The sequence below is a fragment of the Oryctolagus cuniculus genome, chromosome 9, assembly GCF_964237555.1.
Source record: "Oryctolagus cuniculus chromosome 9, mOryCun1.1, whole genome shotgun sequence".
Taxonomy (NCBI): Eukaryota; Metazoa; Chordata; class Mammalia; order Lagomorpha; family Leporidae; genus Oryctolagus; species Oryctolagus cuniculus.
Genome location: NC_091440.1, coordinates 119,647,212 through 119,771,297, shown reverse-complemented (window position 1 = coordinate 119,771,297; position 124,086 = coordinate 119,647,212). Strand labels below are relative to the sequence as shown.

The window sequence follows — 124,086 nt, the reverse complement described above, 5'->3', positions numbered from 1 at the left end:
TCACTACTTCGTTCGCCAGCTTTGGGAGCGACCAACATCACTGCATTCCTTAGTATTCCAAAAATGTCCAAAGGTATATAGAGAGCTACTTAGCTCTTTGCCCCTGTTAAATAAAAAGTACAGGAGGCCATTGTTTTGGACTAAGCTCCTGTACTGCTGGTCCCCAACGCACCAGGATAAGGATCAAAAGGGAATCACAGTAAACTTACACATTACCAAGCTGAAACTAAGCTGTGTACCTGACCTTCAGAGAAGCGAGGATTAGAAATACAACAGCCAAGTTTCCCAAATAGGCCGAAATCACTCAGCATGATAATGTGCTTTAATCCCTACACAAGAGAAGTCACCTGAAATAACCTGAGGTTAACACTCCAGTTCTTTCCCTATTATTCTGTCTCATCATCCTGATTTTACAAAAAAAGTAACCTTTAAATGATCAACTCATTTTGGTCTTTGTTTCTGCTTTCTTCAGCCCTTTTCTGCCTATTAAACCAACTCCTGTTCATCAGAATACTTATTCTATTTTACGGAGTGAAGTGTTGCCTGAAAAATCTAAAGTAAAGCCAATTAAGATTGCTAAATTGTTATAATTTTATCCTCTGACATTTCTTGTAAGTGGTTTACTAGGACTACCCAAAGTAGATATTTTGCTTATCTCTATAAACAGTTCACTCCATGGACTGTCAGTGTTTCCTTTACTAACAGAAATGAGATCCCTAGCAAGTGCCTTTGTTTTTTTTTTTTTTTTTAACATGTGTTTTGTTTATTTGAAAGACAGAGTAATAGAAAGAGAAGGGAGAGAAAAAGGAGGGGGGAGAGCTAGAAAGCGAGAGACAGAGAAAGAGATCTTCCACATCTGCTGGTTCGCTCCGCAGATGGTCACAGCCGCTAGGGCTGGGCCAGGCTGAAGCCAGGAGCCTGCAACTCCATTCCATCTCCCAGCTTATGCTGCTTTTTCAGACACGTGAGCTAGGAGGTGGATAGGAAGCAGAGCAGCCAAGACTTGAACCAATACGGGATGTGAGTGTCACAAGCAGTGGTCTAAATCTCTGTGCCACAATGCTGGACCCCCTCAGCAATTTTAAATTTCATCAAATTAGACAGTCAACTATAGGAACCCCAAACCAATTCAGAAAACTTATCATTAAAATTTTGTTCCTGAGGCTGGCATCCTGGCACAGGGGGTAAAGCTACCGCCTGCAGAGCAGGCATCCCATATGGACTCCACTTCAAGTCCCGGCTGCTCCACTTCCCATCCAGTTCTCTGCTTTGGTCTGGGAAAGCAGTAGAAGATGACGCAAGTCCCTGGGCTCCTGCATCTGCATGGGAAGACCCAGAGGAAGCTCATGGATCCTGGCTTTGGATCAGCCCAGCTCCAGCCATTGCTGCCATCTGGGGAGTGAACCAGCAGTTGGATGACCTCTCTCTCTCCTTCCACCCCCCACCTCTGCCTCTGCCTCTCTGTAACTCTGCCTTTCAACTAAATAAATAAATCTTTGAAAAACTTTTTTTGTTCCTTTAAAAACACTCTCAGGCTGGCATTATGGCACAGTTGGTTAAACCTCCACCTGCAATGTTAGCATCCTATAAGAGTGCCAGTTCAAGTCCCAGGTGCTCCACTTTAAACCCAGTTTCTTCCAAGTGTGCCTGGGAAAGTAGCAGAGGAAAGCCTAAATGCCCAGGCTCCTGCACCTGCTGCACTATAACGTTGGCTCCAGGATTTTATTTTATTTTTTTTTTAATTTATTTAAGAGGCCTAGAGACAGAAAGATCTCCCATTTGCTGGTTCACACCCCAGATGCCTTCAACAGCTGTGGCTAGGCCAAGCCAAAGCTGGGAACCAGGAATGCAAGCCAGGTTTCCACCTGGGTGTTGAGGACCCAAATACCTGACCTATCACCTGCTTTCTTGCAATGTGCACATTAGCAGGAAGCTGGCAATGGGAGAAGAAGTGGGACTCAAACTCAAGCACTCTAAAATGGGATACGGATATCCCAAGTGGTGTCTTAATGGCAAGGCCAAACGCCCACTCCACTCTATAAGGGATTTTATTATGGAGATTGCTTTATGCAATTATGGAGGTTGAGAATTACTATAATATGCTCTTTGCAAGGTAGAGAGCCAAGAAAGTGGGTGGTATAATCCAGTCTGAGTCAGACCTGAGAACTAGAGGAGCCAACAGCTCTTGGTCCAAAGTCCTGACAACTGAGAGGGACATGGTATTCCATATAAGTCTGAAGACCTGAGAAGCTGGAACCTTGGTATTGGGAGGTCAGGATAAGATGGATGTCCCAGCCTCAGCAGAGAGCAAAATTGCCTTTCCTCTGCCAATTCTCTCCCGGCCTGCAACAGACTGCATGATGGTCACCCACATTGGTGAGGGTGGATCTTCTTTATTCAGTCTCCTGATTCTGATGTTAATCACTTCCAGAAATGCCCTCACAGGCATGCCCAGAATTAATGTTTTACAGACAAGTTGAGTTTCCCTTAACTCAGTCAAACTGACATGTGAAGTTAACCATCACAGCACTGGCTGAAGAATTTGCTTTCAGTGAGTGAGAAATTCCTACTTCCACTGACACAAGAGGTAGTAAACAAAGGGCGAGAGCCAGGGAAGGCAAATGTGTAGGTCCAGTAGCGGGAAACAGAGGGTGTGCCAATCAGATGCCTTCTATTTTCACTTGGAAGTAGGAGTGAGGCATCTGTTCAGCTGAGGGGGTGAAGTGTTTGGAGGCTTGGAAGAGTGGGAAAAGTCAAAGACCCAAGAAAAGAAAGAGAGCTAAGATGATTAGAAGTTTCTGGGTAATGTTGACTTTCTAGGTGAGGTTAGAGATCGTGAATGCCCTCTGGCACCAATCTGTATAATTAATGGATTTTCTCTAGCAAATATTTACCAGCCCAGGTGTTGGCACACAGAAGGAAGATTATAGACCTGTTAGACCAGGAGTAGGCAAACCACTTCTGTAACAAGTACATATTTAGGATTACAGAGCATATAGTCCCTACTTTAGCTATTCTATTTTGACATTTTTTGCCTTTGAAAAAGATTTGTTTATTTAAAAGGCAGTGATAGAGAGAGAAGGACATAGAAAGATCTTCCATCTACTGGTTCACTTCCCAGATGCCTGCAACAGGTAGGACTGCGCCAGGCAAAAGCCAGCAACCAGGAACTCCATCCAGTTCTCCCAGGTGGGTGGCAGGGACTCAAAGTACTTGAGTTATCATCTGCTGCCTTCCTAGGCACATTCACAGGAAGCTGGATCAGAAGCAGAGTAGCCACAACTCAAAACAGGCACTCTGTTATGGCATGTTGCATCACAATGCCCACCCCTCAACTCTGACTTTGTAATGTAAAATCAGCCATAACTAAAATGTAAATGCATAATAAACATGGCTATATTCCAATAAAACAGTATTTCTGCACCCTGAATTTGAATTTTATATAATTTTCACATACTGCAAAAATATTACACTCCTTTGATGTCATCCAACCGTTTAAAAATGTAAAGACAGGAGCTGGCGCCGCGGCTCACTAGGCTAATCCTCCGCCTAGCGGCGCCGGCACACCGGGTTCTAGTCCCGGTCGGGGAGCCGGATTCTGTCCCGGTTGCCCCTCTTCCAGGCCAGCTCTCTGCTGTGGCCAGGGAGTGCAGTGGAGGATGGCCCAGGTGCTTGGGCCCTGCACCCCATGGGAGACCAGGAGAAGCACCTGGCTCCTGGCTTCAGTTCAGCGCGGTGCGCCGGCCGCGGCGGCCACTGGAGGGTGAACCAACAGCAAAGGAAGACCTTTCTCTCTGTCTCTCTTTCACTGTCCATTCTGCCTGTCAAAAAAAAAAAAAAAATGTAAAGACAATTCTTAGCTTGTGGGCCATACAAAAACGGGTCACAGGAGTATACGCTTTGCGGAACCATAGTGTGTGAACCTTTGCCCTAGATTATGTGGCAGGTTAGATAAAGGTGTGCCTTTGGGGCAAAACAATCCCAAGACTCTGAAGCTTGGGTTTATCTCCATTTGTCCCCCTTGCAGTGGCTCTTGTGCGTGCAAAACCTGTCCCTATGTTCAAGATGATCTTGTTTAGTTGGGGGTCTATCAGATGAGATGACAACAGGAAACAAAGCATGGAAAGTGGGGTTGTTGGAGCAGACATTGTTGAAGTGTAATCTGGATAGGGTGAAAGGAAGGAGGAGGGGGATGATAGAAACCCAGAGGAGGGGGTCGGGGCAAGGAAGTATGGATAAATTCAAGGAACTGATGATTGTAGGTATGATGACAGGGGTGATAGTGGGAAAAGCTGCAAGATCAAAGTCCTAGAGTGGTATGTTTGAAGAGCTCAGAGTGAAAGGGTTCCAGGTAACAACAACATATGGCAGCAAAGTCTTTGATGAGAAAGAGGCAATGACCAGGTTGACAAGAAGTGACAGCACTGATGAAGATTAGAGGTTGATACAGCTAATGACAGGAACCTTAAAGGAACAATGAGGATGAACGTGTACTGAGCTGGAAATGGTTCAGGGACAAAGGGAAAGTCCATTAGTTGCTCTTCTAACACATGGCTGATAACAAATTAGCTACCAGCTGTCAGCTCCTATACCCCAAGGACTTTGACCCTTTAAAATTCTTTTCCTTCCTCACAAAGAACTGGTTTGGCAAGGAAGTAACAGTGAAAATATTTAGAAGCTAACAGATAAGGAGCAGCAACAGTGGGGCTGTTCATAAGGTAACAAGTTTTACTTCATTATATTCGTATATTTCAACTGCCACTAGAAGCTCCAGTTGAATGTATCCGAAGGTTCTTAATAAGCTCAGTATGTCCAAAGCAGTATTTAATTTTTTGCTTTCACACACTCTGCCATTTCTCCCTCTATAAATTTCTGCCCACTTTTGGGTAATGTCTCAGTAAAAGACTTCACCACCCCTCAGAAACTCCTTTCATAGTCTTCTTCAATATGTGCAACCACCTTCACATTTGATGCTATTCCTCGGCTTCAGGCTCTCATCATCTCTCCCCTAGATTAGCATAACATCCTTTCAATAACCCTGTCTTCATGTAAAATTTCCATAAGTTGTTCATCATGGATTTATTTTTGCTTTAGTTTAATTTTCTAAAATATTTCATTAAAATGTAATTAATCAGATTACTGAGTCTTCTGGTGTCTCCTCAAGTTAGACGATTCAAGTTTCTTTTGCTGCCTCTTTAACACAAAGCTAGTGCTACGTTCACTTGCCTTGTCCCAGCACAACTCCCCACCTCCAGTCTTGGTTTCCTCCATCTGTTTCCACTCATCATGGGCAGTTAGCAACGACTTATGTAATCATACCACAATGCTGCTCAAAATTCATCAACATATCTCCTCTCAAGCTAATTCAACAAGACTTCAACAAGACTTCAACAAGATCAGTCTTTTTGTGGTCCCTGATTAGTATTTCAGCCTCTTTTTTAGCTTTCCTCTTAAGAAAAAAAAAGTCTATTTGATTTATTTGAAAGCCAGAGTTACAGAGAAAGAGATATCTTCCATCTGCTGGTTCACTCTTCAAGTGGCCAGGAGGAACTAGAAGAACTACCCAAGCAACCCACAGAACTATGAATATAATAAATACTGTTTTTAAGTCACTAAGTTTTGCGGTAGTTGAAACTGGATGGAATAGTTGGAGAAGACTTCATAGAACACAAAATATGCAAAACTGGCTTCTTTTTTCTTGGCTTTCATACTTCATTTCTGCCTTACTCTCTTTTGAAATAGAAGCATGTTTTTTTCCTTCATCCTCTATTTCTCCCCCCTCTATATAGTATCTTAGTCTCATCAAGTTTTCCTTAATGATTTCTTTCTCAACTCTCCCTTTTTTTACAATGTATTCTGATTTTTTAATGTTGCTGATGACATGCTACATTGATTTCACAGCACACCAATGAATCACAACTCACACTTTAAAATTTCTGTTCCAGAAGAATCACAACATGTCAAAATACAGAAAGACAAAGTTGCTAAACTTGACAATTTTGATAAACTATTCACATACTAAGAGTATTTCAGGGTGATCAGAAACAAAAGTCAAATTTCCCAAAAAAGTTCCAAATGATATCTGAATTAAAAATAACTTTCAAATTAAGTGCAGAGGTAAGCAAAGAAGGAAAAATAGATTACATGAGACATTAGAATAAACCCATTCAATTCTCATCTCCATTTCACAGACTATGACGTATAGCCTATTCCAAACACTAGAACAAATTATCTAATCTCCAATTCTTTATATGCTACTGTGCACATAACCTGAGCTTCTGTTAAAATTTTTAGATTACTTACAGAGAGTAGAGGAGAAAGAAGTAGTCTTTGGACCACTGGGGACTAGTATGGTCACCATGTCCCATGTCTTGACCATGTTTGATTTTCACCCAGAACAGTATATACCCAGGACAGAGTCAACTCTCCCTTCTGAAGTACAGCAATCATTCTTGGCTTTGGTCTTCAGCAGTTCAGTTTATCCTGAATCCCTCTGTAACTGTCATTGTGGTAAAATATTGCTCTACTTGTGCTTCTTTCCGCTGTTAAATTCTTGTGGCTTCCTTTGCCTACACAAAAATAGTCTTATTCTTTATCCTTATCTTCTGGATCACCACTCTCCCAATTCTGGCCGACAACTATATTTCTAGGTATGACCTATATTTTTTCCAAGTTACCACTTTTCTCCACAAACCCCAACTCCAGTCCAATTAGTTACTGCTTGTTTCTAGACTATGCCATAAACATTTCTTTTTAATACTTTTGCCCTTGGTTTTTCTGAAAATGAATTTCTACTGTCTAGATATTGCTTATCCAAAAATGTTCAACTCAATACCTTCCATGTGAAACTGCTTCTCTCATTATTTATGCCCAGATGATGTTTTGAACTCCTTTAGTATTGAGAACATTCACTGTACATTTATAGTTGCACTCATATTTTTCACATGTAAACGTTTTCTCCATTCATCTTAGTGTGTGAAATGTCAGTAAACAGTAATGGATGTTGAAGGGAGCAGAAAGATTTGGGTAGAATTTGAGTAGGTGGTGAGAGAAGGTGCACTCTAAACAAGTGGAACAAGAGAAACAATGAGAAAACACACATTTACTCCAAGGAATGGGAAAGTTTTTTTCCAAGAAGTGGAAACTATGATATTAAATTATGGGTCAACTGAATTCCTTAACAACAACAAGAACAACAAAAGCAGTACTTAGCTATCACACTCTCGCTCTTGTTTACTTTTCTCCAAAATACAGTAGAACCCATTTTTGACTCAGGACTCTTAGACTTGTGGAAAATCTAATCACTGAAATATAATTTTAAAATTAGTCTATGTTTGTTGACAAGAACCATGTTATAAGAAGGAAGTAGCGGTTGTGGCGGGGGTGGGGGGGAGATGTTCACAAACTGCAAACTACCACCATACTCCAGTCCCTTAACCTATAAAATTACAGGATCTATTTTATTCCAAAGATACCCCTCTTCTACCCAGAGTTGCCTTGTGGTTAGCAGGGGAGGAAATACCTTCTGACATCCAGCAAGTGGAATGAAGGCAGAACGCTGTGGTCAAAAGTTTCAAAAGCTCTTTTAAAAAGGGTGCATTTACTTGAAAGGCTCAAAAGTTGATTAAGTAAAGAGGAACTACCATTTAGAGGAGATCTTTGCTTTCTTTTCCATCTGCCTTACAGTGCTGTCTTCAATCAACAAAGTGATTTATTCAACAACATTGCTTATAATACATAATAAATAAAAATTATCAACAATGAACAAACATTTTAAAGTTTTAAAAAAATACATACCTTAGGAATACTGACCAAAAGAAAACTGGCCTAGCTATATTAATATAAATCAAATATTCTTTATGGTAAAAAATATTACTAGTAGATCAGTAAGACATCACAATTTTATTTTTCTATGCTCTGTGTAACAGCCTCGTGTATGTAAACCAAAAAAAAAAACTATAATGAAGGAATAAATAAATATTATGCAGAAATTAATCACTTTGCCATCTCTCTTCCCACTACAACTTTTCATTACTCATTCAGAAATGGACAGTGCCTAACTTTGGAAGGCTTACACATACAAATTAGAGCAGACCAATACCAAACAAATATATAGTTATTTAATCACAATTATTTTAGTATTAGAAGAGATCATTTTGGGTATTTATAGCATTACACAACAAAAGTGGATCTAGTCAGGGCAGGTTGAGTTGAAATTTGACAGATGAGTAGAAATCAGTTTGGTGAAAATGGGAAGAAAGGGAAGGGGACATGAGCATTCCAGACACTCAGTGAATAAGCTCTTAAAGAAAAGAAGAGGGGGGCGGCGCCACGGCTCACTAGGTTTAATCCTCCAACTGCGGTGCCGGCACCCTGGGTTCTAGTCCCAGTTAGGGCACCAGTTCTGTCCCGGTTGCTCCTCTTCCAGTCCAGCTCTCTGCTGTGGCCTGGGAAGGCAGTGGAGGATGGCCCAAGTGCTTGGGCCCCTGCACCCACATGGGAGACCAGGAGGAAGCACCTGGCTCCTGGCTTCAGATCAGCACAGCGCACGGGCCGTAGCAGCCATTTAGGGGTGAACCAATGGAAAAGGAAGACCTTTCTGTCTATCTGTCTCTCTCTCTCTAACTCTGCCTTAAAAAGGAAGGAAGGAAGGAAGGAAGGAAGGAAGGAAGGAAGGAAGGAAATAAATTTTAAAAAGGAAGAAAAGAAAGTTTTAAAAAAAGCTTTTATTATTACATGTATCTCTAATATTACTTACTAAAATTTATGGGAATTGGAATTTAAAAGTAAGTTTATTTTGGTGCAAAAAATTTTTGAGGGGCTGACATTGTGCTATAGTAGGTAAAGCCATGGCTGCGATGCCAGCATCCCATAAACGGGGATGGCTTGAGTTCCAATTGCTCCATTTCCAGTCCAGCTCCCTGCTACTGGCCTGGGAAAAGCATTGGAAGATGGCCCACGTGCTTGAGCCACTTCTACCAATGTGGGAGACCTGGATGAATTTCCTGGCTCTTGACTTCTGTCAGGCCCAGACCTGGTCATTGTAGCCATCTGGAGATTGAACCTGCAGATGGAAGATCTCTGTCTCTCTGTCTCTCCCTCTCTGTAACGCTTTCAAATAAATAAAATGTTTTTCAAAAAAATTTCTGAAACCCATGCATAGTTTTTATATAATATGCATTTTCCATAGACTTTGAAGACCCCCTCATAGATTAGCAGTTAAAGTATCTATAATACAGTTTTTATGCCTAAGAAACATGATAATAAATGTCAAATATCCAGGCAAGGTTAAAATTTCCATAGTTGTCTCAGAAATGTTTTTATAATTTGTTGTTATGGGCTAAGTATCTCAATTTTTGATTCTAAGTTCTTGCCCCCACAGAGACAGAATTCAAAGCATAAAAACAATGCACAAGTGAGTGAAAGATTTATTCAAAGAGAGTGAATAGGGGCCGGTGCTATGGTGCAGTGGGCTAAGCCTCTGCCTGTGACGCTGGCATCCCATATGGGCACCGGTTTGAGTCCCGGCTGCTCCATTTCTGATCCAGCTCTCTGTTATGACCTGGGAAAACAGTGGAAGATGGTCCAAGTGGTTGGGCCCCCGCAACCTTATGGGAGACACGGAAGAAGCTCCTGGCTCCTGACCTTAGATGGGTGCAGCTCCAGCCGTTGCAGTCACTTGGGGATTGAACCAGTGGATGGAAGACCTCTCTCTCTCTCTCTCTCTCTCTCTCTCTCCCTCTGCCTCTCTGTAACTCTGCCTTTCAAGTAAGTAAATAAATAAATAATCTTTTTTTTTTTTAAAGAGAGTGTGAATATATAATCATGTGTGAGTGTAGGCCACCCCAGAGAAATACCCATCATGAGTGGGCCAGAGAGTTGCCTATGAGGAGACAGAGTGGGAGGTAGCTGAAGAAGGGATGCATATGGATGGTCCAGAAGCCAAGAGCAAAAGAAACACATTTCTACATGCATCAGTCTGCTTTTATGAGATAGAAAGTGGTGCCCCAAATGAATACACAACCAGGTGGAGTTTGGTGTGCCTGAGGTTTTCTGAGAGTTTCATAGCACCTTCACTTGGAGCTAAACTTCCTGGATCTAGATGAGACATAAGTGCACCATGGGAAAGTGGGTATGGTGGATTGACAACAAGGTGGAATTTCAATACAGGACTACATATTTCTAGCTTTATTTATTTCTACCTTACTCCCTGTCTAGTTCTCCCACATCACAATCAGGATTCATCTGTTGCATTTAGTTGAATACTGTCTTACTTCTCTTAGAATAAATAACCATTTCTGCACTTCTTTATTTTTCTTATATTTGTTGATTAAACAGTCACTTGTTCTATAGAACTGCCCTTATTTTAGATTTTCCTGACTGTATTTACAAGGTATTATTTAACATGCTCTTCTGTCTACTGTATTTCCTATAACACTGGTAATTAGGTATAAAGGTTTGATCAGATTCAAGCTGAATTTTCTGTCAGAGATACTTCACAGCAGGTATTATGTATATCCTATTGCATCAAATCAGGAGACACATAAGCTTGACTGTCTTTTTTTCTTTGTGTGTTGTCAGCAACTAGATAACCACTGACTGAATACAGTGGGGATTACTCATTAGGGATTGCAGATTAGCGATAATCTAATTTTATGATGTCTTATTCATTTATTAACTCAAATACTTATACACAGAGAAACTTTCTCTCATAAGCTATAGGTAGGACCAGATAATGCAGTCGTATGATATACATTAGAAATTTTGTCTGCTATTTTAATATAAGCAGTTGACAGATCCTAAAGTGTTTTAAACTGGGTAGTGTGAATCAAGGGATATTTGAGCAAAATTCCCATAGCTGGGGATTTTTTGCTTAATGGGAAGCAAGATACATCAGCTATTTTGTAGCCAAGCCTCAACAGGAATACTGAGTTAAATACCAGACTATGTAGCTGAATTTATATTTGGGATATTTAATAAAACCCCAACATGCTTAATATTAGGTGACATATCACTGACTTTTCTTGTTCTAACAAGAACAATGTAAAGCTACATTTTCAACTTCACCTTGTCTGAATTACAGTAACTGCCTTGCATGTAGGATATCTGTAATACGTGAAGTTACTCCTTCTTGTGGCAAACAACACAACCTATGGCAAGTTTAGGAACCTCTTTTGCAGCTGTCTATGGATTGTGCAGCAATAATAGCCATGGACATGGCACACTTCTGTTCTTCGCATCATTTTCAGTATTTGTAACTGCCTACTATGCCAGCTCTCCGGCTTTAAGTAATGCTAGCTAGCTACAGTGATTACATCTTGGGAATAGTGGTCTCCTGCTCATTACAAATTTAGCAAATTTATCCAGATTTGCTTTCCAAGGTACATTGGATAAGTAATTAGACTATCCCTCAAACGATAGGAAAAGATTAGAAGTTAACAAATGGTTTGGGAAAATATGCATCAATTTGATTTTTTAATTAATTAATATAATTAACATTTTGGTAGTGACTACTAATTTCTAAACTAGCATTATTTCTAATTACTTCCTCATTGCCATGTTCCAACTACACTGCTCTTTTGTAAACTGCAAAAAACATGATGCTCCATTTCTTAATAATTGATACTGGGATAACTGGATAGCCAAATAGGAAAAGAAAAATTTGAATGCATTCTTTGCATCAAAATACTTGGAACGTCTATTACAAAGGATTATTAAGATAATGGCTTACAGGACTATAAAAACTTTATTAGTGCCACCTAATTGGCAAAGGAAAAATTGTATGCATAAGAGTACAGTGTTGGGTTAAAATTTTTAAGGGTCAGGAGTGTAACCTGGATCCCATCAAGAGAGGTCAAATGAGACTTACTTCAGTTTGTAGATAATGTTGAAATAAAATGGAACAATCCAACATTAGGTAACAAGTTGATAGAAAGCAGAAAAGCCAGTGTTTGACTTTATAAAATGTTTATTTTCATCTACTTGAAGGGCACAGTGACACACACACACACACACACACACACACACAGAAAAAACTGAGAAAGACATACAATGCTTCCATCCACTGGTTTACTCGCTAGATCCCTGCACCAGCAAGGGCTAAGGCAGGATGAGGCCAGGAGACAGAAACTTCATCCAGGTCTCCCATGTGGGTGGTAGGAGCCCACGCACTTGAGCCATCATCTGCTGCCTCCCGGGATGTACTGGCAGGAAGCTGGGTAAGAAGCAGAGGAGTCAGGATTCAAACTGGCACTCTGGTATGGGATGTTGGCATCCCAAACTGTGGCTTCACGTGGTGCGTCACAACTGTCTCCCAGAGTTTCATTTTAAGCACATCTGACAGGACAAAAATAAAAGAAAACATAAAGTCTATTTTTGATTGATATCTGTCCCTTGAAGTTTTGAACATTTTTCATACTGTATTATAAAGCAGAGGTCTGACATGAAATAAGGAAGTGTATAGGAAAAACTAACCATTTCTTCTCTGTTCTCACACCACAATCAACACAGCAGACTTCTGTGACTCTAAAAGTAATGGGGATTTCTTCCTACCAGCAAGCAAATTATCAACTGCAGCAGTGGACACCAGCTTAAATAGTACCTACCCACAGGTTGAGGTCTCAGTGACCGGCACTGCCTCCACTTCCCTGTCACAAGTCTAGGTCTCAGCAACTTCTGACCAAATGGCTACAAACTGGGGTTCCCATGATCTTCAAGTTCTACCAATTTGGCAGAGCTCAGAACTCAGGGAAATACTAGATTTACCAGTGTACTATAGAGCATATTTTGAAGGATATAAATAAGGAATCAGGTAGACATAAGGCAAGGTCTGGAAGGGTCCAGAGAGACCGAAAGAGAGAAAGAGAGAGGAAGAGAGAGAAAGAAAGAGAAAAAGAGAGAGAGAGAAATAGAGGAATATGCTGTAAGCCAGGAGCCACAGATGAAAACCAAAAGATACACATACCATAGCTATCATGAGGAGAATCCTCTGATCTTTGGCAAAAAAATTCTCCTGGAAGAAGTCATGCGAATAACCTTTTAAAAAGATCAGCTGAGGCTGGCGCCGCAGCTCACTAGGCTACTCCTCCACCTACGGAGCCGGCACTCTGGGTTCTAGTCCCGGTTGGGGCGCTGGTTCTGTCCCAGTTGCTCTTCTTCCAGTCTAGCTCTCTGTGGTGGCCTGGGAAGGCAGTGGAAGATGGCCCAAGTGCTTTGGCCCTGCACCCACATGGGAGACCAGGAGGAAGCACCTGGCTCCTGGCTTTGGATTGGCGCAGCGCGCCGGCCGAGGTGGCCATCTGGGGGGTGAACCAACAGAAGGAAGACCTTTCTCTCTGTCTCCCTCACTGTCTAACTCTCCCTGACCAAAAAAAAAAAAAAAAATCAGTTGAGAGGCTGGCGCCATGGCATAGTGGGTTGAACCACTGTCTGCAGTGCTGGCATCCCATATGGACACTGGTTTAAGTCCTAGCTTCCAAGTCCACTTCCAATCCAGCTCCTGTTAAAGCCTGGAAAAGCAGTGGAAGATGACCCATGTGCTAGGGCCCCTGCTCCTGGCTTCAGCCTTGCCCAGCCCTGGTGGTTGTAGCCATTTGGGGAGTGAATCAATGGATGGATGATCGCTGTCTCTGTCTCCCCACCACACTCCCCTAACTTTGCCTTTCAAATAAATAAATAAATCTTCCTTTTTTTTTTTTTTAAATAAAAAGATTAATTGAGCTGCTTTGTAGTGAACAGATGGGGATACCAATCTTCCAGGTTATAGAAATGGTTGGGAAACAGATGAATTTGAGAAGATCTTTAAGAATTATAAATAATAGGGCTTGGTGATTAATTAGCTGTTAAGGGTAAAGAAGAGGAAGAATAAAAGATAATTGTCTGGGCCGGCGCCGTGGCTCAATAGGCTAATCCTCTGCCTAGCGGCACCGGCACACCGGGTTCTAGTCCCGGTCGGGGCGCCAGATTCTGTCCCGGTTGCCCCTCTTCCAGGCCAGCTCTCTGCTGTGGCCTGGGAGTACAGTGGAGGATGGCCCAAGTGCTTGGGCCCTGCACCCGCATGGGAGACCAGGAGAAGCACCTGGCTCCTGCCTTCGGATCAGCGTGATGTGCTGGCCGTGGCGGCCATTGGAGGGTGAACCAATGGCAAAAGGAAGACCTTTCTCTCTGTCTCTCACTGTCCACTCTGTCAAAAAGATAAAATAAAAAAATAAAAAAAAGATAATTGTCAATCACGGCTACAGTTTTCCACAAAGCCCTTAAATAGACATAAACAGAAAACCTCTAGGCTTTGCAGTACAGGCACTAATTAGGGGAACTTGTCCTGGTGCTGACACAGTAAGGAAGTGCCTGCCCTTACATCTGGGAACCAGGGCTCACAGAGTGCACTGAGGATGAGTTTTGATACAAAGCAATGGGTTCCACTTAAAGTCTTCCAGTGCAGTGCTGCCCTTATGATGATCATCCATTAGGCTTGAGCAAATGACTAGGTAGTTTGTGCTGCTATTGTTGAGATGAGAATGTAGTATAGGAAGAGCAGGATTTGTTGTTACAGTTTATTTATTTGAAAGGAAGAGAGAGAGAGAGACAGAGAGAGAAAGTTTTCCATTTGCTGGTTTACTACCCAAATGCTTGCAACAGCCAGGAAAGGGCAGAGACCCGAGTACTTGAGCCATCACCTACTGCCTTCCAGGATGAGTTTCAGCAAGAAGCCAAATGGGAAGGAGGTAGGACTTGACCCCAGGAACTCCAGTATGGGATGCTAGCATCCACCTGCTGTACTACAATGTCTGCCCTGCTGTTGTTAATGCTGTTGTAAGTGTTACTGCTGTAGTTGTGGGAAAGATAAAGGAAGTAAGTTCAGTTTTGGACATTTTTGTACTCCAAATGGAAATGAGAACTATGCAGTTGCAAATATGGGTCAAGAGTCCAGAAGAGAGTTATGGGCTACAAATAAAAATTTGAGAAGAGGCAGAGCAAGATGGAGGCTAAGAAAGAAGCATTAGTGATAATATCTTGACAGAGATGCCAATTTGGACAGCTATTTATATACCAAACTAGCTTCACAAGAGCTAAGAAAGCCAGAGGAGAGATCACAGTGCTTGTTAGCATAACACGAAAAGATGCATCAGAAAAGGCAAGAAGGAAAAGAGTTAACTATATCATCCCTCTAATCCAATCAGTACAGTGCGAATAGACCTCTCCCTGCTTGAGCAAAGTGATAATCAAGTCCAGACCTTAGACTTGCAACTCATTACCAGTTCTGCCACGGTGAAATTCAGTGCCAGAGAAGGCTCCATGATCCAGGCCAGTACATGCAGGCTGAGCCTCTGAACCCTCCTCCCCAGGTTGCCAAAGGACTTCCTTCAACACTCCTCCTCCAATTTTGAGCACACAGAACAGCAAGGTTCTAGCTCCTGGGGAGTAGGACAGGGAAGTGAGCAAAGGTCCTTGCTTGGGGACTTGGTGCAAGGTCTCTGGGCAGAGAGTCAGCACCAGATAAAGCCCAAAGTCCCTATTTTCAGGCAACCTCTAGATCTTCCTTGATATGAGGCAGAAAATTATGTACCAGTGGGATGGACCTAATGCTCTGGCCTGCATTACTGTCAGCCACACAAAGACCTGGTAGGCACCCTCAAGACTGCACAAGTCCCTGAGGTGGTGAGAATCAGTTTGGTGTTAGCTTGGGCAGCCAAGGGACTACCTCCATCATGCCTCTCCCCATCTTGTACAGACAGCAAGGAGCAAGACTCCAGTCACTTGAAAATAGGGCAGGCAAGTGAACATAGGATTATGTCTTGGAACTCAGAGCTGGGCTGATCAAAAACCCTGAAACTGGGCAGATGCCAATGGTCCCTGTCTCCAGGCCAATGGCTGATGATGAAGTCTCTGGACTTACTCTGGTTCCAGGTGAAGACTCATGGCACCAGTTAGTCAGATTTAACACACTGGCCAGCATCATCTGTGGCTAATTGCAGCTGCAAGTCCACCTCAGCAGCAGGCAGCTTGGAGCAGGATGGGCCTTAGCCACACTGCATGCTGCACAGGCCTCAGTGGGCTATGGGTATTTTTTTAGTATTAGAGCAAGAGTAGCAATATGATTGCCAACCCCACTCTTCCCCAAGCTCCAAGGAGCCTAATACAGAGTAACTGTCTGCTTGGAAGAAAGGGAGGTAGACACCAAGTCACTGCAAAGACCTTGAGATTGATCCCTCCGTGGTGAAGGCCAGAGCCTGGCAGAATTCCACAGTGCCTGACCATAGGGCAGTGACTGTGGACAAGGCATCTGGGCTTACTGTTATATCTTAATGTTAGCCGTCGCAAAGCACACCGGACACCGGAGTAAGGGAAAGGATTTATTGGGGAACAACCTACAGACCAGAGTGAAGGGGCGGCGAAGGAAAGAGAGGGAGACTGTAAGAGAGAGAGACAGAGAGGAGAAGAAGTAGCAAGGAGAGAAGATAGAGCAAAGAAGAGGAGAGAGGAGAGCAGAGCCAAGAGACCAGAGGAGGAGGATGGAGAGAGGAACCGAGAGAGCAAGAGAGAAGGGGCCAAGAGAGAGAAGGGAGCAGAGCTGAGAGAGAGCAGGAGAGAAGGGCCAAGAGGGCACCTGTTTAGGAACAGGCCCTTTTAAAACTTTGCCTGAGGGCGGGCAGGGAAGCAGGAGCAGCCAATCCCATTAGGATGGGGGTGGAGCCTGGCTCAGGTAGCTGGGCCATGCGGCCAACTGCGCCAGTTTCCTAACATTTACCCAGCCCTAGTTAGAGGTTTGAAGGGACAGTTTACCTTTTTTAAACACTCAGTTAATTGTGAACAGCAGATCAGGGAAACTCTGACTTTGGGGTGCCTTCTAGTGTTAAAACAGTGACAATACATCAACAGCAGACGTGTGGCAAACCTGGACTGAGGATGCCATCTAGTGATAAAGTAGCAGAAGTTTCCACAGGCTCGGAGAAAATAAGTAAATTGCTTGGGGACCAGCGCGTGGCTCACTTGGTTAATGCTCCGCCTGTGGCGCCCGCATCCCATATGGGCGCCAAGTTCTAGTCCCGGTTGCTCCTCTTCCAGTCCAGCTCTCTGCTGTGGCCCAGCAGGGCAGTGGAGGGTGGCCCAAGTGCTTGGGCCCCTGTGCCCGCATGGGAGACCAGGGAGAGGCACGTGGCTCCTGGCTTTGGATTGGCACAGTGCTGGCCATGGCGGCCATTTTGGGGGTGAACCAACGGAAGGAAGACCTTTCTCTCTGTCTCTTTCTCTCACTGTCTATAACTCTACCTGTCCAAAAAAAAAAAGGGAGCTGGAACTTAAATCTTTGAGTAATTAAAAAAAAAAAAAAAAGAAAAGAAAAGAAGAAAAGAAATAAATTGCTTAGAATTCCTGGAAGGAGAGACAAAAACAAATCCAGATTACAAAGCTGGTGTAAATATCTAACGGTTTAATGCACATATAATGTTATGTTCCAAAAAGCATCAGGAATTTTCAGAGAACTATGACCTTGCCAAATGAACAAAATAAGGCACTGCTCTCTCTCTGCTTCTTAAATAAATATATAAAATTTAATAACAGAGAGTTCCTCATACACAAAGATAGATAAAACTATTCAAGGAAAAGGAAGATCAAAGGTCACCAGTCAGATTCAATTCAACCAAGTGTTCCCCAAGATATATTGTGATCAACTTGCCAGGGTTAAAGATGAAGAGACAATCTCAAAGTTGGGAGAGAAAAGAAACAAGCGCCATAAAAGGTTATCCCAATTTGCCTAACTGCAAACTTCTTGGCAAAAACCTTTTAGGCCAGTAAAAAGTGAAATGAGATTTTCACAATATTAAAAGAAAAGACCTGCCAACCAAGAATACCATAGCCAGCAAAGCTATCCTTTAGAAATAAAGGAGAGAAAACAGTATTAACAAACAAAAGGTGAAAGAATTTATTACTGCCAGACTTGTCCTACAAGAAATGCTTAAAGGGAGTTCTTCAATCTGAAATAAAAAGATGCTAATAGGAAAATTCCAGAAGGTACTAAAAATCACTCATAAGGGTGGTCATCTGTCTCTGCGATTAAGATGCCACACCTGCAACCCACATCAGTGTCAACTCTGACCTACCTTCCCGCTAATACCTTCCCCTTGGAGATAGCAGGTGATGGCTAAAATACTTGGATCCCTGCCACCCAACAAGGGAGACTTGGGCTGCACTCCTGGCTTCAGCCTGGTCAATCTCCAGCTATTGTGGGCACTTGGGAATTAACCAGAGGCTAGGAGATCTCTCTTGCTTCTCTCTCTCTCTCTCTCTCCCCTCATCTTTCAAGTAAGTAAAAGAAATAAAACACATTGGTAAGAATAACTATACAGACTAGTTCAGAATGTTCTAATATTGTAAATGTACTGCTTAAGCCACCTCATCTTTAATTTGAAGAATAAAAATTAAAAATATTTACATTAATATGTTGAGATAAGCCATATGTAAAGATGTAAAACTAGACATCAGAAATTCAAAATATGGGCAGAAATGTAGTGTTAATGTAAAGCTTTTCATTAGTATTTTTATCTGTTTGTTTTCCTAAGTTTATAATCAATGTTAAGTTGTTAACATTTCAAGACATGCTATTATAAAGAAAAAATTTTATGCCTTATGATAATCACAAAGCAAAAATCTGTAACAGATATACCAAAACTAATGAGCAAGAAATCCTTGCTCCTTGAAACACAAAGGAGGATTTTAACAGAGGGAAAAAGAAAGGAATTACAATAGAACTAGAAAATAAGTATCACTGCTATATTCCTAAAGCTGTACCCATGAAATTTGTATTCATTAAATAAAAGCTAACTAAAAAAAGAAAATAAGTATCCAAATGGTTGTAGTAAGACTTAGCAATACTTGCCTTAAATATAAATGGATTAAATTCTCCAACTAAAAGAGACAGAGTGGGGGTTCAGAAGTTTAAGACATCACTTGGGGTGGGCAACATTGTGGTGTAACAGGTTAAGCCATCACTGCAATGCTAGTATCCCATATGGATGCTGGTTCAAGTCTTGGCTGCTCCATTTCTGAACCAGGTAGCTGCTAATGTGCCTGGGAAAAGCAGTGGAGGATGGTCCAAGTGCTTTGGCCCCAACACCCACATAGGAAACTCAGATGAAACTCCTGGCTTTGGCCTGGTCTAGTCCTGGCCATTGTAGCCATTTAGGGAATGAATCAGAGAATGGGAGATCTCTTGGTCTCTCCCTCTCTAACTCTGCCTTTCAAATAAAATAAAATAAATATTTTATGTTTTTTAAAGACATGACTTGGGATGCCTGCATCCTGTAATACAATGCCTGGGTCTGAGTCTTGGCTTTGCATATTATCCAGCTTCCTGCTAATGTGCACGCTGTGAGTCAGCAGGTGATGGCACCAGCACTTGGGTACCTGATAATCATACGGGAGACCTAGATGGAGTCCCAGTCCCAGCTGTTGCAGGCATTTGGGAAGTGAACCAGAACCAGATAAAAGAAGATTCTGTGCATGTGTATGTCTGCCTTTCAGACAAAATGAAAAACAAATTGAAAGGAGAGAGTGACTGACTAGATAAAAAAATAGATTTTAAAAAAAGAAGAAAAAAAAACTGTGCTTCACCTCTAACACTGAAAATGAAGGTAATGGAATTAAACATTCTATACACTGGAATCCAAAAGAAAGCAGGAGTAGTCATACTTCTATCAGATAAAATAGACTATTCAAAAACAGTAAAAAGAGAAAAAGAAAATTATATAATGACAAAGTGATCAATTCATCAAGAAGTAAAAATTACAAATACACACACACACAAACATACACACACCCTATATTGTGGTACATAAATATTAACAGACTTTACTAAAGGGAGAGACTCAAAAACAATAACATTATAGGATACTTTTTTTTAAAAAAAGATTTTATTTATTTATTTGAGAGGAAGAATTACAGACAGTGAGAGGGAGAGACAGAGAGAAAGGTCTTCCTTCTGCTGGTTCACTCCCCAAATGGACCCAATGGACAGAGCTGTGCTGATCTGAAGCCAGGAGCCAGGAGATTCTTCCAGGTCTCTCATGTGGGTGCAGGGGTCCAAGCACTTGGGTCATCATCCACTGCTTTCCTAGGCTATAGCAGAGAGCTGGATTGGAAGAGGAGCAGCGGGGACTGGAACCAGCATCCATATGGGATGCCGGCACCCTAAGCAGAGGATTAACCTACTAAGCTACAGCGCTAGCCTCCATTATAGATACTAAACCCCATTTTCAGCAATGGACAAATCATCCAGACAGAAAATCAACAGAGAAACAGCAGAATTGCATCCTAGATCAATTGTACCTCATAGACACCTACAGAACCTCCCTTTCAACAGCTGCGGAATACACATTCTTCTTCACAGTACATGGAACATTCTCTAGGACAAATCATATGGTGGGGCATAAAAGTCTCAGTTATTTTATTCACTTTTTTTTTTAAAGGTTTGTTTATGTATTTGAAAAGCAGAAAGCAGAGTTACACAGAGACAGGGAGAGACAGAGAGAGAGAGATGTTCCATCTGCTGGTTCACTACCCAAATGGCCACAATGGCCAGCGACAGGCCAGGACAAAGGCAGGATCCAAAAGCTTCATATGGGTCTCCCACATGAGAGCAAGGGCCCAAGAACTTGGGTCATCTTCCCTGCGCTCCACAGGTCATTAGCAGGAAGCTCGACTTAAAGTAGCACAGCTGACACTTGAACCAGTATTCATATGGGATGCAGCATCACAGGTGGTGGCTTTCCCTGTTATATCACATGCCAGCCCCTCAATACATTTTTTAAAAATGCAATTATATCAAGTAAATTTTCTGATCCCAATGCAATAAAACTGGAAATCAATAAGAAAAGCTTTCATAGAAATTAAGCAACTTTCTCCTGAATAACCAACGGATCAAGGAAGAATTAAGAAGCAAATTTTAGGGGCTGGTGCTTGATGTAGTGGGTAAAGCTGCTGCCTGCAGTGCCAGCATCGCATATGGGCGCCAGTTCAAGTCCCAGCTGCTCCACTTCCGATCTACTTCTCTACTATGGCCTGGGAAAGCAGAAGATGGCTCAAGTCCTTGGGCCCCTGCACCAGTGTGGCAGACCCAGAAGAAGCTCCTGGCTCCTAGCTCCTGGCTTTGGATCAGCACAGCTCCGGCCATTGTGGCCAACTGGGGAATGAACCAGTGGATGGAATACCTTTCTCACTCTGTCTCTTTCTCTCCCTCTCCCTCTCTTTCTCTCTCTCTGTAACTCTGACTTTCAAATGAATAAATAAATATTTAAGAAAAAGGAAGCAAATTTTAAAAATTCTTGAAACAAAGAAAAATGGAAACAATAAAACCTGTGGGACATAGAAAAAACGGTAGTAAGGTAGACGTCCATAGCAATCAATACTTAAATCAAAAAACCGAAAACCAGATCTTAAATGAATAACCTATTACTGTATCTGAATGAATTAAAAAAACAAGAAATAGCAAACCCAAATTAATACAAAGGATAAAATAATAAAGATCAAAGAAGAAATAAGTGAAACAGAAAGAAAATAAAAACCAGGACATCAAGAAACAAAGTTCAAAATACCAATGATATTCATCTTAGAACCAGACAAAACAAGCATAAGGTTCGTAGGGAACCACACACACAGAAAAAAACCAACTGGCCAAAGCAAACTTGAGCAAAAGAACATAGCAGGAAGCAATATAACACCTGACTTCAAAATATGCTACAAACCTATAGTGACTTCTTAATCTTTATTTTAAAAATATTTGTTGTTTACTTTAAAGGCAGAGCCACAGGAAAAGAGAGAGAGAGAGAGAGCAAGAGATAATCTTCCATCTGCTGGTTCACTCCCCAAATGTGTGGGACAGCTAGGGCTAGGTCAGGATGAAGCTTGGAGCCACAGACTCTGCAGGCATGGCAGAGACTGAAGTACTTGTGCCATCTATCACATTCTGCCTCCCAGGACACATAAACACGAAGTTGGATTAGAAGAGGAATAGCTGGGACTCAAACAAGCACTCTGATATGGGAAATAGGTATCCCAAGAGGTGGCTTAACCTGCTGTAAAGCTATAGTAATTACATGGCATAGTATTGCTTAAAAACAGACACACAGACCAATGGAACAGAAGTGATGCTAGAAGTAAACCCACGCATTTACAGATAATTGACCTTAAACAAAAGTGCTAACAGTATGCATTAGAGAAATGACATACTTTTCAATAAAGAGGGCTGGAAAAATTGGATATATACATAAGCAGAAGAATGAAACTAGACCTCTATCTCCCCTTATAGAAAAATTAATTCAAAATGGGTTAAAGAACTAAATGTTAAGAGCTGAAACAATATATAAGAAAACATAGGGAACAAAAAGATGTTGGAGTGGGCAAGGGTAAAAGCACAGGAGACACGAGCAAAAATAGACAAGTAGGATTTCCTCCAACTTAAAAGCTTCTGCATTGCAAAGGAAACACCAGAGTCAGGTGACAACTTGCAGAATGGGGGAAAATATTTGCCAAATATATGAAGGGGGTCAAAAAGTTTTTGGAAAATGAGTATTATGAAAAACCTATGCGTGGATCTGAATCTTTTCTGTACTCAAATTTATCTTTTTTTCATGCTTATTTATTTTTATTTATTTGAAAGGCAAAGTGACTGGTTCATTCCCCAAGTGCCTCCAACAGCCAGGGTTGGGCCAGGCAGAAGCCTGGAGACAGGGACTCCATCTGGTATTAGATGTGGGTTTCAGAGACTCAGTACTTGAGCCATCATCTACTGCTTCCCAAGAGCATTAACAGGAAGCAGGATAGTAAGCGGAGGTAGAGGAGGCATTTGATCCCAGGCACTATGATATGGGTTGCACTCTCAATACAGGGTATGTATCCAAATGAGAAGAAATCAGTCTGTTGAAAAGACATCTACACTCCCATATTTATCATGGTGCTATTCTCAATAGCCTGGAAATGGAAACAACCTCAGTGTCTATCAGTGGATGGATGGATAAAGAAATATGGCATATATACCTACCACTCAGCCACAACAAAGAATGAAATCCCATCATTTGCAATAACATGGATGAAACTGGAGGTCACTATGTCATTGAAATAAGCCAAGCACAGAAATACAAATATTACATGAGCTCACTCATATGTGGAATCTAAAAATGTTGATCTCAGGTTAGACATTTGGTGCAGTGGTTAAAATGCCACTTAAGATACCCGTATCTCATAACCACACTGAGTTCCAGTCCTGGCTCCACTCCCAGTTCCAGCTTCCTGTTAATATATACCCTCAGAGGCAGTAGGGGATGGCCTCAAGCATTTGGGCCCCTCTCACTCACATGGGAGAACTGGAATGAGTTTCCAGCTCCTCGCTTCATCCTCACCCAACTCTGTATGTCATGGGCACTGGAGGGTTACCCAATGGATGGAAGAACTCTGTTTTGTATCTGTTTCTCTACCTTTCAAATAAAAAAAAAAAAAAACAAATTTTAAAAATTTAAAAAATGGGCTGTGGGTTAAATTGTCATCTGCAACATGGACATTCCATATGAGTGCTAGTTTGAGTCCTGGCCATTCCACTTCTGAACCAACTTCCTGCTAATGGATCTGGGAAAACAGCAGAAGATGGTTTGGGCCTGGTCCAGTCCTGGTCTTTGAAGCCATTTGGGGGGCAAAGCAGCAGATGGAAGATCTATCTGTCCTTCCCTGTATCACTAACTTTGCCATTCAAATAAGTAAATAAATCTTTAAAAAAATTAAAACAAAGTTGATCTCACAGAAGTTGAGAGTTAACAGAGGTCGGGAAAGCTTGGGGGAATAGGAAAAGGTTGATAATATATAACAAGCATAGCTTAGTACTTAGATTGGAGTAAAATGTTTTGTTCTACAGCACAGTGGGGTCAGTATCAATGATGATAATGTATTGTACATGTACACACATATATAAAGCTGGAAGAATTTGAATGCTTTCATCATAAAGAGTTGGTAAATGTGTGAAGAGATAGAAACATTTGCTCAGATTTGAAATTATACAATGTACACATGCATCAGGACATCACATGGTATGTGATGGAATGATTTTTATGTATTATTTAAAATTAAAGACAATAGGAAAAATTGCATTTGTACTAAAAAATTTTTGGACAGTCATTGGCTAAACAGATGGGAACTGAAATTATGGGTATGGATGAGATCACCAAAAGAGAGAGTAGAGAATTGAGGCTGTAAAAACACATATTTAATAGTTAAGCACAGTGAGTAGGCTGAAAGACATATGTATATACCAGAATAGGTAACAGAAACATGGTATCTGAATATCAAGAAGGAAAGTATTTAAGGAGAGTGTGGTTTACACTGAGAGTCATGCAAAATGAAAACATCTGATTTAGCAACTGGTGGCATTAAGGAAAGCTGTCTTGGTAGCATACTGGTGGCTAAACAGAGATACAATGAATTTTAAAAACGTGTGGTAGGCAAGGAGAGGGCACCAAGGACAGGTAACTTTAATCTTAAAGGGATGGAGAGTGATCAAAAGGAACATTGTAGGAAGCCAGGAAAGAAAAGAGAGCAAAGCAATAATAGCATGTATATTAACTGTTACTCAATTTAATTACACAAGCATTTGCTGATTGCAAGAGTGCCACAGAACAAAGAACTGAGAATTCAGAGATAAGCAAGAACCAACTCCTTTCTTCAAGGTGCTCAAAGTTTAGTAGGGGTGAGGCAGAGACGGGAAAGTAATTATAAGAGAGAATATGCAGTAATAGGTGTATGAGATTAAGCAGTAGCAAAGGTGGGAGGGAAGAGTATGTTTTTTAGGAAGGAAATCAGAGAAGATGCAGAAGTGACTTTTGAACTGAGTTATGAATTCATAAGTAATTGCTAGGATGACTAAGACAAAGATATTCCAGGCAGAGGGAAAAGAATAATTTGCTGGAAAAAAAAAGCATGGGTTCTTGGAATCACATTTCCTAGATTTAAGTTGCTTCCATCATTACCAGTTGTGTGATCTTGGTAATCACAGTAGCTTTGCAAAGTCCCATTTGGCTTACCTATAAAACGAAGGGAAGGGCAAGTAGTGTAGCATAGTGGGTTAAGATGACACCTGTGACACCAGTATCCCATTTTGGAGCACTGCTCTGATTTGGATCCAGCTGCCTGCTCAAGTGCCTGGGCAAGCAGTAGAAGATGGCCCCTGCCACTCACAGGAAAGTTCAGGATGATTTCCAGGCCCCTGGCTTCAGCTTGGCCAAACCCTGGCCATTGCAACAATTTGGGGAGTGAATCAGTGAATGCAAGATCTCTCTCTCCCTCTCTCTGTCACTCTGCCTTTGAAATAAATAATAAATCTAAAAAAAAAAAAAACAAAAAAAAACCCAAAAAACCATGAAGGCTGATCATTCACATTTCAGTATTTTAAGGAGTCTTAGAAGTTGTGAGGCACTGAGTTCAGTAGTTGGCACACAGAAAACATTCAATACATGTTAACTCTTATTCTAGGGCCTACAATGCTAAAAGTCGAGGGTATGAAGCTACAGAAGTTGATCAGGAGTCACATAATGCTATGTGATGGAGCAAGGACAAAAACCCTTAGATCCACGCTGACGTCTCACCTACGTAACAAGCAGACCCCCTTTGCTCCGCTCTGCCTATACAGCCCCAGCCTGCCTTGACCAGCCCTGCCCTGCCTGGACTGTTGGACATTCCACTACCTGCAGAGTCCATCCATCAGCCTGAGCTCTCCCCACTCCTCCCAAGCTCTCTTCCCCCCAACTCAGCAGCTCAGCCTCAGGGACCAGCCTCAGCCCAAACCCCTCCCAGCTCACACTGCTATGTGGAAGCACATTTAGGTCTAGCCCAGGCTCTTCCTGCATCTCAGCAGCCCAGATTTATCGCAGGCCCCATGTCCCGTCCCGTCCCGCCACTTTGTATTATATAAATCATTAGTCTGTAAGGCAGGGGGCTCTCTCTGCCCTGTTCTCTGGCAACTCGCTTTCACTTGGGAGTGAGCGCCTCCCAGGCTTTGTTCTGAATAAACACCATCCGGCTGTGGCTTCTTCATACTCCTGTCTTTCCTGACAATATATTTGTCAGGCAAGTCAGCACTGTTCCTAGCATTAATTAAAACAAACTAGTGCAATTATTAGGGAACAGTTAAGCTGAAGATAGGCTTAATTTTACTTAAAAAAAGGTCTTCAGGAAGCATCTTAATTATAATCTCCTGTTAACGAAGCCTAGGGCAACAGGAACGTACAAGTACCTTATAGTCTGCTAATTAGGAGGCTGAGATTGCTAACCTCTAATTATGCAATTTGCAAATACTTTTTACACTGCAACATCTTGTAATATGTCTTATTTTCCATTAAGATTATTGCTAAAGTTTTCTAATATATTTTTAATGCTTCTGTATTTAAAAAAAAAAAAAAACTCATGTAGTAATACTTCGGTTTCATTATAAACAGCTACTTCAACCTTACCACCAAAAGCCACTGATTGCGTAGCACAGTCTGCCTTCAGAATCCGGCAAGGATAGTCAGACTAGAGAAGCTGCCTGGGTAGGCGTTTAGTCCAGAGGGGCCACCTGGGACCCTGGTATCCCAACTGGAAGTACCTAGGTTTGAGTCTCAGGTCCACTTCTAACGGGCTTCCTGCTAATGTGCACCCTGGAAAGCAATAGTGATGGCTCAAGTTGGGTTCCTGCCACTCACGTGGGAAACCCAGATCGCACCCTAGGGGCTGCCCTTTTAGCCTGGCCTGGCATTGTGGGAGTGAACCAGTGGACGGAGAACCTGAAAGAGCTGCAGGTGGCTATAAGCGATTTATCCTTGATTTTTACTTTGTTTCCTTTTCTCCTGGGGGGAGGAGAGGGCGCGGAAGTTCTCATTTATGGGAACAATATTCCTTTCCGCAAAAAGGAAATTTTGTCTTGAAAAGCTAATTCTGCAACACCGCTGCTCGGAGTCCTTAATCCACTCTGCTGAGGATTTCTGAAGTTAAGCCGCACAGGCTGAGAGCTCCATTCTGGAAGTTTCCATTCCAGGTGAATCCAGGGATCCGATGACCTTTCCCCTCGCCTTGTTAACGCTTCTTTTGGTAGTCGGGGCACAGCATATTGCTAATGCCGGTTTTGATACTGGGCATGAAGTTCTGCACGCTTCTGTTCATCGTCGGGTCAATTCTAGGAGGCGTTCACCGCTCCTCGGGCTCGCTGCTTTGCGGATGACGGCTCTCTCCCGTGCAGGAGGCCTGAACTTCCCCAGCACCGTCAGTCTTACCATCTAGGCTTGTGGATGCTTAACAAACACCCAGAAACGACCCAAGAGCAACTTTGTAAGCAGCGACTTTGGCTTTCAAGGTGTCCCCTGGCCCCCAGGGACAAGCGCACGTGACTGAAAACACCTCACGAAGCCGCGCTCCGTTCATTACGAGACGTTCCAGAAGTTTCCTTCACAGAAAACAATTCCACGCACCTATACCTCTTCCAGGCAGAACCCTGGCAAATTGGTTACACCAACTACTGAAGGGTCGTCAGCGACAGGCTGGAAACGCCTCTCCAGCAGTCTCCGCAGCTGCTACTTCGGGCACAGCCCGTCCGACCAGCGATGGTTGCGGCTCGGAAGACCGCGGCCCGGGGGGCTAGGCCGCTGAGCTGCGTCAGCGCTGCGGGTCCGGGGAATCCCGCGTTTTCCTCGGCGGGGCCAACCCACGGCCGCGACCCGGTGGATGATGCGACACTCGACCCATTCCACTGCCCTCCAGCTTCCTCCACGTCGGCCCCGCCCCCGTCATCCTTTCTCGGCGAATTCACTTTCTCCCCCGACAGGCGCGCCGAGCGCCGAGTGATCGATGCCTCTTCCACGCCCCGACTGCCGCCATTTTGAGGGGGAGGAGAAATACCAGTAGAGGCGGCAGAGGCTCAACGGCATGGTGACTGGGCTTTGCCTCTCTTTCCAGCGTTGTGGGGCCAGGGCAGAAGACTCCGCTGGGACCCTTCTCCCTCTTGCCTCTTCGGAATGAGGCCTCAGCGCCAGCGCGGGACGGTCCCCGTTCTCCCCCGAGAGTGAGTGACGGCCCGCGGCGACCGTGCGCGCCCCCGCGCGTCCTCTGCTGTCAGTTGCCCCGCGCGCCCCCGCCGGCGCGCGCCCCCCGCCCGGCCCGGCGCTCGGCGCAGACTCGCTTGTTTGTTTCTGCAGGAGCCCAAGGAGAGGCCGAAGCCGAGACGATGCCCGGGAAGCTGAAGGTGAAAATCGTGGCCGGGCGCCATTTGCCAGTGATGGACCGTGCTAGTGACCTGACTGATGCCTTCGTGGAGGTTGGTGCAAGGTCCTGCCCCTTAGAGCCCAGGGTGCGCTAAACCTTGTGAAGGATCTGCCCCGGCTGGCTCCCAGCCCCTTAAACCCATGCCCCTTGCCCACCCGTCTGCCGCGCGTGTCCAGCTGCCCCTCGAGGGGTGACCGCCGAGACCTCAGCCCTCGTGATGGGTCCTGGCGCACAGGCGGCGCTGGAGGCCCCCACTGCCCGGGGTGCGCGGTGACCCTGGTGTCAGGACCCGCTGCAGGCCACCTGCCCGTCTGGAGGGGCCCGGGCGTGGCGGCGCGGCTCCCTGGGCGCACACTTGCCAGGCGGTCCTTGGGGAGGGCTGGCCCTCGGCGCCTGAGCGCTGGGCACCGTGTTGATGCAGGAGCCCCGCGGTGCGAGGGGATCCAGTCTGGAGCCAACCAACCTTTTTGAATCATCCGTGTGAGTTCCAAACACAGCTGTTAACACTTCCTGCTCTTGTAGGGACTAGCAGGTCTGATGAGCTCTTTCAGGATAATTTAGTGCCTTGAGGTAGGAAGTCAATTAAGTGCCGCGGATTTAAATTGCAAAATTGCTTTTTAAATCTAATGATTAGTTTAAAAGTCATGCAAATTAGCGCGGGCCTAGGGCCCAGAAAGTAATAACCCAGCGTGTGAAAGAAGCCTAGTAAAAATTGCAATAAAAAATCACCGTGATGAGCCTGAGCATTAGAGCCGTAATCGTTGGGGTGTTATTGCTTAGAGTTGGTAGAGGCATGACAGTCTGCAGCCTGATTGCATCTCAGAATTGTCTTCCTGTTCCCTAAAGGTTTTCTAACCTAATGACTGCAGTTCCCTGCCCCTCCGTTGTCATGGTAATTCCTAATGCCAGCTTCCTTTTCTTTTGAGGGTGTTGTTGGGCCAGATGGTAAGGAATGGGGCTAAGAGATGACCAGACCATGATATTTGTTTTCAGGTAGCCCAGAGACTGATCCATACAACTTATAGCTAGCATGTATTGAGTCTCATTATTGCCAGATTAGTGCTAAGTAGTTTTTAATTCTTAGTCCCCACAGCAGACTTAATTTGGGAAGGAGTTTTTTTTTTTTTTTCTAATGTCTGTTCATTTTTATTTATTTGAAAGGCAGAGTGACACAAAGAGAGAAAGATCTTCCATCCGTCACTGTCCAAGTGTCCCACGTAGGTGGCAGAAACTCAAGTAGAAGTACTTGAGCCGTCATTTGCTGACTCCCCGGTACATTAGCAGGAAGCTGGATTGGAAACAGAGTCCACACTCAATCCTAGGCTTCCTGATCTGGGATGTGGGAGTCCCAAGCAGTGTATTAATCACTGAGTCAAATACCTATCCAAATGGGTGTGCTTTTGACAGTTATGTATAAGGAAACTCCGTCACAGTGCTTTTATTTTTTATTTTTTTAAAAAAGGTGTGTTTGTTTGAAAGGCATAGTTAGATCTTCCCTTTGCTGGTTCACTCCCCAAGTGGCCACAGTGGCTGGGACTGGGCCAGAAGGAAGCCAGGAGCGTGGAGCTTCATCCTGGTCTCATGTGGGTGACAAGGGCCCAAGTACTTGGGACATCTGCTGCTTTCTCACATGTATTAGAAGGGAGTTGGATACTAAGTGGAAAAGCTGGAACTTAACGGGCATTCATATGGGATGCTAGAGTTGTAGGAGGTGGCTTAACTTACTGTGTCACAACACTGGACCCCATCACAGTCGTTTTATCTGTAGAACAGTTAGATTCTAGATGAGGTTCTTACCCGTGTGACTATCTGGTGGGACACTGGGGAGTCATGACATGGGATCAGTCTTCATAATTGGGGAGACCCCTTTGCATTGCAGGACGCCCAGCGTATCTGACCCTTCCTCATTAGCAGCTTCTGTGTCCCAATAACATAGACATTTCTAAAGCTCCTTTAGGATTTGGTTCTGTCACTTTTGCAAACCTCTCACTTTGGGAGAGAGAGAGGTAGGATGGATCCTTGGAAAAACTTGAAGAGGCCTTTTAAAAGAGGAAGACTAGCTGATGGAAGCACATTGTTAGCCAGTGGGAGCGCAAAATTGGGATGGTAATGTCTTAGAAGGCTAGAGAGGAAGTTTCTAGATGGCTGTGAAATGACTCTGAAAGGTCAAGTAAGACTGAGAAATCACTGTTAGACAGTATGGAGGCAGTTACTGCTTCTGGAAGAGACATAGTCATGGGGAAGCCAGTACTGTAGTGAAGTTGAGTGTAGGCAGTCGCTTCAGGAAAAACAGCTGAGGGGTGTGGGTGTCGTGGCACAGCTGGTTAAAATTATTTATTTGTAAAGCAGAGTGACAGAGGGAGAGTTGGAAGTATTCCATGTGCTGGTTCACTTGCTACATGGCTACCACAGCCAGATCTGAGCCATCCGGAAGCCAGGAGCCTGGCACTCCATCCAGGTCTCCCATGTGGGTGGCAGTGGCCTAGGTGCTTGGGCCATCACCTGCCTTCCCAGGCATATCAGCAGGAGGTTCGAGCAGAAGGGGAGCATCTGGGACTCAAAGCAGCAATCTGATTTGGGATGCTGGTGTGTCAGTTGCCTGCTTAAACCTGTTGGACCACAATGCCAGCCCCCACACCCCTCGCTCCAGCCACTCAGCTCCACCTGGGATCCAGCTTTCTGTTAATGAACATCCTGGGAGATAGCAGGTACTGGTTCAAGTCCTTGGGTCCTTGCTGTCCACTTGAGAGACTGGGAGGGAATTCCTGTCCCCTCACTTTGGCTTGGCCTAACCCTGGCTGTTGCAAACTTTGTTAAGTGACCCAATGGATGGAAGATAGTATCTCCTCTCTCTCTGCCTTTCAAATAAATATGTAAATCTTAAAAAAGACAAATAAGTACGGCTCTGTAAGGGAGAAGGAAAATGCTGTGGTGTTTGAGGAGCATACAGCTCTCAGTACTTTTCGCAAAATAAGCTACAAAACCCAATTGTGTGCTAATAGGAATAATCCAGCAGGAAGGGAAAAATGCACATAAAGGGATAATGAAGGATTTACAGTTTGATAAAGGGATAAATTGTGCAGTGTGAACTGTAAGTAATACAAGCTCACAGGAGCTGGAGGCTATGAAGCCTAGGCAAGTTACAAAAAATCTTTATGTTGTGTCCAGGAAAGTGGTGACATTTCCAAGGCATAGAGAAAAAGGAGCGTTTTCAGTTGAGTAGGACAAATTTCGTAAAAGCAGAAGGAACGATAGAGTTAGAAGGATTCGTGTTGACCAGAAGTTGGAAATCTGGCTAGGAAAAAGGAACAGAGACCCCTGAGTAGTTTGAGAATTAGGGGAAGAAGTCTGTACAATAGAAGCTTTCTTTGCCAACTTCCATTGACTGATTTATTTTAGTCTTTGGTGCTCTGCATTCCATCTCTAAAGCATATTCTTAAAAGCCCTTGTCAACAGAAAGACTTGTCAATAAAAAAGACTCTTAAAAGGTTAATGCAAGGCATTTGAGTGACCTAGGCCTGAGAGACACAAGCCCAGAGAACGTCCTGGAAAGTGTTCCAAAGTTATCAAATTCTATCTAGAATTTACGTATTCCATGACAGGAAATTTTGTTTTACCCTTACACATTGAACATATGGCTTGGCCCGAAAAGACCGGCTGGGGGTAGAGGGTAAATTGTATATTAGAACATGATTGCTTAGAACCATCATCTCTGAGGAAGCCACTACTGAAAAAGTGGCTACTGATTAATTTTAAAAACATTTCTGGGAATAGATAAGGAATGTATAGATGAGGATTGCGCAAGGTTACTCCAGATGAGCAAGATGAAAGAAATCCTGTGTGCACATCACCCAAGTCAGCTGACTTAGTGGAAAAGATTAATAGCTCAGGGGCTGGTGTTGTGCTGTAGCGGGTGGGCTGCCATCTGTGATGCTAGCATCCCATTAGGGTACCCATTTGAGTCCTGGCTGCTGCACTTCCAATCCATCTCTCTCTCTCTCCTCCTCTGGAACTCTGCCCTTCGCATAAATAAATAAATATCAGAAGGAAGATGAATAGCTCAGTGAGGACATTCCTCAGAGGGGAGTAGGTGTTCCTCTTGAATGCTCTACAGACTTTTTAGGGGCAGTGTCTTTGCACACCCATGTTACACCCATGCACCTGGAGTCTTTCTTCAGTTGGCTGACACACTTTACCAAGATGCAGTTGTATTTATAACCAGATCTGTTGATGGTTTTCATAATTGTTTGTAATTTATTTAAACCATATACTGTATAAATAGGTGAGATGAGTGTGAAAATTAATGCTAAGTAAAGACTTTTGGAAACAGTCACTAAAAATTACACTTGTGTTAGATGGAGGAAAGATAGTAAAAAAAATAGAATTTGTTTTAAAGATTTATTTATTTTATTTATGTGAAAGGCACCAGTACAGATAGAGGAGCAGAGAGAGCTTCCGAGAGCTTCCATCCACTGGCTCACTCCCTAAATGGCCACAGTGGCAAAGGCTGGGCCAGGCTGAAGCCAGGAGCACAGAGGTTCTTCTGTGTCTCCCATTTCGTTGCAGGAGCCCAAGCACTAGGGCCATCTTCAGCTGCTTTCCCAGGCACATTAGCAGGAAGCTGGATGGGAAATGGTATAGCCAGATCTTGAATTGGTACCTATATAAGATGTTGACATCGCAGGCGCTGAGCCGTAATGCCAGCCCCTAGGATTTCTTTCTTTCTTTCTTTCTCTCTTTCTTTCTTTCTTCCTTTCTTCCTTTCTTCCTTTCTTCCTTTCTTCCTTTCTTCCTTTCTTCCTTCCTTCCTTCCTTCCTTCCTTCCTTCCTTCCTTCCTTCCTTTCTTCCTTTCTTCCTTTCTTCCTTTCTTCCTTTCTTTCTTCCTTTCTTTCCAAGCAGTTTTAAATTCTGCCACCATATAAATCCAAGCTGGAAGTCATAGGTAATACATTATGTGTGTGGTTTAATGAACAAAGGATGATGTGGAACTCTGAACAACGTACCTGTACTCCAAGAAGAGCCCTTAAATTTACATTGAAAGATAGAAGAGTGAATATTTGTTGATACATTAGATGTTGAGATGTTTGCAGATTATATTATTTTAGTGATTCTCTAAGTTATTTGATTAACTGATTGAATACTGGCCCTGGTGGCATTGGTTGAGAGGGTTTCTACTGTGTAAGATAAGTTTATGGAACCAGGGAAATCAAGTGGTCCTTAAAGATGGCTGTTCTTGCAGGAGTCCTGGGATGAATAAGATGGGGTTCTGAAGCTCTCAATGTGCATGTTAAAATACTTTCTGCCAAACTACATTGTCATTTTGTGTTTATCTAGGAGCCTTTGAGGGAACAGGGAGAGGAAGCAAAATTAGCACTTAATGAGTATTTTTATGAACCAGACATTTTGTGGGGCCTCTACATGTATTAATTTATGTAATGCTCACAGCAATCCTGCTTCTCAGAGAAGGAAGCAAATTTAAATAACAGGTTAAATAACTTTCTCAGGGTAATTTAGTTAATGAGTGGGGAAAGAGAATGCTTACATTACTGGGGAATCTTCCATTAAAGTGCCTGATGTTTCTTAACAAAGTTGTAAGGTGTTCATTTAACCGATGAGTAATAAAGTTTCCTTTAAGTTAAAGAAGACCAAATAAACTGTGACTCTACTTGAAGGGAAAGCATCACACACAAGCCTTCTTTTTTCTGAAATCTTATTTATTGTTTGTTTAAATCATTTTGGGAACTGTCTGATCTTTTATATATCTAGAATGGCGGCAGTTGCCAAAAAAATAAAACCAAAACACAGCATGGTACAACTGCTGCATTGGGACAAAACTGAAGAAGTCTCTGAGCTCTTAACTTAGAACCTGATATGCTTTTGGGCCATTGAGTCAAAACCCTTAAGTATATTTGATTTTTGAAGAGTTTTGAAAATCCTAACATTTTATTTCAAATAAAGAAGTTTTAGTATTATTTACAAATTTATGATTTTTTTAAAAAAAGATTTATTTGAAAGGCAGAGTTAGAGGGAGGAGAAGACACAGAGAATCTTCTATCTTGCTGGTTCACTCTCCAAATAGCCACAATGGCCAGTGCTGGGCCAGGCCAAAGCCAGGAACCAGGAACTTCTTCCAAGTCTCCCACGTGGGTAGCAGGGGCCCAAACACTTAATAGAGAGGGAGAGAGAAAGAGAGAGAGAGATGTCTTCTATCTGCTGGTTCACTCCTTAAATGGCTGCAACAGCTAAGGCTGTGCCAGGCAAGCCAGGAGCTTCTTCTGGGTCTCCCACCTGAGTGGCAAGGGAGTCGGAGGTGTCTCAGGTGGTGGCTTAATCCTGTATGCCATAATACTGACCCCTATGTACTTTTTTTTTTTTTAATGTTTTCTACCCTTAAACTGCTTATGTTCCAGATGGTTGGTGCTGTGCCTGATAATACAAACTGAATTAGCTAAATGGTAAAATACTTAGAAAAATATACAGAAGAGAAAAATAATTTTACTTTTAAAAAGTGTCTTAGACTGACTGAACTGACCTCAGTGAGTGTTGTAATACCTGCCTGGGTGGACCAGCATTTACTAAGTATGTATAGCGTGCAGAACTATGCTGGCTGCGGTGAAAAAGAAGATAAGCTTGGCGGCACTTTGAAGCTAGGAAGGATGCTTGATGATGGTAATAGAACAAGGTTAAGACTTAGAAGAGGTCAAATTAAGAGACTGAGGCAAGTTATGAAACAGTCGCCTCCCTATTTTTTTCGTAAGTTTGCTTCCTGACCACTTCTTAGATCTGGTCTTAGGTTTCACAGTCTCCATTCTTTGTTGGAAGCGAATCCCAGGGATTTAGTTTGCTTTCTTTCCTTCATTTCTTTTTGATTACATGTTTTTGGATCTTCCCGATTTTGTGCTTGCCAAGATAGGCTGTGAATTAAGATAGTCTTTTCACCTAACCCCTTTTATTGTCCCTGAAGCTGGGAACATAAAACGTAATCGTTTATTGCTTGTTGCTGTACACAGACAAGAGAATGAAAAAACAACAGGTAATGGGGAAATTACCAGGAAATATTGTTAAGTTCTTGTAATAATGGGTGTAGTTCTAGATTTTCTTGTTTAGATAGCTAAGGGGAAAGTGAGCTGATCTTTACCTTGTGATTTTCAGTTTTGCTGCTCCTCCCTTCTTTAGATTTCCCTCAGTGGCACAGCAAAAGGTTCTTGGGGCCAGCATTGTGGCTTGGCAGATAAAGCTGCCACCTGCCATGCCGGCATTCCATATGGGTGCTGGTTTGTTTCCTGGCTGCTTCACTTCTGGTTCACCTCCCTGCTAATGGCCTGGGAAAAGCAGCAGCAGATGAGCCAAGTGCTTGGGCCCCTTCCACCCACGTGGGAAACCTGGATGAAGCTTCTAGCTTCAGACTGACCCAGCTTTGGTTTTACCAGTGGATGGAAGATCGCTTTCTCTCTCTCTCTGCCTTTGAATAAATAAATCTTTTTTTTTTAATTTTAATTTTTTTATTTATTTGACAGCTATAGTTAGTGAGAGAGAGAGAGAGAAAGGTCTTCCTTCCGTTGGCTCACCCCCAAATGGCCGCTACGGCCAGAGCTACGCCGATCCAAAACTAGGAACCAGGTGCTTCTTCCTGGTCTCCCACGCAGGTGCAGGGGCCCAAGCACTTGGACCATCCTCTACTGCCTTCTCGGGCCACAGCAGGGAGCTGGACTGGAAGAGGAGCAACTAGGACAGGAACCCGGCGCCCATATGGGATGCCGGTGCCACAGGCAGAGGATTAACCAAGTGAGCCACAGTGCCGGCCCCAGTAAATCTTTTTTTTTTTTTTTGACAGGCAGAGTGGACAGTGAGAGAGACAGAGAGAAAGGTCTTCCTTTGCCGTTGGTTCACCCTCCAATGGCCGCTGCGGTCGGCGCACCGCACTGATCCGAAGCCAGGAGCCAGGTGCTTCTCCTGGTCTCCCATGGGGTGCAGGGCCCAAGGACTTGGGCCATCCTCCACTGCACTACCTGGCCACAGCAGAGAGCTGTCCTGGAAGAGGGGCAACCGGGACAGAATGCGGCGCCCCGACTGGGACTAGAACCCGGTGTGCCGGCGCTGCAAGGCGGACGATTAGCCTAGTGAGCCTCCGTGCCGGCTCTCCCAATAAATCTTAAAAAAAAAAAAAACACAAGATTTCCCTCTTTTGTCTGAGCTCATGTTTAGTGGCTGTACTTGTACTGACTTTTCCCATCTAAGTTGGCATCATGATCTATGGTTTTCTTTTTCCCAGGGAACTAGTCAAGCAGAAAAGGGGTAATTTTTGTACCAGGTGTGTTCCCCAGGCGTACGTGGACTGGTCTGTACCTTTTTCTTTTTGTCACAGAGGACAGCTGTCTTTCTTTTTTGTTATGGTTAACTTGGCTGACATTAAAATTTACTTTTATTTACATTTTAAATATTTGTTTTTAGGTAAAGTTTGGTAATACCACCTTTAAGACAGATGTGTACCTCAAGTCACTCAACCCCCAGTGGAATTCAGAATGGTTTAAATTTGAGGTAAGTTTATAAAAATCAGTACTTTTGAGTATATTTTTTAGAAGTAATTCTTTTTCCAGAATGGTAGCAATACTTTTTAATTCAGGTATGCTAATTTTTCTGTACCATAAAAATATTTGTTTAATTAAAAATCCTGTTTTCATTTTAAATAATTTATTTGAAAGGTAGATAAAGACATAGACATCTGCTTGTTCATTCCCCAGAACAGCCCAGGTTGGCCAGGCCAAAGCCAGGAGCTTAAAACTCAGTCTGGTCTCCCATGCGGGTGGCAGGTACCCAACCACTTGAGGCATTCTCTGCTGCCTCCCAGTATGAACTAGCAGGAAGCTGGAATTGGAAGTAGAGCAGGGCTTGAACCCAGGTGCTCTCATATGGGAGGTGGGCATCTCAAGTGGCTTTTTTTTTTTTTTTTTTTTTTTTTTTTGAGAGGTAAAGTTACAGACAGGGAGAGAGACAGAGAGAAAGGTCTTTCATCCACTAGTTCATTCCCCAGATGGCCGCAGTGGCCTGAGCTGTGCCAATCTGAAGCCAGGAGACAGGAGCTTCTTCTGGTTCTCCCATGTGGGTGCCGAGACCCAAGCAAGTGGGCCATGTCCCACTGTCTTCCTAGGCCATAAACAGAGAGCTGAATCAGAAGAACAGCTGGGGGCTGGCACTGTGGTGCAGCGAGTTAACACACTGGCCTGAAGCACCAGCATCCCATATGGGCGCTGGTTCGAGTCCTGGCTGCTCCTCTTCTGATCCAGCTCTCTGTGGTGGCCTGGGATAGCAGTGGAGGATGACCCAAGTCCTTGGGCCCCTGCACCCGCATGTGAGACCCGGAAGAGGCTCCTGGCTCCTGGCTTCGGATCATCGCAGCTCCGGCCATTGTGGCCAATGGGGGAATGAGCCATTGGGTGGAAGACCTCTCTCTCTGCCTCTCCTCTCTCTGACTTTCAAATAAATAAATAAATCTTTAAAAAAAAGAAGTAGAGCAGCTGAGACAAACCAGTGCCCATGTGGGAAGCTGGTGCCATAGTTGGAAGCTTAGCCTACTATACCAGAGCACCTGCCCCCCAAGTGACATCTTAACAGCTGTGCCAAACACCAACCCTGGAATATTGAGCTTATAAAAATTATATTACAGTTAAGAAAATACAGCATATGATAACAGGTTTCAAAAAGAGGTCCTTAACATATATTATGTTACTGTTATTGTAGTTTTGTCTAGAATTTAGCGTATACCAGAATCACTAAAGAACAATGCACAGATTTAGAAAAAACTTTAGATCGTGGCAAAACTATGTATCTCTAAAATATTGCTAAATTTTTAAATAAGCATTTTCTTTTTTTTTTTTAAGGATTTAAATAAGCATTTTCAAGTACACAGTTGTGTATCATTAATTACAGTGACAGTGTGGTGTGACCATTAACCACTGTTTCCAGAACATTTTCATTAACCTGCGTGGGAGCTCTGTATCCACTGATCAGTAACTCCACTTTCCTTCCGTCTTTCCTCTGGGCTGTGGTAACCTTCAGTCTGCTGTCTCTTTGAATTTGTTCATGCTAGATATTTCATATGAACAGAATCAGAATTGCAGCAGGGGCTAGGCTGAGGTCAGGAGCCAGGAACACTCTCCCTGTTTCCACATGGGTGGCAGGTTCCAAGTTCTTGGGCAGCTTCTGCTGCCTTCCCAGGTGCACTAGCCATAAGCTGGATTAGAATTGGCGCTCCATTATAGGATGTCAGCATTGTGAGACTGCTCACAGGCTCAACCTGTGCCAAAAAACCAGTCTTCACATTTTTATTTTTTAATTGCTTTATTTATCTTTTGTTGTTGAGGTTTTAAAAAAAAATATTTATTTATTTGAAAGGCAGAGTGACAGAGAGAGACAGGCTGACAGACATATCTTCATTTGCTAGTTCATTCTGCAAATACCCACAACAGCTGGTGTAGCCAAAGTGAAAGCCAAGAGCCAGCAACTCCAGGTGTCCTTTGTGTGTGGCAGAGACTCAAGTACTTGAACCATCATCTGCTGCTTCCCAGGTCCATTAGCTGGGAGTTCAGTTGGAAGCATGGAGTAACTGGGACTCAGATTGGCACTCTGATATGGGATGCAGCCATCTCTAGCATTGGCTTAACCCACTGTGCCACAGTGCCAACCCCAAGTTGTAGTTCTTCTGTATTCTGAATATTTTTTAAAGCTTTATTTATTTACTTGAAAGCAGAGTTAGAGGCAGAGGCAGGGAGAGAAAGAGAGAGAGAGAGTTCCATCATCTGGTTCACTCCCAAGATGGCCACCATGTCCGGAGCTAAAACCAGTCCAAACCTAGGTGCCTGGAGCTTCTTCTGGGTCTCCCACACAGGTGCAGGGGCCCAAGGACTTGGGCCATTTTCTACTGCTTTCCCAGGCCATAGCAGAGAGCTGGATGGGAAGAGGAGCAGCCGGGACTAGAACCGGCGCCCATATGGAATACTGGGGCTTCAGGTCAGGGCTTTAACCCACTGCGCCACAGTGCCGGCCCCAAACGGCCTTGTCTTGTTCTCTGTTCTGTTTGGCACAGTGCTTGGCACATGATGAGGACTTGATAATGAGTGAATCAAGGAAGAGAAGATAGACTTTTACCTCATAAACTTAATTCATGTATTTACGCTGCTTTTTTCATTTTACACATAGTTAATTTTGCTTACGATTTTATTCTGAAATTGTCCTTAGAAATTATGGTTTCATTATATTCGTTAGCATATTTTTTTCTCTGTAAAGAAGATATGGACTCTGTTGTGGTGTTCCTTAAGCATTGTTGCTATATATCACAGTCGTAAGACACAGATAATACGTCAGAAATGGAGTTGAGAACTTTTTTTGTGTTAATCATTCTAATTTTATGCTTGGAGGAAAACTATATTTTTTTCCCTCAGAAAAATGTCATCTTCTTAAATAGAAAAGGGAGTTACAACTTTTTTTTAATGTGTATTAATTCCTCTACCTTTGTGCTTAGAGATAGATCTAAGATTTGTTTTCAGAAACATCTTCATTTTCATTGGGTTTAAGTATACATGTGTGATAATTAAGAATTAAAAACTATCAGATTTAATTTTTAGGTGTACTTTTAGGTGGATGATGAAGACCTACAAGACGAGCCTCTGCAGATCACAGTGCTCGACCACGACACGTACAGTGCCAATGACGCCATTGGCAAAGTGTACATCGACATCGACCCTTTACTGTACAGTGAAGCTGCCACAGTCATCTCGGGATGGTTTCCCATTTACGACACTATACATGGTAAGAAGTGTTTTAGGAGAGGAAGTCATAGTGTCAATCTTTATTATTTCTCTTTGAAGACATTTGTGCTATAGTTGGTAGTTTTGAAATATGTATCTTTAAAAGTTGGCTTAAAATTTTTTCTTTTAAAGATTTATTTTGTTTGAAAGGCAGAGTGATGGAGAGAGGGAGACACAGAGAGAAATCTCCCATCTGTAGGCTAACTCAAATTATGATAGTCAGGGCTGGGACAGGCCAAAACCAGGAGTCAGGAACTTCATCTGGGTCTCCCTCGTGGGTTGCAGGGCCCAAGTACTTGGACCATGTTCCACTTCTTGCATGGGCGCATTAGCAAGCAAGGAACTGAGTTGGAAGCAGAGGAGCTGGGACTCGAACTGGTGCTCCAGTATGGGATGCTGGTTTCATGGGTGGTGTCTTAAGCTGCTATGTTGTACTCCTGGCCCCAGGATGCCTCTTTAAAAATACACAAGTAGTAGTAAAGTATTGTTGGCGTGATTGTTACTTGTCTGCACGTCATTTGAAATAATACCTGCTAAATGTGTACAATGCAGTAATTTAAAATCATCTAGTATTAGTTCTCTGTAATTTCTAAAACACATTCAGTCTGATGTTACTGGTTTTTTTCTGTTTAAAAATTCTTCAGAGACTGTCTGTTGCCGGAAGCATGAGTTCTGCATATGTGGTAACAGTCAAGCTCCCTGGGCAGCTTTCCCAGGGTTTGTGAGTTGAGAACTGTTTTTAGCACAATATTCATGTGTCATTCCCTATTTTTATTCTCCTAAGTATATGGTGGAGTTCTCTGGAAATTTTCTGATACACGCATGTGATATTACTGCACATTGAATATGGAGCAGAAGTAGGAATCTATTTCATTAACAATACTCAGATTTGAAAACATGTAACAGTGCACTCTTGTCACTAATTTTTTGTTTTGAAAATGAAATTATTTTAAGAAATTGCATATGTTAACTTAGTTGTTATGACTTTAGAAGACATGGGAAGTAATTTTTTACAATTCCCAGTTTTAATTTTTAATATGGCAAGTATTGATATGACCTACATAAACAAAACCTCTTTGAGGTCCTCAGTCATTTTCTTTTTAATATTTATTTGTTTATTTAAAAGAAAGAGCTAAAGAGAGAGAAGGAGAGACAGATCTTCCTCTACTGGCTGACTCAAATGTCTGCAGCAGCTGGTCTGGGCCAGGCCAAAGCCAGAAGCCAGGAGCTCAACTCTGGTCTCCCACGTGGGTAGCAGCAGTCCAAGCAGGTACTTGGACGATCATCCCCTGCCTTCCCAGAGGTGTTAGCAGGGAGCCGCGTTGGAAGCAGAGCAGCTAAGACTCAAACTGGCTCTCTGATATGGGATGCAGGCATCTCAAGCAGCAGCTTAGCCTGTTGCGTTATAACACTGGCCCCTCCTCAGCCATTTTTAGGATTGTAAAGGGATCCTGCAAACAAAAATCTGAGAATTGCTAGACTAAACATATAATATGTCTTTAAAATGGTGAAGGGACCTATTCAGAACTGGTGCTTCTCTTTCTAGCCTTGTATCTTTATGTCATTTTTTACGTTTTTTGGGCTGGCAACTCCATTGATAGTAGTTTATTGTAAGAAAATAATTTGTTGGCCGGTGCCATGGCTCACTAATCCTCCACCTGTGACGCCAGCACCCCGGGTTCTAGTCCTGGTTGGGGCGCTGGGTACTAGTCCCAGTTGCTCCTCTTCCAGTCCAGCTCTCTGCTGTGGCTGGGGAGGGCAGTGGAGGATGGCCCAAGTGCTTGGGCCCTGCACCCGCATGGGAGACCAGGAGGAAATACCCGGCTCCTGGCTTCGGATTGGCACAGCACCGGCCGTAGCAGCCATTAGGGGAGTGAACCAATGGAAGGAAGACCTTTCTCTCTATCTCTCTCTCACTGTCTATAACTCTCTCTCTGTCTCTAGTTCTGCCTGGCAAAAAAAAAAAAAAAAAAAAAAATTTGCTGACAGTCACATATGTTTAATGTCATTTATGTTCCATTACTTACTAATGATTAAAATGGCAAAATAGGGTGAAAATCAGGATTTACTTAAATTAGACATATGTAGACCTTAGTTATGCAGAAGAGAAAAATGTTTTCAGAAAACAGTATCATTGGGAAATGTGTATGATTTGTTATGAAGTACAAAGATCAGATTATAGAACATTATACTTTACCCCAAATTTGTTTAGAAACTAAAACATTGCATATATGCAGTATCACTAGAGAAATTGACAAAGCATATGATAAATTTTTTTGTCCTTTTTTGTTTTTTCACTTTTTTCTACAGTGTATGTGTTTTACCTTTGTAATCAGGAAATAACAATCAGCTAAATGTTATGTTACCAGTTAAAAAATAGATGCTGAGGGAGCAGACAGTACTGTAGCACAGCAGATTAAGTTGTCCCTTGGGAAATCTGCAATCCATATTGGAATGCCTGGATCAAGTCCTGCTATTCTGCGTGTGTTCCAGCTTCCTGCTAATGTACCCTGAGAGCAGCAGGTGGTAGTTTGAGTATTTGGTTCCTGCTACCCACATGGGAGACCTGGATTGAATTCTGGCTCCTGTTTCAGCCTTGGCTGGCCCTGACTGTTGTAGTCATTTGGACAGTGAACCAATAGATGAGAGGTGTCTCTACCTTTCAAATAAAAATGAAAATAAATAAAATAGATTAAGAAAAAAACATTCTGAAGAAGTAGTCTGGGCTTGAATTAAGGCAATACCTATAATAAATGAGTGAATTTTCTGAACATTTTGTATTAAATATTGTTTTTAGTTGATTCAGTGTTTATGGACCTTTTGTTAGTAACATAATCTTACTATTTCAGTAGTGAAATTAGTAGGTGCTTTTCTTGGACAGTTTCACTGTAAGTATCAAATTGATGTGAAATCAGGATAGTCTAGTAAAAATACCTAGTGATTGTTTAGAGGTAAGTTCTAATCATTTTTATATATTTGGGCATGTTCTGAAAACCCTTATTTTTAGTTAGCTTATTTTAATTTATATTCATTGAAAAGAATAAAACTTATTTTGTGTTAAATCAGATTCTTGCACAGTTAAGATTATATGTGCTGGGTTAGGGGTCAGCAGTGTGGTGCAGCAGATTAAGCTGTTGCCAGGGATGCCAGCATCCCACATGGCACTGATTGGATTCCCCGCTGCTCCACTACCAGTCCAGCTGATGTGCCTAGGAAAGCAGGGGAAGACAGCCCAAGTCCCTGGGCCCCTGCCACCCACATGGGAGACCTGGAGGAAGCTCTTGCTTTAGCCTGGCCCAGCCCTGGCCATTGCAGCTATTTGGAGAGTGAACCAATGGATGGAAAATTTATCTCTCTCTCTTTTTCCCTTTGTAACTTTGACTTTCAAATAAATAAATAAGTCTTTTTTTTTTTTTTTTTTTTTTTTTTTTTTTTTTTTGACAGAGTGGATAGTGAGAGAGAGAGACAGAGAGAAAGGTCTTCCTTTTGCTGTTGGTTCACCCTCCCATGGCCGCCACGGCCAGCGTGCTGCAGCCGGTGCACCACACTGATCTGAAGGCAGGAGCCAGGTGCTTCTGGTCTCCCATGGGGTGCAGGGCCCAAGCACTTGGGCCATCCTCCACTGCCTTCCTGGGCCACAGCAGAGAGCTGGCGTGGAAGAGGGGCAACCAGGACAGAATCCGGCGCCCCGACTGGAACTAGAACCCAGTGTGCCGGCGCTGCTAGGTGGAGGATTAGCCTATTGAGCTGCGGCGCCAGCCAATAAATAAGTCTTAACAACAAAAGTGTATGTGTTGGGGTCATGAAAATCTAACCTTCAATCCTGCCTTTGCTACTTAAAGCTATTATTAATTAAATGTTTCCACTGTAAATTGAGGTTGACAGTAGTACGTTTTTGTGTTAATGTGAGGACTGTGGAATACTGTATGTAAAGCATTTAGGGCATCTTCTGTCACTGCTGTTGCCGCCACTATGAGATTTATCATCATCCTCATCTTTGAAATGGAACTCCATTCTGGTTAGTCTTGGTTCAGATAAGTGATGACTTGTGGCAGAAATGCAGATTATTCATTCTCTAATGCATACATGTTCTACTTCAGAAAATAGAAGAATGTAGTGAGTATGAAAATAATTAAGAAACAAAGCTAGCTTTACTGATTGATAAATTATATAAATTATTTAAAAATCATTGATTGACACTTATTTGTTTGCTTACTTACATGTTATTTTCTGAGGCAGAAACTTGATTTTCTTTTTGCAATTATAGGTATCCGTGGGGAAATCAATGTAGTTGTCAAAGTAGATCTCTTCAATGATTTAAATCGCTTTAGACAGTCATCATGTGGAGTCAAATTCTTTTGCAGTAAGTAAATAAGTTGTATTCACTTAACATTAATATTCTTAAATATGGGAAACAAATGAATATTTCAGAGGGTTAATAAAAAGGGTGGTTTTTGTTGGTTTTAATGCCAAATAAAATTGTTGATTTTCCAGAAACAGTTATTGTGTTTGAGAATAAATGGTATCTAATGTTTTTGAGTTTATAGAGCTCAATAGCCAAGCACTGGTGCTGCCCCACATTACACATGCTTCTATAGGCATGGAATCATTAGAACTCTGAAGTACAGGGTCTGAATTGGGCAGATCTGGGCGACACATAACCAGCCAGTACAGGTAGGGTTCATATAAAGTAGCTGAGTTAGTGTTAGTATACAAGCATCTGTTTTAATTAAATGACTCTGCTGCATAGTGTGTTCACTACTGAATCAGTTGGCCATTTGGGCATGGATTATTAGGGACTGTAGCTCTGTGTGACTCCTCAAATTATGTTAGGAAGATAAAGCTGTGATGTTTGAGGCTGCAGTATGCAGCATACAGAAGAAATTTTCTTGAGAGCTTTGTATAATTAAAGAACTTTAAGATTTATTATCTGCTTTGTACCTGTTTATAAAATAATCAGCTGATGTTCTGATTTTTTAAACTGTATTGAATATCATTTAAGATAGTCTGTAGTTATTTTTCAAATTATTTAAGTCCAATTTATATTTACTGTGCTAATGTGAAAAAGATGATGAAAGAAAATGACTTTTTTGTAAGAATAAAAGACCTCACATGACTATGTAATTGAAAGTACTAGTATTATAATTATATTGAGATTGTCATAGTAGAAGTAGTCTTGTGTTATCTATCCAAAAGTTGAGAATGTACATACGCATTTTTTTAAAAATTGGATTTTACGTTGCAGTAAATAAGGCATAACAGATAATTTGTTTTAACAGCAACATCTATTCCAAAGTGCTATAGAGCTGTGATAATTCATGGATTTGTAGAAGAACTTGTTGTCAATGAAGACCCAGAGTATCAGTGGATTGATCGAATTCGCACACCAAGGGCATCAAATGAGGCCAGACAGAGACTCATTTCTTTAATGTCAGGTATTTAAAAACAACAAAAACAAAATAAACTTTAGTACTGACTGATGTAATGCTCCTAAAATTTTCACTTTCCTCTGACATGCTACAAAATTTTACAGCAAGGGCTTTGATTGTGAATGTTTCCTTGCCCCTGACCCCATCTTCCAGAACACAGGTGCATTGCCCTCTTGTAAGAAGTGGAAATCCGAATCACCAGGCTATAGTTCCTTCCTAACCAGGTAGCAGAGAGAAATTGTGTTATGTCCATTAAGTGGGACAGTGGGAAGAGCCTTGAGTGAGAAGGTTCAGGAAGGAGCCCTGAGCAGGAAACTGGAGTCTAGTTTTCCTCCCCATAATATGTTTTGTTTTTTTTTTTTTTTTGACAGAGTGGACAGTGAGAGAGAAAGAGACAGAGAGAAAGGTCTTCTTTTTGCCATTGGTTCACCCTCCAATGGCTGCCGTGGCCGGTGCACTGCGGCCAGCGCATCGCGCTGATCCGAAGCCAAGAGCTAGGTGCTTCTCCTGGTCTCCCATGCAGGTGCAGGGCCCAAGGACTTGGCCCATCCTCCACTGCCTTCCCGGGCCACAGCAGAGAGCTGGCCTGGAAGAGGGGCAACCGGGACAGAATCCGGCACCCCTACCGGGACTAGAACCCGGTGTGCCTATTGAGAAACGGCGCCGGCCCCATAATATGTATTTATAGTCTGAGCTTAGACGGATCATCTGCCTCTCTTCCTGATTGTGTTCAAATGCTTTCTTCTCCCAGTCCTTTCCTGAGAACTCACTGTAGCTCCCTCTACTCCTCCTGTCAGTTTCCTTGCCAATCTTACCCTATTACCTTTCTTTGTTTTTCTTTTAAGAACTCCTATACCACCTAAACTTTATAATTATTTGTATATGAGTAATTGTATATAATTATTTGTATATGAGTAATTGTATGATATATATGTATATACTCAAGGATACATATACACAAGTATAAATGTTACATTTATATTTAATATAGTATTTGTATTCTGCGTATTTCTGCTTATATACTTATAAATATAATTGTGTCTATTAGAATTGTTTTTATATTCATATTTTTATTATTTAATATACTGTATAATATTTGTTTACATATGTAACTTTTGGTTTATCCCACAAATATGTAAACCCCACTAGATTGGGAGCTTTATCTTTCCTGTTCACCCCTGTGTCTCTACTACGTAATAGAAAGGAGGAATGTCAGCACATAGTACAGAATCCAGAACAGTTTTGTAAATGAATGCATGAATGAATGACCCTTACTCGCACATCAGTAAAATGCAGCTAATGATATCTTACCTCTCTGAAAGTCAGTGGCTGGACCAAATAATCATTTGTTTCCTACAAATGCTAAAAATTTGATTGTTTAAAAAATATTTCTGACAGGCAGAGTTAGTGAGAGAGAGAGAAAGGTCTTTCTTTTTCCGTTGGTTCACCCCCCAAGTGGCTACCACGGCTGGCACGCTGCACCGATCCGAAGCCAGGAGCCAGGTGCTTCCTCCTGGTCTCCCATGCGGGTGCAGGGCCCAAGCACTTGGGCCATCCTCCACTGCCCTCCCCAGCCACAGCAGAGAGCTGGACTGGAAGAGGAGCAACCGGGACAGAATCCGGCGCCCCGACCGGGACTAGAACCTGGGGTGCTGGCGCTGCAGGTGGAGGATAAGCCTAGTGAGCCGCGGCGCTGGCCCAAAAGATTTATTTGTTTATTCACAAGGCAGAGTTACAGAGAGGCAAAGGCAGAGGCAGAGAGAGAGAGAGAGAGGTCTTCCATCTACTGGTTCACTCCCCCAAATGGCCGCAATGGCCAGAGATGATCCGATCTGAAGCCAGGAGCCTGGAGCTTCTTCTGGGTCTCTGACATAGGTGCAGGGGTCCAAGGACTTGGGCCATCTTCTGTTACTTTCCCAGGCACATTAGCAGGGAGCTAGATCAGAAGTGGAGCAGCCAGGACTCAAACCAGCTCCTGCCAGGGATGCTGGCACCTTAGGCAGCTTTACCTGCTACACCACAGCGCAGACCCCAATCTGTGTTTTTTCTTTTTTTTTTTTTTTTTTTTTTGACCCGTTTTCTGTTACTGTCATAGCAGTTAATTGTGTGCAGTGTAGAGATAGGAAGCAAGAATGAGTTTTTTTTCCCTTTTTTCAGGTGAATTACAAAGGAAGATTGGTTTGAAAGTCCTTGAAATGAGAGGAAATGCGGTGGTTGGGTACTTACAGTGTTTTGATCTGGAGGGCGAGTCTGGGTTAGTGGTGCGAGCCATAGGAACAGCGTGCACTCTGGATAAATTAAGTAGCCCAGCAGCATTCCTTCCTGCATGTAATTCCCCATCCAAAGAAATGAAGGAGTAAGTATGAATCAGGAGATTGTTCTTATGGAGATTTTTATCTTTCACTTAGACATTTTCATTTGATTTGAAACATTTTATTAGCATTGCTCAAAATACATTTTTTCCTATCATGATTTTTCTTAGATAATTTCCAGAATTTTAGAATGTTTGTTATTCCTGATATTTTATTTGTGCTTCCTTCATGTGAAACTCAAACAATATAAAATTAAGTTATTACAAATTTTTAGATACTGTATTTTTAAGGCATAAAATGATTTTCCTGCATTGGGTGGAATTTTACTTGTTTTCTAAGGAATACATACCACCCCCATGTTAATCCAATTATACTTACTATTGACACACAAGCAGGAAAGACTGAGTTGTGCAAGAGTCTGAAACTCATATGTCTACAGAGGCCCTGCAGTTTATGCAAGTTAGATTTGAAACATTTCTGGTCCTAAACATTTTGGATAAGTGCTTTTCAACATGGAGTGTTTGAAATAAGATTTTTTTTTCAACATGGAGAGATTTTTTTCAACATGGAGTGATTTTTCTGTCATAATGACTGGAGGCAGCAAAAGATTCTATTGGGACTAGAAATGCTGATAGTCCTACACAGCAAAGGACAGCCCTATACAGTAAAGTCTTACTCTGTCCTGAATGCCAATAGTACTTCATTGAGAACCATTGATCTGCAGATTTTTCTAGATCGAGTTGACAGACTTTTTCTGTAAGTCGCTAGATGGTCTAAATAATTGAATTTTTCCTGATGCCATGATATAATTCTGCCATTATAGTGTGATCTCAGCCATGGACACCATAAGGGTGTTTGTATGAGGCACTTTTATGCAAGGAGGCTAATAGAGTTAGAACTCTAAGAGTATGTTTGAGTGATGCTCTCATCTGAATTTTCATGTTATGTTGTAATTTGAACATTTCACAGTGTTCATTTTATTTTACCACTATTAAGGTGTGTTCCAGTTTGTAACTTTTTCTTTTAGATGTTTAATGTAACAAGATATAAATCTTTTTGGTACTTCCAGATGAATTCTCTTGGTAGTATAAAGTGTTTTCAGTATGATTTATTGTTTCCCTGCTTAAGAAAAAGTCCTTTTCAATACACTTTAATCAGATTCCTCGTGTGCACAGCACTGATTGTTAGACTTTATAAGTCTGAGAATTCTTAGCCTTTTTCTCATTTCAGCAGAGACATGCAAAATGAAAAACTTTTGGTTGGATAACAGTAGATCACCAGTTTGATTGTTACCAAATTTTAAATTTATATTAGCAACAAAATCAGAACCATTTGTCATATTATAAAATCAGTGCTATTTTTGGGAAGTCGTCTTTGGACCCTAGGGAAAGCCATCTGGCTAATTCATGATAGCTCACATTTGAATCATGATAAATTGTGATTGGTAGAACTGTTCCCTAGGCCATCAGTAGTCTAGCAGTGAGAGAGAGAAGGTCAGGAAAAGTGGGCCTGCCTTCAATTTCACTTCTAAAACAATGAAGATATGATGGTGTACTTTATACGATTGCTTCCTCCCAGTATACACAAACAGAGGCTTTCTGTGGTGAAATAATTGCTAATACGAAGTCCAGCGCTTTTACATAATATTACCTTCTTTACCCTATTCAGTGAACCCTTTCAGCCAAATTCCTTCTGGAAAATTTTTAAGTGTTATATGTGAATGTGTATTTGTGTATCTGATCTCAGTATTTTATATACTCAGATGGGGTCTGTTGAAAGATATAAGTAGGTTTCTTAACCAAATTTCAGTTGAGAATGTAGTTCATATAATATACTGTATATGGGAACTAGACAAATTTACATGGCTTTAATAATGTATTTAGAACCAGCATGCTTCTGCTTTGTTTTGTTTCCACTGCAGCCTGGTTTTAAGCTGTGTGTTTCATGTGTTGAAATACTGAAATGTATATATTTGTTTATATCATTCAGTTCCCTCATTTTTCTTGATGCTGTCATTTTTCATATTCTTAAGTATCCCTATCTTAAGATACCAGACACAGTTATTAAACTTCATTTATAGAGAACTGTAATTAACTGTATTAGCGATTCATCTCAGTTTTAAAGATAATATGAGATTATATTTGACTTTTCACTTATTTAGGTGTTCCTCCCCCAATAAAACTGTGTAAAGTTAAATTCTGCTGTCATGAAAATAGTAGCAAATACGTTAAAACATTTTAAAATCCAAATCTTAGTATTTTTTTATCTAATTTAACTCTTTTGCTTGCTACTTTTCTAATTCATAGTCCTAATTTATTAACTCAATCCTTTCAAACTATAACTATATCCTAACAAATTAGTATTTAGATATTCTTTTTTAACTTCAACTAGTATTTTGCATGCTGTGGCTTAAAAAATAAGTTTTCTCCCCCAACTAAAGCTCCTTCGAAATTATTTTAACATAACTTTGCAATCTGTTGTATGTATTGTTTTCTTTTCTTCCACTTTGACCACAAATTCCCCAGGTCTCCGCTGGTTCATCCTCCAAGCCATGGATGCCGCTCGACTCACAACAGCCCAATTCACACTGCTACTGGCTCACGACTTACTCAGAACTTCTCTGTGTCTGTTCCCACTCTCATCTATACTGGTACGAGACTGCTCAGACTCCAGAGCTGGGGAGAGGCAGGCAGGCAGGTAGTGTAGGCAGGTACCATGAATCTTTGCTTCCTCCCTTTCTTACTCCAAGTCCAGCAGCAATGAAGAACTTCCATTTTTTAGCCACCATACAGGCTGTCACTAGATGGAAGTGCAAGTGTTCTTCCCGCTTCCAAAGTCTCTTCCACAGATCTTGTGAGACTCCTCTGCTGTGTATGTATACTGTGAATGTTGAGGGGAATCTTCCAGTGTGTATTTTTGTATTTGTTCAGAAATCAAATTGAAGAGATTCTGAATGAAATCGCTTCCAAAGCTTCTATTTGCTAATTTTCTTTATGTACAAAACTGGATACAGTAGGGTCTGTTTGATTCTGTGGAAGAGAGCTTTTGGACAACAGGTAAGCAACAAGTCTGCATTAAATGCAGGGGTTCATTTTCCTCTCTGCTGTGTTTTTAGCTGTGGCACTCTTGATGCTGTGGGATAAGGAAACATGTTTTTTTTCTTTTGAAGATACCTGTGTGTGCAAATATAAGAACAATTACAAATATTTGCACACACCAGTTGAAGCCATCATTTTTTCTTTTGTAATTTAAAAAAGCATTGTTGATTTGAAAATATTTTGTCATATTTTTATTTGGTTTATTTCTCTTTTTAATAATTTTTACCCCCTTAGTCCATCATTTCATGCTTTTTTGCTTTTTCCCTTGGCTTATTAACTGTTTCAATGCAGATAATATTTATCTGGAGATGATGAGTGGTTAAACAGCAATCGGTTGTCTTTGGCCTCCTTCCCAGCTCCACACTTAAGAAATGACTGCTGGCCCTGCCCCAATACTTTCCTGGTGTTTGGATCATGCTGCCAACCGCCAAGCCCTCTGGCACATGACTGCTTAATATTTCTCCACCTTCTTCTGGCAGGATTCCCTTCAATGAAGATCCCAATCCCAATACTCACTCATCAGGACCCTCAACCCCTCTGAAAAACCAAACTTATTCCTTTTCACCTTCCAAGTCCTACAGTCGACAGTCCTCTTCTTCTGACACAGATTTGAGTTTGACACCCAAAACTGGTAAGGCACTTCCACCCGCCTTTTGTTCTTTTTTTTTTTTTTTTTTTTAGAATTTGTTTCTATTTCTTAACTAGGTTTCCATCTAAATCTTTCCTCCTGTTTTTGGCAGTTAAATTAAAAGATAATGTGAATACTAGTTATTTTCAGTTACTACCAATAAAATATGGAACTCTTGGGTAGCTCAAAAACTATCTTGTTTGGAGAGCTACATTTTGTTGATTTAATCATGGTGAGGGCATAATGCCAAAGTTAATTTATCCATGTAGACATTTTTCATTTCATGTTCAAATTTAACGGAACAGCATCTTTAAGCATTCCAATAGGAAGTAGCATTAGAAGCTTGCCATCAAATTCCTCATGCAGCATGAGCTTTTTTTGGATTCATTGTTTTTACCTAGTTCTGAATTTCATTCTAAGACTTTATTATGAAAAACTTCATAACAACTAACATGGTTATATTGGTGTGCATATATCTATTACCTTGTTATTTTAAATATTTGGTTTTGCTAATCTTGCTCTCTAAGTTAAAAAATAGCATTTTAACTTATTCATTAAATTTATAATTTTTATCCTATTTTTATTTTGATGAATAATCTGTAGGGATTTTTATAAATATATTTTGTAAGAAAAAGCTGATTAAAATTAAAGTAGTTCTTTACTCCTTAAAACAGTATTAATTCATTTAAAGTATTAAATTCTTACTCTTTAGAATAAAAAAAAATAGAAAGCTTTTGATTTGCAATTTCTGTAAATAGTGCTTTTGTCTTACAGTCTTCCATCCAGTTTACTAAAGCACAGTTTTTATTGTTATTTCTAATTTACATCCTTAATAACCTTATTTTTGTGTTAGAAAAAATTTATAAAATAATACCAGATGCTGTAAAAACAATAAAAATAAGTCTAAATCACTTCAACTTCTAAAGAAAGCAGCTTTTCAAAAAAAACTGTGGACTAAATTTCATTGTTCATAAATGTAATCATGAAATATGAAACTATGGTCACTATCTCATTTTTTTCTTTTTACAAATACCATCAGTCCTCTGGGTCTGTAGGTTCCACATTGTGGATTCATCTAAACACAGATTGAAATTATTTTTTTTATTTTTATTTTTATTATTTTTTTTTGACAGGCAGAGTTAGACAGTGAGAGAGAGACAGAGAGAAAGGTCTTCCCTCTGTTGGGTCACCCCCCAAATGGCCGTTACAGCCGGCACACTGTGCCAATCCGAAGCCAGGAGCCAGGTGCTTCTTCCTGGTCTCCCATGCGGGTGCGGGGCCCAAGCACTTGGGCCATCCTCCACTGCCTTCCCAGGCCACAGCCGAGAGCTGGACTGGAAGAGGAGCAACTGGGACAGAATCCGGCGGGTATATGGGATGCTGGTACCACAGGGGGAGGATTAGCCTATTGAGCTGCGGTGCCAGCCTGAAATTATTTTTTTGAAAATTGTGTCTGTACTGAATTTACAGAATTTTTGTTGTCATTCCCTAAACAATATAGTGTAGCAACTATTTATATAGTATTTACATTGTGTTAGGTATTACAACTGATCTAGAGATGGCATAAAGTATATAGGAGTTATAGATAAGTTCTAGGCAAATACTACACTACTTTGTATGGGAGCCTTAAGCCTCTGTGGATTCTGAATCCGCAAACGTCCTAGAGCCAGCGCCCCTCAGATATCAGACTTCTTTTCCCTAAGCTTTCCAGTAGGCAGTCAGTTGTATTACCCGTGAAAACTTTATCTTCTAGCTCTAAATTTTTAGGTTTTACACATTCATTTATATCATTCAAATGTATTTCTACATTTGTAAGCTACCTCTGAATATTTATTTTGCCTGTACTTTTTCCCTACCTCTACAGTTTACATGTTTTTAATGAATTGACCTTATCGTGAATCCTTAGCCAACCTCAAATAGTCCTGAGGAACTTGGCTGTTTCTCATAGATATTTAAAATGGTGACATTGTAATAGTTGTCTGAAAATTTCTCAGGCTATAGTTTAGCATGTATTTCCTGGTTTTCATTCGTTTAATTTACCTGTATGTAAAAACCAACTTCTTGAGAAGTAGTGAGAAGAGTTAAGCTGGTTATAATTTATGTATTACATATAAAAACTCAAAAATAGGATAAAAATAATAAAACTTAGACTGAGAAAGTTGTTTTTCCTGTTTATAGTTACAGCTCTCATTTGTTTTTCTGATAATTTAAAATTTTCATTTAAAAATTTCCATTTTTATTTGTGTAGATTCTAATTTTTGTCATTTTACCAGGCTTTATTACATTTTTCCCAAGTACTCAGCTAATAAGAATGGAGCTTTAGAATGCTAGTGTTGGAATAGTGATTTGACAGCTGTCTTAATCTAAGTGTTAACATTTTTAGGCTGTTAACCAGGTATAGTTTTTGTGATCCCGAGGGTATTGCGACCCTTTAGGGTACCCAAATCTCCGTAAATGCACCCGGATCAGGTGAAAGCAGTGAAAGTTTTAGAGGGCAGAAAATATTAACATCTGTCTCAAGGCTGAGCAGAAAGAAGTTACTATGTATTTAAAATTCATAGTGACAACTGTACCTAATGTGGTACCAAGTATTTCATTTTTTTGTGTAGGTATTCAATTCTAATACCCATAAAAACTGTTTTAGTTAGTAATACTTTAAATAAATGTTATTCTTTAAGGCAACAAGTTTCAAGCTTAAAAAGTTGACAATGGGTACATTTAACCTTAAAAACTCTTAAACAAAAAAAAGAGCGGGTATTTTAAGTAATTTGAAATCAGTTGAAAATGATTAGAATGGCATAAAGTCTTAAGATAATGATTTAAACAATTTTAATGCAGGCAAAGTTTGTAAAAGTTTTGTTAAGTTTCAGACTCAGCTGGACATATGGTCTTGCTGGTGACTTCATAACAATGTAATTTGTCTGTACATTTTGAAATTCATTTTTACTGTTATGTTTTTGCTTCATCATTGGTTTCCTTATCCTACATTTTCTGATCATCTTCTGAATCTGCATCTCTTTCTGCTACTTTCCTCTACAGCATCTTCCCCACAGGGACCTAGGATTTACCTGTGTCCCAGCTCCCCCTCTCTGTCTTGTGGTTCCCTTCATCTTAAAAAGTCCTGTCTCCTCCTCTCGGAATCTAACCTTGCCCCTCATCAGTCTAGCCTTGTCAGCCCAGTTCTGAGGAAAAGTGTTTCTTTCAGTGAAGAGCTGTTCCTGGCTGCTTCTGGTAGGATCAAATTATGTCAGCTTTTTAATCCGTATGTTTTAAGTCTCCTTAAAAAATTAATTACTTTGTACTGTAAAGAACTATTGAATATGTTATATAGGATGTATTTATTTATTTTCTTACTGGTAGAGATAAATGATCAGAATTTATCATAAGGAAATAATTGGGGGTTATTGGATAGATAATTATGAACATTCCACCAAATTATTTTATATGTAAAAACTCATTTGTCTAAGGCCACAGATACATGTGGATATTCCCAGTAATTATTTAGGATCTTACTACTGGCACTTCTGGTTTAGGAGCTGTACTTTTCTTTCCCTTCATACCAACCCATTCACACTAGATCTGTTCCATCCTGTGGCTAAGCCATATGGTTACATTAGTAAATTATTCTGTTTGAATCAGTTTAAGTCTCATTTTGATGATACTGTTTCATTACCCATTTTTTTCTGTCCATTGCATTAATTATCAAGTTTTCCTGCTATATTTTCTGATATTTCACTTATCACTACAAATTTATATTTTATTTTGTGGCTTTTAATATGCTTCATATAAAGATCTAAGTTTTATTTCTATGTTTAGTATTGTATAGTCTCTAAGAATAATGTTTAGGTTACTATAAGAAAAATAAATTCCTTTTTTTTAAAAAGAACAGATGGGACTATACACATGCTAACCTGTTTCCTTATCCAAGAACAGCTAAAACTGTGAAAGTAAATTAGTTCCTTTTTAAATCACTGTAGTAAATTTGACTAGTATGTATTTTCAGTTTTGAAAGGGTGGGATTAAATCTAGTATGTAAAGCACTGACTTCTCACCTGGCCCCTGCTTTCTATATTTCTTAGATCCATAGTTGTCTATTGTACTTTCAAAACAGTAAAATAAGATAGGAAAAGAAATTTAAAGTTAAGCTTTAAAAATACATCTAAGAGCTTGGGAAATAGAATTCTTTCATCCATAACTGTGTACATCTGTGATGTGTCTATTACATGTCTATAATTTTTATTTCATTTTTTAAAATTTATGTTGACTTTTGTGAATGAGTATTGACAGGTATCAAAACAATGCTCTTTAGTCATATTTAGAAATGGGAAGTTATCAAGAAATGTTTGATTATATTTCAGAATTGCCTAAAGTTAGTGTTTTTTGGAGAATTTTGTATTTTAAGTGTGCATAATTAGTGCTTTTCTTCTGTGTTTATTTTTAATCACATGTTTACTATTTCTCTTATTTTAATATTCTTAAAACTGTTAGTAAAGTAAGCAACTGTTATCTTGTTTTTTTTTTATTAGAATACTCAATATTTAAAAATAGAATATTATACAAAGATTCATCACCTTAACATAATTTTTTGGACAAATTAAGTCCAAATCTTGCCTCTAAAGAAAACTTTGTGAATGAAATACAGTAAAATAGTTGCAATCCCAAAATACTTTAGATATTTGGATCATTTTATAATATTCTGACTCATGTTTATACATATAAATGCAATTAAACTTTCTGTTTCTATAGTTGTTGTTTTGGTTGTTGTTTATGTACTGATGTTCTGTAGGAATGGGAAGTGGTAGTGCTGGAAAAGAAGGGGGGCCATTTAAAGCCCTTTTGAGGCAGCAGACTCAGTCGGCACTGGAGCAGAGGGTAAGATCCACTTGACATTCCTTGTTATTATCCTGTCGATACGACTTTATTATCTTGTGCTTCCATGGACGTCTGTACTTTCATGAACTGTTTCTGATCATATATTTGTAATATTGCAGATTTGAACTCTGAAGTATATTTAAGGTTTTAAAGTGTTTTTTTAATGAATAATTACTTTTGATTTGGAATGATTCTGTACCGCTTTTTGTTATGTCCTCCAATCTATTAGGAGTATTCTTTTTGGAACTACTGACTGCATGATGAAATCATTTTTGGTTTTCTATTATGTTTATAATATAGAAAAGGAAATGGCAGCCATTTTTGTAGAAAAAGCATTTAAGTAGCCTTTTAGAATACTAAAAATAATTCTATAGTATATTTATTTTGTTGAAATTGTTTTTTATGACTGGCCAGTTTCTTTAGGTTTAAGAAATGTACATATTTTATGTTTTCAGAGATGAATATAAATAATGTGGTTCTGTTGATCTGGTACTTTTATTTTCATCATTACAAATTTAGTGTTTCATTGCATTTATTTAGTAGGAAAATACGTAGTTACAGTTTTTGGATGATTTTTCTTCTTTTTTTGTTTTTGTTTTTGCTTTATAAACTTCATTGCTAAGGGAGGATCGCCTCATAGGTTCTGTAGAAGGCGGGTATGTTTCTGAACATGTGTGAGAGCCTATTTCTTGTGTTGGAAGCTTTTCTAGTTTTAGTCCTGGTCATTTAAGTTTTATTTAAGCTTTTAGTAAGTGTTGTCAGCTTTTTTCTTTGCATAATGCTCATTTGTTTGCTTGTTAACTTAGTAACACTGTGAGGCTCATGTTCTTTTTTCTACTAATACAGTGCATGATTTTATATGTAGTGTCCATTATTTTAAGATACAGACCCATAGCTTTTATTATGTCTGATTTAGAAGCTATAAGCATTTATAGATTTTTATTTGGTGTGTTTCATTTTCACCATCACTGAGAGGAGGGAGGCAGGTGAAATATATACTAAATACCTGTGAAAGTGTGGGTTTTTATTAAACAGAGATACTCCCTTTCTACAGGTTAGGCTCTTGAAACTAGTGGTTTGCAGATCCTCTTATTAGAAATACTGCACTTTAGTTTCCTAGACATTTTCCCCTTCTGTTGAAAGTCTATGTGTAGGCCCTGTTTGCCTTTTAGCCAAGGCTGGAGAGAGCAGAAATGAACTAAGAAGAGTGATGGGGGTAGCTGTAACTGTTTTCTTTGCTCTGTACCCTACCAGGTAGCAGTTGTCTTTCAGCTACTCTTACCTCTTGCATTCATACCTAAGCTACTGCACCAAAAGACCCATTAACATGTTCCAGTCATCTCTGAAAACCAAATGTAGGGGCTGGCATTGTGTGTAGCAGGTAAAGCCTCCACCTGTGTTGCTGACATCCCATGTGGGTGCTGGTTCTTGTCCTAGCTGCTCCACTCTGATCCAGCTCCCTGCTAATGGCCTGGGAAAAGGAGCAGAAGGAGTGTGCAGCCCCATGCACCTGTGTGGGAGACCCGGAAGAAGCTCCTGGGTTCAGCCTGGCCTAGCCCTGTCAATTGTAGCTCTCTGGGGAGCCAACTAGCAGATGACAGATCTCTCTCTGACTTTCAAATAAGTAAATAAATCTTAAAACACAAATATAGCAGAAAATTAAAAACATGGAAGAGGGTCAGAGTGAAGGTGTTTGTGTCCATTTACTGTGTTTTAGGTCAGAATGGTCTTATCTCCTGCCCCCTCCTGTTTTCACATTCTCCAGAGAGTCTCTTATTGCTGCAAATATGATTTTTGTAATCCAGTTACTGTTCCAGCATTAGCATCAATAGAAAAATTTAAATTGCCTTGAAATTTGACATAATGGCATTTTGCCTGCGTGTTATACCTATGACTTCACCATCTGTAGTAAGAACCATCTCACTTTAACGGGAAAAAATAACAAACAGTGAAAATCATTTTGAATTTACTGTAGGTAACATTTGCATTTTCAAATACACTTTTAAACATTCTTAAAATTGGGGACACATTAGGTACACATTGCTAGATATTCTTCACGGAATTCACAGCAAGGGTGAGGGGATCTGTGGTTTTCCTATACGACTTTGTAAACTCTTAGTTTGCTACGTCAGGAGATCTCTATAACCTGTCCTCACTGTGGCAGTTGCCCGAGGGTGTAGGCTGCTCTTTTACCCATCTATATAATGCATAGTGAAAGCATTGCCAGGTTTAATTTTCTCATTCTCATTCTGCTGCTAGTAATATGGCTCTTCTTTTGGGCAAATTTATTTAGAAGCATGAAGATTACCTCATATGTTCATATATGACTTAGTTTTGCCCAGCTTGAACTCTAAATCATGTTATTGACATAATGTACTTTTTAAAATATTTTTTAAAAATTTATTTCTTTGAAAGGCAAAGTTAGAGAGGGAGAAAGATAGAGAGATACTCCTTCTGCTGGTTCACTCTTCAAATGGCTTCAATGGCTGGGGTGGGGCCAGGCTGTAACCAACAGCCTTGTAACTTCATATGGGCCCCAAGTAATTAGGCCATCTTCCACTGCTTTCCAGGCACATCAGCAGGGAGCTGGATCAGAAGTGGAGCAGCCAGGACTCGAACTAGCACCGATATGGGATGCTGATGTTGCAGGCAGTGGCTTAACCCACTGGGCCACAACACTGATCCCTGTGGTTATTTGTTAAATATTCATTTCCAATCCTTTTAACTCTCCCTGAGTAAGTGGTATGGATTTTTTCGTCTTGAAGAGTGGAAAACTTTATTTGTCCAACCTCTTTTAATGGTTATTCAAGTAGCAACTCTCAAAAATAAAACTGTTGTTCTTGTCTCTCATAAAAGCATTAAAGCATAAGTTGACAGTATCTTCACAATAGATGCCAGAGTGTTAGGAGATGAGAAAGGGAGAAAAAAGTTTTATTTAGATTGAGCTTCTACCTGTGAATTGCTTGGTATAAAGCAGATATATTTTATATTTCAGTAAGACTCTTTCTTCTTTAAGAAGATAGAAATTACCTTTTTAGGTCCTGAGTTGTATGTTTTTCTTCAGTTAAGAGATTTAGCATGGTTTATTAGATGTCTCTGAAATATGTTTTACTATAGAACTTTCCAGTTAAAATACATTTTAGTGAGGAACACACTTTGGAAACCATTGATACAAACCAAATTTGGTGAATTAGGATCTTTTAAGAGGTGGGGTAATTGATACATCCTTTAGAATCTGCTGCTGGTGGCAGCTATGGCTCTCCTAATTAGTTACTTTTCTAGAAATGAAATTTTGGTTAAATAACAGGCTTTTTAGTTATGATAGGTTATGAAATTATTTGTTTTAAAGTGGGTTGGTGGGCCGATCAGGAAACCTGGAGACTTAGAAGACAGAATTTGCTAAGTCAGCAGAGTGTACCTTCATGCCTTTGGAAAGCTGTTGCCTTCTGTTCTCTGATAAGCTCTGCTATGCCTTCTCCCTTGTTCTTTCTTCCACTCTCCTGAGATCTGGGGAAAAGAGTAAATAATCCTGAATAGAGAAATCATTAAGGTTCACACTTACCTAAAATCTTATATGCAGATATTTCACAGTGAGTAAGTTTACTAAATTTCCTAGCTTTACAAGAAAGTGCTGTTTTCTGTTTTGCTTCCAAAATTTTTATTTTCAATATCTCTTGTCTAGTTATTTAAAAGATTGAGATTAATGTAAAGTACTTTTTTTTACCCATTTGGAATCATCCCATGAGGAAATTTTAAAAAATTAGATATTTCTGACATTGGGAAAACTGTCTTAAATGTCTGACTTATTACGGAAAGCACGTTTCTTGTAACATAAACTGACCTATGCATTTCTCAGAGAGAAATACATACACATTTTTGACTGAAGGTTTTAGAATGCATTTAACTGACAAACTCCTTTTGTGTTCTCTTTTTTTCCTTCTCTCCCTCTGTCAGTTGGGCAAAGCCTAAACATTTTCTAGACTGTGTTTTATTTTTTCTAACGAAGCCTGGATTTTTCTTGCCTTGTTAATTTAAAGATTTGTGTGCGCACACACACTTTGTACTCTACTTTCGTGAGTTACTGAGGCATGCAGCTCTTTTAGCTTTGTGCCAATTGATCCCAAATTGCTATGCCTTGTGGATTATGCTTTTGTGAGTTTGTATTCTCCGTGCTTTAAGCAACCAGTCAGTAATCTTGCTGCTTTTAATGTACCTGGTTCTAGTAGTGTTCTGTATCTATTTCTCTCCCAGCTTTTCTTTGTTGCATTGAGTCTGCCATGGTATAGAAAATAAGATAATCCTAAATTTTTGAATTCTATATTCCTAACATATGTATTTATAACTTTACTCTGTGGGTATACCACAGTTGAATAATATAGGCAGTGGGGATCTCCTATGAACAAAGAGCGTGAGCTTTTGTAGTTGGAACTGTACAGTTCTTTTGACTATTGAGAGCTCTGCTTGGCTTATTTTCCAGCTCTCAGGTAAGTTCAGAGTAACTGAGGCTACTGGTTAGGCGAGCTCTGTGAATTTTGCAGGGAAGATAGCAGCTTTCTCTGATCTGCATCCACTTTGTGTAACGGAGGGAGGGACCTCTGTCTGGGCAGCTGCAGGACCTCCCTTCTCTCCTGGGTGCTATTTCAGTGGATTCCTTTCTCTGCTTGATCATTTCTTTCTGGCATGCTGCTTCTCACCTCGCAGTTAATGAGTTTTCTGTGCCTAAGAGCAGAGGTGAGAAGAGCTTGTGCCATTTCATTGCTCTTGTATGCCTCACCCCTTGTATGCCTGCCCTAGCTCTTACATGCCTCACCGCTTTCCTTAGCATTCATTTCTGTACTTAGCGCTGTCCTGCTGCCCTGGTGTTGACGGAGTAAGAGCACAGAATCCTAGGCAGCGATGTTCTCAGCCTGCCTCACCTTGGTGTGTGTGTGGCCTTATGGTCCCTCTTTTCTGCTAACCCGTGCTGCCCCTCCACCCTTCCCAGGTCCCGTTTTCTTTTACATCTCTTAGCCCAGGCCTTGGGAGTCTTCACCAATAGCACACACTTGGTGTGTATGTGAGAGGGTGGCTACACCACTGAGATCTAGAGAAAGGGTGGACAGGTGGGGCAGTCCACTCATCTCACTGTGAATTTGCACCAGAGCTGGGCCCCGATGGAGAGAAAAGAACAGGTTCTGAGTATCTCAGATTGGACTCAGAACATTTTTTCTCATCGAGACTTAATAGGAGGGGCATTTGGATTTGGTGTAACATTGCACATATGGGGAAATGAGTTTGGAACTCTGACCATCTAAGGAAACTTAATTACGATGCATGTGTAATCTGTGTTAAAGAGAGAGCTTTCAGTTTCAAAGTAGACAGTACATTTTCTTATGACAAGCTCTTTCGCAAGCATGTTTGTTATGCTTTACACGTGATCAGTAATGTTTTCCCTCATTTTCTCTGTTAGGAGTTTCCATTTTTTACCTTGACGGCATTTCCTGCTGGATTTCTTGTGCACGTTGGAGGTGTTGTTAGTGCACGTTCGGTGAAGCTTTTGGATCGTATCCACAATCCAGGTACATTTTTAAAAAATTTGATTTCAGTGTTTCCTTTATTTAAATTGTGATTACTAAAGTTGATTTTTATAATGTTTCTTAAGCCAGATCTATCTGAAAAGAGAAGCAAAAAGAAAGTAAAATTTACACTATCTTAATTGAAAATAAACCAAGTAGAAGTATATTCTAGTTACTTTCCTAAAAAAACAAATGAACAGGCCTTGGTTTATTTTTGGCCAAGTGTCACTCTGAGAGAATCCTTAAATAGCTTTTGAGTTAGCAGTTTACTTTGACCCATGGACATAAAAAATTTTAAAATTTTACCATTTAGGACATTAATTTAAGATGTTAATTCTTCTCATTAAAAATAGCTGTTTATAGGTTATTGAATTTCATTCCTCAAAAAAATACATTTTTTAAAAATTTATTTATTCAAAAGGCAGCGTTATAGAAAGACAGAGAGAAAAAGAAGGAGAGGGTGTTTCTTCCATCCCTGATTCACTCCCCAAATGGCTGCAATGATCAGAACTAGAGTCAATCCAAAACCACGAGCCAGGAGCTTCCTCTGGGTGTCCCACATGGGTGATGGGGCCCAGGCAGTTGGATCATCTCCTATTGCTTTCCCAAGCCATAGCAGAGAACTGGATTCGAAATAGAGCAACTGGGCCTCAAACCAGTGCCATATGGGATGCTGGTCCTCTGCAGGTGGCTGCATTACCCCTTTGCCACAGCACTGGCTCCCAAAAAGGCATTCTTTTAAAATGTAATTGTAAACACTGTGTAGAGGATCTAAAAATTAAAAAAATCAACAGCCTCCTAGCATCTGACTCCTTAGTTTCTCTTATGTAGCTATTTGTTTGATTCACGTAATAAACAAGAATAGTAGTTCCCTTGTTTAAAACCTGGGCCATAATTTTAAAAGAGGTAGCAATCAATGTCCAACTAATTTTAGACCTTTGAATTGGAAATACTTTGGTGATTGTTCTTAATCTAAAATGATCGTGATAAATGGTAGGAACTTTTTTTTTTTTTTTTTTGACAGGCAGAGTGGACAGTGAGAGAGAGAGACAGAGAGAAAGGTCTTCCTTTGCCGTTGGTTCACCCTCCAATGGCCGCCGCTGCAGCCGGCGCACCACGCTGATCCGATGGCAGGAGCCAGGAGCCAGGTGCTTTTCCTGGTCTCCCATGGGGTGCAGGGCCCAAGCACCTGGGCCATCCTCCACTGCACTCCCTGGCCATAGCAGAGAGCTGGCCTGGAAGAGGGGCAACCGGGACAGAATCCGGCGCCCTGACCGGGACTAGAACCCGGTGTGCCGGCGCCGCAAGGTGGAGGATTAGCCTATTGAGCCACGGCGCCGGCCGGAACTTTTTGAATGAAATGTGTTCTTGCATATCACTGACTGGATGCTCAGTCATTTGCTCAAATGAGTTATTATATTGAAGACATCCCTGAAGTCAGAAATTATGTTAATATCTTATATTATCATTCTCAGTAACCTCTTTATGAGGTTTGTATTGACAGCTATAAAAAGGAGTGTGAAATGCTTTGAAGTCATTGGATGGAAGACATTCATTGCATAGTGAGTTTGAGGATAGAGAGTATTTCTGTCCTTTAAAATTTAAAACAAACAAACAAACAAAAAACTTGTGCCCTGCGATTTGATGTCACTTGAATTAATTACAGAGAAGCAAAATGGAGTTCTTCTGGACATGATGGACATGAATAGGAATTCAGAAAAGCAGTGCTAGCCAGGATTATGTAATTCTAAGGCTAAACAAATACCTTTTAAGCATCAGCATTCCTTTTTTTGTCTCTGTTTAATTTTGTTCCTTGTTTCTTATTCTAGTCAATTGAAGAATTTTTCTTTATTATAGTATTTGTATATTCTGTAGCAAGTAATGAAAAAATGAGACTGATGCTAGTTTCATGTACTGAAATCTTGTAGGCTGTGCCAAGTTCTACATCTTTCTGTGTGGGAACTTAAATTATTTAAAACATGCAAGCAAATACTAAGTTACAATACCTCACATTATCTGTGTTACCCAAGACCAGCTACTTGTATTTCTATGGACCTTTGATCAAATATTTTAAGAAATTGCGTCACCTGATACAGTAGCTACAAAAATGGTTTTGGAATATATGCAGTTGTTGGTGACGTCTTCTGTTTATTGAAAATACTTTGATTTTATTTTGTTACTTCCATATACTCTGAGTAAGCAGCAGAGTCTGGGAGAACAAATGAAGGTCACTTAAATAAGCTTTTAAGTGTAGAGCTCTTTTTAAATTGTCACGAGTTTTTTATTTAAAAAACTGCTCTTTGGTGTTTGCCATACCTGCCAGTTCATTCTAATTGCGTAAAACAAATGTAAGAATCCAGGTCCAGGGCAAAACCAAAGAGAATCCTTATTACAGAATATGCTCTGTGTTTTTAATTTCCGGAACTACCCATTCTCTCTTTTTCCTTCCCTTTCAGAATATTTTTTCTATTCACAGGTAGAAAAGCTGTTATGAATGAACTGTTTCCAAAATGGTTATGGACATACAGATATAAATGCTGTTAATGTTTATAAAAATAAATGTATTTTCTTTCCTTTTTAGTTAAATATGTATCAATTATATATTCTAATAGTTCCAAAATTAATTTGGTTTAAAAGATTCTAATTCTTTGGATTGTTTTTATGTATGTATTGTTAACTAAAAAGAAATATTTTCTTAAGACCATTTATTAACCTCAAGGCCCCTGAAGTAGTTATCTGTTAAAAAAAAAAAAAAACTTAAATTTGTTGAAGCTAAATGTTAAAACAGTGAAATTCCCATAATGATGAAGCAGTACTTTTGTGACACTGCTACTCTGTTGAGAGAAACTTAGGGTGCATTGAGATGCACATGCTGATATTTAAAGTACTGTGTTTGCATTCTCAGATGAGTCTTGCAGCTATTTTTTGACTAGTGAATATGGGAAATTTTTTTTTCACTCTCAGTATAGAAGGGTAAAAAAGTCTTAGTGTAAAACCATGACTACCTGCTAACTCTATAGATTATAATTTCGAGATTTTTGTCTTTAGAACTTAGTCCTTTGTTAAATATTTACCAAACAGGAACATACAACAAGGGAAAGAATGGGGTGGTTTTAAAAATTAACTAATAATTAGACTAGTTAATGGTAGATTACTATAGCATGCTTCTTCTTTCCCTTTCTATTTCTACTTCTTATTAACTCTGCTATCTGTGTCTTTCCAGTTCCTGTCCAGTGATGTTGTCAATTGTGTTCTTGTTTCTAGTGTTTTTTTGTTTTGTTTTATTCCTACTATTCTGCACCTAAAACTGATCTACTAATTTGCTGTTTTGAACTCAGCCTTTGTCGGAATTATGGGTAACACAAGATCTTACAAACTACTAGACTGGAATAGTTTCAATTCAGGTATTTTAATGGTCATTCAGTACTACATATGCTGACAAAAATTATGGCAGCTCAGTGAAGTTTTTAGAAATGTTCTAGATTAAATAGGCTTAATGTCAATTCAGTTATACAGATACATTCTGCAATATGTATGTAATAATGCAACTTCCATGGAAATGCAATTATAAAATGTATTAATTAAAACAAAATTAATCAAAACTATAGAAATACCGTACGTTATGAATTACTTTTTTTAGGTGATAAATTTTCAAGATGATAATTTTAAATTATTTTTATTACATTTTGGGCAGTTTTTTTCATACGTAAATAACATGGACATTAGCTTTATGGTTGAGCAAACATTTAACTATGAGTAATAACTAGTCTGATAAAACTTAAAGTATATTTAAGCTGTATATTTAGATTTGAATAGAATATATTTAGTGTTCTATTAAGACACTATAAAAGTATAATTGTTAGCATTTTTCTTTAAAATTCAGGAAGTGTTCTAAAATATAGTAACTAAGAGTGTATTTTTGGGGGGATTAAATAACTTTCATAAGCTGTCCATCTTCCCCTACCACATGAGAATGTAATTTTTTAAGTAATTTTACATATGGATATAGTTTGTAGTTTTTACCTTTACAGCTGATGAAATGGTTTAGAAGCAAGGTCAATTTTTTCATTTTGCTAAAAGCGTATTCTCAGTAATGTAAATACGTAATTTTTAATTGCCTTTTTTAATTATAGACCAACTTGCTTATTTGAAGCTCATATTTTGCCTCAAGTTCTTTGTGTCAAAAAGTGTGTATTACACAAAAACAAAGACATCAGGTGACTCAGCATTTTAGATAATATCTCATCATCTTTTTTTTTCTTTTAAGATTTATTTATTTACTTGAAAGGCAGAGTTACACAGAGGCAAAAGCAAAGGAAGAGAGAGAGAGGTCTTCCATCTGCTGGTTCACTCCCCAGATGGCTGCAACAGCCAGAGCTGGGCTGCTCCAAAGCCAGGAGCCAAGAGCCTCCTCCAGGTCCCCTATGTGGGTGCAGGGGACCAAGGACTTGGGCCATTTTCCATTGCTTTCCCAGGCCACAGCAGAGAGCTGCATTGGAAGTAGAGCAGCCGGGACTTGAACCAGTGCCCACATGGGGTGCTGACTGACATCTTAGGCAGCAGCCTTACCCGCTGTGTCACAGTGCCAGCCCCCGTCATCTGCTTAATACTATAAACATTATTTGTTAAAGTGCCAAAATGTAAGTTCTGAAGTAAGTCATGAATGGTTGCTATGCAGTAACTCCTGGTCACCATGCAGATTTATCTCAGTTTAATCTGACCAGGTGCAGCCTTTGCAGAGGGAGCCTGGGATCAGTTGGCTTATCTGCAGGCCATTATCCCTATTTACCATAAGTTTGCAAACATGCTGTTGTTGATTAGAATTAAAGTGATCATTTTTAGTATAACATGTCAACATTTCATTATTGCTTTTTTCTTTAAGATCTCTTTATTTGAAAGTCTGAGTTAGAGAGAGAGATATGGAGAGACAGAAAAAGATCTTCTATCCACTGGTTCATTCCTCACATGACCACGACAGCCAGGGCTGGGTCAGGCGGAATCCAGGAAGCCTGGAACTCCATCTGGGTCTCCCACATGAGTGGTGGGATCCAAGCACTATGCTATAGTTTTGACCCCTTGTTGTTGCTTTATGGTGAGAAATTAAAACATACCTTGCTGGTTTCTTTCACAAAGTAAGAATATATTTTTAAAACCAACGACAGGGGCTGGCCCTATGGCGCTGCCAGTTAAAGCCCTGGCCTGAGGCACCAGCATCCCATATGGGCTCTGGTTCTAGTCCCGGCTGCTCCTCTACTGATACAGCTCTCTGTTACAGCTCTCTGTTATGGCCTGGGAAAGCAGTAGAGGGTCCTTGGGCCCCTGCACCCATGTTGGAGACCCAGAAGAAGCTCCTGGCTCCTGACTTCGGATTGGCTCAGCTCCAGCCGTTGTAGCCATCTCGGGAGTGAACCAGTAGATGGAAGACCTTTCTCTGTGTCTACCTCTCTCTGTAACTCTGTCTTTCAAATAAATAAAATAAATCTTAAAAAAAAAAAATGGGCAAATTAGAATATTGGGAAGAGAGAAGGATGTAGAAAAAAAGTTGAGAGCACACTGATGATTAATAATTTAAGGAACTGTAGTTGGGACAAAGGTGTTTAGGGTGATGTGTGTGTTTGTCAGATGATAGAATAGTTTGAAAGTAGATATAGCAAAAAACTAATTCTTAGAGGAATAAAAAGGACATTGTCTCATGCAAGCAGAATTACAGTTTGGCAAGGAAAATGTGGTTGATGAAACAGCATATCTTGCCATCATTTAAAATAGTGTCAGATAGGAAATGTATTAAATAAAATGGATATAAACTGTAGAATATTAAAAGGCCTTAAAAGATGACACTTTCAGTGTTGTCATAGCTCTTGATGAGGCATTATAATCTTTCTAGTAATAGTACATCTTCAGAAATAAAGCTGATTTTGGTATTAAACTATGTTTTCTAGATTGCCTGACACCATTTCATATACTGCATTATCAGTTTCATGATAAGCCTTCAAAGAGAAAAGAAAAAGAAACAATACCATATTGAATATACTTAATAGTTTTTAGGTTTTTTTTTATCTCAGAAACAAAAGATGGAAAGATACAGGAAAATATATCACACAGTGTTTGATAAGATCTGGTATGTAACATGTATACCATACACAACCACAGGCTACATAATAATGTTGTGGTCAGCAATACACTGTATGTACAGCAGTGGTCCCTTAGAATTATATTGCCTAGTGATATCATAGGCATCTTAGTCTGTGTAAGCACACTCTAAGATATTCACACAGTGATCAAGTCGCCTAATGATGCACTGGTTAAAGGATGCATGGCCTTATTGGAATTTATTTAGTTCTGTGCAGTTTGCTTGGTGGTAGAGTACAAAAGTTACCAGTCCCCCACATTCATGAAACTCTTAAGTTAGAGGATAGAGAATCGTTAAATGGTTTTCTGTGTGGTGTGGTGTGATGTGACTTAGAGTTAAAGAGGAAGGCACAACTGACAATGTCAGGGAAGTCAGATTTGAAGGAATATTGGAGAATCACACAGATTTATATGTTTCAGACAGTTATGTTAAGGCCCATGTCAATATGGGAGTGTGGTTCTGAAACTTCAAGCATTTGTACCATATCCTTTGATGATGTTTACATGGTTGCTTCATACTGAATAAATTGTTTGCCACAGAGAACAACAAAATGATGTGGCTAGTTTTTTAGTTAGCTTTTTTCTCCCATCTCATTTTCTCCTCTTTTACTGTCTTAGTTTGTGTTAACTAAACTGAGAGAAAATACTTTTTAGAACAGGAGGAAGGAACCCCTTCCAAGAACTTATTTTAAAAATAATACTTTTTCTTATCTTCTTAAGTTTCTGGTTTGATAATAGATTTTGAGAAAGACAAGATGAATCTTGCCACAGCACTTGCAGATCTTGTTTGTGGCATGCCAGGAATAGGAGTGCGTGGGAATAGCATAGGGTAGCCTGTGGTCATATCTGCGTTGTGCTATTGATTATAGGATGGATGCAGAATGGGTTTATTTATTTATTTTTAAAGACATCTATTTATTTGAAAGTCAGAGTTACACAGAGAAGGAGAGCCAGAAAGAGAGAGAGAGGTCTTCCATCCACTGATTAACTCCCCAATTGTCTGCAGTGGCTGGAGCTGAGCTAATCCAAAGCCAGGAGCCAGGAGCTTCTTCCAGATATCCCCTGTGGGTTTAGGTGCCCAAAGACTTGGCCCATCTTCTACTGCTTTCCCAGGCCAAAGCAGAGAGTTGGATTGGAAGTGGAGCAGCCGGGACTCAAACTGGTGCCCGTATGGGATGCCAGCACTGCAGGCAGCAGCTTTACCCGCCATGCCACAGTGCTGCCTCTGATATTTATTTATTTTTAAACATTTGTTTAATTTATTTCAAAGTCAGTTACAGAGAGAGAAGGAGAGAGAGAGGTTTTCTGTCCATTGGTTCACTCTCCAAATGGCCACAGCAGGCCGGACTAGGCCAGACCAGAGCCAGGAGCCAAGAGCTAGGAGCCAGGAGCTTCCTCCTGATATCCCACATGGGTGCAGGGGCCCAAGCAATTGGGCCATCCTCCACTGCTTTCCCAGGTGCATTAACAGGGAGCTGGATCAGAAGTGGAGGAGCTAGGATTCAAAATGGCAGCCATATGGGATGCCAGCATTGTAGGTGGTGGTAGAGTGATAAGAAAGTGGAGAGACAGAGATAGAAAAAGATCTTTCTGTCTGCTGGTTCATTTCTCCCAGGCCTGCAACAGCGGTGGGCTGGCCAAGGCTGATGCCAGGAGCCAGGAACCACATGAGTGGCAGGAATCCAAGTCCTTGGGTCATCATCTGCTGCCTCCTAGGCACATTAGCAGGAAGCTGGATCAGAAATGTGGAACAGTTGAGTCTCAAACTGGGCAATCATGTGTGGGATACAGGCATCCCAAAAGACATCATAAATTCATGAAATATTTGGAATGTCAAATTAGCAGTGTTTATCTGAGAGGGATGAGAGACAGAGAATCCCATATACTTACAAATCTAAAATTTCAGTGAGGTATTGAGTCCTATCGTTTGGAAACTCAGTGTGTTTTTGAAAGTTTATTTGTGAAAAATATTTGAAGAATGCATTTTAATACTCGAAACTTACTGTTTCTCAAGGTTTTAATCAGCAGTAGTCTTGGTATAGTTGAGAAAAGTTTGTTATTCTTTCTTTGTATAGGATACATGTCAAGCTTAGGTTTGGTTTTTTTTTTTTTTTAGAAACTTGCAAGAGAGAGTATAAAGTGGTTATATAATGTGTGTTGAAAATACAATTGTATATTAGTTTGAAATAACTTCCAAACTTAATATTTTTAACATGATGTTTTAAATCCTTAAAAGTCAAGTAGGCGCCAGCGCTGTGGCACAGTGGGTTAAAGCCCTGTCATGTAGTGCTAGCATCCCATATGGGTGCTGATTCGAGTCCTGGCTGCTCCACTTCCAATCTGACTCCCTGCTAATGTGCCTGGGAGAGCAGTGGAGGATAGCCCCAGTCCTTGAGCCCTTGTACCGGCATGGGAGACCTGGAAGAAGCTCATGGCTCCTGGCTTCAGATCAGATCAGCTCCGGCCATTGTGGCCATTTGGGGAGTGAACCAGTGAATGGAAGGCCTCCCCCCGCTTCCCCGCGCTATCTCTACTCTCTGGGTGATTCAAATAAATACTTTTAAAAAAATTCTTAAGTAAAACAAATTGTTAAAAATTAGATACATTTTATTTTAAAAAAATACAGTTAAGAGTTGTTTTTTTTTTTTTTTAAGTTATTTATTTGAAAAGCAGGGTTACAGAGAGATTTTCCATCCACTGGTTCACTTTTCAGATGGCCACAATGACTGGAGTTGGGCCACTCTGAAGCCCAGAGCCAAGATCTTTCCAGAAGATCTTTCAGAAGAAGGAGCCAAGCTCCTTCCAGATCTCCCAAGTACTTGGGCCGTCCTCTGCTGCTTTCCCAGGCACTTCAGCAGGGAGCTGGATTAGAAGTGGAGCAGCCAGCGCTCATATGGGATGCCAGAGTCTCAGGCTTTACCTGCTTTGCCATAATGCCTGTCCCAAATGTTAGAGAATATTTTAAAAAATTTTTAAAATATGTTTTTAGACAGGTCTAAGATTTTAGGATGTATTGTATCTAAAATATTCTAGATGTTTTAATAAACTTTTCTTTTAGTTTTATTTTTATTTATTTGAAAGAGTTAGAGAGAGAGAGAGAGAGAGACAGAGACAGAGAGAGGTCTTCCATCCGCTGGTTCACTCCCCAAATGGCTGCAATGGCCAGAGCTGAGCCAACCCAAATTCAGGAGCCAAGAGCTTCTTGTGGATCTCCCTCTTGGGCCATCTTCCACTGCTTTCCCAAGCCACAGCAGAGAGCTGGATCAGAAGTTGGGCAGCCAAGATTTGAACTGGCACCCTTATGGAATGCCGGCACTTCAGGACAGGGCTTTAACCCAGTGCGCCACAGCGCCGGCCCCCTCTATAATACACTTTTACTAGTGATGAGGCAAGATTGAAATTAGTGGTTTCAAATTAGAAAACTTGTTGTTGTTAGCCTTAAGATTGTGAGTTGTTTAGAAATTAGTCTTATTAATAGTTAAAATAAGTGTAGTTCTTTCTAGAATAATTTTTATAAAAGGTAAGCAACTAATAATATAAGCAGATATTTTTACAATACACGTGTCAGTCTGTGAGCTCATATAATTTTAAAGATTTATTTATTTGAAAGTGGGAGAGACAGAGAGAGTTGGAATGGTCTCTGTCCGCTGATTCGTTCCCCAGATGGCCCCAGTTGTCAGGGCTGGGCCAGGCCAAAGGAAACCTCCTCATCCAATCTTCTGCATGGGGACAGGGTCCCAAGCACTTAGGCCATCTTGTGGTGCTTTCCCAGGCACATTAGCAGTGAGCTGGATCAGAAGTGGGACAGCTGGGACTCGAACAAGTGACCATTTGGGTCAGGCAAAGGCTTAACCCGTGCCACAACACCAATCCCTCATCTAACTTTTTTAAGTAGAAATTTTTTATTTATTAGATGTTTGTGGAATGCCTACCATGTGTTGAGCACCATGTTGGATAGTGGAAGGAATACCATTGTTAAATAAATCAGACATCTGTTGACACGTACAGCCTAGGCTAATTATTAGACTATTTGAGGATATACTATGTGTATGTGGGTTTTAGTTAAATGGAGTTAGGTAGTAGGCCCACTTCGAACTTGCATTCTAGTATTCTTAGCAGTTAATCTTTTTGCTTTATCTGAGAAGTACTCATAAGCAGGTGTGCAAAAAATAAGCCTAAAGTAGTTAAGCAACTTTTGTTTCTCAGTTTTGTTTTTTTTTTTTTGTTTTTTTTTTTTGTTTGTTTTTTTTTTTTTTTTGACAGGCAGAGTGGACAGTGAGAGAGAGAGACAGAGAGAGAAAGGTCTTCCTTTGCCGTTGGTTCACCCTCCAATGGCCGCCGCTGCAGCCGGCGCACCGCGCTGATCCGATGGCAGGAGCCAGGAGCCAGGTGCTTTTCCTGGTCTCCCATGGGGTGCAGGGCCCAAGCACCTGGGCCATCCTCCACTGCACTCCCGGGCCATAGCAGAGAGCTGGCCTGGAAGAGGGGCAACCAGGACAGAATCCGGCGCCCCAACCGGGACTAGAACCCGGTGTGCCGGCGCCGCAAGGTGGAGGATTAGCCTATTGAGCCACCGCGCCGGCCGTTTCTCAGTATTTTAATGATATATTCAAGGAATAGGTAAATAGAATTCGAGAAGGCATAAATACAGCAATTATGATACATGAGCTTTTTTATACTACTAGTAATTTTAGAGTAACAGATATTTTTTATATTAGATATAAAAAAAGGCTCCAGTTTGGTCCAACATAGGTTATATCCCAGTTGCCAGCCTAACAACCCAAGTCACTAGATCTTGCTGTTTGCGTTGTGTTTTAACACCACTTACTCTAATGAGACTCTTAACTCAGCCTGTTATTATTCCTGCCCAGTCTGAGGGTGTTTACTTCTTCAAACCTAAACTTTTAAATTTGTTTCATTGGAGGAATTAGCCTTCTTCAAGAGTTATCAGTTGGAATATTACTTTCAGGTCTTTGAGGATATAGCTTTTCATGCTGTCCGTAGTAACATAACTATATTGAAAACCTTCATTTGATCCAACCTGACACTTTATTTCTTCTTGCTCAGTTAAAAATTAGGTTGAATATCAAGTGATTTTTCTTTTTTTCTTTTGACCAAAATAAAAGATTTTCCAGATTGGATCTGTTGTCTCCCAGGACTATGGAAAAATAGATGTGTGCAATTGCTTAACATGTCATGGGGATTGAGTTTAATAAAGGCATATTTTGTTGAGTTCTTCACTACTTTACTTTCTGAGGTGTAGACTGTTATTTTAGGAGTTTTTACCGGTGTCACCTGCACTTCAGAAACATGATAAAACAATAGATGGCAAGATATCAGGCTGTGGCCATGCTCCAGAAAAGTAACAGTAGTACAAATGAATTAATTCTGATGTCAACCCACATGTGTCAGCATTAGTCCTAAAGGAGGCATCAGTGAAGTACTGATTTAAAGTTCAGTTCAAGCTTACAACTAAAAGGATATGTTAAAAGATTTGTGATTGTCTATGAAGAGTTTTGACCTATAGAACAAAAACATAAAATAAAATGAAATATAATTTTTATAACAATTAACTTTTAAGTTCTCTTTAAATGATACCGTTTTGTAATTTAAAATAATTCTGTGAATTACTGGGAGGAACATAGTGTTTAAAGTGAAGAGGTTTTTTTCCCTTTATAAGAACCTTTGAAATTCTTATCAAATGTGATCTCACATCTCAGCTGTATGTCTTTCAAAGAGCTTAATTTTATGGGTAGCAGTGTAGTTGTCATCAATTTTTAAGCCACTCGCTTGCCTTTTATAAAATATGGTAAATCCTCAATTTTGTATTCTTATAGAGTGAATAGAACAATTTGGATTCACTGTTGTGTTTCCTATAAGAATGTAGTAGCAATTTTAAACCTTAAAAATTCTGTTGTAGAGATTGAATTCTATATTTCTCAGTTTTTACTGGTAATAAATTAGGCTGAAGATTCTGTGGCTCATCTTTAGCAAGAGTGTAATAAAGGCTTTGAAGGTAAATTTAACTTTTCTTTAATATTGAGTAAACTGATTAGTCTTAATGTTTTTCTAAATAGCCCCTAAATTTAATAGCCTATCTATATACATAGAGAGAGAGAGAGATCTCATTCTTAGGCTTATTTTCACAGTTGTAGATGATTACTGTTAACACAAGCACTAGTGTGTGATTAAGTGCTCCCTACTGTATGCTTGCCTTGCTTTCACCTAAACTCTAGGGCCATTCCTTTCTGTGACCATTTCAGTGAGCTGCCATAGTTTTCAGTCCGTACTGTCACCTGATCCAAGCATGCGCCCAAATATCCACTGTTTCTGGCTCCTGTATGCTGAATCTGCTTTGCAAACCCTCTGTTCCTTGAGCTTTTGCTGTAGCCAAAAACCAAATTGAAGAACTATTCTAAAGTGTGGACATATGCCATTTGCTTCCTGAGCTCCCATGTTATGTAACTCTTTTTAGCTTTTTATTACACTTGTAAATAGTTTATTAAATACAGTAATGGCATCCCCATGTGCAGTTGTGTGGCTCATGTGTCAAAATAAAGGCTGCTTGTGAATTTGTCAGAAGAGTATGAATGCTCCACTTGCGCTACATTCAGCTTTTTGGTTTTCTGTTTTCTTTATTTTTTTAAATCAGCCACTTATTCTTTCATAGTGTTTGATTTAATTATGATTATTTTGTGTGTCATTCCAAGGTAAGTTTGATGTAAATAAACTTTGTATTCTATGTGGTTACATGTATCTCACAGGAATTATTATACTTTTCCATTTAGACATGCTGGCCATTTCTAGTAAATGTGTTTCAAACCTAAAATCAATAGCTCCCTCCATTTTTCACTAGCTATTAAAACAGTGTTACAGACTGCTTCTTGTAAATTTCATTTTCAAACATATATTTCTGGTGGTTCAGCTAATAGGCAAACCTAGTGTGAGAAAATCTATTCCTATAAAAACAGAATGCAGTTACTTGCTTTAGAAAATATTATTTTAAACTTTAAGAATGGTTTAAAAAATCAGTAGGAGGTTCTACTAGTTAGCTCAAGAAAAGTTAAACTTTTATTTCATGTGGTGTTTCAGGAAAATATTTCCTAAACGTAGATGTATTTTTATTATTATTCGTATTTTGTGTCCTGATAAGCATAAATAATTTGACTGATTAGTGTACACTTGAAAAATAGTTTGATAATTCAAAGATTTTCTTTTAGAATAGGATGATGTTAATGCATATATACATATATAGAAATTGGTTTACAAGGGTCTCTGTTTTAGAAGGAAAAAAATGAATTTGAAAGCATTTCTGTGCTGTTAATGTATACATTTCAATTAGGAATATGAATAAATTCCTTAACTCAGTAGTATATATACAAAATAAGTCCATTTAATTGGTTCACTTGTTTCTCAACATAATATTGATTGCTAACACAATATTGGAGTCTTCTCTATGTCTTTCTTTTTTTTTGTACTTGGAACTTTTCTTCAGTTTCCTGAAGTCTCCATTTCTTTTTTTCTGAAAGAAAGTTTTCGGGTAGTTCTGTCTTGGATCCAAAACTTTAATGCAAGAACTGACTGGCTTCATTTGTAGTCCTGACTCTTATCTCCTCATTCTCCCTTTTGCTGATAACCTCCCTGTGGAGGAAACAAAATCATACCCTAGAAATGTGAACTATAACAAGGCTCTTAATCTTTCTTTACTTTGCTGTCTTCGCTATTTTACTAGTGAGTATAATTCTACTTATTCTACTTTATTTTGAACAACATTTTTTTTGAAAATCAGGTATATGTTGCGATCTAAAAATAGAAAGTGTTTAGATTGTTTTTTCAGTTTTAATGGTATGCTTTATGTGGAAAATTTGTAGTTAGAGTTTAGCTTTCTATTAAAAGTTGTTTAAGTATTTCTGTGTCTCAAGTTGTTCTCAGTGGCAACTGGCCACAAAAAGAAAAATCAGGATATACAAATTATAGACTGTTTCTCTTTTTAACATCTTTGATGAGACAGTCACTATAGTTTGCAGCTAAATGCAAGTGATTAGGAGGTGGCCTGGCCAATGTTGCACTTAAACAATGCTCCATTATAGGAAACACTAGACTTTCCTAGTTCTGTAGTTCTAAGCCATTTTTTAAAATTATAGAGCCATATATGGAGTTTATAATGTTGTATCTAAAGTTATCCTTATACACATTAACAAAATTATTTGTATTAATCTTTTCAATGTTTGCTTTCCCCTCCCCCCCCCTTTTTTTGAATGGCTAGTCCCTTTATTTCCTGTAACTTTTGTGTAAGACCACCATCTCTGTAGATTTTGGCTACGGATGGCTTTCTCTCTTAACATGGAAATCTTTGCCTTGGAAAGAACTCCCAAAATAGTGGATGATCAAAAAAATAGATACCAGGAAGTGTTGAAATCAGGTTTAAATTAAATTTATGGGTATGACTCATAGGGTGTTCCCTCCCTGAGCTGAGACATAGCATTTCCTCGCAACTAAGATGATAATCCTAAACTCTGGGTCCACATTTTAAGTTGTGTATAATAAGATACACTCTTATAGGTGTTACTTAAATAAAAGCAAATAGAGCTTGGCAGTTTCTTTTTTAGTGATTAAGTTTAAAATATTAAGTCTTAGACTTTTTGAAGAGTAGCATTTAAAAGATGTGAGGTTTGAAAATCTGTTGTAGGATAATCCTTTTTTTTAACCCTCCATAGTATGTTTATTTTAAACATTTTGTGTTTATATCACAATGTGCTATTGAGTGGTGAATTGATTTAAAATTTATTTTTCAGATGAACCAGAAACTCGAGATGCGTGGTGGGCAGAGATAAGACAAGAAATAAAATCACATGCTAAAGCATTAGGCTGTCATGCGGTAGTGGGCTACAGTGAATCAACTAGCATCTGGTAAATGATAACAACTTGATTTTCTAGGTGCATCATTTAGATTGTCTTGAAAAGAGAAAGAGCTTTATGCAGATATAAAGAAAACAGACGCGAAGTGGTCAGGATCAAGTTTCGTATGCCATGTTTTCCACTTAATCACTGTGAAACTTTGGGAAGGTTACTCAACTACTTTGACCCACAATTTATACATTACAAAGGCAGTAATATCTCCTACTTGTTAAGGTTTTTGAGTGATTAGAAGAGAATGTTCTAGCACCTAGCAAGTGTTAACTCTGGGCCTGTTTTTCTGGAATCTGTGAATCTGCTAACTCCCTCTCCTGGGACCTTTGGAACCTTGGTCTGTTGGAAATGCACTGCAAAGTATAAAGTTTGAATGTATCTTCATTGTCTTGCCAACACATCCTTCTTCACTGCCAAGTTCAAAAGGGGCTTCCTTACTCTTGGCTCTCAGTTCCTTCTCTAATTTGGATAGCCTCTCCTGCTTTAAAGTGCACACCATTCTACTGTTCAGACTTACCCACCTCCAAAACATTTTCCTGCCTTTCTCTAGCTTTCAGTAGCTTCTCTGCTGTCACCTCCAGTTGTACCTGGCATTGTAGTTTCTCAGTATCTCATCCTCTATTTCCACTTGACTTTGAGCCATGGTCATTAGGGCCCCAAACTATGCCACTTAAAATACATGAAACTAACAAAGTTGTGTTCTTAAATTACAGCTTAATGTTTTTACACCAGTTTGTTCATATACATCTAGTTTGTTTGGATGTTTATCTTTTTTTGTAGTTTTATTTGAAAGACAGAGGCAGAGAGATCATCCATTTACTGGTTCACTCCCTGAATGGCTGCAACAACCAGAGCTGGACCAAGCTAAAGCCAGGGGCCTGGAACTTTTTCCAGGTCTCCCGAGTAGGTTTTAGGAACCCAGTTATTTGCTGCCTTCCTAGAATCAGCATCACCAGGAGGGCAGATCCAAGGCACAGTAGCTGGGACTAAGATTGGGTGGCACCCTAACGGTTGCACCAAATGCCTGATCTGGACCCTTATGTTAACCAAGTGTTTTCCCAGTTCTTCATGTTAGTTCTAGCTTTGCTGACTGTTTTGTCGACTTTAAATTCTTCCTTAAGGTAGAATTAATACTGGCTTGATAGATTAATATCTACTTGAAACTGACCTTGTGCCATCTTAATTTCCTACCTTTTATTACTGGATAGTTCTCATTGCCATATTTGCTGCTCTAGCAGTGATTGTTCTTGTTAGAGAGCAATATTTAAAATAGCATAAATGTGGGTGTTACAGAGCCATGCTCTTTAATCTTCATGAGCCCTTTCGTCTCTTTAGCCTGCCATGTATTACACCCTTGAACTGTTCTTGTCTCATGGTAGCTGTCCCACTTGTGTTAACTACTGACTTTATCATGCTTGTTTATCCTACCTGTTCCTCCCCAGGGGATAGTCTCCTTCATGGATTTAGTCTCATATTTTCAGGTTTTAGGGATATGAGTTTAAAGGGCATAATTCTTGCCACTAGATTTATATTCTACTGGAAAAATCATGACAGATACACTACATTTATGATTGAGGTATTCCAGGGTGTTTTTAATTTATAAAGAATTCTTGCCTTATCTATTCTATTAAATACTTCTGTTTTCTGTTCTAGGTTTAGGAGGTAATTCTGTGATATTATTGAGTATTTATTAACTTGAATTTAAATTGCTGTTCTTGTTATCATTTTGATATGTAGCATTTTCCACAGTCTTATTGACTAGTGATAGTAAGTTGTGTGTGTGTGTTTTTTTTTTTTCCCACAGTGAAGAGGTCTGTATTTTATCTGCATCCGGGACGGCGGCTGTACTGAACCCTCGATTTCTGCAGGAGGGCACCGTGGAGGGCTGTTTGGAACAAAGGTTGTCATGGCAGCCTGGTTTATTTTCCATAAAGGCAGAGAAGGGAGTGGTTGACTTTTTTTGCTTTCTCAGAGCTGGGATAGTTTTCTGTGTGGGTTGTTAATGATGGTACAATGCAGAAATCGGGACCCGGTTTTGCAGTGACTTGTAATGCTGGTAACAGAGAAGTATGGAATTCTACAAATTATTTCTAATATTTTGATATGTGATGTGTAATGACTGCCAATTAAAGAATTTGAGTTGTGCATTTTTTTGGTATCACATTACAGAAATAAGTTTTTGATTTTTATCTTTTTTATCCTTTGTTTTTGCCTCCAAAAACAGAAAGGTTTTTTAATAAAAGCTTAATTTATAAAAGTAAAGCACACTATTATACAAAATTAATTATAAAATCTTTGTGGAGGGGTTGGCACTGTGGCATAGTGGGTTAAGCTGCCTTGTACAGTGCTGGCATTCCATATAGGCACCAGTTCACGTCCTGCTGCTCCACTTCCTATCCAACTCCCTGTTAATGCACCTGGGAGAACAGTGGAGGATGACCCAAGTGCTTGGGCCCCTGCACCCACATGGGAAGCCCATAAGATACTCCTGGCTCCTGGCTTCAGCCTGGCACAGTCCTGGCTGTTGCAGCCATTTGGGGAGTGAACCAGCAGATGAGAAATCTCTCTCTCTCTCTCTCTCCCTCTCTGTCACTACCTCTCTATGCAATTCTGCCTTTCAAATAAGTAAATAAATAAATCTTTTTTTAAAAAAAATAACGTGCAAAGTGAAGTGTAACTTTAATATTGTGAAAAAGAAAGTGAATAGATAAAATGAGATTTTTACATATTTAATTATTGGCCCCCAGTAAACTCTTAAAATATTAATTTCCATAAATGTTAAAAATTGCTTTTCCAGAAACAGATTTTGAATTTTGAAATCTATTCGTGGGAGCAATCTTCAAAAAAATCATTGTAATGTGTATTATGAAAAGCTGTGCATGGATATCAAATACTTTTTACATCAAAATAAACTTACATTTTATTTCCATTTTTTCCACCAACTTTTTGAAGTACTCTCATATACCAGTAAAGAAAGTAAAAAATAATTTTTGAGCTATGCACTTTGAGTATAAGTTTGCAAGTCTCTGTATAACAAAGAAAGCTTGTTTGGCCGTTCTTCTTTTGTCAGTATTAAAATGGAACAATTGAATATTCCAGAGCCTCAGAGGTCATTATACATAGAAAATGAAAGTGGAAGATTTTGAAATAAAATAAATGACTGAAATAATATATTTTTAAGCTTTATGTTATTTGTTTGAAAGGCAGAGTGACAGAGACAGAAATCTTCCATCCACTGGTTCACTCCCCTTGTGACCATCATGGTTGTTGGGCTGGGCAAAGCCGAAACCAGGAATTACATGTCGGTCTGTCAAGTGAGTGGCATTGATCCAAGTAGCTGGGCCTTTTTCCGCTGGCCTTCCCAGGCATGTTAGCAGGGAGCTGGATCTGAAACAGAGCAGCTCAGACTGGAGCCCGCGCTCTGCTGGTGTGTTAAAGGTGGCAGCTTAACCTGTGGCACTACTTTGCCAGCTCCTGGTTGGAATATTCCATTAGGAAAACTCTGTCATTCAGTTGTCCCAGTGCTGCACCATAGTTCTTACACATCAGTAGATTTTATTCTTGAGTAGATAAGAAGACTGATTGAACAAGTGACTGTTTTTTGTGCTGGTTGGTTATTTCTGTATTGTGAGTTGGATGGATACTGCCAATTGTCTTCTTCAGAAAATAAAAAACATTTTTTTCTTCTGTGAAATTATTAGTGCTCTCTAGGAGAGTAGAAGGAAGAAAAAATTCCCTGTGATCCCAGTATTCAGGGGCAATCCATTCTTTCGGAAATTGTCATAATCATTTATGCCTCTGATGTAGTACCTCTTATGTTCACCTTTGTGTGAAAATTTTTTTTTTTTTATTTGATATGTATAGTTACAGACAGTGAGCGGGAGAGGCAAAAAAGTCTTCCATCCGGCTGCAATGGCCGGAGCTGGGCTGATCTGAAGCCAGGAGCCAGGAACTTCTTCCAGGGGTTCAAGGAATTGGACCATCTTCCACTGCTTTCCCAGGCCATAGTAGAGAGCTGGATTGGAAGAGGAGCAGCTGGGACTAGAACTGGCACCCGTATGGGATGCTGGCGCCACAGGCAGAGGATTAACCTGTGCTACAACACCGGCCCCCTTGAAATGTTTGGTAAAAGTGGCTCCACTTGGCCGGCACCGCGGCTCACTAGGCTAATCCTGCACTTGCGGCGCCAGTACCCTGGGTTCTAGTCCCGGTCGGGGCGCCGGATTCTGTCCTGGTTGCTTCTCTTCTAGTCCAGCTCTCCGCTGTGGCCTGGGAAGGCAGTGGAGGATGGCCCAAGTGCTTGGGCCCTGCACCCGCATGGGAGACCAGGAGGAAGCACCTGGCTCTTGGCTTCAGATCAGTGCAGTGCGCCGGCCGTAGCAGCCATTTGCGGGGTGAACCAGTGAAAGGAAGAACTTTCTGTTTCTCTCTCTCACCGTCTAACTCTGCCTGTCAAAAAAAAAAAAAAAAAAAAAAAAAAGGTAGCTCCACTTTTCATCCTCTTGGGCCCCAGTGTAACATGGGAGCTTTGGATTCAAACAGACTGAAATCCAAATACTAGATTTGCTGTTTTAATTACTTAGTTTGAATTAGCAAGTTGGGACAAGTATCTCAGGCTAAGAGGAACCAGTATTTGTTGTTGTCTGCTAGGCTTTACGTTGGAAGTAGGATGTATGTTTAGATACAGTTTTCTAAGTCTTCAAAAACCCCTGCAAGCTTTTCTAGGTAGATTACTCAGGTTTCATAGAGGAGGCTGTCGGGGTGAACACCTTATTCATTTAAGCTCTGAGCAGTCTGATTTCCTTATTGTTTCTAATACAGCAGAATGTCATCTCCACAGTCAAAGAATAATATCTAGGAGTGATTTAATGTGATTTTTGGGAGGTTATTCTAAAGATGGAGTAAAGCAGCATATAAGGTCTGAATTAGACCTGTCTCTTAACGTATATATGTTATGAGTTTTCCTTTCCTTGATCCTTTTTAATTTGCCTACTAGCCAGGTTACAACTTTTTAAAATATTTACCTGTTTGAGAAACAGAGGCCCTGGGTATGCAGTGACCCTGAGCTGGACTGGGGCCGAGTTAGGAATGGGGAACTCGGTCCTGACCTCCCATGTGGGTGGCGGGATCTCAGTTACTGAATCATTGCTGTGGACTTCGGGCCCTGCAGGGGCAGGAAGCTGGATCAGGAGCCTGGCCAGAGCTGCAGCTGGATATTGAACTTCTAGTGGGTTGCTTAATTTTAAAAAAAATTATTTATTTATTTATTTGAAAGGTAGACCCCAAATGGCTGCAATGGCCAGGGCTGCGCTAGTGGCCCAAGCACTTCATTGATCGTTTGCTGCTTTCCCAGGCACTTAAGCAGGGAGTTGGATCAGAAGTGGAGCAGCCAGGACTCAAACCGGTGTCCAGGTGGGATGTCAGCATTGCAGATGGTCACTTTACCCGCTAAGCCACAACACTGGTTAGGGAAAATTAAGATGGATGTCTTTCCACAGCCCTAGATGTGGCTGTGCAAAAGTCTGAAGTTCTTTTTAGAACTTCTCTCTGTTTCCATTCCTGTTATGTTGTCTTTCTCAAATTTAATGAATGAAAAAAATGTTTGATCATTATAAAATGAATGCACAAACAGTACATGGCAACAACCGTTTCACAATGAATAGGGAGGTTATGGGAATTTCATTTGTTGTTTCTTTATGATATGTATGTCATTTATGAAACAAATGCTTTGTTTTTCAGGATAGTTCAAATATTCATTGGGGAATTAAAAATTTAGAATGTCTATTTTTAACTTCCTTGTTTCTCATTTTTATGTTGAAATTTTTTCCAATTTTTAGGTTGTCTGATTGAACTTTTTTCTCTCATTAGGAATTTTTTTGTGTTATATTTGTCAGCTGGTGGGAAAATGTTACCCTTATTGTCCAGACACTTATATTTTTGCATCTCACAGAAAAACCTTTGAGACAGTAGTAGTTTTTGTCAGTTAAGTCATGAAACATAGAATTGGTGCTAATGATTGTCAACTTGTATTAGCTTTTTCTCTTGTAGGAAAAATGTAAAGTTCTGATATGGTTATTTGTCATTCTTGTCAGAGTAATGCTCTTATAGCCTGCTGTGGTAGAAGTATGTAGTTTCTGCACAAATAGCGCAAGCACATGTTTTTTTAAAATAAAAAGATTTTTCAAGAATGTTTTATTTTTTTCTTAATGTGTTTATATAGGCTTGAAGAAAATTTGCCTGCCGGCTGTGGATTTTGCCATATACCATATGATGAACTGAATATGCCATTTCCAGCTCATCTCACATATTGCTATAACTGCAGGAAACAAAAAGTTCCTGATGTTCTCTTTACAACTATAGACCTCCCAACAGATGCAGTCGTTATTGGAAAAGGTTGTCTTATTCAAGCAAGGTATGTGTGTGAAAACAGTATTTAATACCCCCAAAAAAGAATGTGTGGAATCATAAACCTGTTTGATTATAGACAACCTGGGCAGTTCTGTCCCAAGCTTGTATTTTATTGCATGTAAAATTGGGAATTAAAATACCTTTTGTATGTAACTCCAATAAGTTTATGTGTAAAAGCAGATTTTAAGTGTTTAAATTTTATTAAATATTTATTATTATAGGGATTATTAATTAGTTTGCTATGGGCTAGGGATTTTTTTTCTTAAAGATTTATTTATTTATTTGAAAAGCAGAGACACAGAGACAGAGGAAAAGAAAGAGATCTTCCATCCACTGATTCATTCCCCAAATGGCCACAATGGCCAGGGCTGTGCCACACTGAAGCCGGGATCCTAGAGCTCCATACGGGTCTTCCACAGGGGTGGCATAAGCCAAGTATTTAGACAATCTTCTAATACCCTCCCAGACTCAGTAGTGGGAAGCTGGATCGGAAGCAGAACAGTTGGGACTCGAACCATTGCCCATATGAAATGCTGGCATTGTGGGCGGTTCCTTAACCTGCTGTGCCACGTCGCCAGCCACCTTACAGGCTTGGAATGTGACTTGGTGTTGACTTATTTAATGACATTATCATTAATGAAATCTCTCTATTTTTCCCTTTTATAAACACTACTGTGCCATGTAGTGTTACTTTTACTGCTCAGCTATTGAGTTTCTTTGTCTTTTTAAAGAATTTATTTACATTTGATTTGGACTGCAGTGAGACAGAGACTGGCAGAGATCATCCATCCCTGATTCACTCCTGAAATGCTGCAATAGCCAAGGCTGTGTCAGGCTGAAGCCAAGAGCCTAGAACTCAGTGTGGGTCTCCCACATGGTTTGGACCCAGGTACTTCAGGCATCATCTGCCTCCTAGGATGCACATTAGCAGGAAGCTGAAACCAGAAGCAGAGCCAGATCTTGAACACAGGCACTCCAGCATGAGATGAAGGCATCCCCAGTAGCATGCTAACCGTTGTGCCCAACGCCTGCCCCAGTTCAAGTCCTAGCTCCCCTCCTGATGCCAGCTTCAGTACACTCTGTGCAACAGCACATGATGGCTCAAGTTCACGGGTCCCTGCCACGCACATGGTAGACTCGGATTGAGGTCCCAACTCCTAGTTCAATCTGACTTAGCCCGGGCTGTGCAGGTATCTGGAGAGTGAACCAGGACATGGAAGATCTCTCTCTCTCTGCCTTTCAAGGAAGCGAAGCGAAGTGAAGCAAAGGAAGGGAGGGAGGGAAGGAAGGAAGGAGGAAGGGGGGGGGGGGATTTTTTTTTTTTCTTTTAAGTCGAAGGAAAAAGGAGTTCCTTTTAAAAAACTCTGGAGTAGTACATCTTAAATTGTGCAGCATACCAGAAACAGCTGTAGCTGTCTAGATCACGAACGGTTGCCAGTTTAACAATTTCTTGGACATTTCTGTCCTCATTTTACTGGACATCTTAGCAGTAGTGACACAATTGGTCATTTTCTCCTTGAAACTCCATTGATTTCACAATGCCACACCTTGTGTTTTCCCTGCCTGTGTGTAGCCTTCAGTCTCCTTTGTTGTTCTTTGTGTCTTGATCCTGGAAAGCTGCAGGTTTGGACTCCCTCTGAGCACGCTCTTGTTAAACTCATCACTCATAGGGATCTATAGGTTGTCTTCTGTGACTCCCACATTTGTGACTCATCCAGAACTTTGTTTTGAGCTTTACACCCCTCTCATTGTCTGCTTCACAGCCCATGTTGTTTTATCCTAGGCGTCACATGCTTAGTCCACGCTGAGTTGTACATCCTCTCCACTTCTTTCTTATTAGTCTGCTCTATTTTATGTTTTTATTTTGTTTATTTCAAAGACAGAGTTACAGAGAGAGGTAGAGACAGAGAGGTCTTCCATCCACTATTTCACTCCCCAGATGGCCTCAATGGCCGGAGCTGTGCTGATCCGAAGCCAGGAGCCAGGAGCCTGGCACCTCCTCTGGGTCTCCCACATGGGTGCATGGGCCCAAGCACTTGGGCCATCTTCCATTGCTCTCCCAGGTCATAGCAGAGAGCCGGATTGGAAGAGGAGCAGCTGGGAATAGAACCGGAGCCCATATGGGATTGCCGGTGTTTCAGGCCAGGGCTTTAACCCGCTGATATTCTTTGGCACTCTTTCTTTGTTAGCATTCCCCTGTCCCTTACAAAGCTATGTTCTTTTCCTTTGAAATAGGTTTTTTGTTGTTGTTGTTTTGTTTTTGTTTTTGTTTTGTTTTGTTTTTTTACAGGCAGAGTGGACAGTGAGAGAGAGAGAGACAGAGAGAAAGGTCTTCCTTTGCTGTTGGTTCACCCTCCAATGGCTGCCGCGGCCGGCGCACCGCGCTGATCTGAAGCCAGGAGCCAGGTGCTTCTCCTGGTCTCCCATGGGGTGCAGGGCCCAAGCACTTGGGCCATCCTCCACTGCACTCCCGGGCCACGGCAGAGAGCTGGCCTGGAAGAGGGGCAACCGGGACAGAATCCGGTGCCCTGACCGGGACTAGAACCCGGTGTACTGGCGCCTCAGGCGGAGGATTAGCCTATTGAGTCGCAGCGCCAGCCTGAAATAGGTTTCTAATCCCTTCCTTTTTTCCCTCTTGCATCTCAAACCTTCCACTTGAGATTGTTTTCCTTTGGCTGAGGCATATGCTGTACTTTTTCTTCTAAGGACTCTGCTGATAGTAAACTGTGTATTTTGTTTATCTGAAAAATGGGTATATGTTATATTTTTATCTTTAAAAGGTATTTTGGGCTGGTAGTTCTTTTTTTTTTTTTTCCCAGCATTTTGAAGATATTCTTTCACAGTGCCTTTTGGCTTTCATTGTTGTTGAAAAATAATTTTATCAATCTCTTTTGTCCCTTTGAGGGTAGCCTTTTTGGCACATAGTAGATACTCAATAACTCTTGTATTCTTTGAATGCATAAATTTTTTTCTCTGCATATGCTTTTTTTCTCTAATTTATGATCATACTCAGTTTTGGAACTTAAGATTTTAAATTATATTCTCTGGTGATTCTAGTCAGTATTTATTTCATTTCTAGAGATTTTGAGGTCTTTCATTTTTGCTTACTGAAATATGACTTAGAAAAAACATACAGAGATGAAAGTGAAAAAAAGAATAGTGATATAACTTAATAAGCCCTTTGAAACAAGTAGCTGTTTTACTAAGCATACTTTCAGAGTTTAAGAATTAAGCATTTCTTCAGATGGTACCATGAGTACTCTTCACTGACTGTGTTATTTCCCTTGACAGGTTGTGTCGCTTAAAAAAGAAGGCTCAAGCAGAAGCAAATGCTACAGCTATCAGTAATCTCTTGCCATTTATGGAGTATGAAGTGCACACTCAGCTAATGAATAAACTAAAACTCAAAGGAATGAATGCTTTGTTTGGGCTAAGAATTCAGATCACAGTGGGTGAAAATATGTTGATGGGCTTAGCGGTAAGTTTAGATGTTTCGGGTTTCGTTTTCTGTAATTGTAGTATATTCTGTTGTATGTTTGATTTAAAGAATCTTCCAAAAAGATGTCCTGTAAAGAAAGCAATGGCTAGATCTTTTAAGATTTGGGAACTATTTAATCAGAGAAAGATCCTGTCTTCAGCTTTCATAGACTTTTTTTCTTTAAAGATTTATTTATTTATGTATTTATTTGAAAGTCAGAGCGTGCTCCTGGGGCTCAGTTTTCTTCTACTGTGTGGACTTCAGCGTAGAGTCGCCTACCCTTTTAGTGACTTCTACAAAACTGGCAATTGATTAATTTTAAAAATATATAAAATGATAGTAAAATTTCAAGTATTTCAAAATTAATGTCTTATCTATTCTGCCCCCTTTGAGGTTCATTTGATGTTTATTCTACTGCTTTTTAAGTACTTGTTGGTGTATTTAAAAAGAAATGCGCATAGAAATCCATAAATTTCAATTTATTTTATATTTCTAGTAATTTTCTTGTGCAAATGCTTTGTAACTATTCCTGATTCAGAAGTTGATAGTCATTTAATTAAATATTTAAAATAAATATAAAGCATTTTGTTGTTGGTAATGATGGAGATGGGGCAAGACAATGAAACTTACTGGATTTTGGAGTAAGAACCATTTACATTCAAATCCCTTCTCCGTATTTTTTGGCTGTGGTCTTCAGTAAGTTTCCTGTTTTTGCTGAACTTCTTTTATTCCACTTGCCTTGTTGTAGAAGTTTCCCTTCTACTTTTGCCATTTTTAGTTTAATTATCTACTTATTGTGAAAAACTTATTTTTAGCAGCCTGTTATTTACTTTTTTGCTAAGCAGCATATTAATCTATATTTTTGCAATTATAAAATATTAAGAGTATCACTGGGTATGCAGAGCAAAGTAAATTCCCCTTTGACAGCTGTCCCCAACCTACCCAGTGTCCTTCCCAGAAGCAGCCAACCACTGTTACCAATTAAAGTTTTCACCAGTCTTGCCTTCTAGAGGTGACCTGTGCACACCCTGGTTAGCTGCATCCCTCACCAGGAACAGTTAAGGACCAGTGTTTCTTTCAGTGTTCTTAGGATCACTTCCCCGTTGCTTTTACAAGTCTGCTACAGGGGTGTACTTGGCAGCTCTGCCCCCACCTGGTGGAATTCAGATTGCTGGGAAGACTCCAAGTGATGGCACCTACGAACAGCACATCTCTCACATGCAGAAGAAGATCAACGACACGATTGCCAAGAACAAAGAGTTATATGAAATCAATCCTCCTGTGAGTAAAATAACTCTTCCGTTGAGCACATCATTATTGTTTAGATGTTAGTATATTTTTAGGGTTTCCTTTAGGCCATAAAAGACATACACATGAATTAGTGTGCTTTTGATTTTTGTCTGCTGCCTGTTACTGCCAGTAGAATGATGTTCTGCTATGGCTAAATTCTTTGTCTGAAACAGTTTCTGATGGTAGTAAGTGGCGAATCAATATTTGTTGGATGATTGAATCAGTGGTTTAGAATGCTCTTTGGTAATGAAAAGAAAGATTACTTATGGTAAAAATGTGAAAGAACATATTTATTCTGTTATAGCTCCTTTCTTACAATTTTCCCACAAGTCACTTCCATGATCATTCTTCTAGTACGTATTACAGTGCTTCCTGCTTTATGGATGACTTATAGCCATAGCCCGAATTGAGAGCAAGAAATGTTGGAGTTAGAACGAAACTTATGTTTTTATGAGCCTATTGAAAGGAGAATACCAGTTAAATTCATCCATTCAATGAAAAGCCAATGAGCTGCTGCCATGTGTCATACAGTTTACATTTTGGAAGAGCGAGTAAATCTATTACAGTTTAAAAAATTGTCAGTGTATATGGATTTCATGTATTGATGACTGTATTTCCACAAAAAGGTTCATCAGTTTATGAATCCTCATGTAATTTTCCTCATTTTAGATAATGACCACATTATAGCCCTTTAATATGACATCTCAAAGTTTTGTTTTTTTTTTTTTTTTAACAATCAATTCTTTCTTTCTTTATTTTTATTTTTTGAAAGGCAGAGTGGACAGTGAGAGAGACAGAGAAAGGTCTTCCTTTTGCCGTTGGTTCACTCTCCAATGGCCGCTGTGGCTGGCGCGCTGTGGCCAGCGCACCGCGCTGATCCGATGGCAGGAGCCAGGTGCTTCTCCTGGTCTCCCATGGGGTGCAGGGCCCAAGAACCTGGGCCATCCTCCACTGCACTCCCTGGCCACAGCAGAGAGCTGGCCTGGAAGAGGGGCAACCGGGCCAGAATCCTTCGCCCCGACCGGGACTAGAACCTGGTGTGCCGGCGCCACAAGGCGTAGGATTAGCCTACTGAGCTGCGGCACCGGCTACGACATCTCAAAGTTTTAAAATATTTATTTGAAAGGTAGGATTACAGAGAGAAAGAGAAAAATAAAGAAAGAGATCTTTTATCCACTGGTTCATGCACCCAATGGCCACAGTGGCTGGGGCTGGGCGAGGCCAAAGCCAGGAACCAAGAGCTTTATCTGGGTCTCCCACATGGGTGGTGCAGGGGCCCAAGTACTTGAGCCACCTTCTACTGCTTTCCCAGACATATTAGCAGGGAGCTGGATCAGAAATGGAGCAGCTAGGACTCAAACCGGCACCCCTATAGGATGCTGGTGCTTCTGGCAGTGGCTTAACCTGTTAGACCACAATGCTGGCCCCATCATGTCAGAAATTAACAAAGTTAGTGCCCAAAATTAATTACCAGACCACTGTATACATTACGATTTTGTCTTGTTAATTGTAGAGCAATGTATGCCCATCCTGGAAATGTGGATCAGTATATTCTTCTCTGAGAAAGTGAATGCTATTGTTTGATGTTTTTCTCTCACTACCCTGAAAAAGGTTTTTAATGTAGAGGTGTAGTACTACTTAATTAAACTTTATATGGATAATTGAGGATAACAAAAGCACAAAACTTTTTAGAATAACATTCCTAGTGATGAAACCTCATGATTACACAAAGATATCTTAAATACCAAACAATTTCAGTTTAGGTTCATGATGTAGTTAGCAGAGGCATAACAGAATTCTAAACTGCTATAAAGCCATAACAAGAAGTGTGGTGCCTAACAAGCAGATATTACATAAGAGTGAAAAGACCTATCCTAGACAGGCTCCTCACTTAGCAGTGTCCAAACCCAGGCAGATATCTTCATGTTTGAATTGCAGCTCTTTCTCACTTGGTTGTCACTGTAGTGTGCATCCAGTCAGACTTATAGGATAGGTTAATTTGAAATACAGCTAAGATAAATGGATGTGCATAATGAACATTTAAATATGTAATTTTGAAATACTTGTGACTTCTTTTTAAAAGTTTTATTTATGTGAAAATCAGAGTTACAGAGAAGGAGGGAAGACAAATGAAGAGAGAGAGTGGGGGAGAAGGAGAGAGAAAGAGACAGGGGGATAGAGGTAAGTTGATAGAGAGAGATTATCTTCCATCTGCTGGTTCACTCCCCAAGTGGCCACTACAGCCCTGCCTGGGCCAAGTTGAAGCCAGGAGCCAGGAGCTTCATCTGGGTCTTCAAACTAGGTTCAGGGATACAAGGATATGGGCCATCTTCTGCTGTTTTCCTAGGTGCATCAGCAGGAAGTTGGATCAGAAGCGGAGCAGCCAGGACTTGAATTGGCGCCCATATGGCATGCCAGCACTACAAATGCAGCTTTACCCACCACAACTTAGTGCCTGCTTCCACAGGAAACTTTCTATATCTACTGGTGCTCATATGGAATGCTGGTGTCACTAGTGGCACATTAACACACTGAGCCACAATGCTGGCTCCACTAAATAAAACCTTAAAACAATGTATTTGTAGTAAATAGAATTGAAAGATAATTTTATTTAAAAAGAAAAAAGCTTTTCAAAGCCAGGAATTTTCAGACTTATTGTGTTTGCTCTATACACTACCTATCAGTTTTGCTTTATTGTGTATATGATGGCTATATACATGTACATTACATACACATCCACATTGATTGTGTTGATAAGAGTTCTGTTACAGATGAAAGGATCTATGCTTGTCTTCTGTGAAAAGTCATAAAGTTATTTAGGCTTAAATATAGGCTTTATTTGACTGTCTCAAAGTCTTTGCTCCACAAGTAGTTTTCTGATAATGTGAAAGTTTAAATCCAAACTAGAAAAAAAAAGCAATCTCATAATATGAAGCAATTTTTTTCTTTTAGGAGATATCTGAAGAGATTATAGGATCACCCATCCCTGAACCTAGACAACGGTCAAGACTTTTGCGATCTCAGTCAGAGAGCTCTGATGAAGTTACAGAATTAGATCTTTCACATGGGAAAAAAGATGCTTTCGTTTTGGAGGTAATGTTGAATTAGACTGACTTCTTAAAGTCTTTGGGAAATACATATTTTATAATCAGATACTGAATTGATGTGATAATTTTCTGTCATCACAACTGTTACAGATTTTAAAAGTTACAGAAATTACAACACACCTAAAAATGTCACAACTTGACTGATATAATAATTCAGTAGTTCTGAAACAATCAATGTGTATGTCCAAATAATATTTAAATACATATTGAGCACGTTGTAGCTGAAAATTCAAAATTCAAAAAATTCTGAAATCTATGACAGTTCTGTTTCAGATGAGGGATACCTAATCTATATTATTAAGCCCTTGGAGTTATTTTTGTAAACTTGAATGAATTTAAATAAGAAAGTAATATGTTATTTCTTTTTTTTTTTTTTAAAGATTTATTTATTTGATAGGCAGAGTTACAGATAGAGAGAGGGAGAAACAGAGGGTGAGGTCTTTGATCTGCTGGTTCACTCCTGAAATGGCCAGAACTGCTAGGGCTGGGCTTATCCAAAGCTAGGAGCCAGAATCTTCTTACAGGTCTCCCAAGTGGATACAGGGATCCAAGCAGTCTCAAAATGGGAAAAAATGGAGACTGGTCAAAGAAGTAGATGAGGTCAAGGAGGTGAAAGGTTCTAGGGTGCTGCTTAGAGCAGTGCTACTCTAAGTGTGGTGTGACTGCCTGTGGCGTCAGCAGTGAATGGGAGCTTGTATGAGGTTTAAACTTGGGGGCCCTGGGGTTTCAAGGAGTCTGTTTGACAAACTCTCGAGGTGATGCTAAGCAATGTCTGAGCGTTAATCTAGGGCATTCCTGGTATATCTGGTCCTGGGATCCTGGAAATGTAGAGAGAACGTGAAAACCAAAGTGCTTCAAATGGAACAAGACGGAACCTGGGTGCAGCGTCAACAGGAATAGGGTCAAAGAGATGGGACTGAGGTTGGATCCTGGGTGTGGAGTGTTTTAGGGAACAGGGGGGTAGAGGTACGGCTACAGCTCAGGGTAGCTAAGGTGAAGTGGAAGTGAGAGTGGTTCCTGAAGTCCCAGCAGCTGTGTGAGGGGAGCATAGAGGGGCTGTGTGTCAGGACCAAGACACTTGATGTACTAATGGTTGTCAGTGTATGTCTGGCTAAGTGTGTTCACGATCATTCCCAGTATAAAATTGTGATGTGAGAAAACTAGGATTTAGACTTATTTATTTTACATATGCCTTAGATTCATCCCCACCGAATTCCATTAGAAAGCAGTTCTGTATTTATTTCAGAGTTTTTTTAATTATACTACTCAAATTGAGATAATGTTTAGTTATGATGTTTTTGTAAATCTTTTGAAACATAATCTCATAACGACCTGAGAACAAGTAGATTTTTTTTAAACTCAATATTTAATATTAAAAATAGTTCACTTAGAAATTTGCTGATATCAGAATGTTTTTCCACTTACATTTTAACTTAGGAGAAAACAGCTATACTTTTTTCAACCCTTAAATTTTTTTATTTTCTAAATAGCTGTTTATTTTTTAATTTGGAAAAGTATATGTTTCCTACTTCTGTAATAGGTGGGTGTTTTATTTTCAGATTGATGACACAGATGCCATGGAAGACGTGCACTCTCTGCTGACGGATGTTCCCCCTCCTTCAGGTGAAAATGAAAACCGCCTTGCAGATGAAACTAGTTTTCCATGTCAATATTTCAGTTCCTCATTGTTAGAGCACTAACTTAATTTTAAAGGCTTTCTGTTAGTGTCAGATTCTGTCGTGTGCCTGCTGCCCCAGGACTGAAAACATTTTTTAAAAATTTGGGTTAAAACTTAAATGGAAACAATTTTAAATCCTTTTTTAAAAAAAGATTTATTTATTTGTTTGAAAAAGAGTTACAGAGAGAGAGGGAGCTCTTCCATACGCTGGTTCTTTCCCAAATGGCTGCAATGGCCAGAGCCAGGAGCTTCATCCAGGTCTCCCACATAGATGCAGGGCCCCAGGTACTTGGGCCATCTCCTGCTGCTTTCCCATGCATATTAGCAGGGAGCTGGATTGGAAGTGGAGTAGCTGGGATTGGAAACCTTATGAGATGCTATTGTCACAGGCAGAGGCTTTAACCACTACACTACAACACCAGCCCCAGAAACAGATTTTTAATCTTTTTATGCTTATACATGGAAAAAAATGAATTTATCAGGGTGGTTTAAAGACTCCTGAAGCTGTGGAAGTTTAGAAAAAAAACCTGAATGTTTTATAGTTAATATTTCATGTAGTACTTGAAAAATCTTATTGTTTAACATAAAAGTCAGTGACAGTTTAACTATAAAAAGTTAATGATGTGTCATGTTCTAATTACTTTTTATTTTGTCAGGCTTTTATAGTTGCAATACAGAAATCATGCCTGGTATAAATAATTGGACATCTGAAATACAGGTAAATCTTTTATTCTTAATTTTAAGAAAGTTAATGTGTGTGTTCCATCTCAATACCTGTTTTCTTTTTTACCTCCTTATTACGATCTTTTTTTATACCACGTTATAATTGTTCATTGTTTGGCAGTTTTATCAACTGATTCAGTATTCAGTAAAGAATAATAAACTGACATATGGTTGTGTCTCCCTACATTCAGATGTTCACATCAGTAAGAGTAATCAGATTAAGCAGCCTTAACCTGACTAATCAAGCTCTCAATAAGAACTTTAATGATCTCTGCGAAAATTTGCTCAAGGTAGGAGCCTTCTGAATAAATTTTGTGTAAAAGACGCTAAGAACTGTGAAATTAAAGAAGAAAAGTATACTGTCTCTAACACCTTATATAGTTGTGGGCTGAATTATTTTTATCTGTCAAGCTTTTTTATCTGTCGTCTGGTGAGATGCTAATATTGTCCTCTTTCTCTTAATATTGTACTATGAGAAAAACTATAGCTTAGGTTAGTTAATAGCCTAAGTATCATAAAAATCTAGCGCGTATAAATTTTTAAAAAGCCTTTTATTTTTTACAGCTTGTTGACAAATATGATTAAATCTTATTGTCTCTTTAAATATTAGAATTGTATTCTTTATATAAGAACAGATGAATCAGAAATGGGCCAATTTTGTTTTAATATTTTTAGCTTTTCAGTTGCTATAATATGTACATCAAGAAAGTATGCTGTTGTAAATTTGGAAGTTGGAAAATGTAACAATACTAATTTTTTCTATTGTGTAGAGCCTGTATTTTAAACTCCGGTCTATGATCCCCTGCTGTCTTTGCCATGTAAATTTTACAGTATCTCTGCCTGAAGATGAATTAATTCAGGTAATTAACTAATTTGGCCTAATTATTAAAGAAAGTATCCAGTTAGACAACTTGAGCACACAGTGTTTTGCCTCAAAATACATGAAAACGTGTACTAGTAGGAATCAGGCCATGTATGTTCCCTTCTTCTGAGATCTGCTTATCTGAAGGTGGAATCACAGAGTATTCCACATATATACAATAGAATGTGTACTGTTTTTTCCTCTCTCTCTCTCTTTCTCTTTTAAGATTTATTTATTTGTAAGGCAGCAGAGTTACAGAAAGAGAGGGATTTCCACGTGCAGAATCATGAAGCAAGACCCCTACCTTTCACCTTACACAAAAATTCACTCAACATGGATTAAAGACTTAAATCTACGACCTGACACCATCAAATTATTAGAGAGCATTGGAAAAACCCTGCAAGATATAGGTACCGGCAATGACTTCTTGGAAAACACCCCAGAAGCACAGGCAGTCAAAGCCAAAATTAACATTTGGGATTGCATCAAATTGAGAAGTTTCTGTACTGCAAAAGAAACATTCAGGAAAGTGAAGAGACAACCGACAGAATGGGAAAATATATTTGCAAACTATGCAACTGATAAAGGGTTGATAACCAGAATCTACAAAGAAATCAAGAAACTCCACAACATCAAAACAAACAACCCACTTAAGAGATGGGCCAAGGACCTCAATAGACATTTTTCAAAAGAGGAATTCCAAATGGCCAACAGACACATGAAAAAATGTTCAAGATCACTAGCAATCAGGGAAATGCAAATCAAAACCACAATGAGGTTCCACCTCACCCCAGTTAGAATGGCTCACATTCAGAAATCTACCAACAATAGATGCTGGAGAGGATGTGGGGAAAAAGGGACACTAACCCACTGTTGGTAGGAATGCAAATTGGTTAAGCCACTATGGAAGTCAGTCTGGAGATTCCTCAGAAACCTGAAGATAACCCTACCATTCAACCCAGCCATCCCACTCCTTGGAATTTACCCAAAGGAAATTAAATTGGCAAACAAACAAGCTGTCTGCACATTAATGTTTATTGCAGCTCAATTCACAATAGCTAAGACCTGGAACCAACCCAAATGCCCATCAACAGTAGACTGGATAAAGAAATTATGGGACATGTACTCTATAGAATACTATACAGCAGTCAAAAACAACGAAACCTGGTCATTTGCAACAAGATGGAGGAATTTGGAAAACATCATGCTGAGTGAATTGAGCCAGTCCCAAAGGGACAAATATCATATGTTCTCCCTGATCGGCGACAACTAACTGAGCACCAAAGGAGATGCAGAGTACTTCTACCTGCTGGTTCACTCCCCAGATGGCCAAGGCTGGACCAGGCCAAAGCCAGGAGCTTCATGCCAGTCTCCCATGTAGATGCAGGAGCCCAACTACTTGGACTACGTTCTTTCCCAGGGAACTGGATCATAACTGGAGCAGTTGAGACGCAAACCAGCTTTCATATGGGATGCTGGCATCACAGGCAGCACCTTAACCCGCTATGCCACAACTCCAGCCCTGAAGGTTTATGTTTTATAAGGAATTTTCCCAGTGTTCATCTTTTATTTATAAGTCAGAGTTATAGAAAGAGAGATCTTCGATCCCAAATGGCTGCATTGACCAGGGCTAGGCCAGGCTGAACCTAGGAGCCAGGAGCTTCATCTAAGTCTCCCATGTGGATATAGGGACCCAGGGACTTGGGCCGTTTTCCACTGCTTTCCCATGGAGCTGGATCGGAAGTGGAGTAGCCGGGTCTCAAACTGGCGCCCATATGGGATGCCGGTGCTGCAGGCGACAGCTTTACCCACTACACCACAGTGCTGGCCCCATGTCGTCATCTCTTTAAGGATGTTCTTGAGATTTTTCTGGATTATCTAACTTTAGCTATGTACATTGGACTTAGTTGTATTTTGAATATCTGACTTTGTATATAATTTGATTGAAGACCTTAACCTCAGCAGAGGCAGATTAGTACAATAATGTAGCTTGTTCCTAAATACTGAGAAAGATTTATAAGAAACTTCTTTTTGGCTATGATATTTTGCTAATCATATTCTTCTGTAACTTTAGGTTACAGTCACAGCAGTTGCCATAACTTTTGACAAAAATCAGGCTTTACAGACCACAAAAACACATGTTGAAAAGTCTTTGCAAAGAGGTGAGCCTTTAAATGGGAAATTCAGTTGTGTTTGTCCATGTTTCACTTTAAGGATAAAATATAGAGAAGAGGTAGGTTAAACAAATGGCTTGTTTCTTATAGAGGTATTTACAACATTTTCTGTTAATCTTTATTGTGATAACTGTGTGGATAAGTATATGGATGACTTGATATTTTTCACACAAAACCAGGTGATAGAATGGTATTTACATAGGGACTGCTGTTGTTTTCAGACTACGATTATAGCATCTTAATTATATGGTAGTTTGGGGTACTTATCCAAAGACATCTGGGAATGAACTGATGTAGTAAGCAAAATTGTGTCCCTCCATGTTTTTCTTAGGAAATATTATGTTCAACACATTGTGAGAGTTGTCCTTAAGCCAGTACAATTTATGAAGAATCATTTTTAATATATTCTAGGGAAACCCAAATTATTGGAAACTGTTTCCAAAGTAAAAGGGGGGAGGGAATTTCATACTTTCTTTTAAATCTTTTGAATGATTTACTAAATATTTGTGGTTATTCTAAACTTTTTAAAAGTTGATTATATTCCATATGTATGACATTGATAAGATTTGAATGTTGGGTTAGTATCATGTAGACATATTAAATGATTATGTGTTCACATATTTATTAAAGATAATAGATAAGAATTGATTTTAAGTACTGTAGAAACTAGTAAAATACAAAGTGTAGGAAAATTATTTTTGAAGGCATATTATTTGCAGGCACTGAGTGAAGTGATTTACAGATATCAGTCTTTTAAAATCTCAAAGTAGTTCCTAGCAGAGAAGGTAGCACCACTCTTAACATCATTCAGGTAGTGTCTCCTTGGGAGAAGCTAAGGAGAAATTAACCAGAATAAATTAGGTCAAGGGTTGTGAAAACAAGATGCATATTCATGTATATAGTAAATATGTTGTCACAGATTCTTAATTTTTGAAAAATTAATACTAAGTCATCAGTGACTAACCAGTGTTTTTCTTGCCTCTCAAGCCTCCACAGATAATGAAGAACTTCTGCAGTTTCCACTGGAACTCTGTTCAGATTCACTTCCTCCTCATCCTTTTCCACCATCTAAAGGTTGGTTAAGTAAAGCAGATACAGACTCAAATCCTAGACTCCACCCTCTGCCTTCTCATTTGTAGGCAGTCTCACTTAGTCTTGAGGTGAAGATTTATCCTTCATTCCCCAGTGTATCTTTCTCCACATTCATAAAGGGGAGATAGTAATGCCCCTCTTAATTTCTCAGTTAATGTCATCGTAAGTTACTAAGATATGAGGATATTCCATTCTCATACTTCAAATGTACTGAAGTTTTATTTTCAAAGATTTGAATTTCCCAACATAACTATTCACACGTAGTATTCATATGTTCGGTATTTATATTATATTTGATAAAATTTTTCTCTACAACATCCAAACCTTTACAGAAACTTGTGAAATTTCATAGACAACAGAATGCTTGTTTCCTTCAGAAAACGTGGAGAGATTTTAGGTAGGGAGAGTGTAAGTGAGAAAGGGATGAGATACCTTTTGTGCTGTCATTGAAGAATATTGTCACATATTTGAAAGACACTATCATATTTTCACATGCAAAATTATTGGTCCTTTAATATCAGAAAATGTATTATCAAAATATACTTATTATCTAAATATATCTCAAAATACCTATTTTGATCTCTATAATTTTTATAGATAAGTGATAGTTTTTTTCCATTTCCCTTCTGACTTCAGTGTAATTTCTTTCTATGAGAAGTTACAAAATTATTGCACATTATTTTATAACGTTAAAAGAACATGCTTGATAAATGTAGTTTTTTTTTTTTTTTTTTTTTTTAATTTTTTATTTGACAGATAGAGAGAGAGACAGGGAGAAAGGTCTTCCTTCCGTTGGTTCACCCCCCCAAATGGCCGCTATGGCTGGAGCTATGCTGAATCGAAGCCAGGAGCCAGGTGCTTCCTCCTGGTCTCCAACGTGAGTGCAGGTGCCCAAGCACTTGGGCCATCCTCCACTGCCCTCCCCAGGCCACAGCGGAGAGCTGGACTGAAAAGAGGAGCAGCCAGGACTAGAACCCGGTGCCCATATGGGATGCTGGCGCTGCAGGCAGAGGATTAGCCACGGCACCGGCCCCAATATATGTAGTTTAATTTTTCCTAAATATTTTATTCTGAGAAATTGTTTTTTATTTAAAATCAAATCAGCCACTCTAATTTTTGTATTTTATAGGTGAAATGAATCGTGATTTCTATTGTAAATTATCTGATAGCAGATTGCATATAATACAGAATGGTTTCTTATTCATTTTGCATATATCCCAATCAAATCTTAGTTACGTCAGTGAAAGGCCTAACTAGGTAGATAAGTAGATCTTGACTCATATTTTGAAGATGAAAAGATACACTGCTTTCATATTCTGATTTTCTTAACATTGTGACTCTGGTGCTCTTTACTTTTTGTCATTATCTAAAATTCTAATTTAGAACTCCAGAATTTCAATATACCTCAACCTCCTTGGTAGAGGAGAGAGAAAAGATCATATTTATAATATAATCTGGGTTCAGATTCATTAATTAAATACAGTTTCCAGAACAGAAAACAGAGCTGTCAAGATTCTTCCTTGAACTCACTAGATAGCAAGTGATTTTTTTTTTATATAAACACCTACTTTATACAGAAACTTAGATTTGTTAGTGCCACTCCAGATGACTTGCAAGCATTCCTTTATTTATCCTTGCTCTGCAGAGAGGGCTGAAAATAAAACAAAAAAACCCAATCAACAAAAATTGCTAATCCATAGGACTAGGGATTTCTTTTAGATTAAGCCATGTCATTTATTAATACTTTCTAAATTGTGCAGAAGATTAGATTTAAACTCTGTTAAGTTTGCCTTACTTATGTTGATAACAGTTTCTGCAGTAGCACTTGTGTTTGCACAATTAATTGTAACTGGTACTTACGTTGTCCTTAATATATTTTGTGTGTACTAATACTTTGTGAGCTGAATAACAAAAACGGATTTGAGTAGAATAAATAATATTTAAACAGCACCTAGAATATTATGTACTTTTAGGGAGCACAGAAATGGGCATGATGTGGACTAAAAAAGCACCAGACCTGGGTTCTCTTCTCAATTTTGTTCCAAATGTGTGAGAACTTGTGCTAACTGCGTCACACTCTTTAAGCCTCAGATCTTCTATGATTCCTTGGCGTTTTCATAATTAATGATCCTTCAGTTACTAACATGTTCATATTATTAAAAAAGTAAATCAAAAGCTAAACTAGTGCCAAGTTCACACTGAGCTTCTGTAATTAAATTGTTTTCAGATACATATTCTAATCAGTTCAGCCAGTACATTCTATTTTTTTTAAAATATTTATTTATTTTGTTTTTTGAAAGCCGGAGTTACAGTGAAACAGAGAGAGAGACAGAGAGGTCTTCTATGCACATGTTCACTCCCCAGATGGCCGCAACTAGGCAGACTGAAGTCAGGAGCCAGGAGTTTCATCTAGGTTTTCCACATGGTTGGCAGGGCCATCTACCACTGCTTTTCCCAGGCCATTAGCAGGGACCTGTATCAGAAGTGGAGCAGCTAGGATATGAACTGAGTTGGTTTTACCCTCCGTGCCACAATGATGGCCCCGAAACAGCACCCTTTTGCTACATCCCCCCACACAATCTTTCTGTGCAAATGCTTAATTAGGAATTTTTGGACTTAATGAAAATCAAATTGGTCTCGGTGCTTTCAACACAACCACTCACATAAATGATACAGATCAGTCCTATTATCCATGAATAACTAAGAACCATACACGATATGGAAAGATGTGAATACAATAATATGCATATTTTATACATGTGTCATTATTTAAGAAATATATATGTGCATTAGTTTAAATATTATTATTTAAGACAGCCAGTACATTCTAAACTCCATTCCTCAAAGTTGTGGGAGCATTTCAGAGGTAGGGGAGAGGGAGTGGGGTGTGAGGGGAGGGAGTGTGAGGACAAGTATCCGAGTCCCCTGCCTCTGACACAGAGCACTTTTCATTCAAGTGGCTTTTACATAGTGGTCTTGTAGGTTTTATTTGAAGAAAGGATTTCAAAAAGGTTGAAAACCACTGAGTCAGATCATGCCACCTTTACCATCCTCATTTTCATTATCATAATTCTCAGTATCATTACATCTGTTACTAATACATGTAAAACTTTTTGTACCAAGAGCTTAATTGCAGAACGTATCTGCTTTCCCTAAAATATTACATTTTGAAATCATCACTAAACACTAAAAGCGCAACTATACCTCCTTATGAATAGTTGGTTAATTTGTAAATTGTGGTTTATGTTGCATGTTTATTTATTGTCTTTGCTTCCTTGAGTCTTTTCAGGAGGACATGGGCTAGCTGTATCTTTAAAAGTTATTTCAAAGCATTTTGAAATATTTAAGGGTAAGATTGTTTTTTAAAAAGTCTAAAAAATGTAATTATAGGGCTTACAACATGAATGGAGTAATTGGGTGAAATAAAATGACCGAAAGCTTTGAATAGAGACTAGAAATGTCTGGAAAAAAGTGAAGTGTGGCAGTTTAGAGGAAGTAAGTGAGAGAGAGAAGGTAAGAGGAATAGGAATAAATGCTCAGATTTGTCTGCTTTCTCAAGTGCAGCCATAGGAGTTGGCTGCAAATACTGATCAATAAATGCATAGGTTTTATAGTTTTACTAATTTGTTCAGCTAAATTTCTACGAGTTTTTTCTTTTTTATAATTCCAGTAACTTTGAATTCTGTTTTATATTTCATGTTTTTATCACCAGTGGAGGGATTTATTAAAATTTTTCAGTTAGTTTTATGTTGACAGGGAGAGTAGTTTGAAAAAATTATACACAGTATGTTATTAACACTTCCATCTTTTCACTTGTAGATAAACCTTTCATTATATTTTAATATTATTGAAAATGAGTTAATGTCTTGTAAAGAAATGGTGCTCCAATTAAATATATCTTTATCCATTGCATAGAGTAAGCCTGGGCCTGAATTGTCCATCCTCGTTCGACTTTTTACCTTCCTTCATTTATTGTATTTGGTTTTATTTTTCAAGGTAACAAAATCATTCAAAATATGTCTTAAATTCATGATTGATTTAGTGTTACCTTGATAGTTATCTTGATTTTTCTGATTTGAAATACTCAAGGGTGCTGAGCTTAGATAATGTCCTAAAGGATATTGTCAGGTGAAGGTCATCAGAATTCCTCCACGAGTACTATGAGGAACATAGAGATTTAGTATCAGCATAAATGACCTGTGTTCATTTGAGGCTGTTATGAGGAAAAAAAGATGGCTTTAACAATTTTTACATGACTTTCATAATGTTTTTTTTCTTACCTAATATCTACATTTGTTCTCTACAATGGTTTCCAAGAGACTTTAAAATGACCTAAGTCGAAAAAAGGAGCAAAAGCCAATATAGGAAAGCCGGGACTCCGACTAAAGGTGTTCGGAGTTAAAAAACACTAAGAGTTTCACATGGGCTGCAGTTGTCTCAAAAATTTCATGCACGTAATTTTTGTAAATAGTTCATGTATTACTTCAGATAAATTTATGAAGACCTAAACCATATTTTAGAGCTTAAGAACTTAGACAAGTGTGTGTGAATCATATACTACTTTAAATCTTTTTCAGGTATATTATAAATTTAATCTATGATAAGATAATAGTTCTCAAAGGGTTTAATCAGGCCAATTTTAGTTTTTATATAATGCAGACTAAAACTGTATAGAAGAAAGTTTTTTGATACTTACTGACCTTATTTCCTGCTTTGATTCAGTTTTATAGTAGGGGTTATTTCCTCATATTCACAGGCATAAACCAGTACTGGGGGAGGAGTTTTTATTGTACCAGTTGCTAACTAATGTAGCAAGCAAAGGTTAAAGTCTGCCTTTCAATGTGAAGGAAAACAAGGTGGTTTACGTCCATCAGGCATTATACTTCATAAGGAAGTGTCACCATCAGAGTTTTTTTTCCTTTATTTTTATTTCAGGCTGTTATTTTCGTTAAACCAGATTTATTTGAAAGGCAGAATTACAGAGAGAAAGAGAGATATCATCTGCCCGCTGGTTCAGTCCCCGAAGGACTGCAGTGATCAGGACTGGGCCAGGCTGAAGCCAGGATCCTGGAACTGCATCCATATCTCCCATGTGAGAAGCAGTGGCCCAAGCACTTGGGCCATCTTCCTTTGTTTTCCCAGGCCATTAGCAGGAAGCTAGGTTAGAAGCGGAGCAGTTAAGAGTTGAACCAGTGGCTATATGGGATGCTGGCATCAAAGATATGGCTTAACTCATTGTGCCACACTGCCAGCCTCAGAAATGATTTCTTTTATGTACAGTTCTTTTTTAAAAAAAAGTTTTTATTTTCATGTACTTTAAAGGTAGAGAGATCTTCTAACTGCTGGTTCACTCCCTCAGTTCTTGGAACAGCCATCTGGGCTAGGGCAAAGGAAAGAGCTCAGAACTCTGTCTGATTCTCCCATGTGGATAACAAGGGCCCAAGTGCTTGAGCCATCCTGCTGCCAGCCAGGATGCATAAGTAGGAAGTTGGGTTGGAAGTGGAACAGCCAGGATTCCAAACACCATTATGATATGGGATGTAGTTGTGCCAAGTGGAGGCTTAACCCACTGTGCCATAAGGCCCTCCCCAAACCAGATTTGATTTTAAAAGATAATCTAACTGGTTCAATTTAGTGACTTGTCTGGCATGATTTTGAACTAGCAGTTAGAAATGTACAACTAAAAACCTACAAAAGTCAGCTTTTATTTTTCTTGCAAACTAATGACATTCTGAATTCTTACAACTATATGGAATTCTTTATTCTGTTGTGGCCAGGGAGTGCAGTGGAGGATGGCCCAAGTCCTTAGGCCCTGCACCCCATGGGAGACCAGGATAAGCACCTGGCTCCTGCCATCGGATCAGCGCTGTGTGCCGGCTGCTGCGCGCCGGCCGCGGCGGCCATTGGAGGGTGAACCAACGGCAAAGGAAGACCTTTCTCTCTGTCTCTCTCTCTCTCTCTCTCACTGTCCACTCTGCCTGTCAAAAAAAAAAAAAAAATACTGTTTTGGCACTGTGAGAAAATGATAACCAATAACCACAATTAAAAAAAAAAAAAAGCAACACTGAAGTTTGTGTTACTTGGTGGCCAAAACAATCAATAGCAGGTCCTAAAAGGAGGGAGATGCTGAAGGGGGAGAAATGAGGAAAATAGAAACTGAAGAGAAGAATGTGGGAAAATTCTTCCAAGACATGGGAGGAGAAGAAGGAGAGTCGATAGAGAAGTTGGAATAAGGAATCTTTACCTCTTGCTCTTCAAGTCAGCTTGAGGACAGTGAAGTCCAGAGCCAGAAGGAAAAGGAGAGAAATGCGGAGTAATTGGGTAACTGACAGGGAGCGTGGGTTATCTGAAGGAGAAGCTGTGAAGGATGAGTGATGAGCAGGAAGAAGGAAAGACACGTGGTTTAGGACACTGTGCACCTGTGGTTGAAAACGTTAGTGCCCAAAATAGAAATCAGTTGTCCTTGTCATCTAGTATATGCACATTCTTAGGTATTTCAGCTGAATTTTCCTGTGTAAACTATCCAGGTGGAAGTTATTTGCATCTTTATCTGTGCCTTAATAAATTGTAACTGTAATATGACAGTCTCTACCAGTCTATCAATATTTGAATACCACATTGTAGGTGAGGTTTACGCTAAATGTTTAGATATACCATTTGCCTGATTTAGTTAAACCAGATTTTTAGTGATAAGGCATTAATCAATGCATTATAGAATGATGGAAATACTCAAAGGACCATAAATTCCTATTTTAATCATAATAACTTAAAACTGAAGATATTTAAATGGGAAATGTATAGCATAGATTTTATTCTAGATTGCATGTATCTTAAAATCAGAATCTTTTCTGCATTTGTAGGAACTTTTTCAGTTTCATATCCCCCCCCCCTTTTTTTTTTAATTTGAGAGACTTAGAGAAAGACAGGAAAGAGAGAACTTGCATCTGCTGGTTTGCTCCCAGAATGTCCGCAGTAGCTCGGACTGAACCAGAACGAAGCTGGGAGCCAAGAACTCAGTGTAGGTCTCCCGTGTGTATGGCAGGGACCCAGCTACTTGAGCCATTACTGCTACTTCCTAGGATGTGTATTGTAGCAGGAAGCTGGAGTTGAGAGTGAAGACAGGGCTTGAACCCAGGCACTTCAGTATGAAATGTGGGCACTTTAACTAGTAGGCGAAACATTTTAGCATAGTAAAATTTAATAAACTATTTTTTTTAAGATTCATCTTATTTATTTATTTGAAAGGTAGAGTTACACACAGAGATAGAGAAACAGAGTTCACTCCCCAGTTGGCCACACCAGCCAGGGCTGGGCCTGGCTTAGCCAGGAGCTTCTTTGGATCTCCCACGTGGGTGCAGGGGCCCAAGCACTTGGACCATCTGCTGCTGCTTTCTCAGGTGTATTAGTAGAGAACTGGATCAGAAGTGGAGCAGCCAGGACGCAAACTGGCTTCCATGTGGGATGCCAGCTCTATAGGTAGCAGCTTTACCCTCTGCCACACCGCTGACCCCTTTAATAGTTTTAAAAGATGATAGGACTCTTTTTTTAAAGATTTATTTATTTATTTGAAAGTCAGAGTTACACAGAGAGAGAAGGAGAGGCAGAGAGAGAGAGAAAAGTCCTGCATCTATCTGCTGATTCACTCCCCAACTGGCCACAGGTGAAGTTTCTGGCTCCTGGCTTTGGCCTAGCCTTGAACTGTTGTGGGCATTGAGGGGAGTGAACCTGTATGGAAGATAACTCTCCCTCTCCCTTCTGTGTGTGTGTGTGTGTGTGTGTGTGCACGCGCGCGCACGCGTGCACGTGTGTGTCTGCCTGCCTTTCAATTAAAATAAGTAAATCTTTTTTAAAAGTTTGGACTTACTATAATCGAAGTTAAATTTTGGAGGGAATAAACATTCAAACTAAGCGACACATTGGTCATGGGTTATGACAGATCACTTAGAGAAATCTCACACTGTAGAAGCATTGGCAAATGTGTAACTGAGGGAGGAAGAATCCTTGCCACATTCTTTCTTCTTGTTATCAATATGCTTGTTTCCCCTTAATTGCTTTTAAGCTAGGTCAGTTTCCCTCTCCACATGGCCGGCAGATTCAGGTAATAATGAAAGTCATCTTATTTGACCGTTATCAGAGTGTCAACTCATTAAATGTTAGAGCTGAAAAAATATACTTATTTAGTTTATAAGGGAAAAAATGAAAACCCAAATTATTCAAAGTGTTTTTCTTGGCAATGCTATACTTCAAGTTGCAAAATTGTTTGAAACAAAAATTCATACATGCTGGGGCTGGCATTGTGGTGATGCTGGCCTGTGATGCCAGCATCTAATACAGGCACCTGATCATGTGATTGATTTCCCAACTGCTCCACTTTGGATTCAGCTCCCTGTTAATGGCTTAGGAAAAACATCAAAAGATGGCTCAAGTGTTTGGTTCACTGCCTTCCATATGAGAGACCCAGATGAAGCTTGTGGATCCTGGCTTTGGCTGACCCAGTACTGGCTGTTGTGGCCACGTGAGGAGTGAACCAGTGGGTGGAAGAGTTCTGTTTTTCTGTCTCTTGCTTTTTCTCTATCTCTTTCAAATAAATAAATCTTAAAAAAAAATTCACAAATGCTTGTGTGGCTAGAGCATAAACATTGATAATAGATTGGACGTTAGTGCTGTTTAAATTTGTATAATTTAATTGTATAATACCTTAAACATCTGTAATATACATAAAATATCAGGGGAAATTTCCTGAGGTTAGCTGTTTCTTTGGGGATCAGTCTCTGTAGTGACCAGCAGAGGGAGCAGTTGATAGTGAAGTCCTTGCAGGAGGTCTGGGAAGCATCCTTTGGTCTCTGGAGCATAGGTCATCACCCTGTCTCATTTCTAATCTTACCGACCGCCCTCCTTCCATGTTTCATCTTAGATATTCTTTCCAACTCATTTCACCCTTTTCTGTGCCCAGTCTTCGTACATCCTTTCACTGTACTAACACTTGTTACTGTGCTTATATTTTCTGTGACAATAAGATTTCTGAAAGGCTTTCTGTGTTACAATAATTAGTCTTCCTTAGCATGGTATTAAGTGAGCTAGTTTTCATGTGTCAATAGAAAGCATGTTTTAAACCTAAATACTTCTGTTTGGTTTGCTTTTATAAGGAAGCCATAAAGATTTTCTCCTATTCTTCTGGCTTGTAGAAGGTATTAACAGACAACAAAGAAGAGATGCTGGCTTGTACTTAGCATTCAAGCTAATGTTGTTCATATTGCCTTATTAGAACACCTGGAGAGTGCAAGTTCTAACTCAGGTATACCAGCTGCACAGAGAGGTGAGTTTGTTGAATTAAGCAAATAGTCACCAAAGGTGTGAAATTCTAGTTCGGTGTTGCATAAAATTACGTATGGAAGAAACCAACTGGAAATGGACTAGATAGCACAATGTGGCTTTAGTATAGTTAGGATATGTTTTTAAAATAATTTTTTTAACATTGTAATTTAGTTGCCCAGTTTCTAAAAAGTTTAGTTTTGTAACACTTTTTTTTTTTCTTTTTTGCTTTCTAGTAGTATAAGTTATAAGTTACTCTTTTTAATAGGGGAACTTACCAGGTTCACACCTGCCCCTTCCACCCCATTTTACCAAATGTTTGATTGCCAAAAATCAGGCACAGAAATAGAATAGTGACAAAAATGACCCTTTGGCTTCCTGTTAATGATGATGGAAAGAAGATATTTTAATGAAAGATAAGTCAAGTAGTGTTTTTTTTTTTTTTTCATGTATTCTTCAACATTTGATTCCTGTTTTTAGTTTTGATAGTAGGGTCAAGTAGGGGAGGGAATTATTCTGTAAGGTTGGATTATAAATTCAAGTGCTAAATTAGAAACAACTCTAGTATTATTAATTAAAAGAATGGGAAATAAAGTTAAAATAAAATATGTGGTCTTTTCGTGATATTTATGTTAAAGCCCACTGACTCTGTCCCCAAGAGACCACACAAATGTGACATTACCAAAAAGGCTCAGCCAGTTAACTGAGAACTTGGTTTTGGACAAATCAGTGTCTAAAGCTTGACTCTTGCCTCTCTCTCTTGTCTGACTTGGAAAGGACCATTCTTTTTCTAAGTTACAGTTAAGTTGCCATCATCAGAGGGAGTGTTATGACGAATAAGAGACGTCATCCATATTTTTTCTTTGTTTTTTTCTTTTGTTTTCTGTCTGTGTTTTCAGCAACGTCAGTTGATTACAGTTCCTTTGCAGACAGATGCAGCAGCTGGATAGAGCTCATTAAACTGAAAGCTCAGACCATAAGGCGCGGATCAATTAAGACAAGTAGGCGGATGTTTCTACCACGTTATGATGATCTGAGAAGCGTGTCCCTGATTTCCCAGTGGTGAAGGCTAGACTTTACTGCGCAGTAATAACATTGCCAATCAATCATGTCTTGGAGTGTGAAAGCTGCCGACTCCTAAGATCACTTAGGAAACACTATTGAAGGGTCTTTAGGTTTGCTATTTTTAACAATAGAGATGTGTTTTTAAAATTTTGCTTTTTCCGAAGTATATAAATATATGTCTTACTGAAGAGCTACTTTTCCAGGACCCAAGGTTCTACTTACTTTATGGCATCTCTCAGTTTACTGAGCGTGATCCCCAGAGTTGGCTAAAAGTATTTCTGGAGAAAAAGTAGGTAACTCTTACTGTTAGAATCAGGATCATTACCTGTGTGTTCTTTTTCTAGACCCTGGGTGTTTTGGTAGATTTTGAGTTAGCTCTATTTGAGTGCAAGAGTTTACATACATTAAAAAGAGGGAACTGCACACTTTCAGGAAAGAACACAGAGCATGGAACCAGCCAGATCTGGTTTGAATCTTAGAAACCATTTTAATAGCTGTATGACCTTGGGCAAACTGTTTAATATCTCAGCCTCAGTGTCCTCATATGTGAAATGGGGATGTGCTAAGGATTAGTTATACATATGTCTAGCTTATAAGAGTTAATAGTGCTAGTATTATTACCTGTAACTTTACCTGTAACTTTTGGACAGCCAGTCATTTGTTAAATTCTTTAAGTTCTGATTTGGTTTAGTCAAAAAGGTTTGAAAAAGAGATACATTACACCTAGTTAACAAGGTTTATCTACAAGTTGACAATGATGAAGTCACCTGAAAAAGATGGAAAAAAAAAAACAGCTGTACTGGGAAATAACAACTTTCACACTCTCCTTGTAATAATTTGTTTCTACAGCAGATAATTTTAATGCTCTTCTGCTTTTTCTTCACTTTATAACCTTTCATTGTGTGTATAGCTTTACTGCATCAACATTTTCTTTTGCAGGAATGCCATTTTCTTCCAAAAGAATTCCATTCCAGCATTTCCTCTTGTATTTTCCTTTCTTTTTCTTTTTTAATTGCATGTAGTGCATGATAATTTCTTTTCTTTCATGACATGGCTTAGCCTCACAGACAGCTGAATGTTGTCACCACTTACTTGGAAACTTTGGGGAATAATCATGTTACCAGTATCTTAATGTTTTCTTTCTCCAATTTTAGCTGTGACGGTTGAAAAAGCAAGTCCAGTGGGAGAAGGAAATTTCCGGAATCGTTCTGCCCCACCTTGTGCAAACTCCACAGTTGGGGTTGTTAAGATGACACCGCTTTCTTTCATTCCTGGAGCAAAAATAACTAAGTATCTTGGGATAATTAACATGTTTTTTATTCGGGAAACCACTTCTCTTCGTGAGGTAATTTTATAGAAAAAATTTTTTTTCATTTTTCTCTGATTAAAAGTTTAGTTTAAAATTGTTGTGTTTTTTTCTTGCCAGAATAGCATATATGTTTACATTTTACTTAATTTACTTATATTTCAGTAACCTGTCCCAATTGATTCTACACTAGAATTGCCAAGCTTCATTTCACAGCTGGTATTATCACAAGTCACATTAAGTTTAAATTCATTAATTATTAGAAATTTTAGATTTTTACTACATAGTAAATAAATACATTTATCTATTTGATTAGAAGTTTAAAATAGCTGTAAAGGAGCAGCTTAATTTTCACAGTAGTTATTTGCCTGAGATATATTTCAGTAGCAGTTTTTAAGGGATCACATATAGAAATATTAGAGAACTCTATGTCAGATACACATCTGTATAGATACTTTATATCATTTAAACCTATTGTTTCTTTGCTCTAAGAATGAGACTACTCATTTTCAGACTTTCCAGCAGTATGTGAGAATCCATTTCTTCAAATTATTACTTTACAATGAATGTCATTAAATTTTCATTTGTTTTTTAAAGAAGAGTAGCTTGAAATTTTACTTGATGTGGGTTAAGTCTAGAACTAGTCTACCTTTATTCTTTTGTAACATGAATTTAGACTCCAGAAAAATGGAAATTATACTGGCTTTAGTTTATAGAACAGGGCTGCTGAGCAAATTAATATTGTGAATAGGGAAATTTCTAAATTATGGAGGCACAAAACCCATGTTTCAAGTTAGCAGCCATGTGTATTTTTAAAAAGTGTGTCAAAGTTTCTTGGTTGCACTTTTCCCTGCCATCTCACCAGAAGTGTTCCTGCCTCTCTGGTAAAAGCCTTCATTCTCTGTGTATATCACACTCCTACCCTACACCCAGCACACTGCCTGGCACACAAGAAACATGGGGCAGTTGGATATAAATGAGCAGAGGCTTCTGAGGTTATCTAATAAATTAAATGGATGTTTCTTTTAAGATAAATAGGTTTGCTAATCATATTGTAATTATGTTGAGTGGAAGAATATCTTAACATATTCTTAAAAAATCATTTAGTGAAGAATTAAAGTAGATAACACTTCTATGTCCATTTAAATTTGACAAAGAAGGTTTGGTGCTAGAAGCTGATATAGATTGTGACTTAGCCCTTTCTAGTTGTTCTTAACAGTACATGGGCATTGTGCTGTTTGAATTCAGAAGTTGTATTTGATTTCTGCTTCTTAATCTCCCATATCATAACATGTTCTTTCACAGATTTCCCTTAAACATAGGCTTTTCAAAAAAATTTTTATGTATTTGAAAGGCATAGCTATAGAGAGAGATGGGCAGTCCAAGAAATCCTCCACCTGCTAACTCTTCAAATGGCCTCAGTGGTCAAGGCTGGGTCAGGCCGAAGCTGGGAGTCAGGAACTTCATCTGGGTCTCCCATGTAGGTGCAGGGGCCCAAGTATGTGTGCCATCTTTAGCCACATTCCCAGGCCATTAGCCGGGAGCTGGACCAGAAGTGGAGCAGCTAGGGCCTGAACCAGTGCCCCTGTGGGGAGCAACCGGGACTGGACTGAGTTACTGGAATTAAGACTTATTCTATGCATCTGCTCTCCCACAATATGACGCTGGGAGAGGAGAAAACAGCTTCTACGCAGCTGCCTCTTGCCAACTTGAGTGATGACCTCCAGGAGCTGATCCTACTCCTGATTGGAGGAGAGCAGCGTACTCGGCGTGTGGGCAGCCAAGTTGGGATTGGCGGAGGAGGACTATAAAGGAGGAGAGAGACAGCATACACCAGGAACATCTAAGGGGAACACCTGTGCAGCCTCCGAGAGAGCCGGCCGGCGGTGTGCCACTCTCCTGCGGAAGTGGGGAAAGTGGCCAGGGGGAACCGCCCTTCCACGGAGGTGGAAGGGACGGTAGCCAACCCAGGAAGAACCAGCAGCAAACCCGGGGAGGGCCGAGCAGACGAAAGAACAACGCAGGGTCCTGTGTCGTTCCTCCACGAAGACGGGGAGCGACATAATGGTGCCGTGACTCGGATCGGAAACCTAGGAGGGATAGGAAACCTAGGAGGGAAGAAACGGGAAGAAGTGGGAAAATACCGGAGAGAGAGACTAGCAAAGAGCCTAGGGAAAGCCGGACGAAAAAGGTGCCAGAAGGAGCTACTGAAAGCCTAGGCATAGACTCGGATACGGACTACGGGGGGAAGCTGGGAGAAATCTCTAAGGTCTAAAGCAAAAGTGAAAGCTAGAACAAACAGACTCGGATACGGACTGTGGGGAGAAGCCAGGAGAAATGAGGGAGGAATATTGTTGGAAGAAAACTTAGGGAAACATACCGGGTAGAGAAAAATGTTAGGGAAATTGAAGCTGTGGGGGCAGGCAGAGGCAGAAACGTAAGCCAGCTTGGGATTCTTCAAGTCAGCCCGGGGAGCAAAAGGCGAGAAGCTAGACGCGTAAGCCAGGTTGGAATCCGTCAGATTAGCCCGGGGAGCAAAAGACAGGAAGCCAAACCATAAGGCGGAGACGCGTAAGCTAGGTTGAATTCGCCAGGTTAGCCCGGGGAACTTAGATTGAATACCGGTGGTGGCGGAAATGTAAGCTACGCTGAGCCGGGAAGCCGCGCAGATGAGAGAAGCGCTGGCTGAAGCGGCTCAGAGCCGGGAAGCCGCCGAGAAGCAGCCTCGGGGCAGGCGCCGGGAAGCCGCAGGGATAAGAGAAACAGAAGTTTAGAAGTAAAATGAGAGAAATAGGAATGCTGGCAGATAGAAGTAAAATAGGAGAAATAGGAATGCCCGGAGATAGAGAAATAGAGAAAAATAAGGCCTCCCCACAACACGCACGGCAATGAGGGAGCTTGGATTCGGTCTGCCTGATTAGGGAGGTGGTGAGCACCTGCGGGCGGCTAGCAGCTTATGCGCCGCAGGTCACCGAAGACAGGCACGAATTAACATCAATAAGTCTCCCCACTAGACGGCAATGAGAGGGCTTGGATTCGGTTTGCCTGATTGGTAGGGCTTGTAAGCACCTGTGGGCAACTCTAGCAAGCAGAGCAGAGTGTGTGCCGCGGGGCACCGAAGACAGGCGCGTATCAACGCCAAAAAATGGAAAGGGGGATCTGTGGGGAGCAACCCGGACTGGACTGAGTTACTGGAATTAAGACTTATTCTGTGCATCTGCTCTCCCACAATATGACGCTGGGAGAGGAGAAAACAGCTTCTACGCAGCTGCCTCTTGCCAACTTGAGTGATGACCTTCAGGAGCTGATCCTGCTCCTGATTGGAGGAGAGCAGCGTACTCGGCGTGTGGGCAGCCAAGTTGGGATTGGCGGAGGAGGACTATAAAGGAGGAGAGAGACAACATGCACCAGGAATATCTAAGGGGAACACCTGTGCAGCCCCCGAGAGAGCCGGCCGGCGGTGTGCCACTCTCCTGCGGAAGTGGGGAAAGTGGCCAGGGGGAACCGCCCTTCCACGGAGGTGGAAGGGACGGTAGCCAACCCAGGAAGAACCAGCAGCAAACCCGGGGAGGGCCGAGCAGACGAAAGAACAGCGCAGGGTCCTGTGTCATTCCTCCACGAAGAGGGGGAGCGACATGCCCCTATGGGATGCCTGCCTCACAGGCCTCAGCTTAACCCACTATATGCCAGCACTAGCCCTTCAACATAGATTTTTAATATTAACTGTGTGACATGATATCCCAAAAGTGTTCCTTACCTGATGAGTTGTCTTCACAGTTAATCTTTTAAAAATTAACCTTGTATAGCTACTCTGCTATTAGAATTGCATCTCCTTCTGTCAAATCATGCTCATCGTCATTTCAGTACATTGATGGAGACATAAACAACTGCTCCTCCTGTCTCCCAGTCTGAGCCATGTTCCAGTCACAGTTGCCTCTTTTACAGCTTCTTAAACTGAGTTTGACAGAAGGAGATGTTGAACATAGAGGCATAGTTTGAGTGCTTGCTCTGCCATTTACCCACTAGCTGTGTGATTGGCTCTAGTGATGGGCACATGACAAATTATCTCAACTTTGATTTTATCTTTTGTTAAGTTAGTAAATCCCTGTACTGTTGAGTAAGGTTTGTTTGTTCATTCATGAGTTAAATCTCCACTTTGCAGGGAAGTTAAATTATTTTATTCATTATATTAAAACTCCTTGTGTTGTTTTAATATATTAATATATATGTATATGCTTTGCTATTTTGTATACATTCCTCTATACCCACATATAATATGAGTTCCTTTTGCATTGTTACCTAGGAAGGAGGAGTCAGTGGATTTCTCCATGCTTTTATTGCGGAGGTGTTTGCGATGGTGAGAGCTCACGTCGCAGCCTTAGGAGGCAATGCTGTTGTGTCCTACATAATGAAGCAGTGTGTTTTCATGGAGAATCCAAATAAAAACCAGGTGAGATACAGTGGAACATCTGATCGCAGGAACCTGAGAATTGCACCCATGACCGTCTACCACCCCTGCCTCTGCGAAAGGGAATTACCTTTCAGAGATCTTTGATTCTAGATGCTTGAAATGTATTTTAATGAATTTATGAATACCCATGGTCGTATATAGCGCAGATGTTGTTTTCACATTTCCAGTGACTTGTTTTAGTGTTCTTTATTTTTAAATTTATTTATTTATTTATTTGAGACAAAGCTGGGGGTGGGAGGAGAGAATGCTTCCACCTGCTAGTACACTCTCCAAATGCCCGCAAGGACCATGGCTGACACTGGGATCCGAGAACTCAACCCAGGCTCTTCCTTGTGCATGGCGTGGGGGTCTGCAAGCAGGTAGCTGGAATCAGGAGCTGGAGCTGCGAATCAAATCCAGGTGCTCCAGGGTGGGATATGGGCCTCTTACATGCTGTCTTGATTGCTGGTCCAAATGCCTGCCCCTAGTTACTGTCCTTATTCACTTTTGGGATTTCTGCTCCCGAGCCATTGTTTGCACCATTTTCTCAGTGGGTGTTTGGTATACGTAAAAGCTAAACATGAAGAGCTGAAAAGTTAACAACACGGTCGATTCTAGCAGCCGTGCTGCAGCCAGTTAATACTAAGCAGTTTAATTCTGTTAATGGGGGATAAAAGGCACCCTGTTAGCTTAAATTGTGGAATAAATTTGTCCATTTTAAGATCATAGCATTTATAATTTTTTTTTAAAGATTTTAAAGAACTATAGATCTGCTAGCAGAACATCTGTGCTTTCCAGCCTGTTCTTCTTGCTGCACAGCAAAATCATACTGTTTCTGTAGCCCACTGTGGTAAATAGATAAAGGTGTTTGTGACTGGTAGTAACTGGCCCTGGGTTTCTGGTCCAGGGGACTGCCCTAAGAGGAGAGGGGATCAGTATTCTTGACAGACAGAAAGCTCAGGAAGCCATAGTACAGCATCATTACTACTATTTGTGCAGGAATAACAATGAATACTTGGATGTATATGTATTTATGAGGGGATCTCCAGAAAGTTCATGAAAAGGTACATTATAGAAAATTATGTATGGATTTCAAGGAATTTTTTGCACCAGAATAAATTTTATTTTTTAATTCCATTTCTCCATGAATTTTTTAACTACCTTCATATATGTGTATATATTTGTTCCCAGTTTTATTTCTAGATAATTGTATAACTTTTAATATTTTAAATTTTTAACTTTTTTAAAGATTTTATTTATTTACTTGAGAGGCAGAGTTACAGACAGAGAGAAAGAGAGACAGAGAGAGGTCTTTGATCTACTGGTTCACTCCCCAGATGGTCGAAATGGCTGGAGCTGGGCCGATCTGAAGCCAGGAACCAGGAGCTTCCTCGAAGTCTTCATTGTGGGTGCAGGGGTCCAAGCACTTGGGCCATCTTACACTGCTTTCCCAGGCCATCAGCAGGGAGCTGGATTGGAAGTGACACCCATGTGGGATGCCGGCGCTGCAGGCGGATGCTTAACCTTCTAAGCCACAGCACTAGCCCTTAAATTTTTAATTTTTTATTTATATAAAGAGAGTCTAGATAATTCTAAACAAAGGCAAATCTTTTGAATTCTTAGTACCTTGATTTTTCATTGATAAGATTATCTTACAGTGACAGGTGCTGTCATAAAAAGTTCATTATTATAGAAATTCAAAATGGTTTAGCTTTATTTTATTATCAATCATTTTTTAAAAGATTATTTATTTATTTATTTGAAAGACAGTGGCAGAGGGAGAGACAGAGTTACCTTCTTTCCACTAATTCACTCCCCAAATGTCTGCAGGAACTCTATCTGGGTCTCCCACATGGGTGGCAGGGACCCCAGTACTTGGGACATCATCCACTGCCTTCCCATGTGCATTGGCAGGAACCTGGGTTAGCAGCAGAACAGCCAGGACCTGAACCAGCTGGTCCCTATAATCAATAGGTTTAATCTTTTTATCATAACAGTACTTCATTTATAAACTCCTTTCAGTTTTCCTTGATAGGTTGGACATTTTTGTTATTCGGGGCCTATTGTACTTCATTATTAGATATTGAAGAAAAATAATGAGTTCACGAAACTAGAAGACAGCCCTCTGATAAACTGGTGATGGCGAGGGCAAGTTAGGGAAACATCTGGGAGGATTGCAGGTAGGCAACTGGGGCATATGTAAAGTTCCGAGAGATTTCTAGGCTTGAGTTGTAGAGTTAGGACCAGCTTATTGATACGTATGCAGCCAAGAAAACTGTGTAGAATTAGCATAAAGGGTACTTGGAGGAGAAGAAAGAGCCAGAAAGAAATAGTCAAAGAGGAAGCAGGAAAATGGAGAGTCTAAGTAGTGCCTGGATACAGGTGTGGATGTAGATGGAATCCAGAGAAAGCACATCCCCATCACCATAATTTGCTGTAAACAATTTTTTTTTTTTTTTTTTTTTTGGACAGGCAGAGTGGACAGTGTGAGAGAGAGACAGAGAGAAAGGTCTTCCTTTTGCCGTTGGTTCACCCTCCAGTGGCCACTGCGGCCGGCACGCTGAGGCTGGTGCACTGCACTGATCGGAAGCCAGGAGCCAGTGCTTCTCCTGGTTTCCCATGGGGTGTAGGGCCCAAGCACTTGGGCCATCCTCCACTGCACTCCCGGGCCACAGCAGAGAGCTGGCCTGGAAGAGGGGCAACCGGGACAGATACCGGCGCCCCGACCGAGACTAGAACCCGGTGTGCCGGCACTGCAGGCAGAGGATTAGCCTGTTGAGCTGTGGCGCCAGCCTGCTGTAAACAATTTGATATAATCTGGTCACAAAGAAATCATCTTGGAATCATCTTGTTCTTATTTGTACTAACTTTATTTTGCATAATAGAATTTTTGTAGTCTTATTAAACAGTTCCTTTTTGCTTAATTATTTTGTGTTTGAGATTAAGATTTGTATTTTAGGGGGCCAGCGCTGTGACGCAGTAGGCTAATCCTCCGCTTATGGCGCTGATGTCCTATATTGGTTCCACAGTCCTGGCTGCTCCAGGTTTGATCCAGCTCTCTGCTGTGGCCTGGGAAAGCAGCGGAAGATGGCCCTTGCTTGGGAGACCCAGAAGAAACTGCTTCAGATAGGCTTAGCTCTTTCTGTTGTGGCCATTTGGGGAGTGAACCAGCAGATGGAAGACTTTTCTCTCTCTCTTTCCTTCTCACTGTCTGTAACTCTACCTCTCAAATAAATAAATAAAATATTTTTTTTAAGATTTGTATTTTAGGGTTTCCATGGTATTAGGTTTATATAGTTTCTGTTTATAAAGTTAATTAGCATTTTGACAAGTGCCTTGAAATCAACCTACCTCTCTGCCTCAGTTTGCTCATCTATAGCCTGGGCAGAGCAATTGGGCATGAGTTCATAAATGTGATGTGCTTATGCCTGACTGACAGTAAGTGCTCTAAAAGTTGGTACTGTTACCTTTAACATGTCTAAAAGTCCTTAATGGATTCTTACAGGATAAAATTTAAGCTTCTTAATATGTCATATTAATTCTTTACAACTTGGCCTTTTCGTCCTCCTTCAGGCTCATCCCTCACTCCTTCCTCTCCCAGTATACATACTTTATAGTGCAAGTGCATTAAATTGGTTAGTTTTCCGAATGACCTGTGTTTTTTCTCTTTTCTAGCACTTTATAATGTGTTGATATGTAACGCTGCCTTTGTAAGTGAGAAAACAGGCTCACAGAGTTTTCGTGTACATTACAAGGCTATAAATAGGAAAGCTAGACCAGGACCCCCATTTCTTGGGTTCAGATTTCTATTGGCCCTCTCCCTCCATGGCCACATAATAATTGTCACTTATGTATCACTACTTATGTGCATGCATCACTTCAGGTGGTGAGCTGTAGGAGGCGACTCCAAAAAGCTCATGGAAAAGTAGAATCAAAATATAAGCTTATTTTGGTGCAAAAAAAATTTTTTTTAACTTTTATTTAATGAATATAGATTTCCAAAGTACAGCTTATGAACTACATTGGCTCCTCCCCCCCACCCGCAACCCTCCCCTTTCCCGCTCTCTCTCCCCTTCCATTCATATCAAGATTCATTTTCAATTTTCTATATATATATAGAAGATCAGTTTAGTATACATTAAGTAAAGATTTCAACAGTTGGTGCAAAAAATTTTTGAAATCTGTGAGTAGTTTTTTATAATACACATTTTCCATGGACCTTTTGAATACCCTTCATTTGTATGTGTGTACGTGTCCCTTAGAGAAATCTGAGAGACATATTAAAGAAGTATTAACCCATGACTTTTCACTGCAACTTGTTTATAATAGAAAAATATTGAAACAACCTAAATGCCCATGAAGAGAGAAGTGGAAATAGATTGTGGAATATTCATGTCTGAAATACTATACGGAAGTGAAAATGTGTGACCTAAAGTTCTGTCAGCATGGACGAATCTCAAAAATGTCATGAATTAATGAAAGCAATTTGTAAAAGGACACGAACATTATGAAACCATTTATATATTAATTATATAAATAATTTGCAAGATAATTTCAATGTAAGGGAACTTGGGCAAAATTTACTAAGATATATGATTTGACCTAACAATTCTATTATAAGGAGTTTTTCCTATTGATACACAAATTTATGCTAAATGCCTGTTTTGTATTGTTCTTATAGTACTGTTTGTATTAGCATGACACTCATTGGAAGCAATCTAAATGTTCATCAGTGGTTAACTAATTAAGAAATTCTAGTTAATCCATACTTTGGAATTTTCATGATCATAGGCCTCTCAGTTCAGCTTACACAGTTTTGATTGAAAAATTAAAATAGAACAAGCTTTCTGCTTATGGGTACCAAACCTTATAGATCTGATTTGGCTCCTTCTGACATTTTGTTTCCTAACCTTAAAAAATAAATGATGCTCAATTTTCTCCAGCTTAGAATATAAAAAAGACTGCATTGATAGGGTTAAATTCCCGGGATACTCAGCTCTTTGGGGATGGACAAAATAGCTGGTGTCATGTTTACAAAACTCTCTTGACCTTGATGGCACTGATGTTGAGAAATAAAAATCTTTTTATCTTTTAATTCTGTTTTCCTGTGAATCTTTTGAAGTCCCTTCATAGATAAATTCCTATGTATATGGATCATAGAATGTGTACTTTCTTTGCTTCATGTGATATTGCCAAATTGCTTTCCAGTGTGGTTGTACTTTGCCCAGCAGTTAAGCTGTTTCTCTTGTCCTGTGTCTTTGTCAATGCTTTACAACAGCTTTGCTTTTTTTTTTTTTTTTTGCCAATATATATAAAATGTGGTCTGTCTCTTAATGTCATTTTAATGTATATATCTCTGATTATTAGTGCCCTTTAATATTTTTTTGTATGACCTTTTGGGGCTTTTTGAGTTTTCTTTCCCATAAGTGCATCCTGTTTTCTTTTTTTATTTGGTTGTCTTTCTTTTCCTAATGATTTGTAGGCCTGTGTTTTCTCAGCTGTACAGCACTGTCCCTTGTGTCACAGAGCTAGGAACACAGCGTGGAGTATAACTGAACCGTCTTGTTGTCTTGTTGGTTGTTCTACAGGCACAGTGTCTCATAAATGTAAGTGGTGATGCAGTGGTTTTTGTTCGTGAATCTGACTTAGAAGTGGTACCATCTCAGCAACCCACTGCCAGCTGCCAGCCGTCATGTACTGGAGGAGAAGTCACAACCTGAAGAGAATCAGAAAGAGTGAGCTCAGCTGAATGAAATCCATCTGTCTCCATTGCTTTGTCGTTCGTTAGCTTTATAGAATTTTTTAAAAATTGAATTTAATTTGAGGTAAATAAGAAAGAGGGGATACTTATTGAATAGATGTGACTTGTCTGGAATCTCTGGGAGGCATGAGAGTTTCCTAATCCTGACTTTTCCTTTTTGCCCAGTTCAGACAGGCCCATGAATCCTGACCTTTCCTTAAGTTCAGGTAGAGTTCTAAGAGAACGTAGCAAAGATGTTGTGAGTCATGGGTACTTTATTCTGATTTTAATAAAACCGTAATTTAAAAGCTAAAATGGAAAGATTATCAGGAAAAAAGAGTGATCCTAGTGTATTTTGGAAAAACTAAGAAACTCAAAAGTTGCTGAGGAATAAATGGTCTGTTCAGAAATGTGTGGGAACAGCAGGGAAAAGTTTTCGGAAAACCACCATGTGAGTTTCCCGTGTGTTTTATTTTGATGAGGAATTTGCTAACAACTGAAAAAGGAAAGTGCTTAAATCATTTTTTAAACAGAAGCTAAAATTCTATAACTTACATCCCTAAGACACTCAGTAATTTATCGGAGTTGGTGTCCTTTCGTTGAAAGTTATAATAATCTCCGTAAAGAAAGAGGGAGAAATAGAATTTCGTACTGGTGACACTTGAGTTGATATTTAATCTGTCTAGAAGAGGCTAGGCTTAAACTGGGAAGAAAATATCAGTGCATTTTCTTGAAGTAGTAAAAATGCAGTAGGACCATAAAATTATTTTCTAATAAAATTGTATTAAATTCCCCCTAATTGAACAGAATTTTACTAAGACCTTAGGGTTTTTCAGTGGTTAGATTGTATTTGGCATAGGATTTGGAAACATGACTTGAATGTAAATATGCTGCAAGTGTTGAATGTACACCTAGAAATACTTTCTCTGTCAATGCCAAATGCCTGTTGTAAATGAACTTTAAATATTACATTCCTCCTTTGCACAATAAAATTTCTTTATAAAACCCATGATTTTTCTCCCCCAGGACAACAAATTGCCCTGAATATTAAGAGTCATTTTCTTGTTATCACAGGTGTCAATATTTTTCTGTATTTTGTTTATAATTTTATTTTTTAAATAAAAACTTTATAGAAATATACTGAAAGAGTTGTTTTTGTTTTGCCTCCTTGATTTATTACTGTTTTTTCAGAAATTTTCCACCTGAACCCGTGTGTAAGGCGCTTATCTTAATTTTGTTTGGGTTTTCTTGGGGGTTGGGCAGAGCAAGCCTTAAAATCGCACAACTATTGTTTATTTTAAAGATGAATCCCAGTCCTAGTGATAATCTTAGCGGTAGGATTTCTGGTAGGGAGCAGAGGCACTAGGGACTCCAAACTTTGGATTTCCAGGGACTTGGGTCAGCTACTGGCACGGGTCTGGTCACACTGGGCATGGATGTCTTTGACCTCCTTTTTGGAAGCCTCATCCACATGTTTCTGGTACTAGCTAGCCACTAGGGCTGTGGATATGGACTGATGGGTATCTAAAATAGGAGCCACACAGTCACCACTCTTCACACAGACACGGCTGTCTACTCCAGCAAACCACTCCTTGCCCATAAGCATCATGTGTGGCTTAGTCATCTCCAGGGCCTGCTGTTGACCTTGACAAGGCCATTGTTGGCAGTGCACCATGGCTGGCTGCTTTCTAGAGTCCTAGGGTCTGCACTGACCACAGCAGACCCTTGGATGTCAGGACTGCGCGTATGGAGAAGAGATCCTCACCGTGTGGTGCCGCAACCAGCGGAAGGTTGGTCTTAATTTTGGGTTTGTATGTCATTGGGTCACTTTCTTGTTTTTAGGTAGTAAAATGCTACCACTTTGCAGGGCACAGTTTTAGGCAGTGAACAAAACACACATAAGCTCTTGCTGTTGTAGAATTTACCGTTCAATGGCTGCACAAGCAAATAATTTGCAAAATGTCATATGCAGCATTTTAACAGTTGCTGATATTTATTGAGTGGTTGCTGTGTGTCAGCCAGTCTTTTTTTTTTTTTTTTAAGATTTATTTATTTATTTGAAAGAGTTACACAGAGAGCGTAGAGGCAGAGAGTGAGTGAGAGAGGTCTTCCATCCGATGGTTCACTCCCCAATTGGCCACAATGGCCGGAACAGCACCAATTCGAAGCCAGGAGCTTCTTCCGGGTCTCCCATGCAGGTCAGGGGCCCAAGGACTTGGGCCATCTTCTGCTATCCCAGTCCATAGCAGAGAACTGGATCAGAAGAGGAGCAGCCAGGACTAGAACTGGCATCCATATGGGATGCCGGCACTTCAGGCCAGGGCATTAACCTGCTGAGCCACAGCGCTGGCCCCAGCCAGTCTAATAAATATGTTCCTGTATTAGCCCTTATAATCTTAATAGAAACCCTACTGATGAGCACCATTTTATAACTGAGAAAACTGAGTAGAATGTGTGAGTTGTCCAAAAACACAAAAGTAGAACTAAGATTCAGACGCAGGCAGTCTGGCTCTAAGACCTACATTAAGTGAGAAAATACAGCTAGCAATGAAAGTAGCTTCTTAAAGGAGACGATACTTAAGTTCAGTCAGAGGAACAGTTCAGTAGAATTGACTATTCATGATTTTGTTCGACCATTTGTCTCTTCAACAGCTATTTTTTATGATGGCCGTCTGCTGTGTTCCAGAGTCCTGTCTAGGCAAAGGAACAGTAAGATAACTATCACTGATTACGTGCCCATTTTATGCTGTGTCATTCATATGTTATTGCAGATACTTAACTCATAAGACAAGCTGAGTGGACTGAGTGGACGTATCTCCACTTTCGCATGAACAGTGTGTATTCTCAACAGATACCCAGTTTGAGTTCTGTTTGAGTTTGTTTCCTTGACTACTTAGGCCTTCTGCCTTGCAGCTCACATGGGCATTTGTGCATGCACAGTGTGGAAAGCACTATCAGTGCATGGCGAGACTGGTTCGTTCCAGAGAGGCTAATAATGCTCCCTGTGCCCCAGGAGCTGCTGCTCGCTGTGGATTTCCGCTGCAACATGATCTGAAATGGATGTGCTGGGACCTACTGTTTTGGAAATTCTAGGGTGAGTTCTGGTATTTACTGCACACTTCATGTCCTTCATTCTCCATGACTGCTCCAAAGGTAAACTATGCAATTTAAGCATTGATTGGCTAGATTTGTTCAATTCACTGTCCCTCTCCCTCTGTCTCTCACTCCCGTAATCCCTTACATCTGGCTTTCATACGCTGTTCTGGCTTCCATGCTCTTCTCTGCCCCTGAGTAAGAGTGTGTCACGGCTACAAGTATTACATTGCAGTGTTGGGTAGCGCAAAAGATTTTTTAATGTATACACATTGGCTCTTTCATGAATATGTAAATGGGATTACAGATACAATTTTTAAATATGATTTTTTTTCTTTTAAGATTTATTTTATTTATTTGAAAGGCAGAGCTACAGAGAGGCAGAGAAAGAGAGATCTTCTGTCCACTGGTTCACTCCCCAGATGCCTGCAATGGCCAGAGCTGCACCTGTCCAAAGCCAGGAGCCAGGAACTTCTTCCAGGTCTCCCATGCCATCTTCCCTTGGGCCATCTTCCACTGCTTCCCCAGGCCTTAATAGAGGGCTGGATTGGAAGTTGACCAGCCGGAACTTGAACTAGCAACTATATTGGATTCCAGCATTGCAGGTGGCTGCTTTACCAGCTGTGCCACAGCACCGTATGACTTTATTTTTTTTTTACCTTTCCTTGGCTTTCTCTTCTTGCCCATCATATTCCAATCTGTGTTAATAATAACCTAGCATGTATCCTTAAGTATTTTTTTAAAAATCTACCACTGAAGTTAATTTGCATTTGATAAAGTGCATGTGTTTTAGCACATGATTTTGACAGATGCAGTCATGGAGCCAAGATACAGAATATTCCCGTCACCAAGACGTCCCCTATTGCCACTTTGTAGTCAGTCTGCTGCCCCTCCCACGTAATGGGATCCTGCAGTTGGCAACTTTCACTTCACATCATGCCTTGAGGTGCATCCATGCGTGGACAATATTTTTGGCTAGTGTGAATACAACAGTTTTGCATTGGAGTTTGCAGTTTTCTGTGAAAATTGACATTTCTTTTCCCTGGGGTTGACTTTTTCTTGTTGATATATATTTGCTGTACGTGTGACACATTTTCCTTCTCTTGTTATCTGTCCATGCAGTCTATCACAGCTTTGATCATCTCCAGACTGTTAATTTTATATGGATAATGTGACTATTTCCTTTTTAGATTCCCTTGGTCAAGATGATCTTATCGCCTTAGTTACGTTGCGAGTTCATCAAATTTAACACATCCTGAATTGCTCTCATCCCAGCGAATGCCCGGCGAGTTTGTTATCGTTCA

General features: G+C 40.0%; 1 protein-coding gene and 1 long non-coding RNA gene across 36 annotated transcripts; one reads left to right on the top strand and one right to left on the bottom strand.

The window, feature by feature from the left end:
* Positions 1-11,950: 11,950 nt before the first annotated feature.
* LOC127492073 (uncharacterized) lies at positions 11,951-27,824 on the bottom strand. Its single transcript, XR_007921060.2, has 2 exons — positions 26,484-27,824; positions 11,951-12,336 (listed from the first exon to the last, which is right to left on the bottom strand). It is a non-coding gene; the product is annotated as an uncharacterized lncRNA (long non-coding RNA).
* Positions 27,217-120,829, top strand: C2CD5 (C2 calcium dependent domain containing 5). Of its 35 annotated transcripts, XM_070049484.1 has the most exons (31): positions 27,880-28,066; positions 28,200-28,318; positions 36,719-36,805; positions 39,901-40,072; positions 44,339-44,434; positions 45,351-45,506; positions 47,658-47,856; positions 50,338-50,462; positions 51,390-51,541; positions 54,578-54,769; positions 56,325-56,410; positions 57,034-57,066; positions 61,860-61,968; positions 65,304-65,369; positions 76,890-77,004; positions 78,809-78,904; positions 83,225-83,416; positions 86,704-86,890; positions 88,007-88,171; positions 91,133-91,273; positions 92,847-92,910; positions 93,622-93,683; positions 93,880-93,978; positions 94,459-94,548; positions 96,625-96,712; positions 97,712-97,798; positions 107,082-107,132; positions 108,028-108,129; positions 109,348-109,538; positions 113,803-113,949; positions 119,538-120,829. In XM_070049484.1, the coding sequence occupies exons 8-31, from the start codon at positions 50,368-50,370 to the stop codon at positions 119,667-119,669; spliced, it is 2,742 nt and encodes a 913-aa protein (XP_069905585.1). In that variant the 5' UTR covers positions 27,880-28,066; positions 28,200-28,318; positions 36,719-36,805; positions 39,901-40,072; positions 44,339-44,434; positions 45,351-45,506; positions 47,658-47,856; positions 50,338-50,367; the 3' UTR covers positions 119,670-120,829. The 35 variants fall into 35 exon arrangements, with proteins under 35 accessions (XP_002712756.1, XP_051706279.1, XP_069905583.1 ...); XM_051850317.2 differs by lacking the exon at positions 50,338-50,462 and having other exon boundaries at positions 27,859-28,066; positions 108,058-108,129; XM_008259541.4 differs by lacking the exon at positions 50,338-50,462 and having other exon boundaries at positions 27,859-28,066.
* Positions 120,830-124,086: the final 3,257 nt, after the last annotated feature.

Bases quoted from the DNA above. Each gene is read 5' to 3' on its own strand.
- C2CD5 (XM_008259541.4), top strand. From the start codon at position 28,229: ATGCCCGGGAAGCTGAAGGTGAAAATCGTGGCCGGGCGCCATTTGCCA. The intron at 36,806-39,900 runs GTAAGTTTATAA...GTGTACTTTTAG, and splicing joins CAGAATGGTTTAAATTTGAG to GTGGATGATGAAGACCTACA. The intron at 44,435-45,350 runs GTAAGTAAATAA...TTGTTTTAACAG, and splicing joins TGGAGTCAAATTCTTTTGCA to CAACATCTATTCCAAAGTGC.